We start from the raw sequence: 103821 nt of genomic DNA, 5'->3' as shown, positions 1-103821 counted from the left end.
GTTGCCTGGGCCATGCCGGGGCGATCAGGAGGACCCGGGCCCTGTCCATTTTTATCTTCTCCAAGACCTTGCCGATCAGCGGGATTGGGGGGAAGGCATAAAGAAGCTGGCCCGACCAGGATAGGAGGAAGGCATCGGAGATGGTCCCCGCACCCAACCCCCTCCCCTGGAGCAGAAGCAGGGACACTAGCGGTTCTGCCGTGTTGTGAACAGGTCCACCCGGGGAGTGCCCCACTTTTGGAAAATCCTGTGCACCACCTCTGGGTGTAGTGACCACTCATGCTGAGAGTTCCGGGCACCCGGTAAGTGGAGCGCTTGTAGGCAAATATCGTGGGCTATACAGAAGTCCCACAGCCTGAGCGCTTCCTGGCAGAGGGCAGAGGAGTGGGCCCCACCTTGCCTGTTGATGTAGAACATCGAGGCCACGTTGTCCGGGAGAACCCTGACCACTCTGCCCTCCAGGTGTGAGTAGAAGGCCACACATACCAGACGGACCGCCCTGAGCTCCTTGACGTTTATATGCAGGGCAAGGTCCTGTGCGGATCACAGACCTTGGGTCTGAACGTTCCCCACATAGGGTCCCCACCCCAGGTCCGACGCATCAGACACCGGCTCCACTGATGGGGGCCTGCCCCAAATGGGACCCCATGGAGCATGTTCCCCGGGGAGGACCACCTTTGTAGGGAGGTGATCACGGCACAATGAGGACTTTGTCGATCCTGTCTCTGGACTGGGAAAACACCGAGGTCAGCCAGAGCTGGAGGGGCCTCCTCCTGAGTCTGGCGTAGCGAACCACATATGTGCACACCGACATGTGACCCAGGAGCTGGAGGCACGCTCTGGCTGTGGTCACGGGGAACCTTGTGATTGTGCCGATGAGCTCCTTTAAGGTCTCGAACCTATCCAGTGGGAGGGAGGCCCTGGCCGATGTTGCGTCCAGGACTGCCCCAATAAACTCTATGCGCTGCACTGGGACTAACATGGACTTGGTGTCATTTACCAACAGCCCCAGAGTGGCGCACGTGGACAGGAGGAGCACCACGTGATCCCACACCTGTGACCTGGAGCTGCCCTTGACCAGCCAGTCGTCAAGATGGGGAAGATCTGAACCCCACGGCCCCTGAGGTAGGCTGCTACCACAGACATGCACTTTGTGAATACTCTGGGAGCAGTGGACAGGTCAAACGGGAGGACCGTAAATTGGTAGTGTTCCTGCCCAACCATGAAATGGAGGAAGCGCCTGTGCCCCTCAAATATATGGATGTGGAAGTACGCATCCTGCAGATCGAGGGCAGTGTACCAGTCCCTGGGATCCAGGGAGGGGATGATGGAGGCCAGAGAGACCATGCGAAACTTGAGCTTTACCATGTACTGGTTCAGACTTCGCAGGTCCAGGATGGGCCTGAGCCCCCCTTTGGCCTTTGGGATAAGGAAGTAGCGGGAGTAGAAACCCTTGTGTCTGAACTCCACTGGTACCACTTCCACCACTCCTAGGCCAAGGAGCCACCCCACCTCCTGCTCAAGCAGGGCCTCGTGAGAGGGATCCCCCAGGAAGGACGGCGGGCGGAGGGTTGGTGAGCAGGGTAGAGGTAAACTGGAGGGTGTAGCCCCGGGAGACGGTGTTGAGGACCTATCGGTCTGAGGTCAGCTGCGACCACTCCGGGAGAAAAGCACACAACCACTTGGAGAAGGGAAGCTTTATTGCAGGTGGATCCCTGGTATGAACTGGTACGTCGCCCCCGGCCATCCCGTCAAAACTGACCATTTCCCGCCTGTTTGCCCTTGGAAGGTCCAGGTTGAGGGGCAGACCGGGACTGCCTCTGCGGGCATTTCTTATAGTCCCTTGACTTTTTATAAGGGGGCTCATATTTAGAGTGGGTGGCCTGGGTGGGAGCCTGCTGCGGCTTAAACTTGGTCCAGGCCGGGACATAGAGGCCAAGGGTCTTAAGCGTTGTGCAGGAATCTTTCAGGCAGTGCAATTTCCATCTGTTCTGCAAACAGGGCCTTGCCATCGAACGGAAGATCCTGTAAGGAGTTCTGTGCCGCACTGGACAGCCCAGTCAGCAGGAGCCACGATATCCTCCTCATGGACACCGTGGAGGCCATAGACCTTGCAGCTGTATCCGTGGCATCCGACACTGCCTGAAGGGTCACCCTGGCAGCCGCTGTACCCTCCTCCACCAGAGCCTTGAACTCCTTCTTGTCACACTCTTGGAGGGAGTCCTCGAATTTGGGCAGAGAGCCCCACAAATTGAACTCGTATCTCCCCAGGAGGGCCTGGTGGTGCACCACCCTTAACTGGAAACTCGAGGATGAATAAACCTTTCTCCCGAATAGGTCCAGTCTCCTTGAGTCTTTATTTTTTGGAGTAGGGGCTGGTTGGCCCTGCCTCTCCCTGTGGTTGACTGACTCAACCACCAGGGAGTTGGGGGCAGGGTGGGTGTACAGGTATTCATGCCCCTTGGCAGGCACAAAGTACTTTCGTTCCACCACCAAGCGAGCCACCACCGGGGGCTGCGTCGGGGGCCACGGGGCCCATTGGTACCACGGTGCCGGCCAAGGAGCCTGGTGCCACTGCACCTGCTGTGGCACTGGCGGAGCAGGCTGTTCAGCCTGACTAGCCTGTCCCATCAACTGACGACTACGAAGGGAGGCCGGGCTGGCGTACGACCTGCCACTGTCCAGGGACCGGGAGGAGAGGTGGTGTCAGGAACGGTACCGACCACAAGACTGTGATCCCGGCATGGAGGAACTGGAGTACCGCCGGTAGCAGCTGCTCCACGATCGGCTCCGACAGGTGGATCCACAACGGCGAGGTGCCAGCGATCGACACCTGGGACTGCAGGAGCGGTGCTGCGATGGGGTCCTGGAGCGAGACAGAGAATGGGAATGGCGTCAATGCCTGTACCACGACGGGCTACAGTAGCCTCTTGGAGACGAGGACTCCCGGTACCGTCTGTCCCGGTCTCGATGGGGCACGCTCTCCTCACGAGGTCTACGGTCCCTCGAGGTGGAGGGGTGCCGGGAACCCCTGCCAGTCGGTACTCAGCCAGACAACCTGGTGGGGGTCGACGGGGACCAGCGCGGACTGCACACGGGGCAGTCGCTGAGTGGCGAATGGTGTCAGGAACATTCCCTAGACCATGAACAGTACTGACCAGGCGGCAACTGTGGAGATTCAAGTGGTGGCTTGCCTCTGGACCGGGGAGCCAATGGTGGCGGTGCCCCTGGTACCGGCAGAGACATAAAGCCCCGGGCTGCTTGCAGGGCCTCCGGCGTGGGGGAGGTCAGCGCACAGTGAGCCAAGCTACTCCACTCAACCTGAGTCGGAGGCCTGGAGGCCAACGGGGACTGAGAACTACCCAACGTGGGTCTAGTCTCTCCCCCGGTCTTGCTCCAGTGTCTCGGCAGAGAAGACCTCTTCTTAGCTTTTTTAGAGCATCCCACGGACAGAGAAAGGTGCCGGCTGGAGGAAGGCACCGGAGGGTCGCCGCGCACCAACGCCTTGGTGCTCAGTGGCAACTCGGAGCAGTGGGACCTTGACCCTATCTACCCTCCGCCCCATCCACACCAACCTGTTGAGCAGAACAGATGCTATAACATTTTTACTTTGCTGTGCTAGAAAGTCAAAAGGATTTTTAAAAGATGTTTTCAACAGGAATGTCAATCATTTTCTTTTTTAGATATTTACTCTCTGTTGAATGTGGCGCCATCAGAATGGCTCGGAGCTGAATGTCCCTTTCCTTCTTGGTCTGAGGCTTGAAGGATCTGCAAATCTTGCAGCGATCGCTGAGATGGATTTCCCCCAGTCAGCGTAAACAATCTGTGTGCAGATCACTCACTGGCATTGGCCGCCTGCAAGTGTCGCACGACTTAGTTTATTGCGCCCGGGTCGGGGCATGCTCCGTGCCCCAGACTTTAACACTAAACTAAACTACTTTAACACAGTTACTACCAACTATGAACGAACGAGTTCAAGAGGGAAGCTACAGCCAAGCTGGAGCAGAGCAATTCCGACACACCTTCACTGGTGGCAAGAAGGAACTGAGGATGGGGGGAGCACACAGCGCCTTTTATGCTGCGCCATAGAGGCGCCACTCCAGGGGTCGCGAGGGGTGCTCCCCTATGGGTACTGCTAGGGAGAAAACTTCCGGCACCAGTGCACGTGGCAAGCACGCACAGCTATTGTGGAATGCACATGAGCAATCACTCGAAGAAGAATAGACGCTCAACTTAAATGTATACCCCAAATTAAAAAAACATAGTAAGAGAACCACTGTGGCTAAACAACAAAGTAAAAGAAGCAGTGAGAGACAAAAGGCCATCCTTTAAAAAGTGGAAGTTAAATCGTAATGAGGAAAATAGAAAGGAGCATAAACTCTGGCAAGCAAAGTGTAAAAATATAATTAGGAAAGCCAAAAAAAAAAAGAATTTGAAAAACAGCTAGCCAAAGACTCAAAAAATAATAGCAAAAAAAGTTTTAAGTACATCAGAAGCAGGAAGCCTGCTAAACAACCATTAGGACTATTGGATAATCGAGATGCTAAAAGAGCACTCAAAGACGATAAGGCCATTGCAGAAAAACTAAATTGATTCTTTGCATTGGTCTTCACAGCTGAGGATGTGAAGGAGATTCCCAAACCTGAGCCATTCTTTTTAGGTGAAAAATCTGAGGAACTCTCCCAGATTGAAGTGTCATTACAGGAGGTTTTGGAACAAATTGATAAACTATACAATAAGTCACCAGGACCAGATGGTATTCACCCAAGAGTTCTGAAAGAACTCAAATGTGAAATTGCAGAACTACTAACTGTAGTTTGTAAACTATCATTTAAATCATTTTCTGTACCAGATGACTGGAGAATAGCTAATGTGACGCCAATTTTTTAAAAGGGCTCCAGAGGTGATCCCAGCAATTGCAGGCTGGTAAACCTGACTTCAGTACAGGGCAAACTGGTTGAAACTATAGTAAAGAACAAAATTGTCAGACACATAGATGAACATAATTTGTTGGGAAAGAATCAACATGGTTTTTGTAAAGGGAAATCATGTCTCACTAATCTACTAGAAATCTTTGAGGGGATCTACAAGCATGTGGACAAGGGGGATCCAGTGGATATACTGTACTTAGATTTTCAGAAAGCCTTTGACAAGGTCCTCACCAAAGGCTTTTAAGCATAGTAAGCTTGATAAATGCAAAGTAATGCACATGGGAAAACATAATCCCAACCATACATATAAAATGATGGGATCTAAATTAGCAGTTACCACTCAAGAAAGAGATCTTGGAGTCATTGTGGATAGTTCTCTGATAGTATCCACTCAATGTGCAACGGCAGTCAAAAAAGCTAACAGAATGTTCGGAATCATTCAGAAAGGGATAGATAATGAGACAGAAAATATATTGCCTTTATATAAATCCATGGTACGCCCACATCTTGAATACTGCATGCAGATGTGGTCACCTCATCTCAAACAAGATATATTGGAATTGGAAAAGGTTCAGAAAAGGGTAACAAAAATTATTAGGGGTATGGAACGGCTGCCATATGAGGAGATATTAATAAGACTGGGACTTTTCATCTTGGAAAAGATACAACTAAGGGGGGATATGATAGAGGTCTATAAAATCATGACTGGTGTGGAGAAAGTAAATTAGGAAGTGTTATTTACTCCTCATAACACAAGAACTAGCGGTCACCAAATGAAATTAATAGGCAGCAGGTTTAAAACAAACAAAAGGAAGTATTTTTTCACACAACGCACAGTCAACTTGTGGAACTCCTTGCCAAAGGATATTATGAAGGCCAAGACTATAACAGCGTTCAAAAAAGAACTAGATAAGTTCATGGAGGATAGGTCCATCAATGTCTATTAGCCAGGATGGGCAGGGATGCTGTCCCTAGCCTCTGTTTGCCAGAAGCTGGGAATGGGTGACAGGGGATGGATCACTTGATGATTACCTGCTCTGTTCATTCCCTCTGGGGCACCTGGCATTGGCCACTGTCAGAATTCAGGATACTGGGCTAGATGGACCTTTGGTCTGAACCATGGCTTGGCGGCAGGATTGTATGCTGGAGGATAGGATGGTTGGCACTTGGGATCCAGGCTGTGAGATTGGACAAGTGAAAAGGAGGGATCCAGCTCTGAGAAGCACTCAGACTCGGAGGATGGGTCCAGGAGGGGCGGAGCCAACAGTGCAAGGTGGGCAGAAGAAGTGCGCTGCTCAGAGTGGAGCAGGGGAGATTCATCTGCCAAAGAAGGCAGGACCCAGGTGTCCAGGGGACTGGAGAGCAGCAGGGAACCTGAGTGTGAGAGCAGCGGCTCCTCAGTAGGCATCAGCGGTTCCAGGCATCCGGGGAATCACACATGGTAGTTTGGAGGGGCCTGGTGGCATCGATGGTGCTGGTGGTGACAATGTTGCAAGACCAGTAACTATGGCTTAAGGCGGCACCAGTGCATACCATTGGGGTTTCTTGGGAGCCAGAGCAGCCAGGTCGATGCACAACTTCTCACTCGATCTGTCTCGACTCAGGGAGGCAACACTGCATTTTGGGGTGGTCCACTGTAGGTAGCTGCCCTTACGCCCATATCCGTGCTTCTTATGCTCACAGTGGGGCTTCACAGGCTGCAGCAGTCCTGATGGCTCCAGTGCCGAGAAGTAAGACAGAGGGGTGCTCACCGGCGAAGATGGACGTCATTCCAGTGGATCCGCCAGTCCCAGTTCTGACTGTGCATGTGGACGCATAGCCACCTCCATTAGGAACTTGCAGAGGCAAAGTTATCTAGCTTCTCATGTCCTGAGTGGGAACGATCGGCAGATGTGGCAGCAGGCAACAACATGGGCTTCACTGAGGCAGTAAAGCAGGGGTAGGCAACCTGCGGCACGCGAGCTGATTTTCAGTGGCACTCACACTGCCCGGGTCCTGGCCACCGGTCCGGGGGGCTCTGCATTTTAATGTAATTTTAAATGAAGCTTCTTAAACATTTTAAAAACCTTATTTACTTTACATACAACAAAAATAGGAGTACTTGTCTGACGGCAACGAGAAACTGCTGAACTTGAATTAATATGCAAACTAGATACTATCAGTTTAGGCTTAAATAGAGACTGGGAATGGCTGAGCCATTACACACATTGAATCTATTTCCCCATGTTAAGTTTCCTCACACCTTCTTGTCAAACCGTCTTAAATGGGCCATCTTGATTATCACTACAAATGTTTTTTTTCTCCTGCTGACAATTGCTCATCTTAATTAATTAGCCTCTTAGAGTTGGTAGGGGAACTCCCACCTTTTCATGTTCTCTGTATGTATATATCTCCTCACTATATGTTCCATTCTATGCATCCGATGAAGTGGGCTGTAGCCCACAAAAGCTTATGCTCAAATAAATTTGTCAGTCTTTAAGGTGCCACAAGTACTCCTGTTCTTTTTGCGGATACAGACTAACACGTCTGCGACTCTGAAACTTTACATACAACAACAGTTTAGTTATATATTATAGACTTATAGAAAGAGACCTTCTAAAAACGTTAAAATGTATTACCGGCACGCGAAACCTTAAATTAGAGTCACTAAATGAAGACTCGGCACACCGCTTCTGAAAGGTTGCCGACCCATGCAGTAAAGGCACCATTGGAGCTCGTCACTCACAGAGAAGGAGCTCGGGCACAAAGCACAGCTTTTGAAGCTGAGTTGCCAGGGCATAATCCCCAGAAGGGGAGATCTCCCCTATAGGGGAAGACGACCAACGAGGAGTCTAACTATGAGTCTATCAGATATTATATACAACCATAAACAACTATATACAAAATGGACAATCAACTCTCTTACTAAGCTAAAAGCCCAGAGGTGACTCTGGCCATGTGGCAGTAAGAGGGAACTGGAGCGGCGTCTCATAGCTTCGGATGCAAGCATGTGGACGATGCATGACATACGTGAGGGTCAATGGACGCTACTACAAAACTGTTCCAGCTCTGGCACATGGCAGACATGCTCACCCACAGTTAGAATCCATATAGGGACCATCACTCGAAGAAGAACCACGAATGCAAAGAAGTTGCAATATACATCCAGATGAACTTCCTTAGCATTAAAAATGTTATTAAGCAATCATACAGCTGTGCAAACTTAGCTGACCATGTGCTCTGTAGTTTAATGTCCTTTTAATCTCTCTCCCCCCGACCCTTCCATATGCTGCTGATATGGTAAAAAATAAAGAATAAGAGGAAAAAGGTGATTTAAAACTGTCTCCTTCCTTGTTGAGCCATGTGATAATGCCATTTTTGTGGAGGGCAGGGGAGTTGACTGGGTGGAGGGTGAAAGAAAAATAAGCACCATAATGGATGGGGGTGTCGGGCAGGACACAGCAAGATTACATGAAGTTTTTTGTATTCATATTACAAAAAGGAATGGAGAGTTTGTACAGTTTTCAGTACGGCCATTGAGCACTGGGGTGGGGATGGGGTAGTTTAAAAGTCCAGGGTGTCCTTTCAGTTCCTGGGCCTGCTCTCCCTGGCAAAAAAAAAAAAAAACAACAAAAAACAGTGGAGGGCAAGCAGCAGAAAAATTGCCTTTCCAGCCTTGGGTGAGCCTTGCTGGTACACAGGGGGAATCAAGTGGCATAGGCATGCACAATATACACCTTCTTCTGGGAGCTCAGGCTAACTTGGCCCATAATCTGTAAAACATCTTGGGAATTTTTTTGGACGAAAAGTGTGAGACACAAAGTTATGAATAAAATATGTGCAGCCTCAAGCCACAGCTGCAAAAGGTGATTTCTGGCAGTTTTTGAAATGTTACATGGAGCATGTGTGAGTCAGCATCTCCAAGTACCCCTGAGCACCAAGAGAAGGTTAATGTTGCAATCAAAGCTATTTCGTATAAGTGTGCTGTGATGTGACCCATTAGCTGGTCATGTCCCCACAAATTCCGTATCCATAACCTCCACCATAAACTGCCAACACGTCCCTTGACTATTCTTATCCAAGGAGAGGTTGCACGTGGGCCCAATTATATAATGTTTTCAAAACTCTGAACAATCTCAGGAAGAGAATTGTCATTTAAATGGAACATTCATTGACTCATTCGTTCAATCAGAATTACCCTGGCTGAGATTCCTAACAATAGGATCATTATTGTAACAATGCCAGTACTAATGTTGTTAGCATTTCTATTAGAATTCTATTTACAAGAGCTGGTAGATAAACTGTAAACTATTTTAAGCTGAAGCAGACATGAAAAATAGCCCAGGAATGTTGGGTGTGTGTTTTTAAGATAGACACACACACAAACACGCAAACTGCAGATCTGGCTGTTTTTAAGATGGGAGAACAAACTCAGTGCTGGTGTAAGTGGGTACAACTCCCACTGAAATCAACTGAGTTGTGTCTGCTTATGCAGTGGTCTGTTTGACCTAAAGAGCTCAGGGATTGTCTACAGTACCTCGCAGTTCAGATCACAGGGAATGAATAGCAGTGCACACCGAAGGTGCTGCCCCGTAACTCCCTTGGTGGTTGCTGCAGGCTCAAACTAAAAGGTTCCTTGTTGGACTTAACTTAGTACTCTTCCAACAGGATCACATTCTTCAATTGGCAATTCTTCAACAACAAAACTTCAAAAACAGACTCCAATGAGAAACTGCAGAACTGGAATTAATTTGCAAACTGGACACCATCAAATTAGGCCTGAATAAAGACTGGGAGTGGATGGGTCACTACAGAAACTAATTTCCCCCTGCTGATATTCACACCTTCTTGTCAATTGTTTGAAATGGGCCACCTTGATTACATTGGCCTCATTAGCACTACAAAAGTGATTTCCACCCCTTCTTGTCAACTGTTGAGAATAGACCATTTCCACTTTAATTGAATTGGCCTCGTTAGCACTGACCTCCCCACTTGGTAAGGCAACTCCCATCTTTTCATATGCTGTGTATTTATACCTCCCTACTATATTTTCTACTCCATGCATCTGATGAAGTGGGTTTTAGCCCACAAAAGCTTATGCCCAAATAAATTTGTTAGTCTATAAGGTTCCACAAGGACTCCTCTTTGTTTTTGCAGATACAGACTAACACAGCTACCACTCTGAAACCTGATTACATTAATGTGAACCTTTGAGATCACAGCCGCATAGTCCACCCAGGGCGGTTAGAGTGTTGCCAACTCATGATTTTGTCATGAGTCTCATGATAATTATGTTTTCCTTAAAGCCCCAACTCCCAGAGTCAAGTGGATATGTGATGATTTCAGCCTCCATTCTTAAAGAAAAAGTAAGTTTCTAGTCCTAGTGGCTGTGGAGAAAGTTTCAAAATGTGACCTCAGTGCACCCCAAAGGCTCAAAAAGCAGAAGGCAAATCAAAAGAACACCAAATCTATTATTTGTTCATAATCTCATGATTTTAAAGCCAATCTCATGATTTTTGAACATTTGGGGATGGCAATACTGGGTTTACAACACTGCACGTTGATGCGCACTGCTATTCACACCTTCGTAGTCTGAACTGCAGGGAAGTGCAGACGTAGCCTCGGATTTGAGCTCTGTGAAACACAGGTCTTTCATTTCAGGGAGGGTTGTGTGAACTTTTTGTCCATAGCTGCTTCACATGAGTTCCAATGCTTTCAAATACCACAAAGCCCACACATTTTGCCTATTTTCAACTGGAAACTATTCAAAACCACAGGGATGTGCACAATTTGTACCATAAGGCATCTGGAACTATCAAGCAGCCCAAACTTGTTCCAAACTCAGTCTCAGTTTGTTGAAAATGTTGAGAATAGCTGTGCTTTAGTTCAGATGCATTTTCCTGCTTGTATAGTTCAAAATTACTGGATTTTTAAAAAAAGTAACTGGCAAAAAAGAAAATCACTCATTTTTAGAGAAAAAATAAAACAATGCATTTAAAACACATTGCTAGCTACTTAGAGGATTACATTATTTATACTCAGTCTTTTTTGCAAAACTTCTTAAGATTTTGTTCCTCACGGTGTCCCTTTAGCATTATTTCTAGCTCTAGCATGAAATGGGGGATTGGGAGAGAAGCACAGCCCCATCCCACCCACTTCTCTTGGCCACCTAGACCTGAGGTTAGGCCATTTATCCCTGGTGTCCTCATCCTGCAACGTCACACACCCTGAGTGTTGCTATGAAAAAACACCAATATTTATTGACAGGTTGTCTTATAGAAACTGGTCTAAGCTTGACCTGATCAGTTCATAGAACAACTTCCTGCTGCAATAAAAGTAGTTTGATTTCCCTGGTGAGTGTTTTTAACTTGTTGTAAGAGGAAGAAAGCTGCTGCTTTAGCAACCAAAATTATTGGGAGACAATATTGTATGTAGGGTTCAGTGAGCGGCTGTAGAATATCACTCTACAGAAAGGGGTGGGGTCTATGGTGCTAGGAGCTAGTATGATGTGTGTGGGCTGGAGGTAGGGCAGTACAGCATGTGAGTCAGTCTTGAAAGAGAGCTGAATGCTGTTGGAGTGAAATCTAAAAGGCTAATATGCAGCCAAAGTCGCTTCCAGGAACAGAGAAGTACAGTACCTAGGGAGCTAAGGATTGTGTTTCCTGGATACGCAGCTCTCAGACTGAGGGGGAATTCTGAGCTAACACGGATGAATTTGTTTAATATACTGTATATGAGAAAAGGAAGTGAGAGAAAGTTCCCTTTTTGTTTAAATGCATCTTGTTTAGGGACTGATCAAGTCAGTCAGCTTTGGATCAGGGCTTTAAACCCTATGATTATGCATCTGTTACAGACAGAATAGTTGCATGCAGTGTAGTTGTAGCTAGGGTGACTAGATGTCCCGATTTTATAGGGACAGTCCTGATTTTTGGAGCTTTTTCTTACATAGACACCTATTACCCTCCACCCTGTCCCAATTTTTCACACTTGCTATCTGGTCACCCTAGTTGTAGCTGTGTCGGTCCCAGAATATTAGAGAGACAAAGTGGGTGAGGTAATATTGTTTATTGGACCAACTTACGTTGGTGAGAGAGACAAGCTTTCAAGCTGCACAGAGCTCTTCTTCAAAGGCTATGTTTCCCAGACATGAAGAAGAGCTCTGTGTGGCTCGAAAGCTTGTCTCTCTCGCCAACAGAAGTTGGTCCAATATAAGATACTACCTCACTCACCTTGTCTCAGATAGAATAGGTCAGTTATGCTTTAAGCACGTACAACATGGAAAAACATATTGAATTTCAACACACTCTGAACATCTGTCACTAGATCGCTGAATCATGTGGGCCGTACCCTGAATCTCTTGGCTACAATTAAAAATCTTCCCGTTATAGCTGGGCAGCTGCCAGGCTGTTGGCACAAATATCCTTTTTCTTCATATGTTTCTGAGACAGCTGAAAGTTAATAACTTTGTTACCTTCTATTGGTATAGCAACGTCACAGAAAACATCAGCAGAGTTGTGGGAGTATGCCTAGTTAACGAACAGCCACCACAGAGCAAGCAGAAGAGCACTTCAGAACCCCAAACTTCACTTGTGCCTACATCTTTCACCAACAGTTTCTTTCTTAATGCTGAAGTGGTAGATTTTAGATAGAGACAGAGAATATGGAAAGTATGCCCTGCTAGACTGAAAACTAACTCCAAACTTGGGCCTAACCTAAACGCGTTGATCCAAGAAAAGCGTGTGTGTGTTGCAGGAATAGTTACAAGACCAGCATCCTCTTTTCAAATGAAGTTTGAATCTAACCCAAGGAGCTGAAAGTCAACATCTCGTGTGATTAAAGTTAGGCACTCACTAAAGTTGGAACTGTTCTAAGAACCACTCCAATTCAATTATAATATGTGTGTGTTTATCAACTAGCTCAGAATGGTTCTGAGAGGAGTGGTTTTAGGCCTTTGTGTAATTTTCTTTAAGAAACAGAGTGGATTAAGGCTAAACTCAACATAGCCGAACTGTCTTAAGGCCCTGTTTACACTAAGATTTGAACTGCTAGCAAAAGAACATGCTTATAAATGGCCACCAGCTGTGCATGCAATAATCATCTATCACCCACTAGCACAAATCTAGGATGGAGTTCTTATGCAGTGTGTACAGACATGACTTTTGAGAAGTGTGCTAAGAAAAACCCTAATGCTACTGATTGGCCCCATCTATGCGAAAAGAATGTTTGAACATGTTTGGGACACCTGGGCCCTGCCTACAGTAGACTGGTTTGGGGAATCTCCCACTGTTTCACTAGTACCAATGCAGCTCCCCCATTGGTAGCAACAGTAGGTAAGCAAATTGAGATAGGACACTAGTCTTCACTGGTTTCCTTAAGCAATGTGTCATCTAGACCAGCTCTGAGCATCAAGAGCCTGAATCATCTGCTCTGTTCAATCCAGTAGCATCATCACATCTGCCACTGCAACAAGAGTCACTCCGCTCTCTTGGGTATCATTACTACAAGGTTTGGATCTCTGTAAATGCGATTTACAGTTGTCACATCTTTCCCTCAAGCAGAACCCTTTCCCTCGTCCTCCACTCAAAAACAAGAGCATTAGAATTAAGTTGTGGTTTTCATATGGCTAAAAGCCAGAAAACCCCAAAATTTAGATTATATCCTTAACACTTACGCTGTGGCAGCAAGAGACTAAGGTTATGTCTACACTATGGACCTTACAGCAGCACAGTTGTACGGCTGCAGCTGCACCGCTGTAAGGTCTCCCATGTAACTGCTCTATGCTGGCAGGAGAGAGCTCTTCTGTCAGCATAATTAAACCACCCGCAACGAGCGCTGTTGGCTGTGTCAGCAGGAGAGCGTCTCCCACTGACAGTGTTGTCCACACTGGCGCTTTTGTCGGTGAAACTTATGTCAGTCAGGGGTGTTTTTCACAACCTATACCCGACAAACTCAAAGTGCTAGTGTAAACAAAGCCTCAGTGACACTCAGCAAGAGACTTTGGCTTAGATAATTCTAACTGTTGGCTATGTGTGTCACATCTTTAATGCTACTTAAATGACTGTGTGGATATAATAACTACAAACAGCAGCAGCTCGGAAGGATTTAAATGGCATTTAATTGCTGAAGTTCTGATGGGACCGGGGGACCCGAAACCACCATACAAAGCCCCATAGAATGGAATGATGGAGACCAAATGTTTGCTTTCCTTAAAGCACAAAAGACCCACAGAACCAAGCATTAAAGAACTAAATATAATTATCTTGGTAAACCAAATTGCAATGTCTGGCAGCTCTTCCTTGATGCTTCCTTTGTAATTAACATTTATATCTGAAATAAAGTGTTTTTAAAAAACACCACCACCACCAGAGGAAAGCATACAGCTAGGTCTCCTTCATATTTTTTTTTATTTATATCCAAGCCCTATGAAGAACCTTTGAGCAAAATACATGGCACTCACACAGATTATACGCTATGTTCATAAATGTATCTCAAGTCAGTGATTTATGTCTTCATTTTCTTTAAAATGTGCCATGTATCTTCAGGAGGTGTAAAAAGCCCAGGGGAGGGGGGGAATTGTTATATGGGAGGGGAGGGGAGAGAGGGAAGGAAGGAGGGAAAAGTTAGCCCCATTTTTGTTTTATCAGGTTTTGTTGGTTTTCATTTCTTTCCAACTTCTGTACCCCTTTGAAGAATTTACATTAAAAAAAAACATATGTCTGAAAGCTTTTTGATACTAGAAATATTAAGCTCAATTTTCACTGTGGGTGAAAATGTTTAACTATTCTAAGAAAGTTAAAATGGAGAGCGAGCTAGGTTCTTTCTATGCTTCTAGAAGAGATAAAACTTACAGAACTGCCTAGAAACATGAAGCGGAACGGGAAGGAGTCATTGGTGGCTGGAAAGAGGGGAATGGTTCATGAGTAGAATAGTCTCTCATTGTATCTACATTCAGGTTTCACCCATTAGTGGCCAACAGCCAATGTAACTGCACCGATGCAAACCTGAAGTGTAGATAAGAAAGCTGTTGAGCTAGCCACAGCTTGAAATTGGGGTAAAACCAACGAGTTGTAGTTTTCCTTCTCTACATTTTGGGCAAAATCCTGGCTTCACTGAAACCCCAGGTAAAACTTCCAGTGGGGCCAGTCTGTTACCCTTGAAGTTTGCAACATCTGGCAGGTGGGCAGAACATCTGATAAAATAGCTGGACATAAAGTTGGCTAGATATTAATTTTTATTCTTCATATTGTTAAACTCCCTGAATGGTTGTTCAAACATAACATGAAAGCAACTGATCAATACTGATAATAGTTGATTAAACATCTGTGCATGAGTTTCTCTAAATAAAATGTGAATATTTTCAAGGTTCATTAAGTAGCAAGATAGAAGGTATTCATGCTCCTTTCAAAATATAAACGCAGAAAATCAATTTCTTCAGCTACAAATGTGCCCGTGAAGGAAAGAAACAGTCTATTGAAATGGAAGAGCAGAGACTGATGATCTCACAAGTAAAATATATTTGTTGCCATCATAGTCAAAGCATAGCTGTTTAAGGCTCTTTCAAATGTCTGTAAACACCATCTAGGGTGACCAGATGTCCCGATTTTATAGGGTCAGTCCCGATTTTTGGGTCTTTTTCCTTATATAGGCTCCTATTACTCCCAACCCTCTGTCCCGATTTTTCACATTTGCTGTCTGGTCACCCTAACACCATCAGTCTCTTGGCTGATTCGATTGGTTGATTAAAATGGAGGATTAATGACCGAGCTTCCCAATGTCGAACTCTCAAGAAGATCATGTCTGTACACTTTGATCCAACCAGTATCAGTATTTTGAAATTTGTACCGAGGATGACTTTGGTCAAAACATATCAGGAGTACATATTTTATATAACAGAAACTCAGACAGGTACCAAAACTTACAAAAACAATTGGAGGAAGTTTCAGAAGAACTGGGCAAGTTTACAGAGGGATGACACTGTAGTTGCAGTTGATAAAGTGTATTTGTATTTAAGGGTAGAAAGAAAAATGTTAGGCCAAAATAGCCAGTAGAATAGAATTATTATGTTTTATTTACAGAATTGCAGGCTTTCTATTTGTATGTGAGAAATGTGCTGAATATGCTCATGAAGTGAATCTCATAATATGTTTTGAGTTTCACTTGAAACAACTTTTTATGGGTTTCTGGGTCCATTCGCCCCAACCCCCAACTTAGTTTCTCTCTCTCACACATGCTATACTTAAGTTTGGGGAACCACCACCGCCCTGGTTAAATTGACTGTAATATTGAGAAATAATTGCTATTAATCTTAAGCATTTATAAAATGTCTCATTGCATGCATCAGGGCATGTAACAGAAAATTTAAAATTAAAACCATTTTGATTTGTATGGGATGTATGTTGCCACAATACACGTACATGACTCAAGGGACAGGAACTACTAACCTTGGTTTAGTATCAAATACTGAATTTAGATTATTATAGAGCAGTACACTTCATATTCTATCATTTACTGTTCTGTTACTGATAAAATGCAAGCTTATGCCTTCACTCATACATCTTGTGTCCTAGGATGCAGCAGGTTTCCTTCCCTCACCTTTCCCATACCAAAGAAAGATCTTTAAATTGGTGGACTGCTGAAATGAAATCAGTACTCATTCAGTCATAATGGGATTTGCAAAGAGTGTTGCTAAGAAGTTGGTTCACATTCACAACTCAAAATTGTCTTAAGATTTTCCAGTATTGAGCACATTATACAATGACATAAGAGTGACCGCTTCTGTTAAGCTAAGGAAACAATCTCAGAATGCTTCAAAGCAACCCACTGAGAACTTTTTTCCAGCTATGGCTGAGCAAGCAAGTACAATGGCCCTCTTACCCTTAATAAAAAGCATCAGATCATTTCTTACCCAGTGGCATTTTTTCCCCCCTACAAGCAGCTCAACAACTGGATGTAAAACACATTGCTAATTATGCAAACAATTGAAATAAACTGAGGGTTGAACCTTATATTTTGAGAAAGCACGAGAGAGCGTGCACACTGTTGTAGCTATACGGCTCAATTGCCAGGAAGTTCTGAATGCATAACATACAAATAAACTGTCTGTAAACCTGAAGCTTGATCATGTGGTCCTTAAATCCTATCTTAAACATATAAAGAATGCACATTATTCAAAGTACATTTATCTAAAATGAACTGGAGAGCACATGTTGCTAATTAATAGAGATGGAGGTTCCTTGACAATCCAGGAGGTAAGCCTTGCAATAAACCACTGAAAAGAAAACACACCAGTTCGTGGTTACAGTTATAGACTAGCAACAGAGAGTCCTGTGGCACCTTTAAGACTAACAGAAGTATTGGAGCATAAGCTTTCAATGGTGAATACCCACTTCGTCAGATGCATGTTATAGACTAAACTCTCTTAACTACCTCCCAGTTAGCCCAAGTGACATTGTAGCTTCTAGTCGACTGTCCTAAATTCATCCCGACCCCTAATTACCTGAAAGTTTTGGATAAATGGGTTTACATGGCATTCAGAACAACAAAACAATCAAGCCTTAACTCCATTTCAAACGATCACTTCTCTCTTTTCATTGGAGATTTGAACCAAGAGACTGATATTTCAACCATATACTGGGAGGGATGGGCAAACAGGTTTGAATAAAGTAAAAATCAATCACAATGTTCAAACAAACCTGAAATATTTTTGAACTTTGAAAAGCTGAAGTTAATTAAATGTTCATGCACCTCTGCATTTTCTGTTATCAACTGGAACTAGAAATAAAGGTATCAAAATACCAAGAGAAAGGCTGTTCTTGCTGTATTTTGCAGTCACACTAAACCAAAAAATGTTGTAAATGAGTGAGCTATTGAGATATTTCTAGTACAGCCTACAAAATAAAGATAAATTTGGAAACATTTTGCACAATCATCCAAACCCCTTGATGCTCCTCTGAATCAAACCTCGTACAATCACTATTGCTCAGGGGCTTTCACGGCCAACATTTCCATAAGTGACTCATATTCTTGGGTGCCCAACCTAACAGTGGCTAGTTCTCTTTCATCTCTAATTTAACTAAATCTGCTCTTCCATCTGCCAATGCAGGATGGTTCCGTGAAGTACGTCAACCAGCTTCTATAATCCCTCTCCCACCTTGTTTATCCTCTTCACATACACCATGTCCTTGTCATTGTCCAGTCCTGTAAACATATTTCCCATCTCAACTTGTGAGCTAAATTTAGTTTTCTGGAAAGAGCTAGATGTTGAATGACTGGATCAGGTTACAGTTCTATACGTAAGCACACGATTAGCCATGGACATCCCATTTCTTATTTTTAAATGGAAGAACTGCTACCATTCTGTATTACAGTAACCCCTCATTTAACGTCCTCGCGGTTAGCATTGTTACATCGCTGATCTATTAGAGAACATGCTCGTTTAAAGTTGCGAAATGCTCCCTTGTAACGTTGTTTGGCCTCCTGCTTTGTCCACTGCTTGCAGGATTCTCTGGAAGAGCAGCCCGTGCTTGTGGGGGCTTGGAAACCATGATGGGCTGGCAGCCCCCCATCGTCTCCCCTCCATCCTCCCCCCGTTGCAGCCCCTCCCACCCGCCAGCGGGCCCCACGGATCAGTGCTTCCCCACTCCTTCCCCGCGCCTCATGCCTGCCGCAATCAGCTGTTTCACAGCATTCAGGAGGCTGCGGGGGAGGAGTGAGGACGTGGCGGGCTCGGGGGAGGAGCAGGGGTGGGAAGAGGTAGGGGGGTTGTGGGAAGGAGTGGAGGGAGGGGCCTGGGGCACAGCCAGGGGTTGAGCATCCCCCAGCACTTTAAATCAGCGCCTGTGCTTGTACCTGAGTCGCAATGGGGGAAGCAGCCGCTGCTGCTGCTCAAGGTGCTTCCTAGCCTAATGTGGCACTTTCTGCCTCCTGGCCTGCCTCATTGTCTGCAGTGGGCTGTGCCTGTGTGGGGTAAGGCAGGGGCACCTCCCAACTGTGCTTATAAACATACTCCACATGCACACTACCTCACAGCGATTCACCATCATTTTACAGCCCAGCTGCTGCCTTCCTCCCTGCTCGGGAATATAATGCTATGCCGAGCGCTTGCGGAGGCTCTTCCTGAGACCACCAGCTGCCTGTAAAACAGCTGCGGGGCGTGCATAGCAGTGGCCCTGCCTTGCTGTCTTGTGCCTGCCGACACATTTCATCTGCTCCGCCCCCCCCCTTCGCAAGCGGGGGGTAAGAACACAGAGGGCGGCAGCCCGCCCAAAGCAAGTTAATAGCGTTCCAGTGCCTGCCTCACTCTAGCCAAGGGGAGAAGCGGCATAGGGTGAAGGGAGTGAAGAGTAGCACATGCATGCGCCATTCAGAGGAGGGAGTGGTGTGCTCCTGAAGGCCGGGATAGCGTGGGTTCATCAGCACCTTCAGGGAAGTGTTTGCAACCACTACCATGCGTCTATTGTGTCTCCTCCCTCCTGCCTCGGTCAGTGCTGCCTTGTAGAGTGTGAGACTACATTAACAACAACGTGTTAAACCTTGGGGGCTCAGCCAAGTGCTAGTTCATCATTTAGCAGCAAGGCATTCCCCTGGGAAATATCCCACCTGATATCAACACGGTTGCTTTAGGAGATGCTCATGAGCAGGTCCTCAGACAAACCTCTGATTAGTGACTGCAGGGAGATTTGGGGGAAGGGGAACTGCTGCTAACGTGCGTGAGCAAGAAACAAATGGAGCTCAAGGAGCTGACATAGGACATTGTTCCAGTGGCCCTGTGCGAGTCTGTTTTAAATGTAATGGTGGGGGGCTCATTGTGATTGTACTGTTCAGTATCATGCAGCATCATGAGTCAAAAACACCCAGCAAGTGATAGTGGAGTGCCTAGCAGTAGCAGTGCCACTAGCAGTAAGAAAACCAGGAAAACCATTAGTTTGGGTTCTAAATTAGACGTTTTAAGGCGTTTTAATGCAGGTGAGCATACGGTAGACATTAGCATCATTCTTAGGTCTTACTCTGCCCACTGAGAGAACAATTTGGAGTAATGCCAACAAGATCAGGGCTAGTGCTCAGTGTGTAACACGGCTTAGTGCTACTAAAATAAGTCGATCAAGAAGTAGTTTGATGGAAAACATGGAGTGTCTTCTCTCAGTGTGGATAGAGGACCAAAACAAGCGGAACATACCTCTAAGTTTGCTAGTGATACAAGCTAAGGCAAAAGGTTTGTATGACAATTTGAAGAGAGACCATGGTGAAGGATCACAGACAGAGATGTCCACAGTAAGTCGGAGATGGTTTGACTGGTTCAAGAGGCGGCTTCCACCTGCATAACATCAAGATGTCCGGTGAGGCCACTAGTGCTGATACTGCAGCAGCTAAAAAATTCCCCGACTATCTTAAGAAAATAGTTGAGGAAGGCAGCTATTCACCTAAGCAAGTCTTTAATGTCGATGAAACGGGTCTCTACTGGAAGAGGATGCCCGAACGGATTTACATTTCCCGAGAGAAGACAGCACCCAGATTTAAAGCAGCTAAAGACCGCCTAACCTTGCTTCTAGGTGGTAATGCTGCTGGAGACATGAAGATGAAACCACTGACAGTGTACCAATCCGAAACACCACAAGCTAGCTCTCAAGGGATTTTTAAAGGAACACCTTCCGGTCATTTGGAGATCCAATAAGGAGGCATGGATAACTGGACCTATTTTTTCAGAATGGCTGATTCTCTGTGCCATCCCTGTATAGAAAGAATACTGTGCCAAGGAAAATCTTGATTTCAAGATTTTATTACTTATTGATAATGCACCGGCCCATCCAATTGACCTGGACGACCTGTGCGAAAACATCAAAGTTGTCTTTCTGCCACCTAACACCACATCACTCATCCAACCCATGGACCAAGGAGCCATTGCTGCATTTAAGGCGTATTATTTACGCCGTACTTTCGACCAGCTCATCAGAGGCACCGATGGGGAAGGCAAGCCTATGGTTCAGCAATTTTAGCGTGATAACAACATCCTGAAGTGCATCAATAACATCGGTGAGTCCTGGGCTGAAGTTACTCAGGCATGCGTGAATGGTGCGTGGGGGAAGTTGTGGCCTGAATGCGTCAATGACTTAAAAGGCTTTAAAGATGTTGTCTATGAAGAAAGATATCCTTGGCTTGGCCAAGAAAGCAGGTTTTGATGAGGTTGAAGAAGACGACACTACACAACTTCTGCAATCACACGGAGAAGAGCTAACCAATGAAGATCTGATGCAACTAGAGGTGATGAGAGCAATGGAAGAAGGAGGCCAAAAAGTAAAAAGAACCAACCCATCAAAATTTGATGCCAAATGTTTTTCTGAAGCTTTCAAAATGATTGAAGCTAGCTTGCAAATCCTTAGCGATGACGATCCTGACAGAGAACGCAGCTCCAAAGTGATTAGGGGAGTTGTCATGTAATTAATTGCTATAAAGAAATTTACCAAGAAAAATAAAAGGAAACCAAAACAACAATCTCTAGATGTGTTTTTTCGAGTTGGGAAAGTTCAGCAAGAACAGCAAGAGGAGCAGCCAGACGATCCCTTTTCCACCCTCTGACTCCACCACCTCAACCAAGCTTCACAATCATCACCGTATTACATTGTTTGTTTAAATTGTTTAAAACATGTACTGTATATGTATATAATGTCTTTTGTCTGGTGAAAAAAATTTCCCTGGAACCTAACCCCCCACCCATTTACATTAATTCTTATGGGGAAATTGGATTCGCTTAACATCATTTTGCTTAAAGACACATTTTTCAAAAACATAACTACAACGTTAAGCGAGAAGTTACTGTATTTAGGATAGTTTGAGGAATTGACAACGTCAAATCCACTGGAGATTCTTTTTCTATTAAATAGGAACATCAGGAATGACACACCCAATACAGAGCTTAAAAAGCAAAAAAGCCTTTTACTGAACAACAGGTCTTTGCAGGAAGCCCCCTCCTTTTCTGTCCAGTGGAGTTATAGTACTGATACAAGATTACTTTCAATACCAAATGTAAAACTGAATTTGCACTTAGTAAATATCTGGGCTTCTTTGCTCAGGTGAACTACACAAACAGTTTTGCAACAGGATTCCACATGGACAGATTACTGGACAGCTCTGAAGTTTCTTGTTTATTAGTACGTAATATATCGCAGGGAAAAATTGCTCTGTACATAGGTCGCAGTTACCTGGTGAGCTGTGCCTTAGGCCCCCGTTTAGCCCCTCTCTAATGCACCCCTCAGGTGACAGGCCCGGCTCCCAGCGCCTCACTGAGGGTAGAACCCTACACTCCTACCACTCTTCACTGGGATCTCTGAGCTGCAGCGCTCCCCCTCCCAGTCCCCAACCTTGTTACCTCAACAGACCCAATGGAGTTCAGCACTTGTAAGCCTTTTCCTCCAGGAGCCTATGACAGTGGCTGACTAGTGACTCAAACAGCTTCTGCAGAACAAAGCATTGTTTTATTTTCATCCAAAGGTACATAGCACACAAAGCGTTAACACAAAGCCTCCTATATGTGCATTCATTTCCCCTTTCCTACACCTTAATCTTTCCTTCCAAACATTTGAGTTGCTCTGCCCAGCTAACCCCTCTCAGGCGGGGGGGGAAGCAGACTGTCTTGCTCACAGCATGCTTTCTCTGTCTCTGCATCTCCTGGCATGCCTATTCGCTCTCACTGACATGCCCTGGATAGCCCCCTCCTTCCCAAGGCCATCATCAGTAAGGTTTAGGATCCTCTTTGATCCTTGGCTTAGCCTTGGGAAGATGGAGCCAGGTTGATATTCCCCAGCTAACAGCTTCCCTATTGATTTACCTCTGGCAGGCAGACAGGCAGGTTAATAAAACAGATAACCTGAGGGGTGTATGATATTTATAAAAAAATAGTGCTACACAACTCCCTCAGTCTTCATAAAGTAACGGCAATTATTAAATGAACAGTATTACCTATCTGGAGTCTGGAATCACCAGTATGGGTGGCAGAAAGAGACCAGATTGCTCCTTGGATTACAGGTGCAATACTTTTTCTCCTTTTCCATTCTCCTCTCCTGTGCATGGAGAAGGTTTGATTCTGATCCCACTCACATGGGGGAATCAAGTGGAATCATTAAAGGAAGGAGAGGGTTTGAAGAAAACCATGTTGAACTTAAGTTGAAGCAGAACATCTGGGAGGAAATGTGTGATTTATGTGAAACCTAGGAAGCTTCAATGGGCTATTTATTATATTGAGATGGACCAAATGCTGTGAGTGCCTGGGATTAGTCAAACTTTGGCATCTATAAATGATGTGTGTGTCATTGTGAGCTAGGGATTTTATATTAGCTCCATGGGGGAGGGTTACAGAACTTTCTGCAGGAGCTAAAATCAATGGAGAGTAATTACTGAAAATCCCGAGACAGGTAAACTCCTCCAGAGAAGAGCCATCCCTGGGGGAATTACATATACTGGCTCAGACTGGGTTCAAGAGGCCCAGCAGACAAAGATTTGGGGCTTTAAGGACCAGTCTGGGCTGGCTGAGGATCTCTCATTTAGATCCAAAAACTGATATAAGATTGTAACCAAGAGGGCAAAGCCCACTGCAAAGGTTGAAGGATTGAAGTGTGCCATGGTCTCCATGTGGAAGACGGGTGACGCTTAGCAAGCTTAGCATGTGTGTAGATCATTGTTTTATACGTTTTCTCTGTAATGTTTTTGTGCTAAAATAAATGTACTGTGCTTTGCAAAAGCTGGCAGGTCATTGATAACCTATCGTTGTCCCTGAGATAGTGAGAGGGCAAAAAGCAGGTGCTGGACTAAGGTCAGACCTGCTGGGATAAGCACAGTGAATTGCAAAGGGACTGTAAGCCTAAATCCCTGGTCTGAAGGGAAAGGGACATAGGTCCCTGCCCAGAGAGGTGATGGCTGGAGACCTCACACCTAAAGGCAACATCCCTGGAGCAGACCAGAGAGGGAAAGAGGTGCAGTTAACCTTGAACTGAGACATGGTATCTTGAGAAGCAGTTGGAGATGCAACTCAAGAGCTTGGTTGGTGTGTGGCTGTCCCTTCCTCCCTTCCTCCAAGTGTTTTAGTTACTTACAAGTTAAGCTTCTGACCCTGGAGGTGGAAAAGCTTTTACAAAAAAACCTAGGTGTTTTGAAAATTTTATCCTCGGTGACTTAAGTGTTTAAGTCTTTTTTGAAAATTGAACTTCAGCTCTGAAACTCACTTAGGTGCTTCTGAAAATTTTACCCATTGTCATAAGACTTGTTGCCTGGAAACTCCAGTTAGTTTCCCCAACAAAAAAAAATGCATAGGTGGTTATAAAATAGCATTCAAAGTACACAAGAATCATAAGTAAACAGTCAATATTCTTTCCCAGGATGTAGGTAAGGTTTTAGAGCAATATTTAGACAAGGCATGAGAAAAAAGGAAGCAAAAATATTAGTTTTGATATGGCACTAAAGGAAAGCTAAATGGCACATTAATATACATTAGAAGCTGCCAGAAAACTAAAAATATTTGACAATAGCGAAGTGCTAGATCTGCACACGCTAGTTATGTTATTGCTGGCCAACTCAGAGCACTGTTTTGAAATTTCATCAGAGTGCCAAAGATCACTCAGATACTGCTTTATTAGTGAAGAATAAAGCAGAACAAATTTCAAAGACTAAGAAAACAGAATAGCCCATGACCCAAATAATTAATATTGCCATTTCAAGAACTTCCCTCTTCCCACACCTTTGTGCTGCATAACATTAAACTCTGCTCTTACCCTCCATGTTGCTGTCAACCAACCCACCCACAAGATCTACTCCATGGCCCTTCTCTCTGATTCCCAAAACAAGCTCTCTTCCTCTCCAGTTAGACTCCCACCCTTCAACTTTCATTCTGATAAACCAGCCAGACACTTCACTTCCTACATCTTCATTTGACCTTAGTTAACTTAACTCACCAATGCACCAAACAAGGCTATTATCTCCACTAAGGAATGCTCATTCTAATCTCTTAATAGAGTTCTCCCTTTGACCATCTCATCTCCTTTAGCACTGCCTACTCCCCTCTTGATCACCAGTCCATCTTTACCAGGATATCAACTCCATTATCATCCCTTACTAATCCACTCTCAGAACATTACTTCACAGCTGACTCCCTCAAATTCGCTCGCCAATGAGGAGTCCTTTACTCCTCTCGCCAGTACACCACCCACTCCAATTCTCAGACAGACACTTAGTGCTGCACACTATTTCTGTGGACCAACATTGTTTTGCCTCATTCATGTTCCTAATGTAATGTCATGGTTTTTCCTCTTGCTTTCTCTCCCTTTCTAATCACTCCGGCTGTTTCATTTACCCCAATTCCCGCCCAGTTTCTCCCAACCCTTGACCCTATGACCCCTCCCTCCACTCCCAATTTTTAAACACTATCGACTCTAGCCAACAATCCTATTTCCCCATTCTTCCCTGCACCTGTAAAGCTCATTGAACATGCTGTTTACAATCACTACCTCAACTTCCTTACCTAACGCTCACTCCTGATCTAACCCAGCTTCCACTTTTTCCATTCCACAGAAGATATTGTCACAAAGGCCACTAAGAACCTCATTTTCCTAACCTTTCCACTGACAGTATTAATTACTCTCTCTCTCTCTCACACACATCCTCATCTCCTGGGTTTCTTTCTCTCCAACTGCTTTTTCAGCCTCTCCTTTGGTGGCTAATCCTCCTCTCCATTGCCCTTCTCCATGGGAGATTGTGGTGCTGCCACTTGTTATTTTTGGGCAACCTCATCCAATATCACAGTTCCCCATTACCTAGGCTATTATCTACACTGAGAAATCAAATCTTCTGCTCATCTGATTCCCCACCCCCTCGGATATTGCATGCAAGGAAGTTTGTCAACAACTGAAGCTCAACATAGACAAAACTGAGGTGCTTTTTCTTCCTCTTATACTGGCATTAGAAAAGGTTCAGAGAAGGGCAACTAAAATGATTAGGGGTTTGGAACGGGTCCCATATGAGGAGCAATTAAAGAGGCTAGGACTTTTCAGCTTGGAAAAGAGGAGACTAAGGGGGGATATGATAGAGGTATATAAAATCATGAGTGATGTATCACTTGATCATTACCTGTTAGGTTCACTCCCTCTGGGGCACCTGGCATTGGCCACTGGGCTGGATGGACCTTTGGTCTGACCCACTACGGCCATTCTTATGTTCTCTTGTATCTTCTCCACCATTCTCCATTATTGTCAACACAAGTGGTTTCTCCATTGCCAAAGTCTGCAACCTAGAATGACCTTCAATTCCTCTCGCCATACACAGTTGCAAACAGATCTTGCCATCTTCCCCAAAGTATCTAGAACCTGCTCTCTTCTTTTCTGCACCAATGTCATAATCACCCACCAGGACATCTACAACTTCCTTTTCTCCAATTATCTTGATCCCACTCACCAAAATCCATCCAGCATTATGCCTCTAAAGTCACCTTCTTCCAGCACTGACCAGAGGAATCCCCTCTTTAAAACCTGTTGTTAGCTCATTGTCCTGTTAGCAGGTTCAAACTTGTTCTCTTTCAGAAGGCCCTCTATACTAACTCTACCCTTATCTCCTACGCTGTGTCACAAACTATGCTATTCTTGATGACTCTTTTCCTTCTGATGTCCCTTCCTCAGCATCTTTCTCTATACTTCCCCATGTATGGAATGTCCTTCTAAAGCCATTTTGCCAACCCAGCATGCATACAAACCATCAACTTCCATTTAAATCCCTTCTGAATACTCACTTCTACAATTTCTCCTACGAGTTAGCATTACATATGTATAAATAAATGCAGTTTTGCACTTGTCATTGTCAATACCAAGTAACCATACGATTATATTGTTGGAACCCATGTCCTCCCACAGTCCTGTTGTTTTGTTTCCCCATCACAGTGCAGGCCGGAAATTTTACTGTACGCTGTTCATGGCAGGGACCTCTTCTTTTATAGGTCACAATAAAGTTCGTAGCACATTCTTGCGTGATGGTAAAAAAAAACAAAAAAACTTAAATTACTGATCATGAGAGGCAGGAAAAACTCCTTTAATGTCTCAATAAAAGGACACAAAACTCAACAATATTGTGCATATATATTGGGTGGGGATTGGAAAAGAATGGAGACACATTGATGGTCACCACATTAGACCATTGCATGGTCTTTAATACTGAATACGGGAATCCACAAGTGAATTTAACAATTCAGTCATACAGATAATAAGAGTGTACCTTTATTTTAACATGTGCACTGCACTTGTGCAGTAGAAACAATGCCAGCAGTCTTCTTTCAGCACAGTCAAATTACTACCAATCAAGTTTTTAAATATTTAATCACATTTCTTGGTGGAAGCAGCATTTAGTGCAAAGAATAAAAACCATTTTTTCAGTCTCTGTTTCCATGTGTAGTGAGGCACTCGTAACTATGTCCCAACTGGCTTTAAATGTAAGGTGTTGTTCAACTATAGCAAGTTTCATCTGACATTCACATGAAGCTGATTTTGTTTCAAGTTTACACTACAGAAATAACAAATAAATAATGAACGACAGTGCTTTAAACAAGGTAGTAATGTAAAGAGAAAAACAGCAGTGTTCAGTGTTTGCCAGTCTGTTTTCTACTACATCTATAACTTTAAGAAAGTCTGCATAAAAACATTCCAAAACAAAATAGTTACACTCCCCACCCTCTTTTCACAATATCAATATAAGAGGAAAAATTGTCATATGTACTGATCAGCTTTCAAAACAATGTTTCCTCTCACCTCCCCATCACCCACCAATTTAGGACTCCTCTCCCCCACTGAACATTCCAGGGACTGATTTCACAGCATCTTTCCACTTTCAAACAGCTCTAATTCCATGTATCTATGCAAAACAAAGCAATAGTCTTGGCGCTACAAACCTATCAAGTGTATTAGATCATGTTCTAATCCACAAGCTTGGGGGAGGGGTGGGTGTGGTAGAATCACTCCAAAGATCAAGACATGGGCTATCTTAAGCCTCAATCCTGCATGCATCCATGCATGCACACTTAACATTACATACATGAGTCATCACAACCAAGGCAACGGTACTACTCATGCATGTGAAGTTAAGCACATGTGTTTTGGCAGGATCAGGGCCTTAGTTTTCACCCCATATATAATCCCACTGACTTCAACCTTCAGCCACAAATGCACAATTACAACTGTTCAGGGTCTAGCAGTATGATCACTACGATGTTCTGTGCTCTGGATGTGACACTGCCACGAATGCCTAGGGACCAGGAGAAGGCTCTTTCCACTTTCCTACAAGGAGACTATTCTTGAAGAGTTGATAGGACTGCACAGGCTGTAAATCAAGGAGTGATTTGGCCCCAGGTGTATGAAATAAGTAATGCTGCTTGCAATCACTTAAAGCGGTAAATTAAAACAGGGAATACAAAGAACTTCACTTAGCTTCCGAAGTTAAAGTGGTCTCTCTAATAGCATAACCATACATACAAAAATATACACCAAGTGAAGAGCAAAGGAGATTTTTTGCAAGGGTTCTAACTAATATCATTTTGGATTTCTTCAGAGGCTACTTACATTCATTAGTAGTTTTGACACATATGATAGAACACATCAGTTGTACTGTTTCTTCAGAGTGTAATAATTGGAAATTAGTTTTTTGACAATCTGAATTCATTATTAATGGGGGGGGAGAGGAGGGTAGGGGAGGGAAACCTCTTTGCCTCAAACTACAATACATAGGAAACCTGGTGTTTAAAGATAGTCTCATTTTGGTCCACGATGTTGGATACTCAGGGAGGGACAGTGAATTTTTTTATTCTCTCAGACATACCAAAGGGTTAGACTTCTTACCTCCTCTGAGATGGAATCTTTTTAATGTTCTGCTTACAATAAAGTTGGCAATCGGTAAATAGCAAGCTTTTACAAAAATATAATTTCAGATAATGTGCAGAAATATTGAAGGGCAGAAATTTTTTTCTTTAAAAAATCCCACAAAAAATAATGCAATCTTCCTTCCATTGGAATTTTGACTTACCAGTGAATACTATGTCTGGGCCTAATCCTGAATTAGTGTCACTGTGGACACCTGAATCCATATGATCAGAGTTTAACCTAGTGAAGTGAATACATCTAAACACACACAAAATATGAATGCACAAGGACCTAAATCACTTTCTCTCATCTTCCCTTTTTACGCGACTTTCATTCTCTATGGACATAATGTTCTTCCATAAAGCTAAGTAAGGAGTGTCTGCCTACTAGAAGCCTCATTACACATTTCAACATCCCACATTCTGGTGGGAATGAAAATAGGCTTTAATTTTCAAAGTTATGGTGCTGAAAATGCCTCTATAACCTACTCTTAATCCATATTAACATCAAACTAATAAATGTGACAGGGCTACGTAATTCTAAATGGTGACACGTCAGAGCTTTGTCTGCTGAAGAGACTACAGTAGCATGATGAATGAAACTAAGGCGTAAACAAATGAAACCTCAAATTAGCTCCTTCCCTTTATAACTAAGGGCATAGGGTATTCTTTAAAAATGGTATGCCCTTTACATTTTCTGTAATGGAAGCACTGTGGTATTCACTTAAGAGAAACCCGCCATCCTTTAAAAGCACCATAATCTATAAGGGAGTTAATATCTGGAGAAAAAAATACATGGACCACCCTCAGGAATGAAATGCTAAAGATGTCTTTTTTTAATCAGTTTGTGAAGATCTACAAAAAAATAAAAAGAATCACATTCTAAAGGTTCAGTGCATTCAGCAGCTATAGTTTTGCTGCTAATTCATCTTTAAGTTGACTTTCAAAAATAACACCCTACCTCATCAAAATATACATTTTCCATTTGCTTTTAAATTAAAATAATAATAAAAAACATTTAAAGAATTCACAATCAATAGCATGACTAAGTTTCAGGATCATCTACAGCATATAATTTAAAGGTTCAAGATGCCAATATGCAGCACGCGGCAAGCCTATATGCTCCATGCAGCACACAATTAGAATATCTTGATCTTCACACTTCAGTTCTTGTCTTCCAAATAGCGTAGAACACCCATCTGAAGAAAAAAAAGTCAAGGAACAAAGCAAACTGTGTAGTATATTGTCAAAGAAGCACTTTTAGAACTAAAGTGAAATAAATCTCCAAATAACCCATTTATTATAGCTCAGAAAGATAGGATGGGTAATATCCCCACCATTCCTTCTTGATCCCAGGAAGTAGGACCCCTTTGACACTTAGGGCTAGATGCCATTTTTGTGAAGTACCTTTTTGCCTCACACTCATGTTTTTAATTTAGCGTCATGGATTTTTCCTGTATTTATATGAAAAGATTTGTTCCACAACTGCCATGACTTCTACTTATAGTTTCTGTCATTTCTGTCCCTTTCTTATTTTGACTGCCATCACACTTTCTTGGTTTTGAGCTTGGGTATTCCCCATAATGTTTCCCTCTTCTTGTTGTACATTGGGCTGGAAGCAGTTAGCACAACATTTCGTTCTGCTGGGAGCAGATTCTAGTCCCTTCTCCATGAGTGCAGAGGGATCCAGATACAGCAAAACCAACACACTTCCACTGTGCAGAAGATGTGAAGAGGCAGCATACCTCCTGAATGGCAAGGAGAAGTGATCTGCTTGAGCTCCCCGTTTTCTGATATTCATGGGGTATGAGGAAGATTAGATCCACTTCTGTGTAAATCTACTTGCCCCCCTGTGGCATGGGAAGGAGGGAGGTAAGGTGAAGACTAGGGCAAATTTTAGGATGAGAGTAGAGTGCATTGCTCTGCAGCACTAACAGATGACAGTGATCTAAACAGAGTACAGATGGAATTTCCCTCCCATTCTTATGTCAACTTATCTGGAATACTTATTAGTTTTAATATCTAGTTTTCCTTTTTTTAAAATAAAATGTATGCTATTAACATTAATGCATACCAGAAGTCTAAGTTAAACAAACAAAAGTAATGTCCTGCAAACATGCTGGAGGCTAGTCTGAAGGCAGCATGACTCCTGCTGCCCTTATTAGCATTTCTGAATATATGGTGTTATCTTGTCATGTTGACAGACAGAATGAATGAAAACTTGACTTTTATAAGAGCTGTTCACTTTGAAGCCTGATTATGCCTACTTAGTAGCCAGAATTAACAGAATTAGCTTTAGGTTTCAGAGTAGCAGCTGTGTTAGTCTGTATCCGCAAAAAGAACAGGAGCACTTGTGGCACCTTAGAGACTAACAAATTTATTAGAGCATAAGCTTTCGTGGGCTACAGCCCACTTCTTCGGATGCATATAGAGTGGAACATATATTGAGGAGATATATATACACACATACAGAGAGCATGAACAGGTGGGAGTTGTCTTACCAACTCTGAGAGGCCAATTAAGTAAGTGAAAAAAAACTTTTGAAGTGATAATCAAGATAGCCCAGTACAGACTGCTCTAATAAATTTGTTAGTCTCTAAGGTGCCACAAGTACTCCTGTTCTTTTTGTAGAATTAGCTTTAGTGGCATTTCATGCCAATTACTTCACTAGAAACATTTAAATATACTCTCCAGAGGAATGCAGTAGCACTTCTTGCCATAGTTCATGTAGAAGCATTTTGCAATACTACTGCACAAACAACACAACAAACACTTAAACGTCTTTAATACAAAATGCACCCAAACCATTTACAGAGTTAAATTAAGCAAGGCATGGCCTATAGAATAAACAGTGAAAAATATTGTCTACTGAATACATTAACACTGTTAATCATAAGGGTAAAGCCAAAAGAGATGGCATTTATGCCTTTTCTATTTGTCTTAAAGATGCTTTAAGCTGCAATCTGAATATTGATGGATAGTTGGCAAGGTCAAAAGAAACAGGAAGATCGTTCCAGAGGGCAGGGCTTCAGAACAGAAGGCTCTGGAAACAACCGTACCCAGACAGTGCACAGGAACAGAAAGGAAGCTGTACAGGGAGAAAACACACAGAGATGGAGAGGTAGACTGTGGCGAAACCACTCAACTCTTTAAAAACCAAACAGAGCAGACCTCAGTACACAGGAACAGGTGGGCAACACCAACCAAGAGTCTGGAGAAAGAAACTCGAGGAGATTACAGAGGAGGAGCTGCAATAATCCAGGCAAGCGCAACTCTTTCAGGGCAGGCCACCCATGAAGATGCCTCTATGGAGCTGAAAACTTGGGCAGCCTTTTCATGCCTCAAACCTCTTCCCTTGATGGGGGAAGAAGGGGGAAAAAAACATACAAGAAGCTCAGAGGAAACATTTCCTGACCCTCCTTCCTCTGTTTCTCCATAGGAAGTGGCTATTTAGACCAAGGAGGGGAAATAATCATCAAGCTGAAGGGACAGAGACAAAGACAAGTTGAAGGGATGAGACTTGAGGGGAGGGAGGAGCAGCTTGCCCTGGGCCTTGAAAATCCTGGCTGAGTCCCTGCCTTCTTGATTTTTCATTCCCACAGGTTTATGAGTTTATCCTGTGGAGGTATACCCCACAACTGACAACTTTATAGGAGAGTTAAGGAACAAGTGGCCCAACTTTGAAAGGTGCCGGGCCCCTCTCATAGGGACATCAAATGGGAGCTGTGCTTTTAAGCCGTTCCCTCCCTCCCCCCAACCACTACTACAGTAGTTCACTTCCTGTTTAGTAATTACAAAACGTATTTAGATTAGGGCATTTAAAAGTGTTGTCTTGTTCATTTAAAGAAAAGAACTATTTAGTTCACTCCAACCCGACGAACTGGGGTTGTTTGGTTTATTAATCATACAGGCTCAACCTTTTATATTTGTCAAGGATACAATTCCATGTATGAGGGTACACATACAGTTTCCTTTGAGAACTCCACAGGGCAATAAAGCCTGCCGAGCTGTTCTTCATAGAGGGTCAAGGCTTCAGTCAGATTGATACAGTTTCCCTGAGAGGAGGACAAAAACAAAAAAAATATATCAAGTCCTAGTTACAATGAAGTAAAGAAAAAATATAGGTGCATAGACACAAACACATGTATAAATTAATTCTAGGCTGCTCTGCACTACCGAGATATGTTTGAGCTCTTCTTAATACACAGTGATTCCAATGTTAAATGCAAGATGAAGTCTGAATAACTTGTTTTTCCATCTCACTTACCCTTTCATGTAAAGACACCTATCCAATCACAATTTGTAAGTACCAGAGGAATGTCTGACTCCCTTCTCATTAACAGGAGCATTCACTGCATCAGTGCTTCCAATTACAGCAGACATTAATGATATTTATATGAACAGCATCTACTCCATAATCATTTTCTTTATGATTGCTTCCATACTTTAGTAAAAAGCATTATAAGTCAGGTTTTTCTTAATTAAAATCTTAACCAGACTATGTTGTATGAGTCAATCTACATTTAACAATTTAATCTACTCATCCATAAAACAATGTTGAAACAACAGAGATTCAGCAGAGGGATTTCTGCCTTACCTTCAGTTCCTTTGTGTCATGCTACTGAAATGCAGGTGCTTCCCAAAGAATACTTTTTTTGGTATCTAAGCAACCAACAGTGGTTTTCTCCCCTCCAAAGATATTAGCAATTATTTGCTTATCAAAAGAAACTAAAATCTAAATGACCTGCTATTATTTCCCCTAGTAAGACTATTGCCAAGACACCACCACCTCCACAGAAGGACAAACTAAAAATCATATTCTTCCATTCCAAGTAACAAACTCCACAACAACCACCCACCCCAACCAGCCAGGCAGTTCTTTGGATACACACCCTTTTATGAGACTAACTTGAAAAACTGAAAAGCCATGATTTAAGAATCATACTCTTCAACAGGCAATTGAGAAAGTGAGATATGAGGTCGCCATGTAAAGAGGGTGGTAAGTGGAAGGCATGTAGCCACTTCTCTGTACCTGGTTTGGAAAAAATTAGGGATAAGTCAATCCCTTCTGAACATCTCAGGAAAAGAAGGTAAGTCCATACTGTAGGCTATTATTTTAGGTAGTAACTGAAAGTCTAAGAAAGAGTTCCATATCAAAAATGTTTGTCATTTGTTCCATGGTAGCAGTTCATTTGTTTTCCCAGCTAAACAAAAACACGCTCTCTCATCACTTTAACTAGGAAAAGCTGTAATGTTGCTAGATAAACAAATTTATTCCGTGATTTTTGCTGGAAATGTTTATATTTTATTCCTGAAAGATATATTGAGCATATTGACAGTCCAACCCAGGCTTGTACCCATTGAAGGGACATGGGATGAAGATTCAGCAGAGGCATTTCCTCCTTCAAGAGACAGATACAAACACAATATACATTTGGTGCAATCTGCTCATTCTAAAGTTCTAGGGTTTTTTCCTTTTGTTTATTTTTAAAGGGTTCTTCAGAAGTATTTTTATGACTCCCAGAGATAAGTCATCTGACAGGGATAGTTTAGCAGCCCCCAAGACTCCATCAGAAACAAGAAAGTCTTCATTTAAATTTGGTTGTGCCGGAGATTTACCAAAAGGTTTCTGGGAGTCCCATTCAGCACATCCCTGTTAGAGAAAAGTGAACTGGGGAACTAATTCAGGATCTCTACTGTCTCAAACAATCAACAATTTCCTCCACAACATGCATATATTCTATTTTAAAGGAACATCTAAGAAAATGGTCTATAACAAAAAGTCTATTGGTTCTTTACAAGTAGAATGTTTAGTTATTCCACACTAGAAAACACTCCCTTTATTTCTCAAATCAATCTTACGTCTGGACTCTTATGTTAGCACTCAGCAGAGTATCTGAGTGCATCTTATACTTCAAAAATACTCTTAATTGGAAGACACCAAACGTTGCTTTAGATGTCATCTGTTGACACGCTAAGAATACTAAACCAAAAAAAAAAAGGAAGTTTGCCTTGGCTGGTCTGCTGAGGTCTCTCAGCATTACAGCCCTTGGTTAAGGAAATTCCCTTTTGTTATGAGTTACACAGAGGGTAAATGCAAGGTTTTTGTTTTATTCAGTTTTCTCCTCAATAGATTAATACAAGAAATCTTTATTGGCACATTCTTGCTAAAAGTAAATTTGAGATCTCTAATCTTTGGGGTCAGCTTAGTAAGATTTTACCCCTCCTGCAATAAACTAAACCTGTAAAACAAATATTAGCACAGTGTGTGTGTGTTTGGGGGGGAGGAGGGGAGAGGAACATGGGAGAGCACTTGAAAAGGTGTTTCTTCTTCAAGGAACAAACATAGCTACGTCAAAAAATCCAGATGGTCCAAGTGAGAAAAAAAATGAACAATAAAACCTGAGCTGGCATTATATATATGTATACATATACACACGCAACCTATGGGAGGGGGGAGGAGTGGTGCGGCTGAGGATGCAGTAGTGATCCCGGTGCAGGCCTGAAACTCTGGAGAAAGGATCCATCCCCTTCTTCTGATCCTTTGTGGAAATCTCCAGTAGGGAGAGGGAGAGGGAGAGAGAGTGATGTTATTTATATATAATTAAATAACATATAATATAAATAAATAAATAAATATAAATCAATAACATCACACACACTCTGAGCCTGTACTGGAGATCTCCAAGAAGGGTCAGAAGAAGGGAATGGATCCTTTCTCCAGATTTGCAGACCTGCACAAGGAATCACTACTGCATTCCTCCCCCCGCCCCCAATCATAATGGCAGGTGATCTATACAGTTGCAGACTCAGCTCCCTTATTTGCTCCTCGTCTGGATTCTGCCAACTCTGCAGTGCGGCACAGGGAGCCCAGGACCACACAGGTAAGTAGATATGGTTATCAGCTATCTAGATGAGTACTGGAACAGAAAACCTTCCATCTAAGAGAGAAAAGCTACTTACCTCTGTCACTTAAACAAAAGGCAATGCTGACTAACTTTGTGGCAGGAAAAGAGATTATATTTTGCAGACCTCCAGTCACTAGAAGCACGAACTAACAGATCTTCAAGTCTACTTTCAGTAGCAACAATAGCTTTTTAACCCTTTTATAATTTCCAATGGATATGTCACATTTATCATAGAAGACAAAAAAAAAAAAGGAACTTATATGTAACAGTATAATCAAATCTTACTGACATATGGTCTGAGCAAAAGTCCCTAAAAACATGTTCCTGAGAAGAACTAAGCCTCAACATTGTCACTATTTACTGTAGAGCTCATAATAATAGACCATTAGTCTTAATTAAACAGACAGTAAGCTGTATTCTAATCTTTCAAACATTTTTAAGAATTGGATAATTCAACCATCAGCACCAGCTTCACAGTTTCTAGAATGACCTTCTCCTTACATGCCCCAAAACCTACCCATCATAACCCTAGAATACCTTTAAATCTTAAATTTGCACGGAAAAGAGACAAAGGCAGAAAAGCCTAAAGTAACAAACTCTGCCTAAGCAAAAGCAATTTTTTTCACCTGTTTTGAGAAACTTTAGGAGTAGTCTGAGATTTAAAGAGATTTAAAAAAAATTAAGGTATCTTTTTTTTTTCCTTCCAGACTACTTGCATGATTTGTACCTGACTGGAAAGACATGAAATACTACCACTGCTATATATCTGGTTCTCATTCTAAAGACTTAAATGTCACTCTTTATTGGGTATTCTCAAAGTCCACTCATCTGAAGCGGATCAAGCTCTTTTAATGACTTTGATGATAAAAACACAGAATTAATTAACACAGCACTTTCAAATGATCTTTCACATACAATATTCATATGTTTTGCTAAAGCATTACAGAGTTTTGTTTTCTGAGAACAGACTTTACTTAAGACACCAATGAGAATTTTACTATTGTGTTTCTTCTTCCAAGACAACTTCTAATTTGTTAAAAAATAGCCCTAACTTAATATAAGCTTATTTTTGGACACAGACACAAAAAAGTCAGCCCGAACAACAGACATACATAATGGGAACAGACTGAACCAAGCAGATCTTATATTTAATCTAGTATAGTTGAGCAGTTTCTTTCAAAACTGTTTCTGCTATGTGGCAGCCCCAGATAATAACTAGAAAGTAAGCTCAACCTGTCTGTTTTGACTTTGGGAATGAAAAGGTACGAAACAGTTTCTTTGCTTCCTACTATTACAAGGATCCTCTCCACTATGGTGTATTTGAAACAAATCTGAAAGTGTTCAGAGAAGTTTGGAAGGGAGATAGGGAGAGATGCCATCCCATTTTTATTTTATTGTACCTTGACTTTTTGCATTATACTGTAAGTTCCATAGATGGAATAAAGAAAGTTTTCTGTCTTACAAAGTATTTTTTTAATCATCATCTTTTACCCTCACTTTCAATTTGCTGGAATGCCAAAGAGAGTTGGGTAAAACAGTGATCATTAACACTGATATATTTCATTTACAAACACACTCTTGATTACATGGCCCAAGACTGCACACGTCACATTGCAATATTTCATACTTATTTCTGAACAGGTTTACGAATACTATAGGTATCAAGAAACGGAAAAGAAGAAATTTATAAAAGGTAAGAGTTGGGAACTTTAACTTAGCACAACTGTATAAAGCAATACACTGAAGAGACTACTGTAGTACTCGTTTAGTAACCTATTATTATCCAGAGGACTGCAGTGGTTATTTGGTTCAGCTGTCCTTTACCAACCATATAATTTTGTTTTGACATTAAATTCAATGAGTGTACCAAAACAGCTTGTGTGTGTAATTTAAGATTCACAAATAGAAAATAGCTCTTGGTAATTTATGGAACATACCACCATTACGGAGGAAGTTTAATGGTGAGACCAATAAGGCACACAATGACACACAAAAAATATATATATCGCTATAGGCTAGTTTCCCAGACTGTCATCTTAGTATCCGATCTCTTCTCCTGTCTTCATATACGACAGAGGAATCACTATAGCCAATGTGGCAAACAAATTACAGGAAAGAACAAAACACTTCAGTGTGTAATTTCTACATTTTGTCAAACCCACAAACTCCCACTCCTCAAATCAAGACTTGCCCTAAGAGTGGTCAGACACATTCCATTTTACAGTATTTTTAACACCCTCTTTGAATTGACATATAGAAATGTAAGTTTTATATTGCTTTTGTTTCAAAGTAGTTGTCTACTTTTATTTAACAAGCCAAAAACAAAAAAACACTGCCTAGAAAATTTAGATATGGTTATTCCAATTATCAAACAAATTATCCAAAAACATCCCCCCTCGCTAACAGTTGACAGGCAACCAGAATTGACAGGCAAACAGAATAGTTTAATGAATTGTAGCAAAAAGTTTCACTTAGATTACTTCTAGGTTGCAGTTATGATGCCAAGTTAGAGCAAATTTAGGAGACGTTCCTGCACCACTGAAATTATTCAGACAGGGATCAAGACTAACACACAAATGACCATCTTCAGTCAGATAGGGGAAATAGTTAAAAAATGAGTGTAGGTTTAAGGAACACAATTCAAGGGTGAAGCAATACACTTTTTCTTCCATCATTTTGTATCCAGTAATGGGTAATATTAGACAAAGCGAGAGGCTTCATTCCATCTCACTTATACTGAGTTTAATGCAGTTTAAACAGGTTGACTAATGGAATTACTCCTGTTTTATACAGTAATATGTGAGATCAGAATCAGGCCCTTAATTTTTCCCCTTTTTGTTCAGCAAAAGCTTTCAGCACACCACAGAGTTGGAGAAGTCTTTTCTATTTTGTACTGTAACCGTCTTGAGGGAAGTTTTCCCAATTTATTTTGGTTTTGGCTTTTTCTTTATAGGTGCCACGATGAGACAGCTCTGCAGCTTTCTGAACAGGAGAGTACCTACCATGATTTGTAACTCTCAAGCATATTAGCCATGGGGAATTTTAAGTAAGCTTATTTGCATTATAAAAAGACTACATATTTCTATACAGTAAGATTTAAACACCCCATACATTCTTACATGGATTAGAATACTTACACCTTTCACTGTCCATGCCTTTCCCCAAATGTAAATTGTCTCACCTTTTAGAGACTGTAAGCTCTTTGGGACAGAGGCTATCATTTATTATACACACAGTGAAGAACCAGCCAGGCTGACCTCAAAGCACTATTGCAATATGAATAGCGAATACAGAGAGGGTCAAAACTTTTCATGAAAAGTTTGTCCCTTTCTTATGCACCATACCATACCCTACCTCACCCTGCCTCCGGGAAGCTCCTCAAAAACCTTCAACCAGCTCCAGTTAAATCCCCACCACATACACAATATTAGTGTCAACAATTCCCCACCTCATATTTTAAGATGAACCTATCCCTTGCAACATTTTTTCTTTCCTCTGCCACATGACTGCACACACTACCACCATGCTTTGTGTGGTAGCAGCCAGCTTTCCTACTAGAAGGAAAAAGGAAGGGTAATTCAATAGCTCTTTTCTTACATGGGACTAGGACAAAGGAAGCAGTTGAATTCGGCCAATATTCCCTTTCCCTTTTATTTCAGCGTGACTAAGGGCCAGAAGATATCTATTCTACAGCAAGACAGAAAATAATTTTGGCTAAGTAAGTGTTTATGTGTGGTGGGAGATTCCATATATGGGTGTGCATGGTGCACATGCATACCCATGTGTGGACTACACACACACACACACACCATGCCTCAAAAGTAGTAGTGTTGGTCAGAAGAATTTTGAAAGAACAAACTGACAAGAAATTACACACACACAGATGAGAGCAGGTATGAGGCAATGGCCCAACGGGTCTGAAGAATCTACAAGGGCAGACTTCTATTATATTGCAGAGTGGTTGGGAAGGAGCAGCATGACAGATGGCGACGGGGGGAAGAAATCTGATCCTCACAACAGTAGTTAGTGGAATGCACAAAAACCCACCATAAACATTCTGAGAACATTTTTATCTGGACGGGAAAGATGACCCAGACAAGGAAGTGCAGTTCCCGTACAAAAATATTTTTGAAGTTTTCATTTCATAAACAGGCTCAAGATTACAGCTATTGACTGAGAAGGTTAGATAGGCAGCGCAAGTATCTGGCATCAAGAATAGTGGCTATCAGTTAAAACGGTTGGGTTATACAAAACAGCCGATGACTGATAATAAAACAACCATCATACATCAGCTGTTAGAGAACCTTCCAACAGGTTTGGACAGCATGCAAAAAGGTAGTTTTGAGGCAGTTAGGACAACTCTGAGTGGGATTTTCAAAAGCACTTCAAAAGCACATAAGTGATTTAGGAGTGGGACTTATGCTCCTATGTCACTTAGGCCAGTGGTTTTTAACCTTTTTTTATTTGCAGACCCCTAAAAATTTTCAAATAGAGGTGCAGACCCCTTTAGAAATCTTACACATAGTCTGTGGACCCCCAGGGATCCACAGATTACAAGTTAAAACGGACTGACTTAGGCAATTTTGAAAATCCAATCCTATTCCTTTAAGAAAAGGATCTTTTACCTTTTACCCTGCATGAAACAGAAACATGGCCCAAACTGCATTGTAAGTAGTGAGGTCTGGAAAGAATGACCATATGGGACTCAGTCAGGAGGTCCCAAGTTCTAAGATTGGTCAATGACTCAGGGCTCTATCCTTCAAGATCCTGAGCACCCTCAACTCCCACTATCTCCAATAAGAGAGGAGGTTACTCAGCCCCTCATAGGATCAAGCCCTCACCATGTAGCCTTTGGCAAATCACTTCACTTCTCTGCTTCACAGGGAGAGGAAACGATGAAAGAAACAGTAATTACACCATGGGCCAACCCTTTAAACCCTTAGTACTGCATGCATTCCTATTCAAATCAATGGGACTGTGTTCAGTAGTATGTCTTCAGGCCCTTTTTGCTTCTTTATGATATATAAAGGACTGAAAGGGTCTCTCCCCACCTCACAACATGCTGGGGGAAGTTGCTGGCTTGATTTTTTGCATTGGAGATTCAGGTCTTGTGTATGGCTGGAGAACTATGGTGTCTGAGGAACTACTGAAAGAGTGAGGTGATAAGAGCCAAGAGTGCAAGCTGAACAACTGAGAGGAAACTGAATAGTTTTCATGTGCTGTACGCATGTGTCAAGCATATCTGGAGATAAAAAGTCACATGGTTACTACTGTACTACCACAACTATTAGCCATGTTAAAAATCTAATCCTCTCTTTTCAAACTGTCTTCCATAACTATCTACAATATAAAAACAAATCCTACAACTAGCCAAGTCTGTCCTAGCACTCTTGTTAATGCAAATAAATCCTCAAAATTCTCTCACACAAAACTTTTCCATGGACTCTGGTATGCTGAGAAGTTGCTAGCCAATATTAGTCTTTTGCCAATATTAGTCTTTTGTCTCCACCTAGTGGTACAAGATCATACTGCACAATACTCATAGATTCTCTAAGTCAGTGGTTCTCAACCAGGGGTACATGTACTCCTGGGGGTACTCAGAGGTCTTCCAGAGGTCACTAGATATTTGCCTAGTTTTACAACAAGATACATAAAAAGCACTAATGAAGTCAGTGCAAACTAATATTTCATACAGACAATGGCTTGTTTATACTGCTCTATACACTGAAATGTAAGTACAATATTTACATTCCAATTAATTTATTTTATAATTATATGGTAAAAATGAGAACGTAAGCAATTTTTCAGTGACAATGTGCTGTGATACTTGTATTTTTATGTCTGATTTTGTAAGCAAGTAATTTTTAAGTGAGGTGAAACTTGGGGTTCGCAAGACAAATCAGACTCCTGAAAGGGGTCTGGAAAGGTTGAGCGCCACTGCTGTATTCAGTCTCTGAATATCTAAGGAATGATCAATCTGTGGAATGGAATGCATGCGAAGAAAAATTTGGAAAGAACAAGTATACTTTGAGAATCTTGAGAGGGCAGTATAACTATGTAAATCACAGTTGTAAAAAGAATGTAAGATACAATCTAATTTCTACCCCTTTTCATGATGTATTCCTGGTACAACAGAGCCTCCTGCCAAACCTAGAAAAATACCAAACCTGCCTTGTTTAAAAGCATAATGAACAAATCTTACATCACAGACCCTGGCTAAATGTTCCCCCAAATCCTCTCTATTATGCAATTTCTGTTGAGAATAACGTGCAAATTTTGCAGGAGAGGAAAAAAAGACAAACAAATGAAGCCTCACTCCATTTTACTACCTTCACTGCGCCCACCCTCCAAGAGACATACATCTTGTCTGGATAATTCTTCTCTGCAAGAACCTGATCCAAAGCCCACTGAAATCAACAGAAAGCCTCCCATTGATTTCAGTGGGTTTTGGATCTGGCCCCGGATGTAGCTCCCTTTGGAGTCTTTCAACTCCAGTTGGCAATGAAGACCTGAGAGATAAACAATACACTGCCTCTGCATATATTTCACAACTTTCCTGAAGAACACTGATGGACAAGCCCCTAGCCAGTTACATCGACAGTTCCATTTATTTCATGCCCTCTTGCTCATGAGAAGTATACAGATGTATTATCTGCTCAACACAGTCATGCAGAAACAAGGATGTTGGTGTGCCAGTGAAGCTTTCATGAATTTGGAACTTAAGTTATTTAATTAGAAATAGTAGCACGTGACCAGTTTCCCTTAATGCATGTTATACTCTCAAAAAAAAAAAAAAAAAACCAAAAAAAAAAAGGAAAAAAAAAAAAAAAAAAAAAAAAAAAACCCCTAAGAAATAAGGGGGAAAACAGCAAGTTCTGATTTCAGAACAAACCAAAGCACTACATATGTACCGCACATAAACAAATTCATAAAAGACTGAATTAACCTGGGAACAGTAATTAGAATATTGGAAAAGGAGGATATTATACAGCTAGATGTGGAGGATAAAAATCATTAAGCAATATCGAGGTACACTCAATTACTACTCTTTCAGACTTTCATCCTGCGGCCTACAGTTATTACCACCTCCCTCCTGCTAGCACTTCTGTATTTATTTACCTGCTAGTAACTGCTGATATTTCTTGAACTTCCCTAGCTACTGTCAAAGAGCTATCTATCTGATACCCTTGGGCTCTACATCATGTGCATTTGCACTACATAAAACTGTATCTGCAGGTGCAGACTGCTGAGCCTAAAGTAGTGCAATACATGTAATTGTACTGTTAGCTTATAGTGATACAGTTGTGGCATAGTATAATCAAGTGTGTATAAACTTTTTTCTTCTATATCCATCACATGTAAGGTAGTTTTTATTTAACTAAGAAAAACAAAAATGTTAAATGCTGTTTTTTTGCCTTTTTAATTGAATGCAAATTTCCATCCAAATTCAGCTTAAACACAAATCACAAGTAAAAAATGAATCTAGTTAATAAGAAATAGATCATTCACCATTTTCTAACACAAAAAATATAAGAGTTCAGAATCTTCCTAAACACATGTTAAGCTATATAATTGCTTAAATTAACATGTACAGATATAGTGTACCCACCTGGTTAGCATAAAGTTCCTAATTTAGTGTAAAAGACTACATTTGTTTGCAAATCAAGATGTTTTAATTATTATTATCCCATGAGAATCAACCTTTCTTTAGGAGAATAACTAAAAAGGTACATATGCAAAACAAAATTAAGAACCAGTGATTATTTAAATTAAGGTTTCCAGCTTGCGGATTTAAAAAAAAAAAAAAAAAAATCAATCCACCCCCAAGTATATTTGCTTTAAAAAGCATTAAGATACTAAAAATGTAAACTTTAGCACAGTGAAATATGTACAAATCATTGCTAACAAGTAATCTGAGTCTGTAACACAAGCTAGTCATTGAGAAAGTCATACCCCAAAGTAGATGGAAGGTTTGGGTTTGTAAATGAAGCTATGTTGTTGCAGAAAGTTTGCCCAGACACTGGGAAGAAACAATATTCTAAACTGACAGCCCTTCATCTGACAGCTTTCCAACTTGAAAGGCTGACTGTACTGAAAGCTTGGCGACCCCTACAGTCAGTGTTCAAACACCAGCACTACAGCACAAAGCACAGCAGATTCCAGCTGGAGCCCTGTAGAGTCAGCTACTGTGAGGCAGCTGGCCAGTAATAAGTAGGAGGTCTACTCCGTTATTACACCTTGGTTTCTACTGCGAAGTGTCTGCTCATCACAGAAAAAGCCAAGATGTAACATAGGGAGACGCGACAAGCCAGAATGAATAGATGGGCAAATAAACCATTACTTTTTCTGGTGCCACTTAACACATTATTTTTAGGCTTACCCATAGTTTTTAGCTCCCTGGGGAAGGCAATCTCAGTTTTTACAAATGCCTTCTTTGAGAAAATGAAGATATTTTGCTAAGTAAATACAAGCTACACCATACAGACCCAGACTGCAGTCTAAGACATAGCAAATTGGAGTAACACTATGTAACAGAATCTATAAACTAAACAACCCTCCACTACCAAACCACACAGATTGGCAAACTGCAATACAGAGAAGAATTAAAGAGTCAGCATTTATCAACACATCATAGCATTCAACACGCTGCAGTTTTCAACATATGCTTAAACTAGGCTCCAATACCACAGTGGTTACTGTTGGTAATATTAACTTTTACTAAAATAATTAAAATTGGCAGATTCCTCATGAATACCTAAAACCATGGATACAATTTAAAGTTTACAGTTATAGAAGGCTGATTTTACTATATTATACAAGTGAAATGAGTTAAACTCTGATGACATTAAAGTGGGCAATAATGAAAACCAACACAAAATAAGTGGTGGTGGTGGTGAGGAGTGGGGGTTTTGTGCATTTATGCACTGCAATCTAGCATAAAAGCCATTTCCTTTACAAACACCTAGCTTAGACAGACATTAAGTTCACAGATAGACCAACAAATGGCTTGTTCGCCATTCAAGAATTATTGTAGAGTACTAAGTGAAAACAAATATTTCAACATACTACACCTGCATGATAGATATATTAAAAGACAAGTTATGCTGAGTTCATAGGGAGGAAAAAATACCTTAAGAGTTACAGTTCAGATATGTGCTGGAGAACAGAAAATAGCAGCAAACATTTTATGTTTAAAACAATGATACAAAACTGTATGTGCAGTTATGACTACATATTTGTGATAATCAGAGTCCAGACATCCCAGAGGAAGAACAGGGGCCTGAAACCTCCCAAATAAACAACTGAATGCTGTATACAATACTATTTTACTACAGTAACTCCTCGCTTAACGTTGTAGTTATGTTCCTGAAAAATGCAACTTTAAGCAAAATGATGTTAAGCAAATCCAATTTCCCCATAAGAATTAATGTAAATGGGGGAGGGGGGGTTAGGTTCCAGGGACATTTTTTTCACCAGACAAAAGACTGTATTATATATGTATAAAAACAGTATAAGTTTTAAGCAAACAATTTAATACTGTACACAACAATGATGATTGTGAAGCTTGGTTGAGGTGGTGAAGTCAAAAGGTGGAAGAGGGTGGGATATTTCCCAGGGAATGCCTTACTGCTAAATGATGAACTAGCACTTGGCTGAGCCCTCAAGGGTTAACACCTTGTTGTTAATGTAGCCTCACACTCTACAAGGCAGCATGAATGCAGGGAGGGGAGACAGCATGGCAGACAGAAACACACACCCGGTGAGCGAGACATGCATTGCCCCTTTATGTACGCTGACCCTACTCTAAGTACGTTGCCTTTTTAGATCAGGAAGTTGAGACAGCAGCTGCTGCCTGCAAGCTCCCTCCCTCGTCCTGAGCCCTGTCTTGTTGTCCCTCCACCCCCTGCTCTATGGAGATAGGATAAGCAGGTGGCAGGGGGAGGGGGACACCCTGATATTAGTGCCCCCGCTCCATCCCGCCACAGCAAGCAGGAGGCTCCCGGGAGCAGCTCCAAGGCAGAGTGCAGGAGCAGCACAAGGCAGTGGGGGGAGGGACAGCTGAACTGCCGGCAATTGATAGCTTGTTGGGCGGCTGCTGCACAGGGAACTTAAGGGAGCAGGAAGCTGATAGGAGGGCTGCCGGTCCACCCTGGTTCCAAGCCCCCACCAGCTAGCTCCAACAGGCTGCTCTTTCTGCAAGCAGTAGACAAAGCAGGCAGCTGCCAAACGTTATACGGTAACATTGCGCAACTTTAAACAGGCATGTTCCCTAATTGATCAGCAACGAAACAACGTTAACCGGGACAACTTTAAGTGAGGAGTTACTGTATAAATGTGTATTAAGTAAGGTCTTTTATGAAAGCCAGCAACACACTGGTCATGAATATCATTGTGAAATGTATGTATTAACACTGTGAGGAAGCATGGATACTCATTGATATTGTGCATTCAAGGCTGATCAGACAAAGGGAGAAACAGGGTTTCTCTCAGACCGGAGGGAAGGTAGCTATCTCCCTCTCCCTAATGTAAATTAGGCAATATGGAACCAAAACAATGGAAACTCCATTTACATATGAGTCAACAGGGGGATGGGATGAACAGCAGGGGGTCATCCTGCTTCTGGAGACAAAACAATGAGTTTGGAGAAGTATAAAGAGAAGCAAGAAACCATCACTTAATGGACACAGAAATCTGTGAAAGATGGATCCCTCAGCCACATGGATTAAAGACACTGATCTGACTGTAACAGTGAAATTGCCTGAGACCAAGATTGTAATCTGTTAAATTTTAGACACTGGAAAATGTGTTTTATTTTTGTCACCATTTTCTGTTTCTATTATCCTTGCTTACTCTCACTTACATCACTATTCTTATTAATAGACTTACTTTTGGTTTTATCATAAAATCATCCCAGTGCTGTGCACTAAAGTGTGGATCCTCAGCTAAATTTAGAGGCAGTAAACTTGGTGATTTCTGTGAACGTCCAGTGATAGGAGCTGGATACTGCAGAGGAACGCTCTCCTGGGGGTTCAGGAACTGGGGTTCACTGAATGTTACCTGCAAAGCTAGGTTAAGACTGAGAGAATCTCAAGGAGTTTGTTGGTGAGGTGGACACACTGGTGTGGCAGGGAGCTGACACACAGTTTAAGCTCCAGCAAAACTCTTTCTTGCTGAGGCAGAGGGGTAACAGTGGCTTACGGTTTGGGGCACCCTGAGAAAGCATCACAATATTTAAAAAGTCTCTTCCAGTGAAAGTTTGATTAGAATTACACTTGAAGTGGTTTTACATCAGTTAATATATTAAAGGGCTTTTATATTTTTTAAAAACTTTAAGTTAATAAATATTAGGCCAGAGGTTTCAACATTAACGGGCCCTTGGAAATCAGAGTTTTGCCACTGTCTTCACCTGAAGTGTTTTTACAAGTGCCAAAATTAGACCAGGTTTTCAAAAGTTGCCTCTAATTTTGTGGATGGAAAAATGCAGGCAAAAATTTATATTTGCAAATCTGGTCCTTGAAGTTGGAGCTAGCAATCTAAACATACTATGGGGAGGTGTTCTTTATTATTAACTCTCCATTTATTGCTGGTTCAGCATCCAGTAAGTCAGTTTTCAACTCACTCATGCCTTATGGACAACATAAGTTTTCATCTTTTGTTTATATTTCTAGAGCTACTGGCATGAAAACTGGTTCTCTGTTTAACAATTCACCAGTTCTTGCTTTTTTAAACACCACTTGAAGCCATAATCCTCTGTGACAAGCCAACTAGTTCCTGAAGAAGTGTTTATAAATGTCAAGACAAATACACTATGACCTCAGCTGAGAACATGCACCACCAGAAACAAATGAGTCAGCAGCAGCAAAGACCATGTTTCATACAAATATCCCTAGCAATATATTAAAGAAAAAGTCAGCCAGTATTTTTTCAGGATCTGAAAATGTAAGTCACTATATATAGAGAAGGAATGTAGAATTATTTCTTTTAATCACAGTGTCATACCTGCGTGAAATATTTTCCATCGTGTTTCAGGACTTTCATTGAAAGGTCAAGAATCAATCGTAGAAACTCCCACGTAGAATCTGGATATAAAGAATGAATTAGAATCTTCAAGTACTAGTGGCTTGTTAAGCATTACATAACTAATATTTAAGCACTGCTGCTGAGTATTTCAGCAGGATGATTATTTTTCTCTATCATTAGTTTAAATAAAGTGTTGATTACCAGCACTTGGGCTCCTGGGATTTTTGTCAGGTTTTTTTAGAATTTCTGAGAGACTTTGCATAGCTTGTAGTGTGAATTCCCACACTTATTTTCATGAGTTTCCACTATTCAGCTGACTGTGCTTAAAGTCAAACTAAAGCGGTAAACAAAGAAAATTTCAGGAAAAAAAAAATCAAGTCTTCAATGCCAGTAACTGGACTTTTTAAGCCCAGAATGCAAATAGAAAAGTATTTCATTACCAATAAGGTAATGCAGTTTCCACCCAGCCAAGGGCACAGAGGAAGCAAGCATGCAATCCTAAACTATGGAGGTTAGATGCGTAAGTGACATTCCCCCCTCAGCTCTAATTTTTCACACTGCAAGGTGCATATTGGTAAGCAGAGTCCTGAAAATAAGAAAAATATGCAGGAGAAAGAATGTAATGGTGATTCTTTAAGTCATTGGATGCATGCATTAAACTAACCCTTGTGAAGATTTAACTTGTTTCGCAAGCATAACTGCAATCGGCAACTCAAGCTAACAGTTATCTGTCATCTTGAAGGCATTACTGGAGAGAAATCTAAAACAGCGCCGCCTAATGAAAATATTGAGATCTTGCTGTCCTTCAACATACAGCACAATAAGACTTCAACTTCTTCTAGCCATTCCATCCACACCGTGTCTTCTGCCAGGAAAATTCTATTCTCCATAGTTAAGGTATCTTATGTTCCCTAAAGTGTTCCATATCCATATTTTAATAGAATAGTGATATAGCACATAATAATTCTGAAGTCCTCAACTGTTTTGAAAAACGACCTCAACTTTCAGACTTGCTCAGCAACCTTCCATATTTTCTTTTTGTCTGTCTTGCTTGGGGGCTGCTACTGGATTTCTCCGCCCCCCCAAAAATGTCAATCAAGGAATAAGCAACAGCATGGGAGTTAAAAAAAAACAAACAGTAGAATTAGGACCAGGAGCCATTATAGAATGTTTGGAGACAGTTTTTTCATGCTGTGCTATGAAATCAACCCATCTTTCTCTAATATGCACTGAAAGGCAGGGTCTTTTGCAGTTGCATACTGTAACCCTACTCAGTGTAATGAGTCATCTGGACTGTAATCCAAATATAGCCGAAAAATGCCCTGAGTTGGTACTAGTAATACTGAATCTAAACATATCAAACGTTTGCATTCTCAAAAAAATGCTTTTTAAACAATCTATAAAAATCCTCTTTCGCACAATTTTCTCTAAGCGATATCTGGCCTGATATGAAACAAAAGCAGTATTTTAAAAATAAAAATCAGAAACTTAAACATTGACCTTTTAGAAATGTATTCTAATATACAAAAGCCAAAATATTACTACTACAAAGCAGGGGTAGGCAACCTATGGCACGCGTGCCGAAGTCGGTTCTGTATAAAATAATTGCCAAAACTTACAGTATGACTACAGTAGTTTATATTGTACCATCACCCAGAGAGGAAGTAAATTCCTGGGGGGCGGGAGGGAGGAGAGGGAAGAAATGCTCCAAAGAGAAAAGAAATCTGGGCAAAAAATGCTCCAAAAACGTACATGCTAGAGCAGCAACTCAAATATAGTGTGACACTATTATATTTATTTTCAAAAACATAAAACATATCTCCCTTCCTGAGAACATAAAATAGTGTGTCCCCCAATTTCATAAGACCCAATTAAAGAAAATGTACATTCAAGTTCTGTAGGTCACAAATCTATGGCAAGCTGTAAAAAAGAGATTTGTGTTTCCAAAGTCTTCTATAGTTTATAAACTAGCTGTACTGTTTAAATTCAACTCGAGAAGTGGAGGTGGGGGAAAATAAAGATCCTGCTATGACATTTACTTCAAAATTTGCAAGGAAAGTACTCCTCACTTCCTCCTTCTCCCAATTCAGGAACTGAATGCTAAAATTTAGAAGTCCTGATCGTCACAATTCTTCTCTCCACCTGCATGCATGTGCACTCCTTTCCCCCCATCCCTTACTTTTCTTCCTAGTGCTCCTAATTATGAGAACATCTCTGGTCTCAAAAGAGCATGTTACTTATAGAAACTGCTGTGAATACCACCCCACACACCCCTGAATGAGACTCTGACATGGCTGAAATAAACTCTTAGTAAGTGTACAGTTGGCTGCTGTGCAATGACTAGGTCCCTGTCACCACCAACATCCAGAAAAGCGGGGGGGGGGGGGGGGGGGGGGGGGGGGGGGGGAGGAGAGGAAAGGAAAGGAAACGACGTACTTGTGGATATATGTCTACACTACTGCAGGGAAAAAAAAGCCATGGCAGAGTCTTAGAGCCCACATCAACTGACTCAGACTCACACTACAGGGGTAAAAATGGCAGTGCAGATGTTCCCACTTGGGCTGGAGCTCAGGCTCTGAAACCCACAGCGGGGGGGGGGGGGGGGGGGGGGGTCTGAGAGCCTGAGCTCCAGCCCAAGTGGGAACATCAACACTATTTTTAGCCCTGCATCAAATGACCCAGGCTGAGATTCACTGCCACAGGTTTTGTTTTGGCGTTTTTTTGCAGTGTAGATGTACCCCATCGCTGCACTCTGCTATTTAGCTTTTGATAGAACTAGTTGTGACCCAAGAGCCCCACGGAGCTAGGCAATCCAGACAGATGCTCCGGAGTTGGAGTGTGCCTTTCACTAACCTGCAGAATGTCAGCAGGGCTGAGTAGGCCTAGAGGAGTGTGCTTGTGTTGCCCGTGGAGTTGGGGAGCTGACCCATGGCAGGTACAGACAAGGTTTCCTCAAGGTGAAGCCAGGAGGGGTAGGGGGCGGGGCAGAAGGGGCAGCAAGGTTCCTCACAGCCCAGAAGCATCACATAAGGTAAAAAAATCCCCCTCATTTTAACCCCCAAAATAATATTTTGCTGCAAACTGTCAAGAAAACAAAGTGTTAAAAACAGTTAGTATAAACAAAGAATTAACCTTCTTCGGGAGATGTGGAGATTGGAACAGCTGTCAGATCATTAATTACATAATCAAACATCCTTCCTTCTTTGGCATACCTCTTCAGTACTGGAACACAGTCTTCTATTAGAACCTAAAAAATTATTGTTTTAATAAGTGATCAAAATCCTCTTAAACTGACTAGACTAATATGATGTATAGGAATTAAAATAGGGAAAGGGGTCAGAATTAAGCCTGACTTTAACATAAGGTTCTAATCTTAGCTTTTTATATCTCCACATAGAAGGCAATGCTGGGGGGATGGGGCAGCAGAGTGATGCAGCAGCGAACCAGAATTTCCATTCCCAGCTCTGTCACCGACTGCTGGGTGACCACTTAGATCATTTGTGCCTCTGTTATTCCCCATTTTGTAGATGGGGAAGTAGTTAATAGCGTCACAAGATAATTGCAAGTTTTGAGATCCTTGGATGAACGGCACTTGACACATGCAAAATATCATGCAATTTTTGCTAGTTTTTCTCCAAGAAAACTAGCTAGTGTTCAAGGATATGTCATTGGGAAGAATAACCTTGCAGTTAAGATACCGAACTATGATCCAGTAGATCTGGGCTAGTTTACCTGCTCTGACAGACATGATATGTTACATACCCTTCTCAGTAACCCTGTTTCTTCTTTTTTCCAATGGGGAGCGGGTGTAGAATATTTACTCATATGAATAGAATTTGCCAACAGATTTCAAGCAAATAATAGCACAGATAAAACCAAATTAACCCCCCAATCATGTGAACTATACCTGAGATTCTGAATGATGCACTAGCATTGATTTAAGTTTATGATTTGCATTACTTCTCAGCCAGTTTATACTGGGAGATATTAGATACCATACTCTATTTTTATATTAATATTACCTATTTTCACTCAGCTACTAACAAGGTTTGGTGATGGCAATATGCATTATTATGTTTCAAGTTTCTTTATTATTCCAAGTGTGAGTTGTAAATATTAAAAAAGCAGAGTGGGTTTGGAGATGGAGAGTTAAATATTTCAAAATTAATGGATCAGTGTGTTTAATCTAAACCCTGGTGCAAAATATACTATGATTTAGAAATGCAGATATGGATTAAACCTAAAGTAGGAAAGAAAATGTTAAGAAGCCAGATGGCATACAAAAAACTTCCCAAAACAATACATCCCAGATCTAAATCTAGATGTTACTTGTAATGAAGGTAACAGATAAATTACCTGATAGCATTCTCCTTTAAGATTGTCTAAGACATCTCCACATGTTTTACGCATGTATTTTTTACACCCGTCGATCACCATTTGGTCAATGTTTGATGTTAGTTAAGGAGCATTAAATTCTGTTCACCTTTTATTAACCAAAGTTTTGGAGGGTTTTTCCCTTTTATCAAAGAGATACAGTCAAACTTATGGAGGAATAGTAATAGTAATATAATTTCCTGCAACATCTAGGTTTAGGAATTAATTCCCAACCCCAATTAGAGGTTTACGATATTATTTATATAAAAAAAAAAATTCTTTCCAACCAGCACTGTTGGTACCATAATTTACCATACATTTTAAAAGCGTAATGTTTTAGTACAATGATGATGATAATTATTTTGGTTTATAGCTAATGAAATTTCCTATGTACAGTGACTAACAGCAAATCATATCTGGAAAATGGAACTTTGAAATCTTATTTATGAAGCCACCTTTGGATCATTTTCTTTAACTGATATCTGAGAAAGAGGATACGGTAGACACATGTGCCATCATCATTAAGAACCAAATCCTGAAGTCTTTAATCAGGTGACATTCCCATTGACATCAATGGCTTTAAGTTACCTAAATAAGAAAATCGGGATTCAGCTCAAAGTGCAGAAAATGGTGTCCCAGAGCTACGGTTTGGATTAGGAACTTGGAACTATATATTCCATGGCCAGGATCAGATCTCACAGTCAGTGCCTGCATGCTGCAGTGATTGGGTCTAAAACCATTCCTATTTTTTGGCTTAGAGAGAGCCAGTCTCCCAACATAAGTTCATATACGAGACATTTAATTTGAGGTCCCAAGATACAAAAGGAAGAGTATGCTGTATTATTAACATGAATGGTCATTTGTTGAAAGGATATCTCCACCATGGTGACCATCTTTGGTTTCAGTTTGACTATTTCATATAGTATACCCCCATCACCACCTCCTAGGATCAGCACTTCTTTCCCAGTGTAGTCTTCTTTCCCACTGCCCATTATGGCTTGCGTATACGCCAGGTCACTCTCTGCCAGATCTGGAAGGAACAAAGAGAAAGTTGGTCAGAAGCTTTGCATTTTTAAGTCGTTAATCACTAAATACAGAAGACCAGATGCATCTTAAAGCAAGGCTGTGTATTGTCTGTGAGAAAATCAGGATGGATTTTATATTCTTCAAGAACAAAAAAAACAACATGCTTACAAGTGTTAATGTTATAAAATCCAGCTCTCCAAAGTGAGGACATGCCAGAACTAAGGGCTTTCCCGGCATGGAATTTTTATGGCTACTTCCGCCCCCATCCCATCATTTACTCTGCATGGGTAGATCTGCATGATGACCCCTATTAGAGTCAATGAACTCTGTGCAGATGTGACCGCAAGCAGCCAATTGCAGGTGGGGGCATTACTGCATACCCTCTGCTAATTCACTGACTTTTTCTTACACCTCAGTTAATTGAGCAGTTCCCTGGGCTATCATTTTATTAGATATATATATATATATATATTTGTCTACACGATGCCTGCAAAGCACACCAGAGGGGTTTGAAATCACGGCAGATCTGGCAGTGTTCTTTCCTGTGGCCCTCCTCCAGACACTTGAGACAACTCAAGTGAGGGTCGCTGGTAGGCCTAGGCTTGCCACAGGAAGCACACTGTTTAAGCCCCAGTGACCGAGGCATGCCCCCGGTACTGGGGGAGGAACGGACAGCCTCTCCGGGCATGGAGAGGAGCCCTACTCCTACTACACTAAAACAACTAAAAACTAGACTAAGAAACTATGTACAGGAAAACTATAGCGAGAACCACTAAAGGCACTTTGCAAAGGCAAAGAGGGCAGTTCCAACAGCCGTCACGGGCAGTAAGAAGGAACTGAAGAGCGCAGGCTCAGCGGGGCCCCTTATATCGGTTCTATGTTCACGCAGCACCAGGCGGCGCCAGAGTCGAGCCAACTAGGGGAAAATTTCCGACAGCTGTGCTCAGGGCATGCACACACCTAAATCGGAATGGACATGTACAAGCACTCGAAGAAGTAGTAGTATTGATGGGGAGGTTGAGACCGCTAATTGGCTGCCCCTAGCTGGCCTCAACCAAAGAGAAAGCAAGTGGCCAAAGGCCCAAATATTTTAAAGGGGAAAATAAGCCATCTAACAAGGTTATGAAACCCTAAGGCAGACTAGGGAAAATCATTTCATTTGTCCTTTAAAATAATGGGCAGTTGTTTAGAAGATGGATGACTGAGTTTGCTTTCCTGTCCCTTAAAGTAACTGTCAGAGGTTGCATAGCCTGAGAAAGGGTTAAATAAATATAAGAGAGATCTCTTCACTATTCTCTGAAACTTTCTGTTTGATACTTTGGGAAAAAATGCCTTTAACACACACACACACACTCCTTCCCTCCCTCCAAAAACTCCACACAACATCCATGGGAAACTAACAAAGGTGTGTTCTGATAAGATAGAATCCAAATAACCTACAGCTTCAGACCAACAGCACATTGTAAAGAGACCATACTTACTAACATCCCCACTGAGGATAAGAATATTCCCAAACTGTTTCGAATGTAGAATTTTAATATTCTGATAAGGCGACTCTTCATCATAAACAACCTCATCTATGTCATACTCTACCAAACGCCCATCAGCCGTGGGCCAGTATCTATCAATGGCTTCTCCTCTCACAATTGCTGGCAATCTAAAGAAGGGAAAAAAACAAAAACTATTCACAATTCAATCTGAAAGTTAACAAACATTCCTCATTCTCCTTTAATTTAGCATAAATGCAGTACATGAAAGATGCTCTCCCACCCCCATAGTACTTAACATTTTCTTATCATCATTAGGAACGCAGTACTACATAACTGAATGTAGTGGACACCTACTCAAATACATGTTTAATCTACGATTTTGCAAGAAAATACTATCTAAATAGTATTCATACAAAAAAATAAAAATCTGCGAATGTGATTTTTAAATTTTTCTTGTATTCAGTAAGATTGCACTGTCTACAAAGTTATTCCAATTTGTGTGTAATGCTCAAGAAGGTTATTTTAAATATTTTAGCTAGCAGTCAAATATACAAGGATTGCTAGTGTCTACAGGAGAATCTGGGTGTTGGTACTTTAATTTAGCACTATTTTAGCAACCTGTGTGTGAATCAGTCTTTTATAGCGGGGAAGAGGATTTGTGTAACACTAGACACTTAATTTGAAACTAGAAACTGAAATTAATGACACAAATGCAGAACATGGGCAAAAAGACACCAAACAAGTTTAAGCACTGTCTGCCTTTATTCTTAACGTAAATGTGAAACACATTTGGATGTTTTCACCAGAATTTGCATTAATTACTGAAAGTCTGGCTCAGATATGTAGCCTCAAAGTTGGATGAATCTAATAAGTCATTTTACAATTTCTTAATCGAGTATAAATTCAGTTTTAAAAAATGAGTTAGCTTTAAAAAGACAAATTCACATTCAATGTTCATGTTAAGGTGACACCAACAGATCAAAATGCTTTTGTTATGCTTCTGTGCATAAACACGGATTTAATTTGTTTCCTATTGAGGAGAATTAAGCTTTTTGAAAAAATAAATGAATTCATCTTTTGAATTTCCAGTGATTCTAAAGGACAAAAATCAAAATTATACCTTCTGAGAGACACTAGATGGCAATACACGGTGGGAGAAAGTAAAAAAATAAATATATATATATTACACACACATACACACGCACAAATATGAGACGGCAAAAAAAAAAAATCAGGAACTGCAATTTCTGGCTGTTCTGCGTCCAGAGTGAAAGACCTTTGCTGTCCTTATAAAATTAACACACATGGACAAGATAGCCTCACCATTTGAGCACATCAAAATATCAAACAAATTAAAATGCTACTTTCTCCACTTTTTTATTTATTCAACTCAATTGTTATGAAAATATTTCAGACTACTTTTTCTTTATTTTGGATTCCCTTTCTCTCTTCATGCACCATAATTATTATATAGTATACAAAGGATCAGTATTACAGAATGGCTTAAGCTATACACAATTTAACAAGCCTAGTGGCGATATTTATCAATTCTGAAATAAAACCACCACATTTGTCGGAATTGAAAAAGCAGACATGCTCCCACTAATAAATATATATATTACATACACACACTGACTATTTATAGTTTTTTATAAAGGCAATAATTTATTATTGGTGATTTTAACAGCCCCTTAGAAACTTAAAACTGAGTTTCCTTACAAACTCCACCACAGCACTATAGAATGTGTCTGGGAACCAAAAATCTCTCATTTAAAAAAAAGTCGTGGAATTTGCTAGATACAAAAAAGTCAATTTTGCACCTACCAATCTTGACAGTGTTTCTTTGAACAGGTATTTATTGTAGAAATTAACTGCCATAGGAAATTTTCAAATCAGTATACAAAAATATATTTACATATACGCATCTGTTTGAATAAATCTGAGGATTAGAAACAAAAATTAACAGTAAATCAAAAGGTATGTCCACAGACCTGTCCACTACACTACAGGATCAAAACCAAATTGTGTCAATCCAGAGTGATTCCCTGACTTCAGAAGAATTGGGCCCTACTTACACCTGTGTAACAAAGCAGGATTTGACTCACTTTCAATGTTAATATAAATCAAGTTAAAAGGTGATGATACATTAAAAATAACATACCGCTTTACCCTTTTGATACTGCTGTGAAACAACTCTTTCATTTTTTCTTCTATCTTATTTAGTAACTGTAAGAAACATGAAAGATGTTAAGTTTACAAAAGGTCAGAAATACACTTCCCCACCCACAATACAGTAATTTGAAATAGTGTTAAATAAGGTGTAAAAAGGAGTCTCCCTGTGGTGCCTATACAGCTGGGATGGGGCCACTGGCCACGCCCAATTATCACCCCGAGGTCAGGTCAGCCCAGCCCAGCCCCCAGCCTTTTAGGGTATGTCTACACTGCAATTAGACACCCGCGGCTGGCCCGTGCCAGCTGACTTGGGCTCACCAGGCTCAGGCTGTGGGGCTGTTCAACAGTAGTGCAGACTTCCAGCTCAGGCTGGCTGTGGGACTCTAGGACCCTGTGAGGTGGGAGGGTCCCAGGACTCAAGCTGCAGCCCGAGCTAGAACACCTCCTACACCACAATTTATCAGCCCCGCAACCTGAGCCCCACAAGCCCGAGTCAGATGGCCTGAGTCAGCCTTGCAGGGCTGAAAACTTGCAGTACAGATGTTCAGGCTTGGGCCTGAACGTCTGCACAGAAATTTTACAGCCCCACAAATCCAAGTCAGCTGACCTAGCCAGCCACAGATGTTTAATCGCTGAGTAGATATATCCGACAGGTAAAAGCCCAGAGCCAGCAGAACTCCAGTTAGCAGTCCATGAGTTTCTTAACTTACGGCTTGAGTATCTACACTCATTTGTAACCCCAGGTTAGGAATTGTTGAACCCTGGGTCCCAACCTGCATCTACACTGCATTATGTGGGCCTGAATCCAGCCACCCAACTTTCCTAGTACCCTCCCAACACATGGCCTCTCTAACCCTTGGTTCACGGTGTAGTGTGGGAAACCTTGAGTGACCACCACACGACTGTCAAGAGGACAAAGAAAGTCAGCACATGGGAGCATGGAATGCCTTTGGTGGACATGTCCTTTGGGCTATGTCTACCCTGTAAAGCAACGGGTCTCAAACCCTGGATCCTGGCTTGACTCAGGCTCATGGAGTCCTGAGAGCCTGGGTCCAAGCCCTAGGTTAACACAATTTGTGTTTAGATGGAAGGAAGGGGTTAGGCTTGAGGCTGAGTTTGAAAGAGGTCAGTAGCAACACCTTACTTTGGGGGTGCCTGGGTAGCAGCTTTATTGGACTCTTGGCCAGGTGGCCAAGCCAGTCTCTCCCTCCTCGGGGGGTGGGGGTGGGGGCAAGAGAGGTGTAGGACCTCTGGCATTGGGAGGTTCCTCCTAATGCTTCAGCAGCCACTTCCTTCTCAGGGCTTCCTCCTTGCTGATGACAGCTTCCTTTTTACCATGCATGACTGGCGTAGCTACCTTAGCACACAGAGCCCACACTGGCCCTGGCCCTTTCAGTGCGGTATTTCACACCCTGTTACACTGGGTATCTCAAGAGGAAAGTAATGACACAGCCTTTCACTTGTAAGTTACCAATACAGATCTGGTCAACGTTATGACAATATGAAGCCAATGTGAAGTTAGCAGTCTCAGCCCAATTCCTAGTAAACAGCATCCACATTACAGCAGCTACAATCACAATTGGCACATTTATTGACAATATCAGCCTACAGGCCAAGGATCAAATGGGCATACAGAGGCTCTCTAAGTAAAAAGGTAGTTGATTCTCCAACTTGGCATTCAGACACAGCAGCATGTGGAGGCTGCACTACCACTAAGCAGTGTCACCTCCGGATGGTGGGAATAAGGCGTTTCAGTTGAACAGCAGTTGCAGTACAGCTCTCCCAAACTGGGCATCTGACCTGGCTGCTAACTTAAGGGCATGAAGCTTGACAAAAGTCAGTGAGTTACTGACACTGCTGCCTTGCAGATATTCCTGAAACTGGCAGAAGACACTGTTTGTGCCCTGGTGGAGTAGGCCTTCATATCTGGAGGGAGAGGTACATCAGCCATCTGGTGACCTATCTAGATAAAATGTCCTAAGCAGCCTCATATGGCCACAAAAAGACATCCTGAAAGATTTAGTTCTATTAATATACTAGAGCAAGTATGTGTATATATACAGAGAGAGAGAGAGAGAGAGAGTTCTTGAGTCTAAATCAGGTAGACAGAGTTAGGCAGACGATTTAGCCAACACTAAGAGGTACCGGATTGGACGCCACGGTTTTTTTTGTTACCACGGGTGGTAAGAGGTGAGGGGAGGGTGGCAGCCACTTTTACTCTTGCATGAGAGTACAAGGAGGTAACAGGATGCATGGCCAGCCCCAACAGACACTGCTATTCAAAAGACTCAGATCTTGTGGACACATGAACCTATAGTGGGATCCACACTGACATATTCAAAGAAGCTGCTAGGATTTCTTTTATGTGCTTTGAGACGGCTAATGGTATACTTACATGATCAATTTCATCTCTTCCTTTCATATCATCGCTGTGGCTCTGCAGATCCACCAATACTAATCCATGAGGGTAAATTCTCAGATTGGAAAAACTACAAAGCAAAGTTACAGTGATTAGGATTTCATTTAACAACAACATTGTGGTTTACCAAGAGGAAAAACTGTTGCTTAATACAGTGCAATTCAGAAGTCTGGTAATTTTCCAGCTCCACTGTCAACAAATGATTTTCTCTCTCTGTTTCTTTCAAAAAGTAACTGAACAACAAACAGAGTTGACAGAGGCATGCCAGCCACCCTATAAGGATCATACAACTAATCTTAAAACAAACAAACAAACAAACCGCAGCAGTGCATAAAAACCAACACAGACATAACAAGAAGGAAAATGCACTGCACATTATCATATTCAAAGAATAGAGACTGATTTGTTGAGAGAGTTAGAGTTAGATATTTAAAAACAAAACAAGTTTCAGAAAACAATTAGCTATTCCCTTCCCTTTCACTTCAAGAGAACTTAAAGTATTAGAGCCACTTCATGCAGACAGCTTTCATGTTAACAGATTAATGACTATTCATAAGAAATAAAAAGCGTATTAGGGGAGGCGGGGGGGAGAAGATGACCACACACAATTAAGTGACAAAACGAGTACTAAATAAAGAGCAGGTAACTAGTTTCTACAAGTTTAATTACTGGAAACTTTTAAAGTGATTAAAAGTTTCCAGTAATTTTAGCTTTAAAGCGATTACCCTAAAAACTAAAAAGGGAGAGGCCATGGATGACATGAACTGAACCAACAACAACAAAACCATTTGCTCTATTCTAGAGGCCATTAATCGGCCATTTGCTTTGGATATCAGTGGGGTTTGGTTTGTTGGGGTTTTTTAAGCAAAGAAGAGAAGGCCTTTAAGATGGAACTCCAGTCCCTTTAAGAGAGAGCCTACAATGTCTCAGTTCACCAAAGTCTCTATTACAGGACCTGACTTAGGAGAAGGATATGCAGCATAATCCCTTTGGAGTAATTTTTTTTTAAAATCTACAGTAACGTCTATAGCAGGGGTAGGCAACCTATGGCACGTGTGCCAAAGGCGGCACGCGAACTGATTTTCAGTGGCACTCACACTGCCTGGGTCCTGGCCACCGGTCAGGGGGGCTCTGCATTTTAATTTAATTTTAAATGAAGCTTCTTAAACATTTTAAAAACCTTATTTACTTTACATACATCAATAGTTTAGTTATATATTATAGACTTATAGAAAGAGACCTTCTAAAAACGTTAAAATGTATTACTGGCACGCGAAACCTTAAATTAGAGTGAATAAATGAAGACTCAGCACACCACTTCTGAAAGGTTGCCGACCCTGGTCTATAAAGTACTTTTTAAAATATGCAGATTTATTGTTTTCCCTCTGAACCAGGTGGTATCAGAAACAGTCCACCCAAAGCCTTTCCCACTAATATTTAAGACTAACACCATTAAAACCATGGTTCACCAAAGCCACTGGACCAGTCTTTTTCCTCCTACTATCTAGTAAATAACTTCTGCATAATAAGCAACCTGCTAGTTCAGTTTGATGGAGGAAAGTAGACGAACAGTGATGTGATAGATCAGCCGTGGCCAAACTGTGGCTTGTGAGCCACATGCGGCCCTTTTACAGTTAAAGTGCGGCTCATGGACCCCGCACGCACCCTCCATTCTCTGCCTACCAGATGGGGGGAGAGGAAGGGAGGGGAGGGAGGGGAGCTCGGAGCATCTGCCCTGCAGCAAGGTGGGAGGATTAGAGGCTTCTGCCCTGCAGGGAGGGGAATCTAAGGGCTTCAGCCCCACAAGGGGGCGGTGGGCCAGAAGCACTGCACCTTAGCAGGAGCCGTCCCACAGGGCAGGTTGTGCACGTCTTGCAGCTCCGAAACTTCTGAAGATTATTGTATGCGGCTCGGAAGGTCAGAAAGTTTGGCCACTCCTGTGATAGACTCATGTTTGTCCTGTAATTCTAAGATCAGCTTAGTCACGAGGATGCTGCTCAATCACTTTAGAAACACTGTGACATTACCACTCTCTCAGGAGAAAGCACTCTCAGGTACTTTGTTCTAATAATAATGGTTTGGTTCTTTCTTTCATATCAACACTATAGTAAAAAGTTAGTGACAATCCTCAATAGAACAACTTAGGTATAAGCACGTTCAGTGCATTGATGGACATGAGCAATAGCAATACATGCAGTGAGACTTTCTTCAGCTTTTCAGAAATATATACCACAGTAAAAACCAACCAAGTTATGCTATTTATTTTTAAAGCAATCATGGGGACTGCAGTCTTCAGATTCACCATCTTTCCCCCCATCCATTCTTATACGGCAGAGCCACCCCGTCAGAATGTTCCCCAATTTTACTTTGATCGCCCTGAACACTCCACCAGCATCAATGCTTGGGTGTAAGAGCTGGTGTTTTTGAAAGATTCTACACACTATAGCATTGCCGTGTACACAAATGCTACAGAAGCAACATCAAAGCCAGGAAACTCTGGAGTAGTTTTTGTTTCGTGAGTGGGATGGCTAGGATCTGGTAAAAGTTAGCAGGAGATTGGCTCCAGCAAAGCAAGATTTGCTATAGTATAAGCAAGTCTTCGGCTTCCAGAAAAGGATAACTCCTTAGTCATATATAGAAGTTATTAAGTTAAGAATCTAGAGGTGGTCAAAAAATTTTGACGTTCAAGATTTCAGGCCACCTATCGGGGAGAAACATAAAAGACTGAAAACATTTGTGATCTTTTCCTCTTTTTCCCAAAAAACAGTTCTATAAAGAGCTGCCATTACTGTTCTCTAGCCTCTATGCAGGTGTGTCCCTAAAAGCATTTTTAGCCCTTTCTCTTGGTCTGTTTCTTAAGGCACATTACAAAAGAAACCCTGACTGGCAACAATGCTGCTGGAAAGAAGTAGTCAAGCATGGATGCAGAAGACTGCATGACAACTTTTTCCAACAGCTGGACACCCTCCACTACAGAAAGAGATTTTAATAAAGTGTGCTTGCCCAAGCAGGGCCGGCGCAACCCATTAGGCGACCTAGGCGGTCGCCTAGGGCGCTACAACTTGGGGGGCGGCGACCGCGGCGGTATTTCGGCGCCTCTGTGGGGGGCAGCACCTTCCACCGCCTAGGGCGTCAGAAAAGCTGGCGGCGCTCCTGTGCCCAAGCATGCTATAGACTAGCCCTATAGGTATGTACAATGCCTTCAGTCCAGGAGACTACATGGTTTTTGATCAAATACTTAAATGGAAGTACTTCTGTTGACTTTTTAAGTCAATTGATTCAGACCAATCCCTAACCACGACCCGTAGTGCTAGAGCATGTAGCTAGGTGGCACTCTTACTATTCTGTACTAAACCCATGCTCCGACATGGTGCCAGAGAATGCTGCACTATCAAATGTGCCATTTCAGACGTTTATCCCCATACTGTAACAATTGGAGGTATTTCACCTCCCGTTGGCCAGTTATTAATTTGGGTAGTCATCTCCTCTACACAAATTCCCCCCTGCAATTTCAATTTCCTGTCCTAAAGTGAGGCATTGCTATTACGGTTTAACAACTGCCATGTTTCACCTCCAATGTGGCTCATTTCAGAGCTGCGGGAGGTGCTTCCTCAATACATACATATTTTGTAAAAATTTTAAAATAAAGACACAATATAAAGGCAAGGTTATTTTATAGCAGGTATTAGAATATAAAGCAGAGGCTTTTCTAGACCTACATGGATTTTATCTATTTGTTATTTTAACTGTTGCCACAGGACCTTTTAGGCTTTACATGAGTGAAAGATTGCTGTCATGCCTCCTTTCTTCCCCAAAACTGGCATCTGAGTGGTTCATAGGGTCCCCCTAATTCAAATTGTAAATCTAACCCATACGTCCTGCCTCTAAACAGAAGACATTCTTAGCCTTTTTCTAAAGGCAAGTTGCACCAGTTTAACTAAAGTTAGTTTTTAAATCTGCTTAGCCAAACTGATGGAAACCCCTGCTGGTTACTGATTTACTTGTTTACCAAGTTAAGCTAAAACTGATTTAAGTGTGTCCACTAACTAAGCAGGTTTAAAAACAGACTTAGTCAAATCACTGCAATCATAGGTTTAGAAAAACACCCATTAACAACAGTAGGGCAGCAACAGTCCAAGGGTGCGGCCAGGAGACTTGCTAGCTTCCTCAGTAAATAAGACTCAGCAAAATCAAAAACTGTTACTATGCATTTCTGTTCAAAGTTCATTCTCTTTCCTAAGGTAAGTGTTCTCTTACTACCGGTCACACTGTGAGAGATCACGCTGTAAGTAACCATAGGGTGGCTGCCATCAAAAGCTGTTCAATTTTCTTGAATTGCTAGGTTAGGCAACCAGAAGGGGATAATTGCCTCAATGGGCTAGAGTCCTCTCACTGAAAGGTAGATAGGTAGGTAGGTAGGTAGGGAGTGTGTGTGTGTGTGCGTGTGTGTGTTTCAATAAGACACACTCACTAGTTTACCCCCACTGAAGTCACAAAATTATCGGGAAGCAAATGAGAGCAGAATCTAACCCAGTATCTTGTTACCACATCCCACCAACTCAGTCCTCGTTTGGAGCCAGATCTAAAGCTCACTGAAATCAAAGGGAGACATTTCAGCAACTTGAAATGGTATTGCATTAGACCTGTAGTTACTTACATCATTAGAGAATTTTCAAGGTGTCACTTCTAAGATCAGCAATTTTTAAGATTGAAAAGTAGATTAATACTGGAGTTTAAATGTTGTAAGTTCTAAAACAAGACTAATTTTTACATTAATAACGAGACTAGTTGAAAATAGTCAATGTGGTCTGTAAAATAGAAATATTCAAACATTTATTATTATGGTAGCACTTAGAGGTCTATCAGGTTGAGGCTCCTGAAGTGACACTCCCTGCGCACAGGAACATATATACAAAGATTTTGTTTTCCAGTAATTCCAGATGCAAGCAGTTGTTGGCCTGTTTAGATGGTACTTCAACTATTTAATATGCTAGAAGAGTCCACTTGGCAGAATGCTGCATATATAAAATAGTCTGGCCTGTTTAAATGCCAAATTATACTGTTCATATTTTAACAGAGGCAACACATTTTTCATCTACAAGATTATGAAGAAAACTGCTTTATTCTCCTTTCCTACACCTTACTTCTGTAATTAAAATTCAGTTTCGGTGGTGGGGGGTGGCAGTGTAGAGGGAAAGTGAAAAGAGATGAGAAGCAGCCCAAGTCAAGCAAGTCTTTCCCTCCTATAAGGGGTAGTGGAGGTAGAGTCTGAACAGAAATCAGGCTCAGTCATGGGGCCTTGGTGCTGCTGCAGCTGTGGGCCTGGATGCTGCCCAGCCACCCTTCTCTCTACACAGGTTGAAGGAATCACAGAGTTGCTTTTTTGGGGGGGAGATGGGGTGAGAGCATGCATACGTCATGGGAGCAGGGTTTGCTTGTTTTATTTGTTTCTAACATTTGACATTCAGGTCTCGCCTACGTTGGTTGATTTGTCCAGCCTTCTGCTAGGGGTGGTTGGAGATCTATTAGAGGACATCAGTTCATCAAGTTTCATTTCCTTTACACTTGTGAACTAGGAAGTGACTTATTTATACCGCTTGATGCTGTGGGACAGAGATTTGGGGTCAAGAGTTTAGTTAAGTCCTGTTAAATTAAAAAAAAAAAAAAAGAAAACTGAAAGAGAAGTCCGCCTTGCGAAGGATTCAGCACCCTCACCCCTTCAATTAAGGGTTGAGAGAGGACTATGGGGGAGAGAGGACGGAGACAACATTTCACATCCCCATTTCAGGCCTTCTTTGCATATCATACAGCAGCCTAAATATTTTCCTAGACAGGTCACTTTTAAAATGTTGTCTTCTGTCACTTAGGTATTCCTCATAATAGGGGAGGGAACAGAAGCCAATCCTGATTGAGACATTTCAATGGTATTATTTTAATAAATCAAACTTTGCACATCTATTAGCATTTCCCACCGAATCTCAGAGCGTTTAACAAACATGAATGAAACCCATCGCAACATCACTCCCGCATAGTAGTTATTTTAGTTATACAGATGGGAAAATGAAGGCATTTAAGAAATACCCAATGTTACAAGAGACAGTGACAGGGCTAGCAAGTGACTACAGATCTGATTATGCCTTCTGACCTTAGGATGATTCCGAGGGTAAACCACACAATTTATAGCCTGAGGCCAGGTCTTCACTACAGACCTATCGTGGTATAAACTAAGTTGCTCAGGGGTGTGAAAAATCCACTCTCCTGAGGGCCAAAGTTAAACCCACCTAACCCCCAGTGTAGACAGTGCTTTGTCAATGGGAGGGCTTCTTCCCACGACATAGCTACTGCCTCTCACGTAGGTGGATTAACTATACGGACAGGAGACGCTCTCCCGTCAGAGTAGGAGCGTCTCCACTAAAGCTCTGTATGTGAAGACAAGCCCTGAAACAAAGGGTTGGAGAGTGTCCAGACTAGCTTTTTTTAAAGAGATGTTAAGATGAGATAAAAAAATCCTTCACCCTTCTGCTGTAGGACAACACAGAATCATAATCTACAGAACCACCAGCGTGGTTGACACAAATGCCAATAAATCACAGTGCTCTACTCTGTTCCAAGGCTGAACAGAGGTTTAAAAAACAGTGAAGGTCACAGCTACTCAGAGAAGTATCTCATCTATTTATTTTTTTTTAATGAGAAAGAGGGATTTTGCTTTTAAAGCAGTTGTGCAGGCAGACCATGAGTGTGGATTTGAAGCAAGTCCTCCCCCTCTCCCCACATACACTGCCTGCCCAGGCACCACATGCAACTCTCAAGTTTACCCACACACGCTATCAAAGCTGCCACTAGAACACAGTAAGATACAGCATTCGTTTATATGGCAACATCAATTAAAAAAAATAAAACTCAAACAGTTACAGATACTATCTTTAGTGCCCCCTTCACCCTGAATTCCGTTGCCAAGTTTTACATTTTCTTTTCATCATTATTTTCTTGTTCATTTGCTGTATGGAAGGTGCCAGCACATATGCACAAAGTAAAAGTACACTGAAAGTGCAGTAATGATTTTCCCTACAATGTCATGTACTACCTGTAATGAGAGTCAGTAACAACATTTCAGGTAGGAATGTGCTGCTTAACACAAGGCACCCTTTTAGAAGTTAATGCAATTTACATAAGTGACTTTAAAGGTATTGATCTGAAACAAAAATTGCTGAGGTCCCACAATGCTCTTGTGAGAGCTTTGGTGTATTTGCCGGCTCAGTGTTTGGTCAATGAGGCTGGTACAGCAAAGAAAATATTCATTCACACCACTACTGGCAATGATTTGATTGGTTAAAGTGGGCAGTGTCTTGCCTCTGTGTGGGGTGTGAATGGCTATTTCCCCTACGTTTGTGTTGACAAAATGATTAGTGAATGTTTTTCAAGTGAGCCTTCTTCAATTAGGTTCTTTGTCAGAGTAAATCATGAATTAAATGGACCAGGTAGAGTTGCCAAATGTGACTTTTGCTAGCTTAACTTCAGACAAAGAAGAACGGGACTCTGTTATTTTGGCAATGACAACAGGAAAGTGTGGCTTAATCCGCAAATCAGCTCTGATTCATTTAACAGCTGCAGCTTTCCAAAGGGCCGTTCAGATAATGTCTTTGTCAGACAAATTTTTGTCGACAGCAACGGTAATACTCTGAATCTCTAATATACTACAACTAAAGAGTAGCATGCTCATTTTACAGTTTGTATTGCGTACACAGTGTTTAACAATATTTTCATGAGTTGTTCAAAACATTTTCATTTTTCTAGGTTTAGCACTTTTGCATGTGGCCCTGCATTGGCCCAGCTTTCTTTGCCTGGTTCAGGGCATAGATAAGTACTGAAACTACCCAAAGCAATTACTTTGATATTAAGGCTGGCTATTCTCCCTCCTGGGCTTCACCTCCCACTCAGCATGGAATGTTTGTGCCTGACAAGACCCAGCAATCCAGTATGAAAGCTCCTTGTTCAGGCCCACAAAGAAGAGACATTGTTCAGCAAGATGGGTCCGATTACAGCACCCTCCACTGAGGCCTTAATATCAGAGTTACAAGATTTCCTGCCAAAGCCAAAATAGTTTTGTTAGGTAACTAACTCCAGCCACTGCCTATGGAATAATATGAAGGTCTTTTGACAAAGGCCAAACTACAGCTGCATGACAGAACAATGTACGAAGTTACTAAATGTAAATCTCAAGACATCGTTTTATTAACATACAAATTCTACATGTATAATTAAAGCAGTACATTCTAGTATATACAAGGCCTTAGGGTTTTCTTAAGTCCAGCTAACATTTGACTAAATGTATAACTATGTCCACGAATGTTTTAATGGGCTGTAACAAAAGTTACAAAATTTGGAGTTTCCCTTTAACCTTTTTAGTAAAGAGGGTTCAGTTTACAAAAAAAAAAAAAAAGAAAGAGAGAGAGAGAGAGAACACGCTGCAGTCTTGCAAGCCTCTAGATAGCAGAAGATTCAAGAAGCATCTTTTTTAGTGGAAGATATAAGGCCTTTTCTGCACTGAGTATTTTTGTACCTGTGTAGCTAAACTGATATAACAGTGTGTGTAAGTTCCTATCACAAACTCCCTGCCATAGTGTAAACCATGATTTTGCACTGGTACAGCTCAAAAATTGGGTAAGAAAGAAAAGAAGTCCCACAAGAAAACCCCATACAGCCATGGTGACACTTCTCACTTTGCAAACTAGGATAAACTGCAACATCTCCATACTCTGAGCTTGCACCACTGCATTTAGATTAGCATTGCTATGCCAGCGCAAACAAACAAAAATGAAAAAGTCAACAAAACCCATAAAGCATAAAACCCATGTCAAGCTGCACAGCTTTTGGTTTCTGCCCTCAAGGATGAGCCAAAGTTACAAAATGGTCAGGCATGAATGCAGTAAAGCTAATCTAATTGGTGATGTGAAGCGTCAAATAGGCCAATTATACTTAAATATGCAGTCCTTCAAAAAAAAAGATTCTATTTCTGCATGGTAAAACAGCTAAGGGGAATAAACTGAGCCTGGTTTTATTAGTTTGTCTCAATTAGATCTACTTATATGAAAGTGTGTCCCACTCATACCATAACCAATTTTTTTTTTTTTTTTGGAAATTAACAATGGGTTTGTAAAATAGCCAAAAGCAATGGCAATAAAGAGGCAAAAATACCAAGTTAATACATCTAGAGAGACCAGGGGGTGACCTTATTGGACCAACTTCTATTGGTGAGAGAGACAATCTTTCCAACTACACAGAACTCTTCTTCAGATCTGGGAAAAACAGAAGCCCTGGGGACTTCATTTTTCTTCTCTCCAGAGAATGCACTTCAGTTAGTACATGTATCATTCACATGCTGTAATTTTCTAAAGCTAAAACGTGGTTAAACATATAACGATCTTATCGTTGGAAAATTGAGAATCCTGAGGCTAAAGCAGCAGTGATAAATGATGGCAGGGCTTCAAACACAGTAATCCATGGCAAGTAGGAAGTTCTCTCAAAGGGAGTTGGAAGGAGTGTAACTTTGGATTTCTGCAGAATTTATTATCTCATTACAAAAAAAAAAACTAGCCATTTTGACTGCAAAGATGGAATTCAGTTCACATTCGGAATGTTAAGTGATTTAATGCAGGTTGTCCTAAGTCTGAAGAGAAACAGTTCCTGGCTGTCTGTTTCTGAGATGTTTCCTATGCTGCAACAGGGGGTAAACTGATTAGAGCGGTCAGTTTTCACTGCTACTGCTCAGAGTTTTGGGCAGCAATGGAACTGGACAAAGTTTGGGTTAATTTCATTCTGCTACAACAGGAGGACCCCCCTACACCCACCCACACCCACACCCACAGGAGCGGTGGATCAGCTCAGCCGAGGAGATTCCATGATCCTTTTGGGAGCCACAAGGGAGAAAGAGAAAAAATATATAGCGAAGGAAGTAAAGCAAGTACTGCATGGACAGGGGAGAAAAATAAGGTTGAAAAACAGGAAGAGACACCCCATGATCTAGAATAAGGAAAAAAACAAATAAAGATAGGGAAGAAGGTAAAATGAAAACAACAAGGACACAGCAAGACACCTTTTAAATTTAATATGTTCAAAAAAGTTTTAGTTAGGTACGGTATTTAAACTACGTCTCAGCCAGTACCCAACTGTTTTGTTCCTTTGGGGGGGGGTGGTTTTGTTAGGGGATGAAGGGTTGGGCAGAGGTTTTCAGATATACAGTTCCTTTTATAGATTGCTTTCAGAAGCTCAGATGGTGTTAATGCTGCTTTTCTTACACAGTTATAACTATGCTCATAGATGCCTTCACTCATCTGGTCAGAATATGAACCCAGGGTCCAATATCCAACTCACCTGCCATTTTTGTTGATGTAAGTTGCTAAGTAACCATGATCCTCCCAGTTATGAATTGTTTCTGTCATTCCCTGCTCTTGAAAAACAGGCTGTAGACCTTTAAGAACGGCATTGCAATCAGCTGCAAGATGAAGGGAAGGGAGGGAAAATACAGTCAGTTAAGACATTCTCAGACAAAGGTTAAGTTTACTACACACACCTGCTGCTTTATTTATATTTTAAAAAAGGTTCTATAGTTCTTGGCTGCAGTCTGGCAGCTATACTCTGGACCGCCCTTGTTCCCCCACTGAGGCAGTGGCTTTTGAGTCTGCAACCTTACCCTATGGGGGTGCCTTGTCCCCTCCTTTATGACATCTTTCTGGTCAAGACATCAGACATATTTTTTTTTTAAGATTTGGGTGATCACAGAGCAAAGTGTAGTTTAATAGGATTAATATTACTCAACCACTTCTACCACCATGAAAGCAAGACTCCAGACTTGTACTATTTTAATTATGATGAGACCTGATAATAGAAAAGCTACTGTACTGGATGACCTCGCAATCTCGGCCTTTTGGCTGAGGGGTGAAAACATTTCTCCCCAGGTTAGGACTTTTAACATTCTCTCCAATAACAATGACTGACTGGGCAAGATGGGCCAACCAATTCCACTCAAGACACAAGTCAAGCTTTTCCTGATTCCTTTTTGGAGCAATAAGACGATTTTCCTCAGGTGAAGAGGGAAGCTCTAAAGTGAAAGTTTGTAGCTAAGGGATACAAAGCAATAGTAAGTGCTAATGCACGTTTCTCACCACTACCACCAATACCAACAGTGAGTTATATTTTTTAATTGACTGTCAAGAAGCCCTCCAACAGAGACTTCAATCTGCAGGTGCTCGCTGTTGGTCATCACTTTTCTATCAAGAAAATACTGATTTATGCGCTGATCCCTGTCTGTGGTACAGAGAGGTCTGTTTGCACAGAACTCAATAAAGGCTCAGGGCCTTAGTCATCAAACTAAAGATGTTCCAGGGTTTAGTACTTTCACAGGCCAAATCTAAACTAAAATGAAATTACTTAGAGCCTGTTCCCTCAGTTATTTACTTACATTAATTAGACAATCCCAAAAGATGGAGGAGCAGAATTGTCATTCCCTTATTTAAGAGGAGGCCATTATAACCTGCCAACTATAATCCAGTTATTCTGCTAGAGTTCATATCCAATATACATAAACATTTGTCCAAAGTCAACCCTAGTTTGATCGCACTGAGTTTAATGCAAGTAACATCTGAGACTCGTTTGCTCTGTCATCTCCAAAAAAAAGAGATAAATCTACTTTTGTAAATCAGTAATCATCCCTTTATAGCTAAAACAATCAAGTTACAGCACAAAAGTCTGGTGTGCATAAAATAAAGAGATTGCATCTTTTGCTTCCTCGTTACGGTATTTTAGAAGCTGCATCAGAGTGAAATGCTAAAACTAAATTGTGACTCAAGTTAGTTGACCTTGGAATTAGTTTTCCATGCTAAAATAGTGACTCTGGTAAAATTACATGGGACTCAGTGCAAAACTAGTAGAAAAGTGTCATACAACTCAGGTTTTGATGTACATTTGAGATGAGTTTAAAAAAAAAAAAAAAAAAAGAAGACACCAAGCCCCAATTAAACCTCGGTTGCCCTAAGACCATCCAGCAAGACAGGCATAGCAAAACAAGTAGCTAGTCTACACAGGGAAATGTATTGTTTAGCTATAGTGGAATAATTATAACTATAGCTATGCCAATATAGCTATATGCAGACAAGATTCCAGTGTTAAAATGACTTTAGTCAACAATTACTCTGCTTTAGATGATCAGTTTCCCCAGGTAGACAAGCCCTAAAATTTAGGAACCTCTATCTTCCACCATGTACAAAGACTACTAGACTAAACTGCCAACCTGATTATTGATTGACATTATGTAAACGCTGTACTCAGACATGTCGGCTATCATCCATATAATTTTACCAAACCAACTGAAATACTAGAGAGGAACAAAAAAATATTTCCCTTATTTTTCTCTGTCAACCAGGTCACAAGAATGATGTGATTCATCTCTCTTGTCAAATGTATTAATCTGGGAAGGCACTGCCTTTTAGATAAAGATCAAATAATGTTAGAGCTAACAAAGCAAGAGTTCACATTTACCTTTTATCTTCTCCATCTCATTCATTACACTCCCCGCAGTTTCAATTTATGCTTAATTAGAATTAAGACAAAACAAGTTCTACTGAAAAGCACTGAAGAATGTGTGTGCTGACATGGCTACTAATTTTACTCATGTGTAGTGTTCACATGTGCACAAGTGAAAGTGGACTCTCCTTCCAAACCTCCACAATATGCATGCAGTGTTAAGCGGCGGTGTAAATACAAACACTTTACTGGGGAGATTTTATTTACGAGTTTCTTTGGCAAATTAGCTCAATTAACTATTCCCATTATAATGATAGCTGAAACAATCAAATGCAATCTCTACCCTCTCTCCTCAAAAAAAACACAACTTTTTTTTGCCTTCTTTCATACTCCACATTTTCTAGGAAGTTTTAGACCCTCTCCCTGGCTCCATATCCACTAGCAATTTTTATACTTCCTATCCAGCAGCAGTATAGATACACCATTGGTGTAAGCACTAGCACAGACTAGACTCAGGAGTTTATAGCAGTGTCATGAAAGCAGTTTTTCATGACTGGGTGTTGAACACCCTCCCCTGCTCTTGTTGTCTGCACTGCTAGTACTGGTACAGCCACTCCCTGGCAAGAAAACTGGTTCCGCATTTTTTTAATTTAGACTCTGCCCTCCGTGTTGTCTCTTGTGTTGTCCATCCCATCCCCCACACATCCTCCCCACTACTACCCCCTCCCGTCATCTTTTCCCTCCCACTTTCTTTCTTGCTTTCTCCTACAAGATCATAAGAGTGCTACAGGAGCATGAAAATGAAACTGATGGGTGCTTAGTTAGTTTAATTATACACACAGCACTTTCCAGGCCAGCAGATTAGAGTGAAAACCACAAAGGCCTGGTCTACATTTGAAAATTAGGTCGGCATAACTACATCGCTCAGGGATGTGAAAAATCCAAACCCCTGAGAAGCATAGTTAAGCCAACCTAAGTTCCGTGTAGAGAGCACAAGGTTGATGGTAGAATTCTTCCGCTGACCTATTTATCACTCTCAGGGAAGTGGATTACTTATGCCAACTGAGCAACTCCTCCTGTCAGAGTAGGCAATGTTTACACTGAAGCTAAGTGTAGACATGCCCTAAATAAATTCCAGACCTTCACTTGGATGCTGCTGCAGCAGCTGCATCATCATAACCACTGGGTAGCCAAGAAGTATTTGGAATATTGACACCCACCACCTCGTCCCCCCACCCCCACTCCCCAGTTTTAAAAATAAGTGAACTTGCCCCCTTACCCCAGTTCAGAGCAGGAGGATCAATATAGTGAGCAACCCCAGGCAAGGCAAAGTGTATCCTCTGACCATAAGCAGCAACTCAAGTGAAAGAAAGCCTTTCCATTCAGCTCAAATATTGATGCACGTTCAGCCCAGAGAAATTTCTTTACAGTTCACATGGAAATTTAACAAACTGCATTTATTTAAAATGTCAAGTACAGAATTAATTATCTAAGTATTTGGCATTTATGTATTGAAAGGAAAGGAGCTGCAAGGGATTAGATATCAAAGAATACAAAACAAAAATTACTATTATGTACAATGATGTCACATCTGCGTAAGTTTTAAGCATCCAGTCTGTGCATAACAACATGCTTCTAGAAGAGGCAGTTTGGAATAGCTACAGACATTCCTCTGAAGTTACAGTTGCCAAAAGGCTGCTCACTGATAAAAACCAATGAATTTAAATGCTGTCTTAAGGCCAAAATGGAAAAAAAGAAAAAAGAAAAAAACACATTATGATCTGCTAATCTGACCTCTTGCACAATACAAGCCATAGAATTTCACTCTAATTCCAGCATTCAGCCCCATAATTTGCAGCTGAACCAGACCATCTCTTTTAGAAAGACATCCAACCTTGATTTAAAGTCTCCATGTAAGACAGAGTTTCCAACAACATCCCTTGGTAATCTGTTCCAATAGTTTATTACCCTCTTGTTTATTACACATCTTTTTTCCAGTTTGAGTTGTTCCAGTTTTAATTTTGAGCCATTTGATCTTGTTATGTCTTTATCCTCTGAATTAAAAAAGCCCTCTAAATTTCTGGTTTGTTCTCTCCTTGTAGGTACTCCTGCACCACAATTAAGTTGCTTCTTAAACTTCTCTGTAAGATAAACAGACTGAGCTCCTTAAAACTCATTGCAAGGTATGAACACAATTAATGTGATGGTTCCAAAAATACATCAACTTCTATCTGTTTAGTACTTGCTAGTCAGATAAAACAAATTAAATAAGACTGGCGGGGTGCAACCAGGGACAGTGGGACCGCTGTGCCCCCTTAACTCACTAATTTGGGTTGTCTCTCACAATGTCTTCCTGGTAGGGGTGACCAGATGTCCCGATTTTATAGGGACAGTCCCTATTTTGGGGTCTTTTTCTTATATAGGCTCCTATTACCCCCCCACCCCCTGTCCCGATTTTTCACATTTGCTGTCTGGTCACCCTACTTACTGGTGACAAGCAGCAAACTCCTCCATGTGCTGTTACCACTCAGTACAATTGCATATGGAGCCCCACACCCAGCTAGATTGCATGAATGCTCCCAGAGCCACTCATGAATCACAAGAGAAAGGCACCAGCCAAATCCCCCCCGCTCCTAGCCTTGTACCCTAGGGAATATACCATCTTGAACTGCTCAAGACCCTTTCTTGAGCAATGCAAGTTTATTAATTGGTTCACTACTTCATCAAAGGAAAGTGGACATACGCAAGCCTTTGTAACCTGAGCAGATTTACCAAGCACTTCAGTCAAACTCACTGATAAGGACAAACATTAGAATAAGTTTATTGATTACAAAAGATGGATTTTAAGTGTTAAGTGATTGGTAACTACTCTGACTTTTGCCTAAGGAAAATAAAAGATAAACACGCAGTCTACATTCTCAACTTTATTAGACTAGGCAATCTGGACTAAGCAGTTCTTCTCACCCCACTGGATACTGCAGGTTGGTTACAATCTTTCATATGCAGGCTCTTCCTGTTAGTCTGGGGACTAGTCTCCTCAGCTCCAGCGTTCTTGTTGCCTTCAGCGTAGTTGCGGGAAGATACAGGACAAACCATGAGGCCTCTGTCCTCTATTTTATATCCTCATTCCATGTGCTTGGAAAACACAAGTCCAGGTATGTCTGATGGGCAAAGTTACCAGGCAAGATTGAGAAATTCCCTTGGTGTGGCCCTGTGCAGGTGAAACACTGATCTGTAACTCCCTTGCTGGACAACGGGCATTGGTTAGCTCACTTGTTGTTGTTTCTGGGGATCTAATATCTGGGCAATTCCCCAATTCACAGCATATTTTAGTGACAACCATACAACACAAATTTCATAATGTCATCTGCACTAATTATATACACATTTAGATAGAACAATGGCTTTCAGCAGATCATAGCCCTTCCCATGAGTCCTTACCTGGCATGCTTTATATGAAATATCATAATTACATAAAATTATGAATATGGGGCTTTCAAGGCGCCTCCCCCATCCCCGAGGTATAGAGTGTCACAAAGACCCCACTGTTTAATACCTCTCCAGTTTTGAAGACTGCTTTTTTCCTAAATAAATCCATGGACTAAGTCACAAAGCAAAATTCATAAACCTAATGTAAGATCTGACACTGAATATGCATAGTTTGAAACATCATACCTATGCAAATACTACTGTATAAGCACACATATTTATGCCAATGGGTGTTAGTATGTATTCACCCTCCACACAATGTGAAAATATATAAGTGCCTGACAACTTGTGACAGTTCAAGGCATTGGATGCATGAGTTTGAACTTGCAAATATATAAAACCAGTGCTCTGTAGTCCATAGTTACATGGCTCCAATAGCAGCAAGTCTGATCCTTTACCACACACTATCATTTGCTCTTACCTTGTATATATCCTATGATATAACAGTGTGGCCCTATGAAATTTATATCTATAGAGACACTAGCTATGTGTATTACTAACATGTGTATTTGTCAGCACATGTACATTCAGGAATTGGGGTTGAGGGGGAAGGGCAGAGGCCCCCCCACTGCACTCTTTTGATTTAGGAAGTGGCAAATAAATCTGTGGATTATGTACGGCTGTAGAAATGGCAGAAATCAAGTGCATTAGTCATATAATTAAGAGGTACATTTTCATTTAACTGATAGCATGCAATATGTCTGGCCCCATCCCACAGGTAATTTAGTGCTGTGGTGGGGGGAAGGAAGGGCAAATTCACCCACTTGAGCAGATTACAGGAGCAGAGCTTATAAAACTAAGAATTTATATACTCTTAGGAAGAGGTGGCAATTTTGGAGGTCAGCCACCTCCGAAGAGACTTCATCTCTAAATGTGATGGTTCTCAGAGCAGCAATACAATTTATTCACTAACTATGTTTCTCATATTTACTTATTTTGAGTAGAGTCTTAAGCTTCCAGGTTTTCTAAGGGAGGCTGTTCGTTCTTGTATTAATAGCTTTTAATTGTAGCTTTTGTTGAAGGGATGCTTTTAAAAAGAAACTGAAGAGCATAACAAACCCCATTCTAACATGAGCTTTCAAACAACTGAGCTACTTTTTGCTTCAAGTTGGTGAAAATATGTCCTCTAAAAACAATTGGCCTTGGCAACAAACACCTCCCCCAGTACTAAGTTTAGAAGCATTCTGTTCTCTAAAAGAAAAACACCATAGGAAAATCCTTTGTTTTATGCACACTAAGTCCATGCAGACACACAGTGCAGGAAGCATAGCTCTGTACCAAGACTATCAAGACATTTGGGAACTGAATTTTTAATAATTTCCACATGTGAGCAGCCACCCAATATTTCAAGTTGATTTATATCTCTGAATAAGCAGAATACTCATGAAGCTGGGTGGAAATGACCCACCTATTATACAATTGTACATGGGAAAGTGGATCAACATTGGGTTTTCCTGTGCACCTGCTCTGTTTTATTAGGTTCCTCATGTCTAGAATATGGGAGATGGGTTCAGAGGGCTACATTTCCTTAATAGACTGTCACAGTAGTAGTGACGTTCTAAAATTACGCTACCAAAATAGGAATGTAGAAACTACACAATGTACACAGACCAAGAGTAAAAGTGAATTTCTTTAATACTCATAATCTTAGCCCACTTGGAGCTTCTAGGAGATAGTGTAATAAAAGTAAGGTGACTGCTAGAGAAAGGGAAATTTTGCATGGAGAAGACCTAAAAGGATTTCTTCTTTGCTTTTTATGTTTGCATGTCTTGACTTCACTGTTTTTGCTGAAGTACTCCTTGGTGGACTGGAGAGGGGGAAAGTAAAAAACAAAACAAAATACCACACCCCACTAGGGAGTGATGTGATAAGACAGTGAAAACAAGAGCAACCCAGAAAGGAAGGAATTTTTATGTAGGCTGTTTGAAATTGAGTTTAAAAAAAAAATAATAATAAAGCCATTGCAGTTGGGAGAACTGCTTTCAGAAGATTACTTTTCAAACTGAGAAATCTTCTACTCCAGTCCTACCTATCCATATCTCCAACCAAGTCACCGAAAAAGAAGTTAATTACTTTGGGGGGTTGGGAGGATTATAATTTGGGTCAGATCTTATTTACATATCATAAGCCAAGAAGAGAGAACTTTTACTTTTTGCAGGTTAACGTTGAACTGCTATTCTACTTTGAAAAGTGACTAAAGGCTTGTGTGCACTTGAAATGCTACAGCGGCACAGCTGCGCTGCTACAGTGTAGACACTACCTATGCCAATAGGAGGGATTCCCCTGTGAGCGTAGGTAATCCACCTCCCTGAGGCACAGTAGCTAGGTCAATGAAATAATTCTTTCATCAACCTAGCACTGCCTATACCGGGGGTTAGGCTGGCTTAACTACACGGCTCAGAGACATGGATTATTTTTTTTCCTGCACGAGTGATGTAGCTGGGTCAACCTAATTTTTTAGTGCAAACCAGGCCTGTGTAAAAACTGCACCTTAGCTCTGAAACTTTTGCTACCCGTGGGAATTCAGAGCAACATCAGCTTTCCTAAGGGTATGTCTTCACTAGCAACGTTAAAGCGCTGCCACGGCAGTGCTTTAACTTGGCTGTGTAGTCGCGGCACCAGCGCTGGGAGAGAGCTCTCCCAGTGCTGTAAAAAAACCACCCCCATGAGGGGACTAGCTCCCAGCATTGGTGCACTGTCTACGCTACCACTTTACAGAGCTGAAACTTGCAGTGCTCATGGGGGTGCTTTTTCACACCCCTGCGCGAGAAAGTTGCAGAGCTGTAAAATGGCAGTGTAGACAAGGCCTTAGTGACTAAAGTTTTTGCTAAGTTTAATTCTCACAAGCAGTGCAAACTGAATATAGTTATGAGACGCAAGCACGATTCTATTCTTTCATGTGTATTGAAACAAAAATGCTTTGATGAGTTCCAGCTACAAGGCCAATATGATACAAATGAGTAGGAGCTACAGGACTGGGACCATTGCCATCAATTCAACACAATGCACATGGACAAGATTCACCATAGTTACCGATCTAGTCTATTTGCATTCCATTATATTACAGATACTCAAGTAGTTGTCTTTTTTTCTTGAATCCTAGTAAGGAAGATGTTCACTTTTCTCTTTGTATTCACACAGGAAGGGGAGTATAAGAGAAACCTTGTCTCTTTTTAAAAATGTGACTGCAAGCCACGCTAACTGTCAGGAGGAGATCTGGAGCAACTGTGTGCCTGAATTCCCTGATAATTTTTGTCAACTGAAATAACATTTAAAAACAAACAAAAGTCTCTCCCTCCCCTCCAAGATATACAAATGAGTGGACAGTTGTGAAAATTTAGACATCAGTACATGTAAAACAAAACAAAGCACGACTGTTTAGTTGCTACACTCTGCCTGTGCTTACATTGCAAATACCTTAAGGGGTTGTCAGATGCATGAAGTAAACTGTAAAGGGTCAGTTGAAAAATCCAATGTGATGTATAAATTGATGTCCCTTTAAAGCACATTTATAGTCCCAATTCTCAGATTATAGAATTAAAAAACTGTTAATAATTACTGGTATTAGAGTAGCATCCAGAAGTCCCAATCAGTATCAGAGTCCCATTGTGCTAGATACAAAAGATAGAGGACATTGCTCTAAAACATGAGTGAAAGTCTTGATAATAACTAAAAATGTGTATGTTCACAGTGGCATTAGTTTTGTGAGACATCTAATCACTTGAAGTTCTGCACCAACTGCATCTAATGACTTCGGCTCTGAGAGAATTGATAAAGTGACATGGCAGGATGTATTTACTCAGTCTTTAAAAAGGACACTAAAGGACACATTTCTGTCTGGCTTCAAAGACAAAAACTTCATTTTAAACAAGATGAATGGCAAACTTTTGCCACAAGAACAGTTATCATGGATTAAAATGTTTCAAACCTATATGAGTCATGACTGTGTACTGAGAAACTGGTAGCAAGCCCCCCACATCATAGCCTATAATTAAACACAGTAAAAGCAGAATGTGAAGTCTGTTAGAAACCATAATCCCAGTATCCTGAGGAAATTCCATTCTGCCTATCTAAAGTTTCAATTGGATAGCCCATTTTTTACTTCCCATTCTTAACAATCGCATAGCTGTATAAGCATTGGTTATATAGTACCATAGTTTGCATGGCTCTTTACAGATGAGAGATATGGTCACTGCCCCAACAAGTTTAGAAGCTAAACTGGATAACGTACGACAGAGAAAGCCAGAGTTGCAAATAAAGATGAGGAGACTTAGGCATGATCTACACTAGAAAGTTAGGTCAGCATAACCTAGGTCGCTCAGGGGTGTGAAAAATGCACGCCCGTGAGCGGTGTAGCTATGCTGACCTAAATCCCCATGTAGACAGTGCTAGGTCGACGGAATACCAAGTCAAAGCAACTAGTGTACTATTGGTGTTATTTAAAACATGGGAAATAGTAGTGCAGTGCCCAAATAATGTACCTAAATCTAGGCATTTTGTCTACGGGAGGTGGGGGTAGGGACCTATTCTTGAGACCACTGGTGCACCTCTAACAGTGGGAACACTCGCTTAGACAAGGTGCTGGTGTTTTTACTACTATGTGGCTTAGACATAAACTGCCTAAACCTTGCTTTGAGTTGGTCTATTTGGCTACAAAATGTCTCAATTTTGGCATTAAATACTAAAAAAAAAACCCTTTTCCTTTTGTATGGGGTGTATTTATTGGCCTCTGGACTCCTACTCATCTGAAGTCCCACCCATGTTTTTATTTGCTAAGCACTGGGAGCTCAGGAGGACACAAGGAAGACATGCTCCCTGCCTTGAGGAGTTTAACCATCTAAAGCCATGATCCCGCAAGGCCGCTCTGAGTGGGCATTAGAGTTCACCATTACAGTGCTCCTTGAAGGATGAGGGCCAGCGTAGACAGACAAATCAAATCAGACCCAAAAGTCACCAGCCCACAGGATGTTTTTTGTAACTGGTCATCACTAGAAAAATCTTCATCCCAATATAAAGTCTGCCTATCCTACAGCCAGTTCAGGATCTAGCAAAGCCAGATTTAAAATACTTTCAGGGTGGTTGAGATTTAAGCTATTTGGGAAGGGAGGGCCATTTGTTTCAAAGTTTGAAACACAAACAAAGGTCACACCTTCAGTATCTGCTTTGATTTTTAGTTGCATAAACATGCATTAGCCTCACTTGTCAGAGATGATAAATTGATCTCCAAAACAGTTGCTTGACTCACAGTACCTAACTACATTTCCTCAATATGAGAAGTACTTTTCCTGGCTTGTGTACAGCACAAATAATATTCCTTGCTCATTGGAATTCAATGACCCCGCTCCATCCCTTTTCTATTTTTGACTCCTCCTACTTAACAGTTGCCCTAATGCAATTAAACACACACACACACACACACACAAGTTGTTTCTGTCTTAAGTACCCCTCTACCCCGATATAACGTGACCCGATAGAACACGAATTCGGATATAACGCAGTAAAGCAGCGCTCCAGGGAGGCGGGGTTGCGCACTCCGGCAGATCAAAGCAAGTTCCATATAACGCGGCTTCACCTATAATGCAGTAAGATTTTTTTGGCTCCCGAGGACAGCGCTATATCGGGGTAGAGGTGTATTTTATGGTTTTGCTTAGTTTAGCCAAGAGGGAAAAGACACTAATCATGCCTGTCAGAATTTGGCATGCTGATTCCATAAAAGGCATACTTCTTGCAAGATAGCAGAGAGAGAGAGAGCACGCGCGCGCACTGGCACAGTGACATACCACTTCTTTCATAGACAATGCTCACAGAGACTTGCACCAAAACAAAAGGGTGCAAATAAAAATAGAGATTTTCCAAAAGTTTGATATTGACAGAAATAAAGAAAGGGCTGTTTTGCCACCCAACCAGCTGTAATTAGAACTGATTGTTTTTTTCAGCAACAGTTTGCATGTAGACCGGTTCTTCAAGCAAGGCCTGGGTTGAACACACCACACCACTATGCAAAAACTACTCCGCAATGGTAAATGGAAAGCTTTTCCTGGCAAGCGTGAGGTCTTAAGCCAGCCATTTCTACAGAATCTAATCTTTCATTAAAAAAAGTTTACTAGTCCTTCTGGCTAAAATGATAAACTATCCAAATGTAAGACAAAGCAATGTGTTTTCTGGGCTCGCAGATGGCTCCAGTCCCTTTTGCCTTAAGTTTGCCAAGTAGCAGCAGAGTGAAATTAAATGAGACTGACCAGTTTCCCTGCTGCTATTCAGAACCCTACTGACACCTGTGACATTATCAAGAATCACATCAGTTTCAAGCTACGGATCCTTAGGAAAGCAACCCAGCAGCATCGTAGGCAGACACTGGATATGTCCCAGTAAAAGAGAGGCAGGGGAAGAAAGAATAGCCTGGTGCAGACTTATCTCTTCACAAGGGAGGGGGGAGAAAATAATACACTAGCAGAGACCCACGATCTCTCCCTTGCAACTAACAGTTGTGAGGGAGGGATTCAATAACAGAAACTCTCCATCCATTCTTTCAGCAGCTATGAGGCAATGCAAGACAGAAAGCTGCTTTCCTCCAGCAGCTAGGGAAGGATTGAGTTTCAAACACCTATTACCCAGACGCTGAGAGATGAAGCCTCAAGCACCTCCCCCTACCCAGAATCCAAGGTAGCAGGGGTTCTGGCCTTGTTCGAATGTTATTGATCCCCTATATACGCCTGTTGAGATTCCCTCATCTTTCATATCTACCTTTGACTATCAGATTCAGGCCTTCTGCTAGTAGGCATCCAATAACTTTTTCAAGCACTGGTAGTTGAGTATTCAAGTCATGCCACTGTGCTGTCAACCTCTGTGTCTTGGAAAATAAAATACTGCAAGATATTAACTACTTAATTCCTTTTCCAAGATATAGTGTACCTAAGGGCAAGACCAAGGACTTTACTGTACTATTATATAATTACTTAAAGCCAGGATGAATTGATTAACATCAGTGATGAAAGCAAGGTTTCCTGCTTGCTGATTTTAATAATGATTTAAGGCACTTCGATTTTAATCTCACTCTGCAATCGTATTTTGTTTAGGGAAATAAGTACTGGTTCATTCTCATTGGCGGATATAACAATTAAAACTCATTGATATGCAACCAAGTACCAAAATTCGGTACCTTTTTTTTTTGTTGTTAACTAAGAGGAGGCACTATCTATACACATTTATTTAAGTAGTTATATAGTTTAAGTATACATTTATTCAGATTTTTTTTATTACTGTTGGAATATGCATGTGACCCAAGAACCTCTGAAAGTCAACTGAAATGGGTGTAGAGAAGGGTTACACAACTCTCAAATCTGGTGTGCACATTCTAGTTCGCCAAAGCATGTCATGTGAGGTTTCAAATGAAAGCCAGTATCACACTGGTCATAAATGTCATTGTGAAATGTATGTACATGTACTATGCAAAGACTTATGTATCTGTACCAGAAAATTATGTTCTTAAGCACATAAGGTAAAAAGTAGGTCATCAAAAGGTGACATGCCTCAGACGAGTCCCTCCAGACAGGAGGTAAGAAATGTGCATCTCTCTGTCGGGATATAAATTAAGCATTGTTAGCTAACACAATGGTTGCCAATTTACATACAAAGTCAAATGTTAACAAAGAATGTCAACAGGAAAGGAGCCCGCAGGAAAAAAAAAAACATTGGAGAGTTATCCTGTCTAGGAGTAAAGACAATGAAACTTTGGGGGGGTATTTCTAGAAGGCAGAGAAGATAACCTGGTATCCTGCACCTAAGAAATAAACAGTCAGCATGTTTGCATTCATGAAAGTAGGGGTCTCAGCCAACCTTGGCTGCAGAAGACTTTGGGAGAGAAGCTTCTTTTGACAGGAGGTTAACCCTTTAGTTGAATTTAGTTTCTAGAAAGCATCTAATGATTTTGTTTAAGATGAAGGCATTTCTTTCCACTATTCTTACTCACTATTACTTGAATCTTCGATAATAAATTTATTCTTGTTTTCAATATACATCTATCTAACTGTGATGTTAAGCAAAATGCCGATCCTGAGCTGAAACTAACAACCTGGTAAGTGCTGTTCCTTTGTGATTGGCAGATCTGGTAACTGTGTAGAGTGTCCAGTGGATACGGGACTGGACACAGCAGAGATCGCTCCAAGGATTCGGGCGTGGTGTGTGCCTATCACTACCTGTACAGAGAGAACGAGGACTGCGGAAGCCTGGAAGGTGGTGCTTTTGCGGCCAGAGGCAAAAGATTTTCTGTCTAACAGAAACTGAAAGTACTTTTCCCCTCCTTGGCATCCAACGCATATTTATTTAAATGGTTAAAAGATTATAGTAAACGTAGGCATTAATGTAAGTTGTCATAATTTCAAATTTAATTTGACAGGTTTGTTTTTAAAAAGAAAAATGTATTTAAATACAAAATCTGTTAACTGATTTGTATCCACTCTGCTTAAAGCAGTCGTCACTTTTCAGAATGTAACATGTGAAAAGGCACCTCATTCAGCATATCTACTACGTGTCTACTCAAGTTTTTATTGATTTCTAGTATTCTTTGTATTGCAATGACAACACAGCAAAAAGGGGAGCTAGATTCTAATCCTTTTTGTACTTTGAATAGAATGATTGTCATTCTGTTTGCCACCCAGCTACCTTGGTACAACCCCATTGTACACAAGAGGGTTATACAGGTATAAATAAGGAGCATAGCATGGCCTGCTGAGTTTAGCACCAGCATCTCTGTTTCACACTGAGGCAGAGGGGTTACACTGCAACCTACAGTTCTGGATGCCTCGAGAAAACATCCCGGTGTAGTCAGGAGTTGCACGCCGATATCAGCGAGCTGAGGTTCACACGCCAAACACTTGCTTAGCAGACCATAACAGATTCAAGGTTAGAGTTTTCATTTGTTCCTGTTTATTTAGGGTAAAGGAAATAAAAGAAAGGATAAAGAAGAAGAAAGCAGCAGAAGAGGCAGACTGAGCAAAGAAATGTGTGCTAAAAAAAAAAGGAAATGCTGTTGGCCAGTATTCCCCTGAGAGCAGGAAGACCGGAGGGAGGGGCAAGACTCTGGTATAGCTAGGAGATGCTGTAGGCCAGAGCTCCACTGAGAGCAGGAAACTGAGGCACAGCTAGAAAGTGCTGTAGCCCAAGATCTGCTAGGAGCAGTGAGTCACTGGTACAACTAGGAAATAGCTGGGACCCAGAACTCCACTGGGAGCGCGGAAGACTCTGGGTGATAAAGGGTATGGTTTCACGCCTTCAGGGGTGACAGAACACTTTGCTGTTCAGGGTGACCCAGACGGATGCGAAGCAATGCCTGGGGAAGTATGGATATTAAGGAGGGGGACAGGTGCCCCTTAGTCTACAGGTTATGGGGACTTAGAACCAATGGCTACAACCAATGGCTAATCCTACTGCATCAATGGCAGGGGAGAGGTGCAACATACAGAGACCCATTGGTGGTTCACTACTCTGTGTCAGCTACTCCCATCAGGCCTGACAAACTCATTATACTTAACATATTGCTGTCACAGTTTCTATCTATAAAAGATGTTGTGTGAGATCAAATGAAAACCAGTGACAAACTGGTCATTAATAACATTGTGAAATCTATGGGGAATTACGGATACTTACTAATATTATGCTTAAAAAAGAGAGAGGTTTTATTCCAGACTGGAAGGAGGGTAGTTGCCTCTAATGCAAATTAAGCATTGTGGAACAACACAAAGGAAGTTCCATTTGCATACGAAGTCAACAGGAAAAACAGGTTGATAGAGGGATGTGAAACCAACAGGGAGGAATCTGAAGCCCAGGATGTCATCCTGATTCTTGGGAAATATAAGGAGAAAGACATCTCGTTATCCATTTCACTGCTGAACGCCCTTCATAGAGGGAGGTGATTCATAAAAAAAGAAGTCTGGATCCTGATTTAATTGAAAAGTCAGCAAGCTTTTCAGAAGGATTTTGAGGGTGAGAAACTGTTTGAGACAAATGATTATAGCCTGCTAAAGTTAAGTTTACTCTCTTAGAAGCATATTATACTTTTGTTTTATTTGTAACCAATTCTTTTTCCACTATCCTTACTCAGTATCACTCGAAGTTCTGCTCTTATTTATAAACTTATTCTTGGTTTTATTATAAACTCATCTGAGTAATATTAAATAAAATGTGAAGCCTCAGCTGAACCAAAGAGGCTGGTGTGTACAATGTCTCTTTGGAGACTGCAAACTTGGTAATTTCTGTGAGTGTCCAGTGACAGGGGAACACTCTTCAAGTGGGCTTGGGAGTTGGGGTGCACCTAAAGTTAACCTGGCAAAGCAAAGGAGTACAGGAGGTTGTTTTGGAGGTTAACAGACCGGTGTGACAGGGAGCTGACACCCAGTATAGCACCAGCAAGTCTCTCTCAATGGCAGGGAAGTAAGCATCCTCAGAGATTCACTCTAAGAACTCAGGATGAGTTTGCAGAGCTCGTAGGGTACATCTACACTGCAAAAAAACCAAATCACAGCAGCAAGTCTCAGCGCCCGAGTCAACTGATTTGGGATAGCACTATAGGACAGGAATGTCTTCACTGTTATTTTTAGCTTCATAGTGCAAGCCCGAAGCAGTTGATCCAGTCTCTGAGACTCACTACTTGAGGGGCAGAGGGGAGTTGCAGTGTAAACATACTCATAGTTAGCAAAGTGTAAACATACTCATAGTTAGCAAACAAAAACAAGTCAAGACAAAAACAGAGTGCCTGTAATCTGAAATCAAGTTTCACACATACTTTCAGCAACTCCTTGGAAGGCCAATCCTGGAGGAGAGTATAGAAACAGCAGACTAAAACACTGGCTCCCAAGCCTGTAGGAGAATTCACTCCCGCTCTATTGCACCACAGGAAGTTATCCCTGCAATGAGTGAAACTGAATACAACTCAGTTTCTTTCTAGCTGCATCTACGCCAGAGAATTGCACTACTGTAGTTTACACTGGGATGACTGCAACAGTGCACCCTTCCCATCCTCCCTTCCCCCCACCCCACCAGCATTAGCCAACCTTTTGTAATCAAGCAGTACTTATGAGTCAAGCACTCCATGCAAGTGACTGTAGATTGTAACATCTTCTCCACAGTCCTGACACAGACTGCAGATGGCATGGAAAAACATCAGCAGTATCTACGCTAGGCTGTTTTGGCAAAGTTCTGCCAATGGTTCAGCTCTGCCACTCCTAGCAGGAGCATACTTAGACCTAGGCACCCACTAGCCCTTTGTCCACTGTGTCATCCAAAACTCCTCAGAGCAGGAATACGCAACATGGTGGTTAAAATGCCAATGACCAACTGTCTACACTAGCAGTCCCACCACCGGTGCTCTGCAAATGTAGTCTTGGGGTGGGGAAGAGGAGGAGACGAACACACCCTGTTGGGGGGAATAAACACAAGTCATCCTGAGTTTTAAGACTGGAGATTATATTTTATTTTCTTTCAATTACTGTTCTAATTAGTGGTAGTACTTTAAGGAAATAACCAGTCTCAGAACCTTTCAGATCAAGTTTCTTCCTCAAAGAAATCTGTTTTTCTGCCATCAGATACATTCGAATCATTAGCTTGGCTATGGAGGGAGTAATCACCAAGTAGTACATCATTATCGTAATAGGGGAAATAGGCTCTTTACATACAAACACAAGAGATTATTATTGTCATCAATTATTTTTACAGTAGACAATTGGGCAAGTTTGGTTTTTATTTTATTTAATTTTTTATTTTATTTAAATTAGTCTTAGACTAACAGTCTAAAAAGTATAAAAAAGAGCGTGGCTTGTAAAAGAAAAAAAATTGTTTCTCCTACAATTTGAGTGAAGCTGAAGTATACCATTTAAAAAATGGACTTCAATTTACATAGCATCCTATTACAGCTAAGCATTATTGTTTGTACAACAGCTTCATAATGCCAGCAATGCTCTGGGAAATAGCAGCTAACAGATGTTGCAGAACCAACAAAGTAGCAAGTACTGCTGATGGGCTTCCAATCATAACAGTAGGTATTTTAAAATCATTTCCCCTTCTCTATTTGCTTAGCATTAATAAGCCCACTAACACTTTAAAACTGAAGTATGAATGTTTTTATCATTTCTCCCCCACCCCAAAAGTCATGTGCACACACACACTCATTATTATAGGGTTCCCAATTCTTACTTGGCGGCCTTTTTAACTACAGAGAGAACTTTGTATAGACTTTGCAAACAGTTAAGGAAAAGATAGGTCACATTTTGGGCTAACTCAGTGACATTATCCTTTTATGCTTTACACATCTAGCCTTATAATGGGCATATCCCCATTTAGGACCATATGGATGGTGTTTGTGTTTGGTTCAATTAACATCTTGCTGTGGGAAGAAGGGAGATATTTAATGAACTCCTACTGCAAGAGACCAAACAGCAGATGGTAAGGGAAAGCCTACAAACTGAACATTTCGAGTCCACTTAGTATTTCAAGTTCTCCAATACCAACATTGGAGAACGTACTGATGTAAACATGCCTGGGATGTTACTTACAAATCCCAATGCATGAGGAAGAGAATGCATCTTTAAGTGCCTGAAATTCACTGATTGACCAAAGACCAAAAAAAATATTCTCTCAGTATGCTTGTAAATTAATTAGGTCAAATTTATAAAATAATTGTGTGCATGGTAAACTCTGCACCTGGTTGCCCCAAGAAACAATTTCCTGGTAGTAGTGTGCTTGAATGAAGCTCCATCCCACCACTCCACAAGCTTAACAGATTTAATAGAAGATATTTGCTTCTTCTTGACTGCCACTTGTAACTAGAGCTGACAAAAAAGAATGAATGTTTCACACAGGTTTCCCTAAGAAGCAGAATGTTTTTCCAAACTCAACTCTATTGGTAGATAGAATAGCTCCCCTCCACTGAGTTCTTTAGATCCATGTCTATTCACAGCAGCTGAGGATCCGGCCCACTATTTTGTTATAGCTATTAGCACACCAAAATTGTTCACATTTTACATAATGTCACCTGGCCCTTTCATCCAAAAATATTAAATATAGCAGACAAAGCTGTTTGATTCAGGACTTTGATATGTCTGTTCATACAACACCAGCTCTATTACTACACCTCTATCCCGATATAACGCTGTCCTCGGGAGCCAAAAAAATTGTACTGCGTTATAGGTGAAACCGCGTTATATCGAACTTGCTTTGATCCGCCGGAATGCACAGCCCCCCCAGAGCACTGCTTTACCGCGTTATATCCGAATTCGTGTTATATCGAGTCGCGTTATATCGGGGTAGAGGTGTATTCTTGTCAGATTCTTAAACCACAGTATCCAAGAGCCTTCCAGAAGTACATAAGGGGTTGGCTACACTGGCGCTTTACAGCGCTGCAACTTTCCCGCTCAGGGGTGTGAAAAAACACCCCCCTGAGCGCAGCAAGTTACAGCGCTGTAAAGCGTCAGTGTAAACAGTGCCCCAGCGCTGGGCGCTGTAAGCTAATCCCCTAGTGGAGGTGGAGTACCTGCAGCAGCGCTTTGAAATTTCGAGTGTAGCCACAGCCTAAGCAACATGATTAGTATTTGTCATGTCTAGTACTTCCAGTGTTGTAAATGGGCTGCTGAACCCTGGAATGAAGGCAGGCTGTTTGTTGGACTGCAGAGGAGGAATGGACCAATGACACCTGACTAGATTTCCTGAATGAGAGCAACTGGGGGCGGGGAAGATGCGCTAGGTAGGAGCATAGTTCTTCACAGCAGTTGGGGCTGAGCTCCGCTGCTAACTGCAGAAAATCTGGACTGATGAAGCAGTTTACCACTAGCGGGGCGCATGCTAGGCCCCTCTGGTTTCGGCCCTTGTTGCCCTCTTCAATCAGTCAGGAACGCCTCAGCTTGATGCAAAACCAGTGTTCTTTATTTACAGTTGTTTTCCCACCACCACTTTCCACCTACATACAGGTTTCGCAGCCAGCTTTGCCAAGTGCAGGCCTGACCAGCAACAACCCAGAAGGCTCCCGGCTCCCACCTCCCTCCCTGCCTTTATAGCCCTGGCTAAAGAGGCTGGCAGGTGCTGCTCATTACCAGGCAGACACAAGCAACCAGCCCCAATCCATTCCCCTTGATTGAGGCTGGAGTGGCAGGGGCTGATCAAGTGCTTATCACTCAGCACCCTGTCACAACCACCCTGAGCAGTTTATCTTGGTTTCTTTAGACGCAAGAAATGTTATCTATTTCTACAATATGTAATAGAAATATCTAACAGGAGGAAGCATTAAAGGGATATCAACTTAAAAATCCACACAACACATCTAATTAAAAACCACTACCATTATTACAATAACCAAAAGAGTAGAGGGAAAAGTCCCTTTTGTTTACTGTGATAATTGACTATGTGGAGTTAGTTTCACTCTTCCTCCCACACAGAAACTTACTCCTGTTTCTGTGGGTCTTTCACCCAGCAAGAAGGAAAAGAAAAACCCATTAAAAGAACAAGAAGAGGAAATTATAAAACCTCAAAGGGAATGAAGATGCTAATACAGTACCTCTTCCCTCCCCCCAACAAAAAAAATTGTTTAAAATAACTAATACAGGTCGGTGTGGCAGAGAACAAGTCCATAAAGAGCACTCAAGAAACACAGATTTGTGTACAGAAAAGAATCCAAGATGTGCCGAATAGAGGGACAAGAAGAAAATGAAAATACTTCACCTGGCCCTCAACCTAACAAGCTTCAAACACCACCATATTTAACGTCACAGTTCTTGTATTAGTTAACCTGGTCTACAGCCAGGTTCTCTACCAAAGCCCTAAAGTACAGTATAGCTCTTGCCATCCCTTTAGCAAGGGATGTGGTTTGTTTTCTGTCACTTGGGAGCCTGGATATTTTTCTGGTCCAGGACTTACCAGACTTATATTATACAGGAAGTCGGCCTAGATAACCATAAAGTCTTGAATTCCTTGTTTTTCCTAGATGAGGCTCTGGAGGACTAGCTAATTGTTATGTCATGATCCCACAAGCTGGTGGGAGAAGGATGGAGACTTTGCATGTTCTTGTTGACAGGGCTTGACAGGTATTTCAACTGAACGTTCCATCCCTCCCCTCCCACTTAAGAGTTTTAAATACAAAATCATATCCTCTCCCATTTCAAATTAAGGGTGGGAAAGATGGAGATCAGATTTGTCTTTCTGCAATGCCGTGAGGTACAGGAGAAGCTAGATGGAGGAAGCACTGGTCTGCCAAATAAATGCAAGTGTTCATTCAACAGAGAGTTTGTGAACTGCTGGTCCAACAGGTAGCTAGTACTTTATATTGTTTAAATCTCTATGACCCCAATCCTATGAAGATCTATACATGTGCTTAATCATAGTGTGTAAAGTTATCCATATGCTTACACAATCAGATTTTCATAAATGCCTTAGGGAGTTAGGTTCCCAAATATTAAGGGTGGAATTAACAGGGGGGAAACTTAGGTGCCTACAGGATTAAGCAGTAGCTGACAGGAGTTTTGTAAATGCCACCTTTTACATACCAACATTTAGATACCATTGGAATTCGTAAAAATCCTCTTGGCTACTGCTTAATCCTGTAGACACCCAGGCACTTTAGGCACCAAAGTTTCCATAGTTAAGAGTCCCTGAGGCACCTACATTTCAGCAGCTAGGCACATGCACAGTCACCCAAGTTCTGAGATCACCAAGCAGAGAGGGCTGACCCTGTTCAGGCACCTAACTCTATGAGAGGATTCACAACTGTGAACCTTGAGTGGAGGAAGATGTCTCCCTCTGGCCTGGAGTTAGTTGCCTAACACACTTTGAGGGGAGGAGCTTACACAATAATACCCCTCGCCTAGCCAAATGGGAAATGCTGAGTTTAGGTGGCTCCCCACTGAACATGTTGGCTTTTGTTAATCCCTTTCTTAGGTCCTCTCTCCCCATACATTGTATAGCGGGCCTGGCTGCCTAACTCAGGATTAGGAATTCCAGTAGGTGCTGCAATGCCTAAATCCCCCACAGGCTGCTATAAAAAAGCCCAGTCTAGCTTGTATCCAGAGGAAAGAAGCCTAAGTATACTTTTTAATCATCTGCTTTATATCGTCTAGGTAGATTTCAGCTACTTCAAGTACTAGATATAATTAGGTATCACACGGTTACTAGATATAATTAGGTATCACACCATCTTCTAACTTTTATATAAACTGTCCATTCACAGAGAGTCATGCTTTTAAAGACTGAATATTACTATACATTAACATTTCCTAAACCACAATATCATTCAATAGCCTGGAATGATATATTTGGGAGAAGGAGACACTTGAAAAGTTATATACTAAAAACAAGACTCTCCAGTTGCTGTCCCATAGCAGAGCAATGTAAGGCGTACAAATAACGCACATTACTCTAACAAACAAAAACAGTTCAAAGATACATCAACAGTTTGTTAGTAGTTTCATGACATTCCAGAGCACTTTACCATCATCCTGCAACACTGCTAGCTGCAGCTGTTATTTTTCTGTTCAAAAATTGTATTGCCCATACAGGAGATAAAAAACAAGCTAGTTAATAACCTTTGATTCAGCCTTTATATCCGACTTATTTCTATAGATTATATGTACTGGTTTCATTACAGAAATCATACCAATATTTTGTTTTGGGCCACAACTATATTAGAGGTGAAATTCAATATAAAAAAACCCCCACAATTTGAGTTGAGGACACTGTCATCTGGGGAAAAGAGACTCACTCCTCTCCAAAGACTGTTCACCTACTGTTGTTACAGAAACACACAAGAGTAAAAGTAGTTTTCTTCATTCACTTATGTATTGGACAACTCTTCCCTGTTTAGTCAACTTCCCCTTTTGTTGTTAAGGTGAGTACTTCACACACACTAACTGGAAAGAGAAAAGTGTTGTAAAAACAATAGGAAAGTAGGATTTTAAAGACACAATAAGGGTATGTCTACACTACAGGATTAATCCGAATTTAGATAATTCGAATTTGGGAAACAGGTTGTATAAATTCGATTGTGCGCGGCCACACTAAGCACATTAATTCGGTTTTTAACCACATTAATTCGGTGGTGTGCGGCCACACTACCCCATTACTTTAACCACAGTAATTCGGTGGTGTGCGGCCACACTAACCCTAATTCGAATTAACAAAATCGATTTAGGCACTACTCCGCTCGTTGAGGTGGAGTACAGAAATCGATTTTAAGTGCCCTTTAATTCGAATTAACTGGCTCTGTAGTGTGGACGGGTGAAGGGTTAATTCGGATTAACGCAGCTAAATCCGAATTAAAGTCGTAGTGTAGACCAGGCCTAAGGCAGATGTAACACCTGAAAACATTGCCCCCGTTAACTGTGGGGGAGGCATAGAAAAGTATTAAGGTCAGACTATGTTGTTAAGTACACAAACTTTTACAATTATTTTCCCTTCTGTGATATCTTTTCGGTTCTTGATGGTTCACTAAAAATGTATCATCCTGCACTGTCAAAAATGTATGGATTGCAATGAAGCTTCTAGAATCTATGATATCTTCACTGAAACAGAATTCCCAAAAAGGATTTGTTTAACACTGTCCCCAACCCAAACAGCCTGGAAAAAGTACTCCTGGGGGCATTCTGCACCAAAAAAATAAAAACTCCGTGCAAAATTCTGCAAATTATATTTGTCAAATAAATGTAGAGACTTCAGCGTGGCTTTGGGGAGCACAGGCCACTGACTGCACAGAGGTGGGAGATCACTGTACAGCCCCCCCTCCACACACAGACTCAGCGGTGAGGCTGCACCCAATCCACACACAGCTCAAGGACTGGGCCTGCCCCGGAAACACCCCAGGGCCCTGCCCCTCCATGCCAGGTGCACCAGGTGTGGGCAGGCAGGATCCAAGCATGGAGAGGCTTAGTGTGGGGGGATCCAAGTGTGGGTTGAGGGGGTTCTGTGTGGGGCAATCTGGGTGCGGGCGGCTCAGGGATCCGGGTGTGGGGGGATCTGGATGCACAGGGGCTTGTTGGTGGGTGGAGGGGGTTGTGGGGGCAAAGGTAATGGGACTCTGCAGGGGGGTCCAGCTGAGTGTGGTTGGGGGTCTGGGTGTGGGGGGATATAGAGCTTGACAGGGGCGTCTGGATGTGGGGGGCTCAGTGAGGGGTCCAGATGCTGGGGGAGTGGGGCTCATTGGAGTGGGGATTCAGGTGCAACTGGCTGGGGCTCAGTGATGTGGGGATCTGGGTGCGGGTGGCTCGTTGGGCAGGTGCAGGGGGAGTGGGGCTCATCAGGGGGGTTCCAAGTCAGGGAGTGAGGCTCAGCAGGAGGGTCTGGGTACGGAGGGGATCTGGATGCATGGGGGTTGGGTGGATGGGGGAGCAGCTCCCTGTACATGGATACCTCCTCCCGTAGGGATGAATGCAGGAAGTAGGGGGTGAGGGTAAGTGTGCAGAGCTTCCTGTAGCTGGGGGAGAAATCTGGGGGTGGGTCTTACCCAGCCCTGGATGCAGTGCAGGGGAAGAGGGAGTCCCATCCTCCCCAGCCCAGCTGGGATTAGCAGCTGAGTCCTGCGCAGGATAGGAGCCACCAGCCAGGTCTTCCCCAGCCCCACCCCCTACCCCTACCTCTCTGACGGCTGCCCCGCAACATACTTCTGGGGAGGGTCGCATGACCGCTCCGTTTGCTTTCCCGTCAGAAAGTCATTTTTCTGCGGGGAAGCAAAGAAAACTGCAAGGGACATAAATTATGCACATGCGCAGTGGCGCAGAATTCCCCCAGGAGTAAAAAAGGGTGCATTCAACAACTAAAAAAAATAATATTTATTTTAAATAATCAGAGTAATTAATAACTAGCAAGGTAATCAAGTGTTTACTTGCCTCCTTACAAAGCTATCAATTTCAATCTACAGACTTTGATCGGCACTCAAAGTTTACTACAACGCTCTCCAAAAGTGAAATATATCACCCACCTAGTTTACCAAATGAAGTTAATATTTTTATTGAGTTTTGGCTCGAACCTGCCTCCCCATCCTGCAACTGACCAGTCTGTGGCTGTAGTCAGTAGTTAAAATCTGATCCCCAGCTCACTTTTATCACTACTTACTGCCAGGAATTCTGCACACCATCATCTGATAAGAAATTCAGGAATAGCTTACAAAATTATAATAAATTATGTTGGATATGTGTCTCTCTACTTTGTTTTGACCCAGAAAAAAATCAGCAGGTCATTTCCTGTTACCCCATTTTAAATAAGAGAAAAATGCTACTTTTAGCATTTCACTGACAAGTCATAATAGACTACATAATGAAATGCCACAGGTCAGATTTTCAGAACATCCCATTTTACAGTAATGTCTCCTCCCCAAGGCAACCTCAGAAAGCCTAATATGGATAGGAGATTTTTAACAAAAATATCTAGTTTTTAATAAGAACAGATTTAAACATTTTATTAAGATGTTTTTAAAAAAGTGAACGGTACAGAGTTTAAGTGTAGAAGTTTCTCGTTATCAGGGAATAACGTACAGATTATCAAGGGGTGCGAAGTTCGGTTTAAGATTTGATGGCGTAAGGAATACATCCGATTGGGGGGTCAAAGGTTAACGGGTCAAAGTACAGATATTGAGATAAGAGAGTATGTTGTTCATATAATGGCTACATTCAGGTGTGGAGTATCATGAGTGGATACAATGATGAGGATGGATTGACCCCCATTTGGTGAGATTTAATGTTCAGTGAGTTTATGGTTCCAGTTCATATGGTCCAACAGACAAGTACATACATAAGTCAACCCCACAGACTGAAGTCTTCATGCTAAATCACAGCATGTAAGCCATGAATGCACACCCCCACCAACTCCCTTCCTATAGCATCATAACAAAGGGATAAACAATTAAAAACAAAACTTGAGTCTTTTCTAGCTTAGCTACTACCCCTGTCATTTGCAAGAGGCCGACAATGCACATTTTCAAACCAGGTCTCCGAAAATCCGGGCACTTCCTTGTTTCCTCTCTCTATATCATATTGTTGTATTTCCCTCCAACCCTCCCAAACACAAATACTTCATTTTGCCTCGCTTTACTTCCACACTAGGCCAAGCATTACCTTGGCCAGATCCCATTTCCCACCAGGATAAATGCAGAAAAATAAAAATAACCCCGCCAAAAGAAAGTCACCCAGCCAAGGGACAGAAAAAGGTCACGCACGCGGCAAAGAAATGCTTAATAGAAGCAACATCCTTCCCCCAGACGCACACAATTTTAAGTGACAATCCACTTATTTGCACTAACACTTGCATTAACACTCTAGGCTGGCGAAGCAGAGTTGCACTAGGTGCGTTGCTAGGCTGGCTGCCGATGCCGAGCGGACTTTGTATTTTTTTCCCTACGGGTCGGGGAAATGAATTGTGCAGAGACGGACAGGAAAGGGGTTGCATGGCGAGGCACGAGGGGAGCTGCGCGCCCGGAGTGGCGGACGCATCTGCATGCCTGGGGAGAGGCGGGGGAGACACAGGGCAGGGGGAACCTGCACGCCTGAAGGGCGAGGGCAATTGCATATATAAAGGACAGGGAGATCTGCATGCCTGAGGGGGGTTACCACAGGGGGCCCTACAACATGGGGGAGGGGAGCCCACAGGAGACGTGCAGGCGGGGGGGAGAGCAACCTACACGCCGGGGGGAGGGGCAGCCGGATGCCTGCACGGGGGAATCAGCTGCGTGCCTGGAAGGAGTGGGGTGCGGGGGGGGGGAGATCTGGAAGGAAGGAGCGCAAGGATTTGGGGAGGGAAGCGCTCGCATGTGGCCGCTGGCTGGTGGGCAGAGCGCGGCGGCGGCTGGAGCAGCAGGAGGGCCTGCAGCAAGGAGCGGGCCGGGGCCGGCTCCCCCTGGCCCGCTGACTGGCCAGAGGCGGAGCACCAGCCGCCGCTCGGGGCGGGGAGGTGCAAGCGGGGGGCGCGGCGGGCGGGCGGGGGCGCTGACCTGGGGCGCTGAGCAGGAAGTCCAGGGTGCTGTGTCGCGCTGCTGCTGCCATGGCGAGGCGGAGCCCTGTGCCATGCCTGGTGGCGGCGGCCGCTGCTGCTGCGCTGCGAGTGCCACTGCCAGAGCCCGTGTGCGGCGTGGGGCTGCTGCGTTGCCGCGTGTGCGGCGGGCTGGGGGAGCGCAGGGGGAGGGACCCGCCAGCGCCGCCCAGCTCACGCTGAGGGGAGCGCAACCGCGGCGGCCTCCGGGGGCGAGGCTGTGCTGCAGGCGGGCCGCGGAGGCTAAACCGGGGGGGTCCCCGCCTTCCCCCTTCACTGCCGCCCACAGGTCTGGGAGACACTGGGCAGTAATTAAACAGCAACAAACCCTGGGCCCTGCTGCGCTCCCAGCCCAGGCAATGTCCCCTCTCCCTCCCTGGCACGGCCACGCTGTTCCAGCACCAGGAGAGGGGAAGAGTGAGCGCAATACTTTGGTTCCTTAGGTTGTAAGCCCAGCAAGGAACGAAAGAACAGCCATATTGGGTCAGAGCAAAGGTCCCTCTAGCCCAGTATCCTGTCTTCCGACTGGGCAATGCCAGGCGCCCCAGAGGGAATGAACAGAACAGGTAATCATCAAGTGATCCCGTCCCTGTCCCAGCATCAGGCAGTCAGAGGTTTAGGGACACTGTAAGAACCTATAACCATCTTTTTGTTGTGCTTGTTCAGTGCCCAGCCCATGACTGGGGCTCCTATGTACAACAACACTGCAAAACAAATGATTGTAATAGTTTTATGTGCCTCCTTTGCTGCCCTGAGCCTCTCTTTGGAACAGGATGGATTCTAGAGTTGGACCCTTCCCGAACCTTCAGTTGTGTTTGGAGCAGACAGATGCCACCTGTGCTGCCACAACAAAAATACACTCCCACCCCTGAGTTCTCCCAGGGACTTGTTTCACAGAAGTACCACAGAGTTCCCTGTGTTCTCCCAGTCCTAACTTCATTGCCTAGCAGGAAGGCTGCTGTCACTCTCCTTCAAAATATTTAAGAAAGGCTGCTGTAAGGAAACTTTTAAAATCTTTGAATAAAATTAGAATTGCAAGATGAAATGCTGCATACCACAAACAGCAGATGAAAGAGGCAACATGTAAACAATGGGTGGTAGTAAAAAATTTAGTTCAAGCAGCTGTGGCTGATTTGACATCCAGAAATGTATCATTTTGTGGCAGCATGGTTACCAAAAACTCCACTGGAACATGCAACCAGACCATAGCGGCCAATAAGACATGTGTCATGGACTAGCTAGCCCTTTGAGGCAAGCTCTGCCCATCATTTAGCAGCTATCCCTAGCTTTACTGAGGAGCTGCCATTAGTTCATTAATGACCCCACTGGGTGTAATGGGGCTCAATTAGAAAGACTGACCCCAGCTGTGGTGGTGAAGCAGGGTGAGTACTATTCAAACAGAGCTGGGAACTCAGAAGATAGGTGGACCCTAGAGAAAGAAACAAGGGGAGTTCCCCTCCAGGAAGAGTCTGAGGCAGTCAAGCTGAATCACCAGGAGAGGATAGGATAGGCTCAGGGGAGGAGGGGAAGAGCAATGAGTTAGGGCCTAAAAGTAGCAGGGAGTTCCTCAGAGGTAAACTGCTAAGAGTCCCTAGCAAAGGGAAACGGGGGTAACCCTGCTGGGGAAGAAGCTGTTCAAGAGTGTCTCTACAGGGGCCAAGAAGCAAAAGATTTCATGAGCATTTGAGATGAGCAGAAGTTTGGACACTTTGAACTTTAAACTGGACCTTTAGTTACCCTAGAAGGAGACTGAATTATTACATGACTTGGCTGGAGGGCTGAGCCGCAGAAGAGTGGTGGTCGTACTACATGTAGGTACCAGTGACAGAGGGAAAGGTAGAAGAGAGGTCCTGGAGGTCAAATGTAGGTTACTAGGTAAGAGATTAAAGTCCAGGACCTCTATGATAGCATTCTCTGAAATGCTTTCAATTCCACATGAGGTTCTGCCTGTCTAACTGGCTCTGCAGGGTCTCACTGGATGAGATAATGGTGTTAGGAGTAGGGATTAAGGTTTACTGGGAACCTTTTGGGAAAGAAGGAGCCTTTGCAGCGGAGATGGGCTCCACCTAAACCAAAATGGAACCAGATTGCTGGCATGTAAAATTTAAAAGGTTGTAGAGGAGTTCTTAAACTAATGGCTGGGGGAAAGCCAACAGGTGCAGAGGAGCACACAGTTCAGACACAGACATTCTTTAGGTGAGGATTTATTAAAAGGGATACTCTATCCTAGTAAAAAAGGAGAAGATAGAAGTAGATAAAGTACAGATAGGAACTGGAGAGAAACAGTCAAATAAAAAGAGTCCCATTCAATTATATCTCATGAAAGCAGACAATTAAATGTTGACAAATTTTGTAAGTGCTTATTTATATACAAATACTAGAAGTCTAAATGCTAAGATGGATGAACTTGAGTGCCTGGTATTAAATGAGGATATTGATATAATAGGCATCACAGAAACTTGGTGGAATGATGTTAATCAATGGGACACAGTAATACTAGAGTATAAAATATATAGGAATGACAAAGTAGGTTGTGCTGGTGGGGGAGTGGCATGATATGTGACAGAAAGAACAGTCAAATATAGTAAAAAACTGAAATGAATCAAACAGTACCATGGAATCTCTGAATAGAAATTCCATGCTTGAACAATAAGAATATAGCAGTAGGAATATACTATTGATCAGGATGGTGATGGTGATTATGAAATGCTCAGGGAGATTGGAGAGGCTACAAAATCAGAAAGCCCGGTAATATTGGGGGATTTCAACTATCTCCATATTGATTGGGTTCATGTCACCTCAGGATGGGATGCAGAGAAAATTTCTAGACACCATTAATGACCGCTTGGAGCAGTTGCAACCCACAAGGGGAGAAGCAATTCCTGATTTAGGCCTTGGCTACACTGGCGCTGTACAGCGCTGCAACTTGCTGCGCTCAGGGGTGTGAAAACACACACACACACACCCCAAGCGCAGTGAGTACAGCGCTGTAAAGCGTGAGTGTAATCAGAGCCTGCAGCGCTGCATGCTATTCCCCTCGGAGAGGTGGAGTACTTACAGCGCTGCGAGAGAGCTCTCGCAGCGCTGGCGGCGCGACTACACTCGTGCTTCACAGCGCTGCTGTGGCAGCGCTGGGAAGTCCTGAGTGTAGCCAAGGCCTAAGGCTTAAGTGGAACACAGGACCTGGCCCAAGAAAATGTAGTTGAACTGCTTGATACTAGTGACCATAAAGAAACTAAATTTAAACATTCTTGTAGGGAAAATACAAAAGAAACCCACCACAGTAGTATTTAACTTCCAAAAGGGAAACTACACAAAAACGAGGAAGCTAGTTAAACAGAAATTAAAAAGAACAGTCACAAGAGTGAAATGCCTTTAAGTTAAATGCTTGGAAACTATTTTAAAAAACCATAACAGAAGCTCAAACTAAATGTATACCCCCAAATAAATAAATAAAACAAAAAAAAAATGCCACCATGGCTTAACAATAGTGTAAAAGAGGTGGTTGGAGGCAAAAAGGCATCCTTTTAAAACTGGAAGTCAAATCTTACTGAGGAAAATAGAAAGGAGAATAAATTCTGACAAGTTAAGTATAATTAGGCAGGCTAAAAATAATTTGAAGAGCAACTAGCAAAAGCCACAAACTAACAGCAAAATTAAATAAGTAAATCAGAAGCAGGAAGCCTGCCAAACAGTGAGTGTGGCCACTGGACAATCAAGGTGCTAAATGAGCACTCAAGGAAAATAAGGTCATTCCAAAAAAGCTAAATGAAGTCTTTGTATCAATCTTCAGTGCAGAGAATGTGAAGATGTGAGGGAGATTCCCACACCTGAGACATTCTTTTTAGGTGACAGCCCCCGTGGAACTGCTGTGGCACAGGAGTGCCTGTGGCACGGAGCTGGCGTAACCACCATCCCAAAGAGCCCTAGGAGTAGGCTGGGGAATGAGGGTGTGACTGGAACACCGTAACTGTTTCCAGATTCCAGAAGGTAATTGGGCATAAGGTAAGGGAATCCAAAATTACCTCTGGCTAGAGTTTGCCCAAGAATAAGACATGAAGATGGCATCTAAATTGTAAGAAGTGCTTTCCTAATTGTGACTTGAAATATATAGGACTTTCCAAAACAACTCTTTCCCATTTGGCATTTATATATATATGCATGAAGTATACATTCATTGCCTTCCTAGGAAGATTTTTATATGATACAATTAAAAACATTATGAATTTAATTATAGGTGGGGCTAGTGGCACCGCCTACTATGAAGGCTATTTGACACTTCCCATTATAAATCCTGTTGTTCATTGTAATTTAGCCAGACTTTAACTGAGTGGGCTGAAATTTTCCATGCCAGGTGTTTTAACAGTGTTGTGGGTTTGGTTTTGTATTTTTAGAGGGGGAGGGAGGGTTATGCAATATACATAAACTATATTCCACTCTGAAGTTTGAAGGCTGCGTATGCATTTAGAATGCTGCAAGCTTCTCAATTTCTCTCGTTATATTACACACACAATACTACATACATTAAAAGACATTATTAAGGTTGTAAAGTCAAGCACTTGAAAGCTAGCAAATGCCAGAATTAAGGTTGCCTGCCTCTTTCAGTGCACAGACTGGACCTGCTTTGGGGATGAATCAGGGCTGTGTAAGTTAAGGAGACTACTCCTGCTCCATTTGTTGCAGAAATTAAGTGTGTAGTACAGGGATCGGCAACCTTTGGCATGCGGCCCGTCAGGGAAATCCGCTGGTGGGCCAGGATGGTTTGTTTACCTGCAGCGTCCGCAGGTTCGGCCGATCGCAACTCCCACTGGCCGTGGTTCGCCATTCCAGGCAAAAGGTTGCCGATCCCTGGTGTAGTGAATGAGGTAGGGGACTGCAGAAAGAGAAGGGATGGTTTATGGTTGAAGTAGTTCAGTGCTGCCCTAGAGAACTGGATTCTATTCCTGCCTGTGCCACAGAATTCTGATGTGATGCTAGTCAAGTCACGAAATTGTCACATATTGTGTATTCCTCATGTTCTCGTGCCTGACTTTAGACCAGGGATCGGCAACCTTTGGCCCGCGGCCCGCCAGGGTAAGCACCCTGGCGGGCCGGGCCAATTTGTTTACCTGCTGCGTCCGCAGGTTTGGCCAATCATGGCTCCCACTGGCCGCGGTTCTTCCCAGGCCAATGGGGGCTGCGGGAAGTGGCAGCCAGCACATCCCTCATCCCGCGCCGCTTCCCGCAGCCCCCATTGGCCTGGGACGGCGATTCGCACTGTGAAGTGTGCCAACCTTTAAGATCACACTAAAATGAATACTGGTTAGTAATAGAAAAGTGGTCATACCTAGGCTTGGAACACATATGACAAAATTGTGGTGCAATGCTCTGATAGAAATCCCATCACCTTTACACTTCCCTTCAGCTGCAGACATGGGCTTGGCTGCCAGTGATATGCCTCTGGCTTTCCAAGTCTTTAGTATTTGCTTCTCGTTCATAGAAGTCTGCTAAATTTTTCAGGTCCTATTTTGGAAGAGAAGGATGTGGAAAAGGCAGGATCTCAGAAGGTATTTTGTGGGGAATTGAAGGTAAAGCTTACAGAGAATTTATAAGCATTTACATATATTATGTCTTGTAACGCGAGAGAGAATTTAAGTAGAATGTATTTTCTAAATGTGTCATCTGTTTAGCTCAAGCTTGTCAAAGAAGAATGGAATTCACTACTCTGACAAAGCTGGGCCTTTAATTTATTAATTATCTATCTAGGTTCTGATACCAACCCCCCTGGTATATCTGAGTATATTACAATTTGTTAAAGCAAACACAAGATCTCTCCCTTGCCCTCCCCTCATTTAGGGACTTAGACACAGATTTTGAACAGTATTTAGGCATTGGTCCACTCAATTAGAAAAGCCTAAGATCCAGATCCTCAAAGGTATTTAGGCGTCTCACCCCAGTGATTTCAAAGGAAGTGAGGATCTGGGCCCAAGTGACTTCGCCATCCAAGTCCCATCTTTAAAAGTGATTTAGGCCCTTAGGACTCCAAGTCTCATTTTGGGAAACACCTAAATACCTTTAAAAATCTGGGTGCTGGGTTGAATAATTAAATACATCCTTACGATTCTAGGAAAGTACAACAAAGTTTGACCTGTCTTTACTTATTTCAATTCTGTAACAGGAGACCTAGAAAGTCAAATTATGTCTTAGATTCTAAGGGTTCTTAAACAACATGACAATTCTGGAAAATTTTGGCAAACTGAGAAAAAAGTTAATTGCTTAAATAAATAATATTGTAAATTACAACCAATTATCTGGTACCCTAGTTCTGTACACATGGTGCACTTGTTTAAATCAGGAGTGACTCAGTTAAGGTTCATACAGATTTTCTGTCTCTCCTTGGACAAACCACAGTCTGTGTCTCAGTGTCCCATCTGGAAAACAATGGTAATCCCACCTCCTTTCTCTCACTGCTGTCTTGTCTACTCTGAAGTTCTTCAGGATAGTTCTTCTTGTGTACTTACAGTGCCTAGAACAATGGGTCTCAAAGCTTGTTGAGGCCTGTAGACACTACTGCAGTATAAATAATGACAATAGCAAGTCTTCCACTTCCTTCCGAAGGGAATTCAACAGTTCAGTGCATCTCTCTAGTAGGTGATTTTCCATATATTCAGCCCGAATTTTCCTTAATGCCATCTCATTCTGAATTCCATCCCTTGTATATCCCAAATAATTCTTCTCTCCTCCTCCATCATCTTTCAAATACTTGTAAACTGTTATACCTTCTGAATTGTCACTTAGCCAATAGACAAATATTTCATATTTTTAGTCTTTCCTCCTAACTTCGACAGGCAAGTGCAAACTGGAGGTACTGCTGCTAAACGCAAAGTGACATATTTTTGTGTACATAGCTATCCTTAATGATTAAGCAGTGGTTCAAAAGCTGTCTTTACCCACTGACAAATACAAGTTTTCTTCAAGGCTATAGATGCAAAATGTATGGAATATCTACTGAGTAGGAGGTTGCCAAAACATTCAAAAAATCTATCAGAGGTTACTGTTATGTTTTATGGATTCTAGGATAATATCAAGAGCCACACCAAAGAGAAATGTTTAAGATATACAAAACCCAGTGTGTAACATGCTTTACTTTCTGATAGCACCCAGGATCTGGAAGGTTTTCCTCAAAAGAAGTGAGAAGCAAGCAAGATTTTTCAAGTAGTATACAGGATTCCTGATAGAAATTGCAAGAATAGTGCATTAACAGCAGTTCAGTGGAGGTTTGGGAAGCAAGACAATTAGACATTAAATGAGTAGGCTCAAAATACTGAAGAAGACGCTGTGACCCTGTGTGCCTAGAGCAGCCCTCACTGGAAATGCCAAGGTCAGGGCAGGCTGCAAAAGGGAGAGCAGATACTCCCAAGACTGGTGGTAACACTGAGGTTAAACTCTCCAACCAGTCACAAACTGTGCTTCTGATCCCCCCACACTGGTTATCATAGGGTTACCATAGTTAAACATTAAAAAAAGAGGACACTCCGCGGGGCCCTGGCCCCACCCCTTCCCCGCCCCAACTCCGCCCCCTCCCCTGAGCGCCCCGCATTCCCCCTCCTCCCTCCCAGCCACACAAAACAGCTGCCCGAGCGCTACTGGC

At 42.1% G+C, this 103821-nt stretch overlaps 1 protein-coding gene across 1 annotated transcript; it reads right to left on the bottom strand.

The window, feature by feature from the left end:
* Nucleotides 1-29598: 29598 nt before the first annotated feature.
* LOC112105117 (spermine synthase) lies at nt 29599-96323 on the bottom strand. The gene is made up of 11 exons (XM_026648821.2): nt 96154-96323; nt 69567-69687; nt 59172-59265; nt 56766-56830; nt 54596-54771; nt 52964-53118; nt 52071-52160; nt 50847-50961; nt 47694-47773; nt 32725-32840; nt 29599-29984 (listed from the first exon to the last, which is right to left on the bottom strand). Exons 1-11 carry the CDS (start codon nt 96203-96205, stop codon nt 29942-29944), a joined length of 1107 nt encoding a protein of 368 aa, XP_026504606.1. The 5' UTR covers nt 96206-96323; the 3' UTR covers nt 29599-29941.
* Between the last annotated feature and the right edge of the window lie 7498 nt (nt 96324-103821).

This window comes from Terrapene carolina, unplaced genomic scaffold (genome assembly GCF_002925995.2).
Source record: "Terrapene carolina triunguis isolate 2854851 unplaced genomic scaffold, T_m_triunguis-2.0 Scaffold22, whole genome shotgun sequence".
Lineage (NCBI taxonomy): Eukaryota > Metazoa > Chordata > Testudines > Emydidae > Terrapene > Terrapene triunguis.
Note: the sequence above shows the minus strand (reverse complement) of the source record. Positions and strands in the feature narration are given on the sequence as shown.

Bases quoted from the DNA above. Each gene is read 5' to 3' on its own strand.
- LOC112105117 (XM_026648821.2), bottom strand. From the start codon at position 96,205: ATGGCAGCAGCAGCGCGACACAGCACCCTGGACTTCCTGCTCAGCGCC. The intron at 59,266-69,566 runs GTGAGTTGGATA...TTTGCTTTGTAG, and splicing joins TACATCAACAAAAATGGCAG to TTTTTCCAATCTGAGAATTT. The intron at 56,831-59,171 runs GTAAGTATACCA...TGTTTCTTACAG, and splicing joins GAAGAGATGAAATTGATCAT to TTACTAAATAAGATAGAAGA.